The following is a 144179-nucleotide window of genomic DNA, read 5'->3' as shown; positions in this document are numbered from 1 at the left end:
GATATTCGACCTGTAGAAATATTAATATTATTATATGTTTAATTGTAACAAAATCTAAATATACGCTATAGTATACGCATTTAGGTCATCATTCGGGTTTTACGAATTTGACAGCCAATTCCAACGGTAATATCAACAGAGAAGTTGACGGTGCTTCCTGTTATTTCTTAGAAACACAGGACTGTATTTTTTACTACAAAAAGCCTTTGAAATCTAATGTCATTTCATTTGTCAACAACAGTGATTTGATCGATATTAAACTTCCGTGAGACATATTTTTAATTGAGTGCACGAGTTGCAGCCGCCGCGAGCACTCGAGCCTGAGGAAGGACCCCCGACGGGCCCGAAACATGTCGCCAATAGCGACTAAAAATTCAAGTGAGTGTAACAGTGATTTGAGAAAATCTTTTGATTTATTTAATTACACAAACGGGTCTACGGCGATATAATACCGGGTGTGGCCTGTAATATGAGCAAAAAATTTTACTGTAGGCTGCACTCCTCATACTGACCAACATTTGTTCAGCGACTTTTAAAAATAACTTGTGGTTTGATTTTTAATACACTTTAAAGTTTATTCTAAGACACAATGTATTGCGAATTTTGTTATGTTTAAGGCGTGACAAGCAACGTCAATCACAACGATATGGCGTGGCGATGGCGTCCATTGAAGATAATATTTATTTTGTATGAATTAATTTTTAAAGTTGTTTAACAAAAGTGTCACCGTTTGAGGAGTACAATCTATGTTTTAATTATTTGCTCGTGCTACAGGCCACACCCGGTATAATTGTTTTTGCCTTAAATTCCGACATTTGTGACGTTATCCATGAAAAGGGACCTTATTGTCGATGGCGCTTACGCCATTATTAACGGTGCTCCGATATAAATACAATGCCGCGCGACGCTGTGCGGCGTAAGCGCCATCGACAATAAGGTCCCTTTTCATAGATAATGCCCCATTTCAGCTGAGTTGCACCAGCTGTGGTCACGGAAACAATGAAATTATATCGCGGTAGACCCGTTTGTGTAATTAAGTATGTGTACAAAACGCGAGAGTTTAAAGTGTAAATCTTTTGATTTATTTTAGCTATTTTCATGACGTCATTACGCCGAAGGTAAGTATTTGACGTAGCAATATAAATATTTGCAACATCTAGCTCGAGCCCCGTACTTGTCCCTCAGACGGGACATAAAAAAACTCGTTAAAAGGGTTAAGGGTTCAAGAGGACTTGAAATAAACGACGACTCTTACTGAAGACGGAATTCCGATTTTAAAAGCAGGTTCTTGATTTGATGTTGATGTAGTATTAGGACAAGTGAAAAATCGGTGGAACGAGTGTTATGCTTGTCGCGTAGTATTTCATCAGAAAACGAAATAAGCCAAGAAAGAACACTATTATTTCAAACCCTTTTGTCTTTTGTTATATTTATAACAAAAGACAAAAATAAGCCTATACGGTGTCCCACTGCTGGGCAAAGGCCTCCCCCCTCGATTTCCACTCGTCTCGGTATTGAGCAATCTCCGGCCAGTCGTTAAGATATGCGTCCAGGTCGTCTTTTGTCTTTTGTTACCCCTCCAAAAATAAATAAAATAAAGTATAATAATATTTAATAAATTTTAGTACGTTTAATGATAACTAGTTTTATAGTGCAACTCGCTCGCAATTTTGAAGTCTCTGCCAGTGTAGAACTTGTATCAAATCAAGATTGTAATGTTCGAAATTGGAATACGCTTTCTGCTTTTGAGGTACGTGTGAATATTTAAGTATAACACTGAATTTAAAAGGATTTCTAGGCCCTTTTTCTGGAGAGTTAATTTTAAATTAAAGTGCTGATGTAAATTTGTAAAGTTATAGACCTTATTTTTGACTAAATAATTATCTAGGTAGGTACCTATATTTCCATAGGTAGACTTGGCCCGTACTTGTCCGAATAGTAAAAGTTTTTTCACGTTGTGTACCCAAAGAAGTGGGTCTAGCAATTTTCAAGATTAACTTGGACTTAAAAATTGCATTAGCTTTAGGTGCATTGGCTTACCAGATATTCAGCCTTAAATCGACCATTAAGGTCTCTGCCCACTACACCGTATCATACCATGACCGTAGTAGGAACGTGTCATGCAAAAAAATATTCTTTGTATTAAAAAGTATGAGACTATGCCCACTAGCCCGTTCCGACACCGACCATATCCGTCGCGGGCCATGCACGGACCGTCAAATTAAATTGTCGGCGAGGATATTTCGCCGGTGCCGATACGCTCCGTGTACGGCAGGCAACGTTGCCAGAACGGTGCGTGCAGGCGGCGAAACGGTGAGCATACGGGTTATAACCGCTTATAGTAGTAGTAGTAGTAATCACTTTATTGTACACAACACAGGTTTACAAAAATAAATTACAGTAATGGAAGTACAAAGGCGAACTTATCCCTATAAGGGATCTCTTCCAGCTAACCTTCGATTAGATGAGAGGAAAACTCCAGTCAGGTCAGATAGACAAACTTACGAGATGTACAGTAATATTTAGAAAAAGTAAACTAACGTATTGTCAACTCATAAAATACATAAATAATATTATCGAATAAAATACATACTAGCATACATACAATACAATACAATATATATATATATATATACAAGTTTAAAGTAGAAATAAAGGTTAATAAAGGTTTATGGTGACCGTTTTAAGCCCGTTTTAAACTAGTTGCCATATTGCTTTCTCGCTCTTGCCGGTCTGATAACTATTCGCTTGCTCTTTCTGACGAGTCTTGCTCTTGCGAATAAAACGCGGCTGCTACGGCGATTATAGGCGGATGCTATGGGGATGATACGCGGTTCCTACGGGCACTAAACCCGTTATGTGCGGATATGAAACAATGTGGACACGGTGTAGTGGGCATAGTAGTCCGTATCGCGTTAAATTCCGTGCCTGATACGCTCACAGCACGGTCATGGTATGATACGGTGTAGTGGGCAGAGACCTTTATGATAGTAACATCATTGCCAAATCATCTGCCGTGCAAACACGAATGTCAAATACTGTCGTTCAATGCAAAATACAAAATAAACCCTCCTGAGGATGTCAATTGTATGAATACTGCATGAGATTAGATACACAGGTGTCTAAGGAGGCATTTTATTTGCAAAACTTTCGCCCCGGAGCCAGAATACATCAATATAAATAAAGGGCGGTATTCGCACTTCACAAATAGATCCCAATTTGATTTACACTGTTGCTCAGAATAAGATTAAGTAGTCAAATACGGTTTGCGAATCTAATAAGATTGCCACGTTATTTGTATTATAAATAGATAGAAAAAATGTATTTCGTGGTTTTACTCCTTCTCATTGCTCCTCAAAAAAACTAGTATGCATTAATGGTTTTAAATTTTAAAAATTTATTTATATTTGACATCGCTTATAGAGTATCCCACTGGAACCAACAATTATGATATACTATGTAATCGTCCTAACGAGACGCACTACGAGTATTTTCAAGATGAGCTGGAAAAGAACAAATGTCTTCTGCATTCGTGAAAGATGCCTAAACCACTCGCCGAGTGGAGGGTGACATTGGTCACTTTTTCTTTCGTACATGGATAGTGTCTATGAAAATATTAGGTACGTACAGTGGCGTTCAAAAGTGCATGGATAGACGTCGACCGTAATGCCTACGGTTGAAAGTGTTGAAACATGTCCATGCACTTTTGAACGCCAGTGTACATCAACATCAGTAACTAAGTACTTGTGCAATCAAACTGCCTTATTCAAACTTCAAGATATTCACAAGGGACGACACGTACTAGATCCATTCTAGATACGTTATACATAGTTTAGATATCAACAAGTTCTATTTTGCAGCGCAATTCGGGCAACCAATGTCACTTTTACGTTACAGAGAGTAAGATATCTATATGTGAATTGGATCTCTAAGTCATATCCTGTGGAAATCGTTCAAGAGTATCTCCAGAATCGCGCAAATGTCAAATTTTACAGGTTAGATCTTAAACATATCGTTATCGTATCTTGGTGATGTCTAAAAGATATCTAATAGATGTCTATTTCAAAATCCGAATCGGTCCCAAAGCATGTGCATTAATAGAAGAACTCCAGTATAATCGGATCACGGGCTCGAGTGTGGATCGTGCTCGCTTTAGCTGCATTAGCGAACGGCACGAGTTAGCCAGAGGAGTAAGTTTCATGTTAGTTATAAGCAGTAAATATAATTTTGAAGTCTTTATTTCACCAAAATAATGGTAAATTTTATTTTATAACTGGCCAAATTAGGAGTTTGAAAACTGTACAAGCAGGTAAAAATCGAAGCTTTTACTACCTATTATAGATTGTCTCATTCACGGTGACGCACAGTGAATAAACGGACTATAATACATGTGGACGGCCGATCGTAAGATCAGGCAAAGCGTGAAATTCCTAGGCATATCGTGAAACGAGAAAATCTTTGACTCGTTCCCTGAGTCAACGGAGCCCCGCTACGCGGGGCTCCTATTTCTGGGCACTTTGTCCTTCGGGCATCTGAAGCAACCTAACGAACCTATCTTACCTATATAATGGTTTAATGTGACTATCCTCAAAACAATACACAGGAATATTACGATCTGCCTGATCTTACGATCGGTCGCCGACATACATACATGTACCTACCCAATCAATCTTACTATAAACCATTATATCAACTATTATTTCTAACTGTATTCTGCAGTAAACATGAACAAAGACTACCCTTTTAGTTTTCAATACAGTCTAAAATAAACTTTTGTATTCACTAAAAGGGTATTGAAATGGTAAAGGTGAATAAGGAAACAAACTTACTTTGAAGGATAACAGAAGGAGCAAACCCAGCCAACTAATTTGCCATTCATTTATCACGGCAATGTGATTGTACAGTCTAGTGTACAAATATGGGTGCACTCATCATGTCCATATTAACATTTCTAGTAGGAATCCCGCGGCGTGACACCAAGTTTGCCGACCACTGCTCATCATACTCAAAAATATGTCCCGTAGTTCTTAATTCGCTGACATAAAAGCTATGGGACATATTTTTGAGTGAATTGTACTTGACTGTACCTAGTAAGGTTTATTTTTTAATACGAAAAACCTCCAACGTAATCAGAGCCTATTTTGCTCGTTTCATTTTCATAGCTGTTCACTGCGGCAGCATAAAAAGTCCTTAATAAACAATAAGCGTGGCCTCTGTTTTAAAGTCGTAACGCTTTCCAAGTAATTCCAGGATCAAACTTAATAGTTCACTTCGCCTTAGGCGAGAACTATTATTAAGGATTCAGGATCTCTGTAATATCCACCAGTTTATTAGCTAGCAATAAACATCTCGGAACGTGCATGAGTAGGCGGCGTTTTAATTGGCCCACTATGCTTTGCTATTATACTAGGTCGAATTCGGAAGCAGAGAATATGATAACTTCTTGGTAACGCTTTTTTTACAGTCCCTTCTAACTTCTAACTAGCCATAAAATGGTAGGATTAGGAGTAAGTAGGTACTTTGCGTGCGAGCGTGTCCAAATGAAATTACTTAGGCGTAGTACCTAGGTACCCATAGATGTAGATGTTCATGGATCTACAAAAAAGTCCGCGATGGTGTATGTCTATCTTTTAAGGGAAGTATGAATTCTTAACTTCTAGAAAAACATTACATAATATGTGGTATTTGTAAAACACAATTTACACGGATACAGTATAAATAATTGACAAATTAAATGCCTACGTTGATTATATCAAGCATTTCATTACAGATAACAATGGTCCCTTACACCATACAATTTAAATGAATATCTCAGGAGTAATCGTAAATTAAAGTTCAATTGTGAGCTATAGGCATAACTTGTACGAAATGTTAAAGACGATATCCTTAGTTAGTTCCAATTTTCACCACCGCATGCGCTGCGATTGCTTTACTTACCCCCACCATGCACTTCGCACGTAGCCAATAGGTATTTAATTCTATGATAAATGTGTGAATCAAACGACATGGCCCGCATGTAGCTTCTATACATATTGCAGATGGGATTCGGCCCATCTGTCTTGAATGTCACCGTCGCAATGCACGTGATATTTATTAATGTTACTGTAGGTATCAAATGAATAATTTCTGAATGAACCCTCTGTCACATATGTAGGTGGCTTTTAGCGACATGTCACATATATTTGAGTAAGACAAAGGTTTTCTCGTCTGTTATTTTACTCAAGATGTTCCTAATTATGTAGCTGTTATATAGTAACTTTGAAGTGCTGACTAGAAGTGTTTATAGCATTTTCAGTCTTTAATTTCGCATCTTGTATTTCATCAAAACATACATAATATGGAGTCGCAATTAGACTTCAAACATTGTGAATTTCAGTCTTCAAAATAAGGGTTGGAAATATTTAATTCATTTAACGAAGACTACTTTTGTTCTCTATTGTGTTATTTATGCTAACCTCGCCTAGATTTCCTAGGTTTACAAGTATGTGTTACATAATGTTATGATTTTTACCGCCCAGGAGGTGAAAATTAAAATTTAATAATAACATGGCGCAAAACTGATGGACGTTTCCTTCCTTATTAAGATAGCATTTAAGTCACTTACTTTTCCTGACTTTGATATTATTTTTATAAAGAGACGTCATTAACTTGTAAACCCGGGTATGTCCTTAAAGGACCCGGGTATGTCCTTAAACTACGTCCAAGACCACCGGTGGACGGGCAGCAGCGTCCCTCAAATTCGGTGTACTCGACTGCGATCGCCAACCCGCCTGCCAAGCGTGGCGATTACGGCATTCACCCCCCCATAAGGGGGAGGCCTATGTTCAGCAGTGGACGTCTTATGGCTGAGATGATGATGGAGATGATTAACTTATAAAAATTCAGTTTTAATTCGTAACGAGAACATCAAGCCAATAAGTTTGACGTATAAATCTTTATCGATCGAAATTATATTGATCGGAAGTCAACTTCTCCACCCTTTCCGCATATTCCGGAGCTAATGCAAAACTTACGCTTTGCGGTACGGTCAGCAGCAGAAGTTGCTAAGCGGACCAGGTATTCAAAATGATCTTGACGCGACTTTATTGTTAAGAGAATAAGAGCGTGTCAAGGTAATTTCGAACACCTCGCCCGCTTAGCAACTTCTGCTGCTAAATGTACTAAATGAAGAGTCCTTGGTTTAATATATTATGCCTCCATAGCATAACTATGCAAGCTTTGCTTGCTCGCGATTAATTGTTGCTTATCAATCCGCAACACTCCCAAAACTAAAACACCCCCCACCCCCTCGCACTTCACGTTCGAAAATTATTTGAATTTGAAATCGGAAATCTGCTGCTGGATATCCTGTAGGTACTTATAGTTCAACAAGAAATTGTATAAAATTATTGAGGACGCCACTTCCTACGAAACTGTCACATTTTTGACGTAAAATGCTTAAACATGGCAACAATTGAGTATGGAATTTTTTTACTTCAATTTTATTTCATTTCTACTATTTTATGCCGCACTTTACTTTTCTATTAATTAGCTTTTTACACATTTTTCATAATTCTAGAATTCTAGTAGCTTTTATTCAGCTGCCTAAACACAGACAGTTGTTTTAGGCTCCATTCCCACTAGACCTTTGGGACAAATTAAATATTTAACAATAGTCTTGTGATAAAGAGGTCTGGAGTGTGTTATCTCGGTCCCAAGATAAAATAATTGTAATTTAGACGATGTAGTAAAACCTTAATGTTACTAATGTGGTCTGAGAGATGCAATGCATTTGTAAGTATGTTTTATTTTACAACTTCAGGAACAAATCATTTTTATTTTTGTTTTTCTAAGTAGCCTAGAAGCCTAGGGTTAGCTGAAGACACGTTTCAAATCCAGCCAACGCCACAAGAGAGCTTGGTCATCTGGGATAGCATAGGTAGTTGCTGTAAATATATTATTTATGGGATAAATATACTTAACTTCAAACTTTTACTCGACGAATTTTTTTAGTCCAACAATTCGACAAATATACCAAGAAAAATGTTGAAAAGAAAAAGAAAGATACACTTACAAATCCAAAATTGATTAACGATCCTTCAAAATAAAATGTGATCACGAATTGTAAAACATAAAACAATTGCAAAACGAAAAATGAAAGAGAAATAAAGAATAGAATCAAAATATGATATTTCTGATAACAACGATTATATATCACACTGTGTGTGGCAGCTACAAACTACTATTGATATGCACATTAAATGTAAACAATGGCTGACCAGCCAACTGCAAGCCCGAGATACAATACACATTCAAATACAACCGGACATCTATACTATCCGTATACGATAATATATGGACCGAGGACCCGAGGGGACGTTTAACTGATTTAGGTAGGGTTCGAAATGGATCACATCTGTGATTGATTGATTTACCATATAAGATGTAAAAAGGTGTCAATCGGATGACGACTGCAGCAGTGTTAACGCCGCGGCAGTGATAAAGGTGACATTCTGACGGCAACTGTCCTACTTTTGCGACATTACTGCTGCGGTGTTGATGTCGGCGACCGATCGTAAGATCAGGCATATATCGTGAAATTCCTAGGCATATCGTGAAACGTGAAAATCTTTGACTCGTTCCCTGAGTCGACGGAGCCCCGCTACGCGGTGCTCCTATTTCTGGACAGTTTGCCCTTCGGGCATCTGAAGCAACCTAATGAACCTGTCCTGCCCATGTATTGGTTTAATGTGACTATCGTCAAAACATTACATAGGAACATTACGATCTGCCTGATCTTACAATCGGCCGCCGACATTGACACCGCGCTTTATCTGTCCATTCAAAGAAATTGACAGATAGCAGAGTCACCTGGACCAGTCACTGAACAACCTGACTTTAATCTACATTATTTGATCATGTAATGTTTCCATCTACCCTCAACTGGCTGCCTCAATTGGCTGGCCATTTGATGGTATATTTTGTTTACTTTTATTTAAATACCTAAAGATACAGAGGTAAGGATATGATGGTTGCACGTAGTCTTGTGCCTAGCAATGCACGCACGAGAACTTTCCAAAGTTGCGAAACTTTCCACATGAGAAATTCTCGGTAACTTCTGAGAATGTTCTCGAGAACGAGAATTTATTTATTTATCGTAGTTTATACCATGAATATTCACGATAGTTTAGGTGTAGTCCTTACCTCCAGAAAATTCCGACTTTTGGTCGTCCGCTTCCGGTCAGAAAAATGTATGACGGCCCGGCCAAACGGTCAGACTTAGGTGGAAGGTGCTCGACCAAATGTCATAGAGGGACCCTGGCAGTTTTTGACGGCGCCATTTTTTTTCAATATGGCCGACTTTTTTTTTAAACTTTTTGAAATTTGTCCTAGCGCGCTGAAATTTTGGTCACGGAATCTAGATACCTATGAAAAATTTTTTTTTGGAAAAATGCTACAATTGCGAGAAATCTGGCCACTTTTATTTTGTATGGCAACTTTTAAACGGTGCGTGATAGGTGGGAGGTGCTCGACCAAATGTCATAGAGGGCCCCGAGACAAAACAAACTGCATTTAAAAAAATCAAAATTGTCGACTTTTTTTTTAATTTTTTCAAGTTGCTCCGAGCGCGCTGAGATTTGGCATGGCGGGAGATAGAGGCCTCTAGATTCTAATGAAACTAAAAAAAAATTTTGGAAAAATTGTCGAAAGTCGAAATGTTCTCTGATATAAAGTGAGAATTTAAGCAACTTATTGGTAAATTTATCACATCAACAAAATAGCTAACTGTAATAGACAATAATATATGCACAATAACATTTAGTTTTAAGTTATGCCTATTTAAACTTTATTTCAAGTATATTCTCTTGTTTAAACAATAATTTCCATGTTGCAGGAATGTTCTGAGAACATTCTCGAGAACGTTTCCGCTTTTTGGGAATGTTCTGCAATTTGTACATTGCTACTTGTGCCATTCTCTCCCACTTACCTACTAGTTCTTAATAGAAAGTGATGATAGTAGATAGTAAGCGATTACATGCTCGCTGCTGACATATGGTAACACTGAACGCCATTACGAGTATTATCCTCGAGTTGTGCGGGAAGCAATTGAAATCAAGAAACAGCCCAGGAATTTTAATAGGGAGGATGGTTTCAACTTATCGCCAACTTGGGAACCAGTGATACAGAAGTTAAAGCCAAAGGATCTATCTTCGGACGGGTGCGTGGATATTGTGAGTGTTGCGTGCCGGACTATTGATAATAATTAACATTATGTGTAGTGGGTGGTTTGAAAATGTGATGTCTACCCCAAACTTTTCCATACACTTTTCGTCGGATAGTTACACAAATCTCTGTTTTGACATTTTGCTGGGACATCAGTCAGCCGCGACCACGACCAGTGAAACCTGTGTCGAAACGTCGGCAAATCAAGGTACCTAATTGAATAAAATTCGCGTTAGAGCCGTCTATAAATGTGAGGTAATAGATTAGGCGAGAAAGTCTTGAAATTAAATGAAGCGAATGTCACAAGTAAGTAGTTACAAGTCCATTTGGCGTAGAATGTTTACTTCACTCTAAAGTAAATAATCAAGTCAAGCAAATTATCAGTCAGAAATAGGTAACAAAAGATTTTATGGTAATTAATAAAAAATTAATTATACCTTCCAAATTAATTAAGCCCCGTATATTTTTCTCTTCATAAATCCTTAAAATTCCATTGTTCGTGTTATTTTCCCCAAATAACTGCACAATATGATGTTATCAAGACAGATTTCCCACAATGCCTCTACTTATTATTGAATTCGTATTCAGACTAAGCCTCCATTATTTTTCTTTTTAAGGTATTTTTCGCGAGAGGATCTTTTTGTTGAAAATTGACTTGGAAGTTTAATGCAAAATTAATGATCTGCGCTAAGGTGGAAATCACTTATTTGAATGAAAACGCTATTAGTAAATGTTTCATTCTCAAAAACGTTTCTTCCACGCTTTCAGATAAATTATACAGGATGAAAGTATACAGTGCACAAATTTGAACACAAGTAGGTTTTGTAATTAACTTTTTAATAAAATAAATTTGCGGTATTAGCTACTGTTAGTAAAAAGTTAATGTGTCGTAGTTCTGCAATGCGGAACCCTAAAGTGTGATATAGGTTACTACTTACTTGCAACCTAATTCGTTTTCAAGTGATGATATTTTTGTAATCAGTCCAGTTCTTAAAATTTCTATTAACTTTTTCAGTTATCAAGTGGCTTAGCTTCGGCGTAGCCTCTTAAATAAATCAATTTTCAAGCAAGTTTATTTTAATTGGAAAAGGGTCGTTAATCTCCCAGCTGTTGTTATCGGGTTTCACTTCTGATGAGATTTCCGGATTGTGCTGTTACAATGATAACTTTGAGTTTTGCTTTAACTATTATATTTTTGGGTAAGTTTTTGCTGCAAACATTTTTGTCTTGTCTTTTACAAAATGTCATTAAAAATTAAAATTACAATATTTTAATTCACGACGGATTGATTTTATTTGACGACCGGTCTGGCCTAGTGGGTAGTGACACTGCCTATGAAGCCGATGGTCCTGGGTTCGAATCCCAGTAAGGGCATTTATTTGTATGATGATACAGATATTTGTTCCTGAGTCATGGGTGTTTTCTATGTATTTAAGTATTTGTATATTATATATATCGTTGTCTGAGTACCCACAACACAAGCCTTCTTGAGCTTACTGTGGGACTTAGTCAATCTGTGTAAGAATGTCCTATAATATTTATTTATAATATTTAATATTTATACAAATGCAAGTCTTTATAAAAATTATGAACAACATTCGGAAGTATTTTTTGTCAATGTATTATCAGGCCATCCTGTATAAGGTAGCGACAGCAGCAGAGTTACTGTTGTAGCGTTGACGCAGGTGATGGCACTGTGAAATTCCTTGATAAATTGCGTTGCTATATACATATCTGTGCCGCATTGCAGTCGCGATTAGAACGCGCAAAGTTTATTGATGAGAATAAAATATTGAAAAAGAATTACCTATTGAATTATTGAAGAAGAGATTTAAAACTTATTTTTACGCGATTAAGTCCCGCTTTAGTGAATGATGAGTTAAATTAAATCAGTTTATTGAAAAAGAGTTTAGGTCATATATATCAATGGTCCACAACTTACTAACGGTAAACCAGGAAATATACCTACTAGATTATTGGAGTTCGTATGATACACAAATACCAAAAACAAAACAAGAAACGACAAAATGTTTAAGTTCGATTTCGGTTCCCAGAGGGTCTACCGCGAACCACGTTCGACGTGTTGCCTATTTGTCACACTTACGTACGAATTTACAAGTGCGACAGAGGGGCAACACGTCGAACGTATTTCGCGGTAGGCCCTCGGGACAACTATTGAATATTTTGCATACCACAATGTGATATGCACTGTTGTCTTAGCCGGCAAATAAATCCGCTGCGATGCTTCCCGGTCACGCTTTGTGGTTTAGTTAGATACCTACTGTACACTATAGTGGACTATGTTGTGACTCTGGAGCAGCCTTGAAAGTATATTGATTGGATATCGATTTAAATAGGGTACTTTTTTGCATCGCGATTGCACCAACAAAAAGCGAGAGTTACATATATAACGCTCAATACTTTTTCAATTTCATTTAAATATAGGTACATATTTTCTTGGTCACTGCCCATTATCGTAAGAAAAATATATTATGTGATAAAATGTAAAGGAATTGTAAGTATACAAAATGAAACCTGTATATTAAGAGCTAAAAACATAATTATAGAGAAGATATACATGCAAAATATACATATGGATATACTCGTTTCATAATTATTAAAACATGGATTTTAAGTTGACTCAAGAATTTTCCCAGAATATGTATTTAAATAAACAGAAAATGTATTAAATCCGTCTTTTCGTAGTTTTAGTTTTTTGCATGCCAAATGCTGGTGAAATATGTGTTACCCAATATTGTTTCACCATCTTTTGTACCATATTTTATGCAAAATAAAGTTATTTGTTTTTGTATTTGTATTTTGTACTATAAGGTTTTTCTTTTGTACAATAAAGATTTAATTAATTAATTAATTATAAATATTGCAACATAACTTATTCAGGTATAACTTCTGTAGCATGAATTAAATAACCTCTTACTGATACTGATACTGTATCAGTATCAGTAAGAGGTATATACTCGTTTCATAATTATTAAAACATGGCTTTTAAGTCGACTCAAGAATTTTCCCAGAAAATGTATTTAAATAAACAGAAAATGTATTAAATCCGTCTTTTGTACTATAAGGTTTTTCTTTTGTGCAATAAAGATTAAATTAATTAATTAATTATAAATATTGCAACATAACTTATTCAGGTATAACTTCTGTAGCATGAATTAAATAACCTCTTAGAAAAAATATCAAAATAGTTATGATTAATTCTTAAAAAGTTAGCTTGGATTTATCTAATCACAATCAGCTTAGAGTATTTTAAATCAGAATTTTAACCTCAGAATTTTCTTGGTCTAACTAAGAAAATCAAGTAGAGTGATAGACCTACTTCATTTTCTTCAATAATTCTTCATCTAAAACTCAGAAGTGAACTTAAATTAATATTAATAAAACTCCCAGAAATATTTTAAATTTCCGCGTTTTGAACACATATTAAGTCACATTTATAAACGGGTCTAACGCGAATTTTATAAGGGAAGGAAGGATTTTTTTAAGGTAATTGAATAAAATTCGCGTTAGACCCGTCTATAAATGTGAGTTAATCCCAGAGATCTTTTAAGCTTTCAACGAACAAAAACAGACAAATCACCAAAATCCCTGTAGGCTGCACATTATGCTCAGAATCACTCGTATGTTACAGCAAAACCATCGCACAGCGTTTTGTGCGACACCAAATGCCCGGAGGGGAAGGAAGCAGTTTGCGGCTTTGACGCGCTCGGGAAAGCCTACAAAATGTTTCCTGGCAAGTGTGCAATGCAACGATATATTGCTTGTGAAAAAGTTGGTACGTATTCCGACTAGTATTTTCCAATGCTGGGTTTTATTGGGAAATACGAGTGTGTTTGGTATTGCGTTGAGGAATTTGCATCTAAATATTTACATCAGTTTTAAAGATTCCAATATTCTCTGGTACTTTACGAATTCAAATATATTTATACACACACTTTTATGGTAACATTCCATTTCTAGCCGCAGCTGCACTCCCGGTACTGAACGCGTCGCTGTCATTGTCAATTTTGATACTAAAATGAACAGTAATGTTCTGTCTTGGAAACGGACTGTCACCTTTACGCCTCCTTAAAAACAAAGTGTTTGATTATACGAGTACAATGTTTCTAATCTTATTACTATCGTTTTATTTGTAAAAATATGAGTGCATACAACTTACTCAAAAATATGTCCCATAGATCTTAATTCGCTGACATACGGGATATTTTTGAGTAAGTATGATGAGTGCACCCATATTTTTACACTAGACTGTACTCTGAGATGCATCATAAGTACTAGTCAACAAGAATTTGACAGTAGGAACACGATTAATAATAATACTATTAACCTAACTTAAGAAGAAAAATAAATAAAGATAATAATTAGGCGGCACCCTAGGTTAGGTTTTTTTATAATGTGTTTATAATTTTTTTTTATTGTTTTGTAAGTGTCTTTATATTTTACTTTTATATTCATATTATAATTAACCTAACTTAAGATGAAAAATAAATAAAGAGATAATACTATTAAGATGAAAAATAAAGAGAGAATAATATTAAAAGCGAATTTTCCGTTTTCAACCAAGACATTAACCTAAAAACCCTCGCATTTCCGTAAATGAAGAAAGTTTAATGAATACCCGAATTTTAATCGTGCACTGAATATCAATGGAGCCATGCAGACATTTTAGCAGAGTTTAGCCAGAATTGTCGCAAACTACACTTCTTTGAATGTAATGAAATGCAATATTATATCTTCTATTTTCATTGTATAAACGCGTTTATTCTGACTGACTGACACATCAACGCAGAGCCGAAAATACTTAGCGGCACTTGCATCGTCCCACTAACCCGGGGTTAACCAGTTAAACCGTTAACCCAGTGTCAAATTGTACTGGTTATCATGCTAACTCCAGGTTTAACCGGTTAACCACAGGATTGTGAATGATGCAAGTGGGCCTTCACAGGTTACATTTATATGTGCAAAAAATGTGTAAGAAGCGATTCAGAAAAAATATTTACCTAGGGCCAGAAGGCAAGAAGTTTTGTATTAATTACAAGTTTTATTGTAAGTCAAGATCTTGAAATTTCGCAAAAAGTCACTGTATTAAAATACAAGCCAGCAAATAAATATTTTAGCCTACTTTGAGTTACCTATCAAGTACTACAAGTACTATCTTTTTTTTTCAGAACTAGTTACTACTCCAATAATATACTGTATCAAGAATGAACGCAGGATGAGCCAACGCAGGCACTACATGGATGAACCATGTCCAATATTTTGTCCGCAACATTATCGGCCTGTGTGTGGCATGTCAAAGATGCGGAGCTATGAATATAGGTAGGTATCTTCATCCTTTTAAATAGCTTTATGATAAATCTCCTCCAACTAATTTAAAAGTTATCGCCCGGAAAAATGACTGTAATTCCTACCGCATTCGGTCTACGCCAATTCTCGGGATTAGTTGTCAAGCGGACCCCAGGGGGGATAGAGCCACGGCAAAGCGGGATAACGCGAGGAAGAAGAAGAATAAGTTCTTATTATGTTTAATTAATTTTCTTAAATTACACAGGACATTTAGTAATGGGTGCCGGTTGGACATGATAAACTGCCGTGGACATGACGAGTACTCTGGTAATGCATGTTGCATTAAAAATATTTTCAATCCTTAATTAACTCGACTCTTACAATTTCTATGAAGACAATACTTTAGCTCTTAGGATTTAATCCAAATCGAATTTTGAATTAAAATAGAATACAAGAAGGTTCCAAATTCAAAATTGCAATAATGACAAGGGGGACTCAGGAGGTTTGCACTTTGTCAACCTATCTGGACTGTTTATACGTACAGTCGGTTCCGCAACTTAAGTACCCAAGGTGCCATACTAATTGTATAGAAAAGTGGATACTTATGTTCGGGAACCTACTTCCAAGTGTAAAAATATGGGTGCATATAACATACTCAAAAATATCTCCCATAGTTCTTAATTCGCTGACGCATGAGCTATGGGACATATTTTTGAGTATGATGTGTGCATCCTTATTATTACACTTGACTGTACCAATTAAAGTTTTAAGAACTGTAGGCTTAATGGCAACATTCCATTTCTGACCGCAGCTGCACGACTGGTACTGAACGCGTCGCTGTTATTGTCAATTTCCGTAGTAAAGTATTGCAGCTGTCGTTGGAAATGGAATGTCACCTTTACACAGCGCCGCGATAGTATCTCGCCTGTGACTACCCGTCTATTTCTATCTGTATTCATTAGAAAGTGACGTGTAGACTACACGTGACTCGTCATCTAATAAGCTAAGCCTACTGATGTGTACGTTCAATATGGTATTTAATTTATATACGCCTTTCAGGTTACATAGAAGTCCCGTTATCGTTTTGTCCACGTCACAAGAACCTGAACATTTACAAGGAGCAGATTATAGCCAATTAAATATGTTATATTGCCTAAAAAACAGAATGTACTTCGTTCTTCTTATACCCTATTAGTTTAGTTACTATAGCTCATGAGATACTCGTAGCATTTTAATTAGAAATCTATTCAAATATTTTTCGAGATAAGTATGACCTATGTACAGTCTGAAAAACGATTTGCTTAGCACCATTGCATGCATTTTATATGCAGGGGTGCTAAGCTAATGTTTTGCTGGCTATAAGTACCTTTGAGGTGACCACCCATGAGGTGGACGGACCAAATAAAGGCAGCAATGGACGGCCGCTTGCACGGATGCGCTAAACGCGCAGCCATCAGGGAGGAGTGGAGGCGAGCCGTCATACGTGTCACAAAGGGAGACTTCCAATGTTGACCACAACCGCTCTGTCAAGAGTGACCCGATCAAGAAGAAGAAGTACCTTTAAAAACCGGGCAAGTGAGAGTCGGACTCGCGCACGAAGGGTTCCGTACCATAATGCAAAAAAAAAAAAAAAATGCAAAAAAAAATGGTCACCCATCCAAGTACTGACCCCGCCCGACGTTGCTTAACTTCGGTCAAAAATCACGTTTGTTGTATGGGAGCCCCATTTAAAGCTTTATTTTATTCTGTTTTTAGTATTTGTTGTTATAGCGGCAACAGAAATACATCATCTGTCTAGCATATTTCAACTGTCTAGCTATCACGGTTCGTGAGATACAGCCTGGTGACAGACGGACGGACGGACGGACGGACGGACGGACAGCGAAGTCTTAGTAATAGGGTCCCGTTTTACCCTTTGGGTACGGAACCCTAAAAATCACATATCGTAACATCCACGATGTTGCGATGAGTTTTCCTGCAACATACGAACATGATTGCAACATATTTGATTTTTTCTAATTTAGCTCTTAGCTTTCTCTAATGACGCAGTAAAGTCGGACTGTGTTTCTCCTTTGACTTAGAAGTTCTGATAGTTCAAGGGTAATTTTGAAAGATAACAACTTAGAAAAAACCTAGTTCTCAAAATACACATATTTATAATTCTGTTCTAAAGTGTATTCATTCTTACGTGTCTTATCATGTAAACAAACGTGACGTCAAAGTGTTATTCCAACAATACGATTCATAGACAATCTAGACATCGTAATGTCAAATATTTTTAAGGTGATCCGTTCGTTACTGCGATTATTGATGAAAGTCTAATTAAAAATGATATTTTACAGTACATGTGGTCCTATTTTTCCGCACTAGTGCGTAAAATAGCACTTTTCGTGCGATGTCAAAAGTTTAAAGGGCCATATGTACTGTAAAACGTTGTACGATACACGTGCGAATAGGTAATTCGCAACTCGTGTCGATTTAAAACACTCCCTTCGGTCGTGTTTTAATTTATCGCCACTCGTTTCGAATTTCCACTTTTTCGCACTTGTATCGTAAATAACTATTTCAGTGGTTATTTGGTTCATTTCAATACTTTGTAAGTTATTTTAAGTATACAACAACATCTCAAGTGACGGTTATTGTGTAATTCCAGATAAAAGTGTGATAATGTATTCGAGAAGTGTTTGTTTACATCATAGGACAGGTAAAGTAAGGATGTTTACATGATAGGACAAGTAAGGATGAATACACTTTATGTAAAAACAGGAAATGATGAAATCTTGCGACAAAGAGTTTTAATAGTCATTGATAAATGGTTTTCGTGTCCCGGTCATGTTTCAAGTTGCGCTGTATTCCTGAGGGCCTACCGCGAACCACGTTCGACGTGGTGCCTCTCTGTCGCACTTGTAAATTCGTTCGTAAGTGTGACAGGGAGGCAACACGTCGAACGTGGTTCGCGGTAGGCCCTCTGATTGCCGCCTGACGCGCAAATCTAGCAAGATTGATTGCGCTAACGCCACATTTAAATCACTGGGCCCGATTCGGATTTTGAAATAGACATCTATTAGATATCTTTTAGACATCACCAAGGTACGATAACGATATGTTTAAGATCTAACCTGTCAAATTTGACATTTGCGCGATTCTGGAGATATTCTTGAACGATTTCCACAGGATATGACTAAGAGATCCAATTGACATCTAATAGATATCTTACTATATCTAACGTAAAAGTGACATTGGTTGGCCGAATTGCGCTGCAAAAGAGAACTAGTTGATATCTAAACTATAACGTATCTAGAATGGATCTAGTACGTGTCGTCTCTTGTGAATATATTGAAGTTCGAATACGGTAGATTGTCCTTGGAAGTTTTAAGAGATTCACGTTTCACTTTTAAATCTAAGAGGTAGTCGTGCTAATGTGCTTGCATTAGTTACATACGAAAACTAAATTTATAATCTGGTAAACCCTTGGGGTAAACCAATATTATCAGGAACAGTACAGGAATAAAAATATACCTATTTATTTGAAACTGAAATTTCAGTACACTGACAAGAATTCGGTTAGATAGATTTCAAATTTAAAAGTGGAAAAACTACTGTCTTGGGTGAGACTTGAACTCACGGCATCTGGATCGATACTCCAGCGCTCTGCCATCTGAGCCACCTAGATATGGCTATGGATGAGGTCTTGGTGGCTCAGATGGCAGAGCGCTGGAGTATCGATCCAGATGCCGTGAGTTCAAGTCTCACCCAAGACAGTAGTTTTTCCACTTTTAAATTTATTCTAAGCTTAGTAGCATCGTTAGCAGTTTCAGTACAATAATAAATATAAAAATAAATATGTACCTATTAGCTTCTTACGTTACGAATCTTTTGAACATCAGTTTCATAAGCCATCTTAATCGATTACATTAATTATCTACTAAGTAGAACCGTCTGATAATGAAATTATAGGTACAAATTAATATGCTCTTAATCTCCTAATCTTGCTTGAGCCGATGGATTTTTCTATTTTGTCCGATTTCACAATTACAAAATTTCATAATAAGCGAATCCAATTCTTTTGTTAGTTACTGATGATGTTTCTACATCATGTGCGATCAGTGCCATATTTAAATATTTTTTTAAACAAAGTGAAAAGATGGACTCCAAGATTAAATGGAAAATGAAGAGCCGTAACTACGTAACTAAAACTCTTAAGACAATTTTAGAATTTTTATCCTATGGCATAAATAGCCAGTTAAAGATTAAATCAGTTCAGATCAGTTCATTAATCAGTTTCAAAATTAATTGATGTTAAAACTATTTGTAACTTTACGGCCCTAACTAGTTCAAGTAGGAAGAAAGGGACCGATTCATCCGTTTTGAGCACACTCCAGAGACCTGGCCGGTATCGCGGAAGGCCACGAGATTCAATGTTGGTTGAATTTTTCCATTTATTGCCTTTGCTTTTAAAAGTAAATGGCTCCTCTACACGATGGCTCAGCGCTGTACCAGCGAGATGGCCATGCGATCTTTATTGCTCATCTACACGATGGCCCAGCGAGATCGCCATGCGATGATGGTTGAGAGCACGCACTATGGAATGGACCACGTGTAGATGCGTACATTTCATTTCATTTCATTTATTGCAGAACCATGGTTACATTATGGACATTATGGTATTACAATTGTATTAAGTTCATGCATGGTTACCCTGTCAGGGCATAGCAACATAAATATTCTAAGACTAATTACTAAATATACATAATTACATTACATACTTATGCACCATCGCTGGTACCTTTGATGTGCGGACGAAAAAACGACACCGTAGCCATCCCATCGCCATCCCGGCGCGCCATAAGCCAGCCGACACCACTACCCTTTCTACACGCTGGCCCATCTTAGTGGACCAATAATGATGGGCCATCGAGAGAGAATAATAACAAAAAATAGTTGGTCCACTCAATGACTACTATATTATATTTTTAGACCTGGACCCTAAACTAAATGTCCTCATGTAATGAACTCTCAGACACCTTTATCAACTTGCTACAAACGCTTCCCAAGGTGGCGATAGAGTTTCATTCGAGCAGTGTTTTACACTTCTGTACGGATATGATGGTCGTATTTGTCTACGTGACAGCGTGATAAAACGGTGTTCGTCTCTTTCTATCCCGCAGAGTTAAAAAGTGACAGTTGTTTTATCACGTGGATAAATCTGGATAAAGCGATCCGTAATAGGCTTGCAGGATCGAATTGTTACCTATTCGGCTACCCAGTGCCGAGATTCTTGCCCGTGCAGTCGAATTTACACCTTAATCCATTGCAATAAGGTTAAAAAAAATTATAAACGCGACTGTACTAGGTATGTCTATTTTTAACTAGATGTGACTTAAATATAAACCAAAATATTTAGGACCGGTTGCACCCTTGGAGAATATAACCAAACGAAGACGAAGAGATGAATGAATAAAGATCGAAGTCAAATGGCGTTCTAAAAGTTTTAATCATTTGTGTCGAAAGATGGCAGTAAATGTACTAATTACATAATTTACTTCGACAATATTCCGTATCTAAATTATCTTTCAATATAGACCTATTTTTATAGAAATGTATTTATACGGGCCGCTGTACACTACTTATGTCAATTTACTGACGGATGATTCTTTTTTATTTATTTCTGCGACAGCTGAAAGAAAGATAGTAAACACCTATACCCCCCGTCGTACCAGGAGACCAGACAAACCCATTGCTCTCTATCCACAATAATGGCTCCTCTACACGATGGGCCAGCGCCGGCCACTCCGAGGGACGCATTTATGCGTTAGATTGATATCTCATCCTACCGCATGGCTGCGTCCCTTGGAGTGGCTGGCGCTGGCCCATCGTGTAGAGGAGCCATAATAACTAGATTAATTGACAATTAGTGTATTCCACCTGTTACGCCAAGGGATACTTACTTAAATACCTAACAAAAGCAGTTATATAACTACTTTGCTAGGTGTTAAAAATACCCTATTTTTGCTTCTATTTCTAATCAGAATCATTAGAACAACTGAGCGTCAAGGAAGTGTGAACTCAATGCCTTGCTATTTTGTGCTAACTCACTCAATTTAATGAAAATAATCCATTTATTACATGACAATACCTCATGTTTTCGTAAAACTAAGAGGGTAGCATGCCAAATTGGGAAAATGAACGCTGCTGGCCTTCGGATATGAAATATTAGTTAAGCTCTTTTAAGATTTAAGAAATTTAATTCAATGTTGCTGATGTCTCGCAGGCGCGAGTGAAGCCTAAAAAATGTGTGATATGGACGATAACATGCAGCCTCGTCCAAACAATCCGACCTAAATCGTGGTTTCGTTCTCGAAGTTTTCCCCCTGCCAAACTTAGCCAATCGCAACAAAATTTTGGGAACGGAGTGAGAATTAAATTATCTGTCTGACCATTTTAATTTTTGCGTTTATTGTTGTTGATTGTGTATGCTAGGAGTCTGTTTATAGCGCATTTATTTAGCTGTTTTAGCTTTATTTAGTTCTTCTAAAACAAGAACATAAAAGAAAGCTAAATGTACAGACACAGGTACTGGTATTAAACTCGTATTAAAAAAAACATCTAGGGTCAAAATCCAGACAGGAAAATTTCGAGAACATTTGTATGAAAAAAATACTAGTAATATTTCCTGCTAATAAGAACCCGTAACGCCACACCGCCGTAACTGAGTGGCTACCGCGAAAACAGAATTTCGCAAATTGCGGGGATCTTTCCCTTTTACTCCAATGAAGGCGTAATTAGAGTGACAGAGAAAAATGCCCGCAATTTCCGAACTTCGATTTTCTGTGTCGGGCTCCAGTGCCCGACACAGTTACAATAATCGACAATTTCAATTATAACGTCATGGCAATAAAGTTGACATCAGGGTGTCGAATATTGGGTCTTACATTGTCGATTTTTGGGGTGTTTAAGCACTTTTGTCGTAGTAAATCCTGTAATATTTTTGAGACTCTGTAAATACGACGTCACGGCTCAATCTCGTCACTGGATTGAAGCCAATCGCGAACCAATATCTTTTGTTTGTCATTGCAGATTGACATAAAGAGCGGATGTTTGGCGAGGGAAACAAATATTCGAGACGAATATGTATACTTTTATTGAAGATCCTTCTTTTTAAAAAAGCTTTTGTTATGCGTTAGCACTGATCAGTGCATCCCACATTCAACATTAAGCATGTCAACATTAATTGAACTTAATTTAATTTTACAGTAGCATACGAAAGGTTATCTACTGGAGCATACTTACCTATTACTTACTTACTCCTCTGATGCAGCGACCCAAAGTGTGTCTTGGCCTCTAACACGACTGCTCACCACTGATCCCAGTCCTGTGCCGTTTCTCGCCAGTTCTCAACCCCGGAGCTCGCGAAGATCAGCGTTCACAACATCCGCCCATCGATACCTAGGTCGACCGACCGGGCGGCGTCCAAACGTCGCAAACGCTCTTTTCACCGCCCGATCACCTCCCATTCGCTCAAGCCTACCAAAAAAAAAGCAAAAGCTGCAAAAGTGTTCGATAATACTTACCTATTACCGAACACTTTTGCAGACAAAGTACTTACCTTATACTTAGTAGTCTTAGCACAATCCCTTAAGTCCATTATGTAGATAGGTATAATATTAAGAAAATAATGTTAATAAATAAAAATAATGTACCGTCTACTGCTTGTCTTCAATAAACACATTTGGATTTCTAAGTGCATTTTATACGTAAACTTCTAATCTAGTTTAAGTTAAATAATTTTCTTCCAACAACTGTATTTAAAATCACTAGATAATTATACTCTATCTTACGCTCTTTATCGCACAACCCAGTCAACCGAGGGTTATTTTATTTATTAGTTCAATTGAAGAATTAAATGTCCAAAAAAAAAAAAGAGGATTCCAATAAACTATAGTCTTCGTTCCATCGAACCTTTTTCGTAACTGGCGCTTTATTCCCATTGGATGACAGAGTCATGTAGAAGCGCTGGTGGCCTAGCGGTAAGAGCGCGAGACTTGCAATCCGGAGGTCGCGGGTTCAAACCCCGGCTCGTACCAATGAGTTTTTCGGAACTTACGTACGAAATATCATTTGATATTTACAAGTCGCTTTTCGGTGAAGGAAAACATCGTGAGGAAACCGCACTAATCCCAATAAGGCCTAGTTTCCCCTCTGGGTTGGAAGGTCAGATGGCAGTCGCTTTCGTAAAAACTAGTGTCTACGACAAATCATGGGATTAGTTGTCAAGCGGACCCCAGGCTTCTATGTGAGCCGTTGCAAATTGCCGGGATAACGCGAGGAAGAAGAAGAAGATGACAGAGTCATGTCATGGCCGTCTTACACTATGCTGAGGCCCTCAGGCACATAAGAATTTGAGGCCCTTTTGGAAAGTGAAGAAAGCTAATTAAACTAACTTTTTCATACAAATCAACCGGTATTCAATTTCGGTATCATGGTTGTTTATGTATTATGCACTTAATTTAGCTAATCTGATCAATCACTATCCTTACCTAAATAGATACTATTCTAGAATATCAAAAAATATCGTGAATGCTATGTGATGTTTCTGTTTTTTTTATTTTTTATTATACCGGTAACGGGGGATGACTTAATCTCGATAATTTGACTCTCTTGCACACAATCGACTAAAACCAAGTGCTTTACTCTGAGCGCTTTTTTCTCTGATGGATTTACTCGCCCGCGTGTGGCTAGCTTCAAGAATGTCGTCCACGATATCAGGACATCGATGGGCACTTCACAAAACAAACGATCTGTGAATAAGAACTATCCAATGATCCAAAAAAGAAGGTGTCCGCCGGAAAAGTTAGGCGGTGGCTGCAATGGGTCTCTATTGTTTCCCAAAACGTTTTAAGTCATAAATTATGACTCATAATGTATTGTTTGTCCGCATTTTCGTTAGTCATAATTTGTTTGATTCAGAAACGCGTAACTTTTCAGCATTTCCATAAAACAAACCAAACCTAACCTAATCTAATAGGATAACTATACGAAAATCCTGAAAAGTTAACGATTTCAGTTTTACGATTAATGATAATAGGACAAGCAAAACATCATGACTAAAAACTTTATGTCAAACAAAGGGACCCCGTCTACAATATGGAACTTCATCCTACTAAATTGAGTGACCAATTTTCAAACAACTATCATACTACTTGATAGATTGTCGAGGACTTTTAGAATTTGGAGGAATACGGAGAATCCGGGATCTGGAGCCGATACTGCGGTGCGGATCTAAACAAAATTTATACTCGCAGGTGACTTACCAGTTCGTCCATCGTCCTCGTTCACGAAATCCAAAGAGCGGTTTAGTATTGTATTTCTAGCGGGCGGAGCGGTTTGTTTATATTAACTTGTAAAAATATTAAGCTTATAATCACACGAGGAAATCCGTACTTGATGCGGCAATTATTTTACAAGAGTGAAGTCTGTTGTCAGTAAGTAAGTATGTCAACATGTCTAGGTGGCTAGCAGTCACCGTAGAGTATTTAATTTAAAATAGGTCGAAAGGGAATTTGGCGCAATAGCGCCACTACTACTATCTACTATACTCTTATACTTACTTACCGACTATCTATAACCACTATACTTTATCATAAATACAAAAATAATTATGGCCGCTCATTACCTTTTCACGATTAAAATTATGAACCGATATCTAATTATTAGCCATGGATATTTGTAGCCATGTATGGATGGGGAGAGGAGAAGCGCTGGTGGCCTTGCGGTAAGAGCGTGCGACTTGCAATCTGGAGGTCGCGGGTTCAAACCCCGGCTCGTACCAATAGTTTTTCTGAACTTATGTACGAAATATCATTTGATATTTACTAGTCGCTTTTCGGTGAAGGAAAACATCGTGAGGAAACCGGACTAATCCCAATAAGGCCTAGTTTCCCCTCTGGGTTGGAAGGTCAGATGGCAGTCGCTTTCGTAAAAACTAGTGTCTACGTCAAATCATGGGATTAGTTGTCAAGCGGACCCCAGGCTCCTATGTGAGCCGTGGCAAAATGCCGGGATAACGCGAGGAAGAAGAAGTATGGATGGGGAGAGGGAGGGGAAAAAACAGATATTGTATCATAATTCTTAAATCATAAAACTTATTTGATTTATTTTTAATATAAGATCAGTAAAATAAGAAATTAGTAAAATTTGGATTTGTTAGTTGGTACTTAATTAGTACGCCTCGGCGAAACTCATTAATTGGTAAAGTAAAAGCAAAGATAATTTGAAACAGAGGCGTATTGTCAAAGTAAATTATGTAGCCACAGTAGATTTACTGCCATCTATCCGCAGAAGATTAAACCTTTTAAAACGCCATTTGAATTTGATCATTATTTTTACACTGATATATCTTAAAATTGTTAAATATCAAAAAGTGTCGCCATCTACTTGAGACTAGGCTGAAGGTATATTGCCATCTTTTCGAGCGATGTCACCCCATATCTTTGGCCTAGTCTCGAGTAGATGGCGATTCTTTTTGATATTTAACAAATAAAACACATATCAGTGTGTAGTGTATAAGGATGAAAGTCAAATAGCGTTCTACAAGTTTTAATCCTTTGTGTCGAAAGATGGCATTAAATGTACTGACTACATAATTTACTTTGACATCTAAGCCTCTAGTCTAAATTATCTTTGGTAAAAGTAAAACCAATCCAATCCGTATCAAAACTTGCAAACTCAAATATTCTGACTCAACTTCATCGCCCTAATTTAGTTAGAAATCAAGTCCACTTTAAAATGTTAATATAAGGAGCTAATAAATATTTGTTACTTGTACTTGTTACTTGTACAATTCGTACAAGTATAATATAAAAAAAAAAACATACAAAAGAGACAGACCAAGATAACTTGGCAGCGATTTTGATAGCAGAGAATGTGCAAGTGTTACCTACCTATTTGAAATGTCAAACTTCTATGAAATTATGACGTTTACTTTACACTTGCACTTGCTTGTCTATTAAAATCGCTGCCACTTTAGCTTGGTCTAACTCAAGCCTGTTCATCGGACTACTTTTGAATCTTTAATTTCAATTGTTAGGTAATTTTAGGTATCGATGGGTGGAGACGGTGGATGGGTGTGGTGATCTGCGCGAGCTCCGGGTTGAAAACTGGCGAGAAACGGCACAGGACCGGGATCAGCGTGCAGTCGTGTTGGAGGCCAAAACACACTTTGGGAGGAGGAGTATGTAAGGTAATTTTTACATGTGGACTCACAATACTAATTTAAAGAACAAGAAAATACTTATGTCGAAGTTATTAATTACATTTCGTTTTCCAAGAGGAGTCAAAAGGGGTTGAAAGTGAATTTATTATTTTATCGGCAACGAATTCATAAGCAGCAGCTCGTATTACACAAAGCATTAATAGTTATTTGTTTTACAAGGGGTAAAGTTGTTGTTTAACCGCTCGTGCTAATATTGATACCCGAGCAAGCGAAAGATTCCGAAATTGAACCACGAGCGTAGCGAGTGGTTCGAAAAATGGAATCTTGAGCGTTGCGAGGGTTTCAAAGCACGAGGGTTAAACAAAATTTGCCCCCGAGTGAAACAAAATTTTTCACCACACCAACCCGAAGCAAATATTAAATGTAAAATATCAAACAAAATCAAACCAAATCAAATCCAAATGAATGTCATCCAAAATCATCATTTAAAAGTCAATTCTACCAGCAAACATAAGAAAACAACTCAAAATTTGCATTTGATTACTTTGCCTCACATGTGGATAAAATGCAACTTTGCTATTCGGTTTTGAAGTGCAAAGTAATTCTTTCTGAGTTGGTGTGGTGAAAAATAATTGTTTTCCTATTATTCCTCAGTACGAATAAACCCATTAGGAGAGAGGTCGGCAAAGGTTTTATTAACTATCGTACGGGAAAACAAGAACTATGTTTTATCTATTATTTGCAAGCTATAGAAGTAAAAATATGATGATGTGTCCCAAACACAAAACTGCAGCATTTCGTGGCAGTTTTAAGTACACCGCCACAAAATGCTGGAACAACCTACCGCCACCTTTCAAGCAATTAACTTCCTTGCAAGCTTTTAAAGTAAAACTAAAAAGTTATCTTCTATCTAAGCAGAAAGTAGTGTCAGAGTAAACAAGACAAGTAATTTCGAATTTTAGGTAGGTACTGTTACTATTTATAGTTTGTCAAAGGTCTGTTTCATTTCAATCATAGACAGAGAGAATCATACTATCTTTGTCTTACACTAGTACTAGCACCCAAAAGAAAAGGATGAGTATATATTATTTATTTGTATTATGTATATAAGAAACACTTTGTAGGCCATGCTAGTCATACTATCCCTTGATGTCAACTGCTTCATTGTCGCTTCGCTATTTATTGTCGTAATTATTAGTTACCTATAGTTTTATCTTAATAACTCTACTGTAGCCGGTAGCTGCGCCCAACTACGCTCCCTACAGGTGTTCACGGAAGACCAGCGTCAGGTACTACTTCAGTAGGACCCGGCATTATGCTGAGTGTTCACCTTTTTCAGTGTAGGTATAGTTACAGTGTACAAGTTAGTTATAAGTGTTATTTTTTATTTTCCTTTCTTTCTGTGTATGTATTGTATAACTGTGTACTTATACTGAAATAAATGATATTCTATTCTATTCTATTCTATTCTAAAAACCTTTCAAATAATAGCAAAGTCAAGTCAAACCATGACGATAAAGTTTTACCACCATTGGAAAATAATTACCAGAGTATTTGCTTTAAAACCTCATTTACGATCGCTATAAATTTGGACAGATAAAAGTATATATTTCGTCCATTTTTTTGAACATCCTAAATACTGAAGTTTTGATGAACTTTCGTCGCGTAACGACTTTTTTACGGCAGCTAATCTATCGCCATCATAATAAAAAGTTTGCTTTGGTATAAAAAATCTGAATTTATTTTAGTGCGATGTACCTACCTGCCAGTAAATAATAACGGCAATCCTTATATTTACTTTGTTTGTAATATTTAGCACTAGAAAGAGTTTCGCAGAATTAAGCATGTGATTCCAAATCGCGCAGACAAGCACTTTTGACAAGCAGATGAACACCGGAAGCAAGTACGTAAAAGTGTCACATTGGTAACTAACGTTGTGGACAAATCTCCATGGTAACGTTACGTAATGTAGTGGTAATGTTTTCTTATGACGTTATCACGCAAAATTATTGTCCTTGAACCGACTTTACAGACAACCGTAATTTTTTGTGGTAAAATTTTGAAATAAATTACAAGTAATGACCATGTTATTTGCATTATATATTTCCATTATTATTAACAATTTATAAACCTGATAAAAAACTGCAAGCGTTACTTCTGTGAAGTTCTTTCTAATGTAAAAAAATCGGCCAAGTGCGAGTCGGACTCGCGTTTCTAGGGTTCCGTACATAATTCCGACTCACGCTTGACTGCACATTTCTAATAGGTTTTCCTGTCATCTATAGGTAAAGAACTATTTTGTGTATTTTTTTCATAATTTTAGACCCAGTAGTTTCGGAGATAAAGGAGGGGGGAATGGTAACTTTTTGCTAATTTAGCTTCTTACAAACATTCGTCGGGACGCTGTTCTTTACAAACTTTTCAGTGAAACATCATTGACCCAAAACTATCTCCGAAAAGTTTTAGGATACATAATAAAATTGTTTGTTAGGTCTATTTGATAGAAATAGACGTTGGAAATGTCGAGGATGGGTTGTTTGACTTGAGCTTTATCGACAAAGAGCGACTATAGTCGTATACCTTTGTTGTATTTGAACCCCAAAATAGGTTAGGCTCGGCCCGCTTTTAAGGGTTGTGACGTTTTTACTGATACTCTTTTATGTCGATAACGATATCTCCGAGCAAGAGCTCTGCCAATTGGCTGACAGTGACAGTGGCTTATGTAATGTGACAGAAAATAAATTAGATAGACAACAATGCAATACTACCAATACTAACATAGTTTATAGAGTATTAAGGTGACAGTCCACTTCTAACAACAGCTGCATTACTGTTCATTTTACTATGGAAATTGACAATAACAGCGACGCATTCAGTACTAGTAGTGCAGCTGCGGTTAGAAATGGAATGTTACCATTATGAGAAATTGTGGCCTAATTCATTGCTCCAATATGCAACAAAACATGCTTGTAGGTATGCAAAATATGTATAATTTTCATAGAAATCGGTACGCCTTAAGAGGGTCACTGATTACCAGATATCAGCCTGTCAAATTTTGCGTTTAACTGACGGGCTGAAAGAAAGTAGAAAGTTAACGCATGCAGAAGTGCACAATATAAGACTTATTATTAAAACATTTTTTGTGCCTAAGTACCTGTCGCGATAGCAGAGGACGCTGGTTTGATCCAGCCCAGGGCACTGGAGGCCTTGGTCACATTTTCATTGTGTAAGTAACATGACTTTTATTTCGCTTTGATATTATTACAAAATATGTAATAACTTTCCTGACTTTATCTTTGTGTAGTCGAAAAGTGATTCTGCGATCTTGCGAATATCATAGACCGCGGCCTCCAATTTTCCTTAACTTCCTGAACTTGGACTCCTATTCAGGAGTTTCTAAAATGTTTTATATCTACGTGTATCTATGTATCTCGGGAATATTCTACATGAAAGGAAAGTGAATATCATTCTACCGCTGTACGCGGGCAGTACATTTTCCAAACCATTAAACAAATTTTCCGTTCCGTATTTATTTGAAGTAACGCGAAAAACCTCTTCTTACAATGCTTTAATGGTGATAGATGGCGGGCTATTAATTTGGCAACGGCCGAGTGAAATCCCTTCTTCTTAGTAGGTACTTGAAATTGAATAGAAATAATAACATATACGTACATATATCCTTACCAAATTGCAGCTTTCTATAGCTTATTCTTTTAAACTAAATAAGTTACGCCATACATTTTCTAAACGAAAAACAAATAAACGTTCCACACTGTTTCCTATGGTTTCATAGTTAAAAACAGATTGTAGCATAGTTAGTTAGCTAAACCGTGAACAGACAGACATCAGGCAGGCAGACGGACATGGCGAAACTATAAGGGCTTCCCACATCTAGCGTCTTTCGAGCGTCGGTGTCTGACGGCGTCTGGTCAGCGCTATGGAAAATGACGTCGCTGCGCAGTTGCGTCGACGCTGCGTGGACGTTGCGTCGAGCAGCGGCCCTAGAATTGTAGACGCCGACGCTCGAAAGACGCTAGATGTAGGGGGGGCCTAAGGGTTCCTAGTTGACTACGGGAACCTAAAAAGTTACCGCCATCTTGAATATTTCGGTTTGGCAAATTGGTCCGATTTACTTAAAGGGGCTCACTGATTAACAGTCCGCCGGACGGTATCGGCCTGTCAGTTGTTCGGAACTGTCAAAATTTTATTCTAACTGACAGGCCGATACCATCCGGCGGACTGTTAATCAGTGGGCCCCTATAAACTTAATAGCTCCGAATGACATAGATCGTCAGATAAGTAATAGGTATAGGCTAATTACATAGGCTTCATTATTTAAAAATAGCTGTCAATTCTAACGTTCTAACTTACTCGTTTATTCTTCGGCTCAAAACCTACTCGTAAGTACCTATGAGTTCGCTCTGATAACTGAATTCGTAATAAATATGTTTAAAACGAAAATAAACAAGTCCCCTTAATCTTCTGTACCTTCGCATTAACAAAATTAGTATAATCCTCACAGGACCCTCAGAAGTTCACAGACATGTGAACAGTTGAAATGACGATAATAAACCTTTCATATACTTCAGTCACTCTTCGAGCGTAAAATGTGACTTTAACGAAGTCACTCAATGCTGAATATTACGGCAAATAAAATATTACAAAGCTATGGGGATATTTGGTTATGGATTCCAGCTTTTTGTTACGTTCAAGTGCTCCAATTTAACGGATAGAGTAGGTCAATTTAGTACAAAATTGGTACAAAGTCAAGATGATTGCCCAAACGCTCTTATCTAATATCTTGGATTTAAATACAAAAAAACACTGGTGGCCTAGCGGTGAGAGCATGCGACTTTCAATCCGGAGGTCCTGTGTCGTTCACGAGTGAGTGAGTTAAATGAACTATATCTTTTGATTGAACTCACTCACTCTTCAACTCACTGATGATTTAACTCGCTCAGTCGCTCATCTATCTCAGTGTTCCTTGACGTCTCAGTGAAGCGTGACGAGCGACGAGCGAGAGGTTCGGAACAATTCGGAAGGTGTCAGGAAAACATGGCGGGATCGTATGGGCCCCCCCACATCTAGCGTCTTTCGAGCGTCGGCGTCTGTCGGCGTCTGGTCAGCGCTATGGCAAATGACGTCGCTGCGCAGTTGCGTCGACGTTGCGTCGAGCAGCGGTCATAGACTTGTAGACGCCGACGCTCGAAAGATGCTAGATGTGTCACTCTTGAACAATATAGTCTACAGATCCACTAAGCGAGGTGAGCGAAATGAGTGCTATATATCACCGCGAGCGAAAGATATGAATCCATATTTTCAACTCAGTGAAGCGTTTTGCGCATCTCTACCCGGCATATTATGTTTTCAGTTTGGTTAAACAGTACAACCAATAAATCAGAGTCAACGTTACTGACCGTTATTTCGCTCTCGAAACATTTTGCACTAATTACGGCATGGCAGACCAAATAGATGCAAAGCTCTTGTTAATGAGGTCATTATAGGGTTTTACTAAACATAATCAATTTACCTAATATGCATTATCAATGTTATAACTAAATGATCTCCCTTTGGCTAAATATGCTTATTAATGAAATGCATTTTGAACTAATATGTTCTAACTAGCGACACGCCCCGTCTTCGCACGGGTTACACAAAACTTTAACAAGTCATACACCTGAACCTTAATCATCAATCACTCTATTAATTTACGATTCCTGATTTATTTATTTAATCAATAATAATACATACATTGAAAATTTTAGGGTAGAAAAGTGGTTTCAATTTATATGTGGAAGGGCGGCACCGTCGTCGAACCTATTGATATAGGCGAAAGCCGCATAAAAAATCTGTTCAGTATTTTTTGAGATTATTGCGAACATACATAAAGACAGACGCGGCGAGATTCTAACTGGCTTCGTCTAATTTTGTGGAACTTCAAATCTGACGATCTATAACCAATTGAGCTATTTGAGCTATTAAAGCTAATGTAGTAGCTTTCTTGGCCCGTGCATTACTCCTTCTGCTTCTGCCTTAGGAGGCAGTACATAGTTCCAACTACAAAATTTTATCACAATATATGCTCATCATCATCAGTAATTAAGAGCTATGCTCTTGTCGGTGGAGTAATCGCCACTCTTCTTTTTGCTGGGCCAGCCTTTTAATTCCCTCGTACGACACCCCCCTCCCCTCGTAGGGGCAAGATGGTTGGCCATTTGATACGGCACGACAGATTCTTTTTAAACATCCTGGAGGGCAAAATTGAGGGGAAAAGAGGCAGAGGAAGGCCCAGGCTCACATATCTCAGCCAAATAAAAGACAATATTCACTAGTTACTTAATGTTAAAATTAAGAATTATGGCCAAGTCTTTTCTTCTCTCAATTAAAATAGATATGCCTATGAATCACAAAATTTAAGGTTTTTAATTACCTTAAGGAACGTGAGTCACGCGCTTCCTTTAGTACCTTTCCAAAGGAATTTTGCTCATTTCCTCCAAAAAACAAATTGTCAGAAAGACAATTGTGAATTTAATTACACATAGGTACTCATTACGAAATGAGAAAATGTAATTACTTCTAAATTACTTGACGATTCTACCTTAAACCCAATAACCCTCCTTCTAATGGGTTGAATTGAAAGGACAAGTAAATTACAGACTGGTATGGTATAGCAGACCCCGGGCTCTCATGAGCCGTGCCATAAATGCCGAGATAACGTGAGGAAGAAGAAGATGGTATTATATTAGATGGCGATATTCATCATATTCGGGGAGACAATTTATCATGTAGGTAAATGTTTATTGGCGTTTCATATGAATTTAACGTAAATCTGTGATCAAAGAAGGTACATACAATATTTCCTACGTACCAGTATGAGAAGCAAGTGGCACACGGGTCCCATCGTCACCCACAATGGTGGTACGCGATTGTGTATGCAATCTTTATATTTAACTAGTATATGGTTCAAATTAATTCAAAGGGATGGATGCACGTTTGTGCGCCCGTGTAAGTGCCGCGAGGAATTTATAGCACGTGAGATGACGTGTTTATGAAATTTTTATGGAAATATCTTGTAACGGGCCTCATGGCATTGGTATTTCTCGAAAGAGTATTAAGTAAGTATACCGAGTGCGTTCGGTAATACATTGAACAGTTGATCTTAAACAATCTAATATTTTAAGAATAAATATCTGAATTATTTTTTTTATACTTTATTTCTTGTATTAGTTGTATAATTTCCTTTATTCAAATAGGGTCTTAGGCTAGGGTTTTTATAATATGAATATAAAAGTAAAATATAAAAACACAAAACAATAAAAAATACATATAAACACATTATAAAAAACCTAACCTAGGGTGCCGCCGGCAGCGGGGCAGGGTCCAAGCTGCCGGTGGTCAGGGCCGCAGAGTGAGGAATCGACGTACTATACGCGCCGTGTCCAAAATTACCGCCTTCTGCATCTGACCCTTGATCCAACCACCCAGCGAGAGTCTCTCTAGGTGTTGGTCGAGACTCTTCGCTATGAGACCGTTCGCTGACACAACTATAATTTTATTATTATTCTTATTTATTACTTGTTAGCCCAGAGCTCTAGACTATACTTCATTTTTAGGGTTCCGTACCCAAAGGGTAAAACGGGACCCTATTACTAAGACTTCGTTGTCCGTCCGTCCGTCCGTTTGTCTGTCACCAGGCTGTATCTCACGAACCGTGATAACTAGACAGTTGAAATTTTCACAGATGATGTATTTCTGTTGCCGCTATAACAACAAATACTAAAAACAGAATAAAATAAAGATTTAAATGGGGCTCCCATACAACAAACGTGATTTTTGACCAAACTTAAGCAACGTCGGGAGTGGTCAGTACTTGGATGGGTGACCGTTTTTATTTGCTTTTTTTTTTTCTTTTTTTTTGCATTATGGTACGGAACCCTTCGTGCGCGAGTCTGACTCTCACTTGCCCGGTTTTTAGCATTAGAAAGAATTTGAAAGAAGGTAAGCGATCTTGACATGTCTTTTAATTGGAAAACGCTTTTTAAAAATCAGTAACTATTACTTATGAAAGCAAAATAATATAATTGATCGTATTAGGTTCATAATTGTTACATATTTGCCGTAACTTATTTTTAAAATGGGTTTGTCAATTAAAAGACACATCAAGATTGTTTACCTTATTTCTAATGCTCAAAAAACGAACTATAACTGGATAAATTATATACTCAGAATCGCAAATCTGCCACATTATCTGTACATAATTATTATGCTAAACAAGAAAAGAACATACTTAGGGCCCGATTCGAATTTTGAAATAGACATATATTAGATATGTTTTAGACATCACCAAGATACGATAACGATATGTTTGAGATCTAACCTGTCAAATTTGACATTTGCTCGATTCTGGAGATACTCTTGAAAGATTTCCACAGGATATGACTTAGAGATCCAATTCACATCTAACGTAAAAGTGACATTGGTTGCCCGAATTGCGCTACAAAAGAGAACTAGTTGATATCTAAACTATAGGTATCTAGAATGGATCTAGTACGTGATGTCTCTTGTGAATATCTTGAAGTTCGAATACGGCAGTTAGTATATGTACATGATTGACATTGAAAATTATATTAAGATTTATTCTACAACCAGATATTGATCATCAATATTAATGACATTCTCATTATACTTAATCACTACTGTGATCATAAATACTATTAATAGCACAACTTCCATTTATTTTTCCACGATATTGTAATATAGATCTTACTAATTCTACACAGAGTTGACATTACTTCACGAGCACTGCTGAACGTTGCGCTGGTTTAACTAACCAATAGACTTGTCATCAAATAAAAGATATGGAGTTTCGGAAAACCCATTTGGTAAAGTATTCGGAAATATCACGAAAAATGTATAGGAAAAATGAAGGAAAATTCCATTTTGGAAATAGGAAATTTCGATCCCCATACAAAAGTATGAGGAGTTTCTAAAACTTTCCCTGTAAAAATTTCCCAATTTTGGAAACTTCCCGACGGCATCATCATCAGTACATCAACTGTGATGACAAAAAACTGGTTGGTAATTCTGACGTCTCATTTATATTGGGTTATATGAAGCAAACGTTTGCCATCACTTTTAAATAACAGTGGGGAGACACTCCTGACTTCGGGCAAACTCGGTTCCGTCCGGCTCAGCATTGCTCCGAGCAATTATTATTAGGGTTAGCACCACTTGACGTCCTTTTGCGTGCATGACCACAGACAAGATAATCACTTCAAGTTTGAGAACCCTAAATAGCCGAAAGGGATAGTGCCTAGGATACATTAGAAAGGGATAACAATCATTCGTTCATCATTCGTCCCTAAATCGCTGTCAAACTTCGGTTTTGTAGGAAGTTTCCTTTCTGTACGGTAGCACTATTATGTATTCTGTGGCAATGGATACTACGGCTAGACCAAGCAATGAATCACACAATTATGATATTTCCGCGTTTATAAATGTCACTGAACTATGTGGTTTTTCCAAGCGTTTGTGTCATTAAAAAACGCAATGAGATGCAGAAACTGCGTTTGACGTCACATAGGCATGAATAGTCATCTTGAATGTTCTTGAAAGGAAACATTATACACAGAAGTAGTTTAATGCGTAGGAGTATACATGTTTATTATAATAACTAATAATTAACCGTTATTATTTATTAACCTATGGACTCCAAGCGAAATCTCGTAATTCGGGAAAACGGACTAAGGTTCATTCATACCGGGTGTGGCCTGTAACATGAGCAAATAATTAAAATGAGCAAATACACCAACATAGATTGTACTTCTCAAACGGTGACACTTTTGTTCAACAACTTTTAAAAATTATGAAGTATTTAGACTGCCTATTTTTCATACCAAATAAATATTATATTCAATGGACGCCATCGTCACGTTGACGTTGACGTTGCTTGTCAAGCCTTAAAAATAACAAAATTTACAATACATTGCGTCTTTGAATAACCTTTAAAGTGTATTAAAAATCAAACTACAAGTTATTTTCAAAAGTCGCTGAACAAATGTTGATCAGTATGCACATATACATACAGCCTACAGTTACATTTTTTACTCTTATTACAGGCCACACCCGGTATACATATACATACAATAGTTCACATTGGTCTTATCTGTATCGAAAATGTAATAACAATAACAATGGTGATTCCAATGCTCATTAATTATGGAAAAACTGCTCGTAAGTGGACGCCGTTTTTGGTCGATTTATTGTAGGTATGACCCAGGTAGGTATCCATATAACATCAGTTCATCAGTAATGTCTCGGGAAAATATGTATTAGGTAGGTAGACATGTGGTTTCTGGTTATTCCGGTTATTCCGTAGCCCCGTATTAAAGTGAGTGAGGAACTAAAGTGAGGATGGTGACTCAGTGATGGGTCAGTATTGTGACGGGTAGGGCAACATAGCAATTTTGATTCCTTTTTCCTTACTTTTTTAGGGTTCCATACCCAAAGGGTAAAACGGGACCCTATTACTAAGACTCCGCTGTCCGTCCGTCCGTCCGTCCGTCCGTCCGTCCGTCCGTCCGTCTGTCACCAGGCTGTATCTCACGAACCGTGATAGCTAGACAGTTGAAATTTTCACAGATGATGTATTTCTGTTGCCGCTATAACAACAAATACTAAAAACAGAATAAAATAAAGATTTAAATGGGGCTCCCATACAACAAACGTGATTTTTGACCAAAGTTAAGCAACGTCGGGAGTGGTCAGTACTTGGATGGGTGACCGTTTTCTTTTTTGCTTTTTTTTGTTTTTTTTTTTGCATTATGGTACGGAACCCTTCGTGCGCGAGTCCGACTCGCACTTGCCCGGTTTTCTTTTGCTTTTTTTTTGTTTTTTTTTGCATTATGGTACGGAACCCTTCGTGCGTGAGTCCGACTCGCACTTGCCCGGTTTTTTATTTATTTATTTACACATGTAGTTTTTTTAAGTTAGTATATAACTAGGTACACTTCAGATTTTTTAAATCCAAAATCTGAAAAATAATTATTTTATTTATAAGTCAATCGCTTTCACCCAATACAGTCTAGTATATCTTTAGCTTCCATCGACTCCCAATAGTCCTTAAATCCTAACGGGTTCTGCCTATACGTCCATTCCATGACACGGACAAGGGCAGCAATCGTTGTACCCCTTCTATTTCATTAGTGTCAAGACTTCAAAAGGGCATCAACGTGTTGCCTTCATCACCGCCCACGGCTGCCAAATGTCCGGAACACTATTGTTACTTGAAAGGAAATATTGACATATTATTTTCATCTACCATGACATGTGCATATATTTTAAGTAGGTACCTTTATATTGCCACATACCGACACGCGTGGAAGAAAGAGAGCGAGGCCTTTGCCCAGCAGTGGGACACAACAGGCTAACAAAAAAAAACCGGGCAAGTGCGAGTCGGACTCGCGCACGAAGGGTTCCGTGCCATAATGCAAAAAAAAACAAAAAAAAGCAAAAAAAAACGGTCACCCATCCAAGTACTGACCACCCCCGACGTTGCTTAACTTTGGTCAAAAATCACGTTTGTTGTATGGGAGCCCCATTTAAATCTTTATTTTATTCTGTTTTTAGTATTTTTTGTTATAGCGGCAACAGAAATACATCATCTGTGAAAATTTCAACTGTCTAGCTATCACGGTTCGTGAGATACAGCCTGGTGACAGACGGACGGACGGACGGACAGCGAAGTCTTAGTAATAGGGTCCCGTTTTACCCTTTGGGTACGGAACCCTAAAAATGTATGAATAAAGCGATATTTTTGTCTGAAGGAACGTCAGTTTTGACACTGACTTATCTAATCAGTATCTTAAAGTTCGAATAGGGCGGGTAATCTAAAACATTGACAGGAAATGTACCTAACTTCATAATGTAAATTGACTGTCTTGCTTTTTTGCTTGTTTCTGATCCTATAAGGAAAAAAATAAGCAATGTTGAGAAAATATCTTTTCTCAAACATGCAATGAAATATTGATGTTATGTTCCTTATAATAGGCTGCGAAGTATGACGTTTCAGGTGCGGCTAGGACAAAAGGTCGTTAATGGAATTTCATACACATCTTGCAGGCCTAGGCCGGCAAAGTCCTCTTTTTTAATTTTCATTTCACAGATATTTGTGACACAGCATCGTGGCATTCATCCATAAAAAAAAACTAGAGGCAGTATTTGCTTTATGGTTCGTAATGACACTCTGCCACTACGCCTATAAAAAAAAAAACAAAAAACAATGTTTGCTATAATTTGCAGTTTTATTTGTATAAAATCAACATGAACTTAATAAATAATACATTTTATAATTTTAAATTATAAATTTAACTACAGAAATAAAAACATTTAAAATATTTCATCTAAACGTTAGGGGTAAAAAGGTCTACTCAAACACGCGTAGTTATATTTTTTAAATTGTTATGGAGGTAAAGTTGAAAAATATTCATTCTGTTTTATTGGATTTATGGTGCGTTGTTGATTTTTTGACTTTAATATGAGTTCCGACGAAATAATGAAATTAATATTAATTGTAATCGTAGGTGTTGGAATTGGCAGCGTAAGCAGAATTGATTTTAAATAACTTGCTGCCTCTGCCGCCATGTCAAAGACGAAGTATGTATATGGTTGCTTATGGCAATTTTATTATTTGAGAAACTAAGAAAAATGGCTTACAGTTTATTAGAAACAGTTTTGTGGCATATTTTAAATGAATGTAACTACAAATACGTCAACACTGTGGAAACTATACTTATTTACTCCATGCATAAAGCAACGATGTATGTGAAACATGATATCAACATGAAAGACTATGTAAACTTATGTGACGAAAACGACAGTCAGACGGATACAAGGCGAAAAAATCAAAGATACATGAAAATATACGGGTAGTAAAAATACACGACTCGTGTAAAACATACGCGTGATAATGATATAGGTACGTGTTGGTTATATTTTGGGTGTAGTTTACTTTTAGTTTTTTCTATAAATAAAACTTGGGTTTCGTGGATTTTTTTATTTTATTTATTTCATTGCATGTTTGAGAAAAGCACTATACATACCTCGGCGGGAAATGGGGTTGCCCGCGCTCAGACCTATCCGGCCTCGCTTCGCTCGGCCGTCTATATGTCTTCGGCCGGCAACCCCTTTCGTCCCGGCCTCTGTAGTAATGTACTATTATTGGTAAGCTAATTCTGCAAAAGATAACTGACAAGCAATGACATACATGATTGAGTGGCATCCCTAGAATAAAAGAATATCAAAGGCAGGGGGGCTACCGCGAACCATGTTCGACGTGTTGCCTCTCTGTCGCACTTGTAAATTCGTACGTAAGTGTGAAAGGAAGGCAACATGTCGAACATGGTTCACGGTAGACCCTCAGGCGTATTATGGTCGCGTTTATCGCGTACCTACTAGCTTCTGCCTGCGACTTCGTCAGCCTAGAAAGAAGATGATGAAGATCGATAAAAACTATTAAACTACAGTCCGTTTCTTTTAGCATTAGAAAGAACTTCGCAGAAGTAAGCGTGTGGTTCCAAATCCGGCACTTTTAGCGGTAATAATTTGAAGTAAATTTACCATATTGTCCATGCTACATTAGATAATTCAATAATATATTAACAATTAAAGAGCCTGATAAAAACTGCACGCTTGCTTCTGTGGAGTTCTTTCTAATGCTAAAAAAAACGAACTATATAAAAATATCATCAAAATCGGTTCAGTGGTGAGCGAGAAGAACCGAAGAGGTAACAGACACAAGTTATACTAAAGATGTTTAGTCAGTCGGTACTAAATTAAGCTGTGAAGAATTATAGTTCGTTTTTTTAGTATTAGAAAAAGACTACGCGATCTTGACGTGTCTTTTAATTGAAAAACGCTTTTTAAAAATCAGTACCTAACTATTACTTATTTCGTTTTATTAAAGATATAGCATTTATTACAACAATCATAAGTAAACATAGGCAAAGGGTTAGGCATGGTATAATAATATACTCCGCCTGGTACTCTCTTCCCGTCTTTTCTAGGTCACCTGACTGACACAAGCCTACGTCATCATGCGACAGCGCTATATGATAATATGCGATAGCGCCATATATAGCGGCCATGTTATTGTGACGTAGGCTTGTGTCTCTCTGGGAAGAGAAGAGCGTGTTTTATTAGACTATGGGGTTAGGTAATAGTAATACAAATGTGGGTAGGGTAGAAAAGTGGTTTCAATCAATCGATGTGTGGAAGGGCGGCACCGTCGTCGAACCCAAGCCACCTGGCGGTGGACTTAAACCGGTGGCGTGTGCCTCGGATACACATGCTGGTGGTGCGTATTTCGCTTTATTATCTACGACATTATCCACGAATTACTACAAAATTATGCAATGGTTGGCACAAAAAGGAGAACAGTTAATTATGAAAGCAAAAGAATGTAAATTAACGTATATGATTTATAATTGTTACATATTTGCCGTGACGTCAAGATTGTTTACCTTCTTTCTAATGCTAAAAATACTATAGCAAGGAGTATAGGTACAGTCAGCAGTAGAAGTTGCTAAGCGGGTCAGGTGTTCAAAATGATCTTGACGCGACTTTATTGTTAATATAATAAGAGCGTGCCAAGGTCATTTTGAACACCTCACCCGCTTTGCAACTTCTGTTGCTGACTGTATAATAGTAGCTGTATACAAACAACAATATATTAGTGCTAGCTAATGTCGGGCAAAACATGTTATATTTACGAGTTCCTTTATTTACCTATATTCCATCCTCATAATTGTTTTCGACTCAGTTTTCCTCAAAAACCGTCTGTCCGCATAGTCCACAAATATTTTAAACAAATCTCCTTATTTTTCAAACCCAGACAATAATCCACCAAGGGCGGGGGAAATCCCTGTGAAATTGAGAACCCAATGCGTATGCGTCACTTTTGTTGACATTCTGTCCTTTTCCCACCACTCTTGCTTAATTGGTCATCTCATTTCTTGGATGTCTCGTCGGTGCATTTAAAACGAGTATAAATGATATGGACAAGAACTGGTACGGGCAGTTTGTTTATATTTCCTGTCTGGTGTGCACTGTAGCTAGATGCGTTTAGCAATTAGTGTTATTATAAATAGATAACTATTATCAATTCTAAATTGAGTTCTCAATTGAATTTCTGTGTCGTTTCGTGATAAAAGACAATCCGGGTAAATGGTAAGCGTTAAATTTACGCGTTTATCGCTTTTTATTACATAGTTATTATCAAATTATTTACTTAGTTCATTAGTTAATTTATACAAATGTTCTCAAGAGTTGCTATAAAAATTATTTAAATATTTCTGGGTTAATTAGTCTTGATGCGTTAAGTCGGTAAACATATTAAAATATCTACATAATATGTATAGCTGCTTAATAATTTTACTGCGATACAAAAAATATTTGACCTGCATATATTTTCTCTAAAGGCACTAAACTTGTGTTGACATGCACACATACCTATATGTGTTTGTGGATTATTACCAAGACAATGTACTTTATTCCTTGTGTTTCCATTTCATATAAATTTGAATAAAATAACTTTATAACTTTTGTCTCGAAGAGATAGCTTTTTAGCGATAAGACCGCCTGTTATTACCTGGTTCTATTTTTAGGGTTCCGTACCTCAAAAGGAAGAAACGGAACCCTTATAGGATCACTCGTGCGTCTGTCTGTCTGTCTGTCTGTCTGTCTGTCCGTCTGTCACAGTCGATTTTCTCCGGAACTACTGGATCAATTAAGTTGAAATTTGGTACACATATATAAGTCTTGTGACCCAAATACGGACATGTAACGTAAACAAATGAATTTTAAACATGGGGGCCACTTTTTATTGAGAAATGAATTAAATGAGAAAATTAAAAAATAAAGTTTTTCAAACTATATCATGTTACATATTAAATGAAAGAACTTATTGTAAGGATCTCAAATATATTTTTTTTATAATTTTCGAATAAACATTTTAGAAGTAATTCAAGAAAATAGGCAAAAAATGACCATTCCCCCCCTTTATCTCTGAAACTCCTGGGTCTAAAATTTTGGAAATAATTCATCAATTAGGTCTATACCTATAGATGACAGGAAAACCTATTAGAAATGTACAGTTAAGCGTGAGTCGGACTTAATTAGGTACTTAGTTTTTGATCCGACCCCTACGGATTTTTAAAGAGATTTCATCACGTTTCACATAAAAAAATACATTTTTTTAAATTGTGTAATGTACGGAATCCTTGGAACGCGAGTCCGACTCGCACTTGGCCGGTTTTTTCCGTTAAGATTTCTTTATAGTTTTACACGTATGTAAAATTTATAATTATTGGTGCAATAATTAATATTTACATACTTTTCATGCAAATTGCTTCTTCTGCAGTCCAAGGGATTTGTCCTAAATAATCTTTTTATGTTTCCAGAACAAAATGGTGGGCAACATTGTAATTATTTCCATGATGGTGGCGGCTTGCATAGCTCAAAGGCCGTTCTACGCTAGACGACCGATAGGCTACCCGGTCCTCGAACAACCCAGCACTGAGACCAACGCTCTCGGTGACAGGTCAGTGAATTTGAAAATTTTTACGGTTTAGACTCACTTGTTTTTAGTCACTCGCGCGACATGTTTCGGAGAGCCTAGGTCTCCTTTCTCAAGCACTAACAGTAAATTTGAGGCCAGTGAATTCTTATACAGTGGAACCTCGATAAGGCGAAATCCTCGTCAACACGAAATTAAATTCTATTTACCTTCCCTTCAAAGCTCAAAACCTCCATTACTCGAAATGTTTAGGTAACCTAATTAAGACGAAGTTACCAACGATTAGCTTTACGGTTATCTAGTACAATATTTATGTTTATAACTCGAAAAATCAAATATATTTTGTTTTATGCCCCACGCTCTGACTCGCTCAACAAAAAAATTGTGTTCAAATAAGTTTGAACACCTCACCCGCTTAGGGCCACCCCACACTAGCAACTTTTGAGCGTCGGCGTCTTGTCAACGCTATGGAAAATAGCATCGCTACGCAGTTGCGTCGAGCAGCAGCCATAGAGTTGACTAAACGCCTGCACTTGGGACACGCTAGTGTGCGGTGACCCTTAGTGAGGTCTGGTGCTAACTGTACCTATTACTCTATTTACTCTGCGTCAGTTTCACGCATAACTGATTTTTTAATTGTATTGATTGAATCGTCAAATCGATGTGTGATGATTTGATGATTGTTAATAAATATTACTTTAATTACAGATTCGGCAACGGCGAAACTACAACCACCCAGCGGCTACCAATAGAAGCGCTCGGCGACCGCGCTCTGGTCGACCAGCTGAGCCAACTGCCCGTAGACAAGCAGCCATTTTGGTTGCTGAACTGGCGTGCGCTGGAACAGCATCGGCAGAAGCACCCCACCTTCCAGCACTCGCAGAGCAATTTCGCCAATGAGCTGTCTTTTTTCAACTCCCCGAACCAGGTCTCGTAGACAACATGCCAAATAATGAGCTGATTTAGACGGCGCGCGAACTCGTATGCGATTTTATGGCTCCTCTACACGATGGGCCAACGCCGACCACTCCAAGGGACGCAACCATGCGTTAGAATGAGATAGCAATATCACTTGCTCCCTCTAACGCATAAATGCGTCCCTTGGAGTGGCCGGCGTTGGCCCATCGTGTGGAGGAGCCATTAGTTACATTGAGGACTATTGGTTACATCCAATTCAGCCGACCAAACACCGCAATGTAATGAAACTCACATGCGAGTTCTCGCACCATGTAAATGGGCCTCGCGAACGAAACGCAACTGTCACTGTCACACTAATATGGAAGAGCGATAGAGACACAAAGCGATTCGATAGCGAAGCGCAAGCGATTTTCACCTTGACTAGACCCAAGGCATTTTAATTTATAAGAAACTTTTATATGAATAAATGTTAATTTTTATATGTTATCTACAGAAATACTTATGAGAAATTAGTACCTACTTACTTACCTCAAGAGATTAAACAAAGAGAAAGAAAAGGATTTAAATCTTATCAGTTTAAACTTTGAACTATGTATAAATGGTGTTATAAAAGATGTTTTGTGCCATAATAACTAATTAAAGTACGTAGAAATGTAACTTTAAACACACACACACACTTTTTAGTTCGAATGCACTAATAAATACTTTAAACTTAATTGAAATTGTTTTTTTTTTTCTGACACTACATAATTGTAACAAAATAAAAATATATGTAAGTAGATATAAACCAAATATAAATATTTACGTAAGTACTTGAGCAATTATTTAAAAATGAGCGATTGTTTTAAATCATATTTATTTTATAAATGAGCTAATTAATTATATAAAACATACAATTGAATTCACTAACGTCGCCGCTGATCCAACTACCTATCTATCTATAAAACTATTCATAAGAGATAATGTAGCTAATAATTGAATTCTCAAACTCCAGGTTTAGGCAGTTTAGTTTTTGCACACCGACATTCGAAAATAAAAAATAATTGTACTGTTGACTACAATTGCGTTCAATGGAAAAAAAAATTTTGTCACGTTTACTTTAATTTTAGCTTATGTTTATCCAACCCTCTCCAAACAATTGAAGCAATTGGCTTACTGCCCGATTACTAATAGATCTAGAAACGATATGGATTAGATGTGTCAGTGTCAAGAGTGACGTTTATGTTTGGAGAAACGTCACATTTGACACTACATGTCTAATCCATATCGTGTCTAGACCTATTAACTGAAGTATCTTAAAGTTCGAATGGGGCCGTTAGTTGACAACGATATTGTTTGACTCATTCAGAATGAAATCAAGAGAGTATGAATAAACGTCGATTCCATGTTTAAAGATTCCCCGGAAGCATACTGTTTACTGACAGCGTTTGATACTTGATATCAAACTGAGGCGGATGTTGGCAAGGATTAAGAAAATATTCTTATTTTTCTTGTGCAAATTCAGATGGTTTCTTATTTAGACGAGTCAATATTTACCGCGATAAATTGAAACGTTGGGCTGAGGTTGTGTAATAGGAAATTATTTTCTGTTAGGTACTGTATCATTTCAAGTCATATCAGCTACTTTATGTGAAACGGCAAACTGGTTTGTGGGTCATTTTACAATACAATACAAAATACAAATAATATTTATTGCACCTATATAAAAGAAAATAATACAAAAGAAAACATAAATACTGGAGTCAGTTATGTAACGCTGCCATACATGACCCAAAAAAATTTTATTAAGCTATGAGCTTCATCACATCTGATATTTGAGTAATTCTAAGCATTTCTAGCGTGAAGTGGGGGGGAGGGTGGGGTACAAAGACGGCCGCCATCCGTCATCTTTAAAAAAAATCTACTCTGATCCTGGTGGGTACTAGGGCAAGTTTGGTATCATTTTCGTATAAACCAAAGACGTAGAATTCATTGCTGATATTTGTTTTTTCAATTTCATAGTAATTTTACAAGAAAAACGTAAAAAGGTGAAAAATTTGGTTGGAGATTTTTGCTACGCGGAGCCGAAACTACAAAAGATAGAAAGTTGAAATTTGCACACTAGATTACATTTATAAAGTGTACAAGAGATAAGAAGCGATTTTGAGAAATTCAACCCCTAAGGGGGTTAAAAAGGGGATGAAAGTTTGTATGGGGTTCAAGTTTTATTTTAAGCTAGGAATTTGAAACTTCGTAAAACGATATATTATTAAAATACAAGAAAACTAATTTCAGCGTTTTTGAAAATTCATCCCCTAAGGTGGTGAAAAAGGAGTTGAAAGTTTGTATGGATATCAAAAAAATTTTCGAACGCGGGACTTGAATCTTTGTATTTGGGGATATTATTAAAAGACAGGAAAAGTAATTTCAGCGTTTTGTAAAATTCATCCCCTAACAGGGTTAAAAAGGGGTTGAAAGTTTGAATCCATTACAAATCCGAGTAGACACACATTTCTTATTGGCTCCCAGGCTTGAAATGCTTAGAATTACTCAAGGAACATATGTGATGAAGCTCATAGCTTAATAAAAAAATTTTGGGTCAACTTTATAACTGCTTCCGCTAAAACAAGCAGAAGGAAACAACAGGCGGTCCTTTCGCCAAAAAGCCATCTCTTCCAGACAATCTTTGGGTAGCGAAAATTTGTAAATTTTATTTAAAACTGAGATGGAGATCTGTCCACAACGTGACACTTTTTCGTGCATTCTACAGGTGTTCATCGATTTATAAGCCGTTATCACGTCAATAATGACCAAATAACAAAATGTTACTGGGTAGGTACCTACAGCAGAAACTAAACCTAATATTAGAATTTTGTAGGTACGTACATACATGTATAGTTAATACCTACTTACTTAACTTTATAAGACGCTATAATGCACTCAAAAAAGACAGGATCGTATTATACATAAATAAAAAAAATCTCATCGCATTATAATATTTCAGCTAAGTTCGAAAAGCTTTTGAAATTCGATTCAACCACGTGCTTGGTTAAAATTTGTTTTATGACGGACCTGAATAACTATATCATTATAAAAGTAAGCCTTATTTCAATAGCATATTGTTCAATTTTGAATAAAGTGAAACCAGTAGATACGACGGTTTATTGGTATCTAAACGTTGGCTACGTTGCGTGAACAGAATCCGAATTTGCATTCCTGTTTACTTTACATGTCGTGTATTTCTATTTCTTTCAAAGCGCCAGTGAATCGAATGATCAGAATAACCAGCATAATGCTGACCTTATGATCCGTTGCAGTCATGCTTAAGCGAAGATCTCACAATACTGGTTTGCTAAAGCGTAAAACTCGTATAGTCCTTCTATCACCCCTTGTATTTATGGGTACGGTGGGTGAAATACGGGAATTGATTACATTTTGACATTTTGTTTGTGAAGTTAGGTAGAAAGTTATGGTGTTTTGAAAACGTGACTTAATGATCTTTATGTACATAGCTGTTTGGCTACGCAAACAAAGATTTTTCCGGAATTTAGGATCAGTGAAGCTTCAATATTTCGCTCATATTTGTCTATTCAGCTGCGATTTATCAAGAAATTTTAAGAAACGATTCTTAATATTTGTGAATTCATCCTATATATGTTTAACTGCTAGGCACATGCCTCATTTCATGCGGAAGAGGGTATTGTTTCGTAAAATCATAAATGCATTTTAATTGAAGTTTGGATGAGTGCGAACATACATATGTATACCAGAATCATTAAATTAGCGTGATTAAGAGAGATTGTCCTTCTTTTTCTTTTCAGTCCCTTTTTCGTAATGCGGGTCCTTTTTCCATTTGATACGGCTGGTTATGGACATTTTAAAACAAAGTGAAAAAAGTAAAAGACCACAATTTACATCCATGCAAATATATGCACAGTATTTTATATCAAAGGAAAAAATAGACAAAAATTTTACGTTTCCGACAGGACTTGAACCCACAACCTCCACAATCCGTGCGTTTGCTCTAACGGCTAAACTATTGAGCAACGGAAGCCTACCAGAACCTGCTATAGAACTGTGCTATAAAAATTGGTTTATCCACAGTAGTTTAAATTCCTGATTACCTACTGGTTTATCTTTTCTAACCTATGCTTTTCCTGCGATACTAGAACCAAAACTATCTTGTGCAGCTATTGCAGCTAATCATTAAGAGCAGGTTGCGCAGGTAGAACTTTATATTTATACTTCATTTCCCCGCCGTGTTGACCAGTCATTATAGATCCACGAGAATCCACCGAGCTGTTCAACTCTTTAATGGATTTAACCAAACAAGTATGTTGTAAACAAGTATCTTGGACACAACACCGTACAGACGTCTCCATACTTGAAGAACTCAAGGTGAAAGAGAGGCTCTCAGCTACGGTCAGAGCGCGTATCCTCAGATACTTCGGACATGTTACGCGACGTGGAGAGCAGGCCATAGAGAGACTTGTTGTCCAGGGACGGGTCAATGGCTGTAGGTCAAGAGGACGTTCGATTTTTACACATCAAGTTTTAAGATTTACCTCCGTAAATGAAAGCGGATCGTTAGTGTTGTGTGTCGACAGAGTAACATCCCTAGTGCGCAAAACGTTCAAACTGATAATCAAGACCAAGTGCGGGTAGTTCGAAAAACTTGCGTGACTAGTAGATGTTGATTTGTTGATGTCAACTTTAGCCAGTCTTCTCCGAGACCACGGGGACAACGCCGTCCTCAAAACGTCGGAGTTAAATCTTAAAACTGAAATACTTACGCGATTAAGTCCCTTTGTACAATTTAATAATGTGTAATAATCGTGAAAGTTTAAATCAGTGTTTTACTTGTTTTGTTGTTATGATATTAGTAGTAGTGCATCATTCATTTCCCCAGCCGTGTCTTCGGCGCAACGTTTTAATTCGTGCAGCTGCGATTTCCCTCGCGACGCCGCTTCATTACCAGCGGCGCTCATAAGCCGGGTCTACACGAGTCGGGACTGCATAGTTAGACGAATGCGCTATTGTCATTGACGTAGATATCTATAGGGGCAATAAGAATGACACAGCGGTGTATCACCGCTAAAATGTGATTGGTTGATGAGTTCTCATCACGCGCGCGTTACTTGTTACTAACTTAACTAGTTACCATAGACTGCTATTGACTCGAATTCGTGAGTGACACCGCTGAACTATAGTCCCATTTTTAGTGCCCGTAAGGCCAGTCCTTAGATATATATCAATGACTATTGTTCTTTTAAAACAGACCGAAAATGCTCACAATTATGGTATGCAAGTGCAGTGGGATGCAAGTGGCGCTAACAAGTGACAACGCTTACTTCCTTTTTGCCGCTTGACTTCTAATTTGTTAGGTACTTCAGAACTTACTCTATTGAATGTTCTTACTCATAATTGTGGTATCGTCTTGGGTCGTCCCATTCGTTTTTCGTCAAGTTCTTAAATTAGTCCTATTCTGCTTTCGTCACTCATTCTACATTGAAAGCCACCGACGATTGTGATGAATGTAGAATGAGTGACGAAAGCAGAATAGGACTAATTAAAGAACTTGACGAAAAACGAATGGGACGACCCAAGACGATACCACAATTATGAGTAAGAACATTCAATAGAGTAAGTTCTGAAGTACCTAACAAATTAGAAGTCAAGCGGCAAAAAGGAAGTAAGCGTTGTCACTTGTTAACGCCACTTGCATCCCACTGACCTGGGGTGTACTGGTTAAACCGATAACCCAGTGTCAAATTGTACTGGTAACCAAGGTAACTCCAGGTTTAACCGGTTACCTCGGGGTAGTTAGTAGGATAGTGCAAGTGGCCCTTATACTATGTGCTATGTGCACTATGTGCTCCGACACATGCTGAGTGGTATCCTCTTTGAGACAACAAGTTATAAAACCATGTCTTAGATATTCAATATCTGTTAATCTTAAGATTGTTGTGTCAAATAAATTATTTTCATTTCATTCATTCATTTCTTCTGTACCGTTTCATATAGTTCTGATATGTCACAGATTTTGTTAACATAAGACTAGCGAAATAAGCCAAGTTCACGGTCGCGTCTATTTCGTGTGTTCATTTCTCACGATGCCCTGTAGGGCATAGGGGGTAGGGTGTTAACAGGTAGTAACCTGTAAACACGGTAAACCCGTACAAATCACATGGTTACAACACCAGTGTAACTTGAACTAGTGCCAAGTGACTATGTGCTTAATTTAGTGTAGAGTAAAGATGGTTTTATTTAGGTGGCTGGCGGCACATGTACACACGCGCGACTTGTTATTTGCTGTCATATAATGAGTAAATTTGTATTGCGTTTGGAGGAGATTGCGTGCGATTTTTGTCTGAATTTGTTTTTATTTGTTACGATTCTTCTAAGGACCAAAGATTTACTTGTACATGCATGGACGTAACATTTGAAGGGATCCATTTGATTCACTGTGTACTCGATAAAAGCAAAATATAAAAAATATCATATATTTTATACTTCTTACATATATGTACGTTACATGTATATACATATATGTAGGTACCTACGTTTACTCGTTGACGCAACCAATAAATTTTATAACTTTTATTTATACCGATTTTGAGATGATTTACTATCTAACGACTTCATTCGTTCGTCTGTATCCACTTTGAGTTAACTTAATTTACATAATCATTAATCAACGTGTAGCGTAGCTCACTGTAATTAATTAATAGTTCATAGTAAATTGATTTATGAAACAGATAATTAACAAATCTGGGAGGTTAATATCAATAACTTATTTATAATAGTAGATTGTAGATTGTTTAACTCGGGCACCACGCATCATATTTCATCCCTTTGTTAACGATCTTCTACACTGAGAGAAAAATCATCACCAGGAATTAAAAAACAGTTCTGTACTGGGGGAAAAAATGAGTTTTAGTAATAATTATGGACATTTCGCTATTTCTGTAAAGTTTATTTATTTCTACAAACAGCTCAGTAATCCCAAATATAATTTCAACAAACAGATAATAGAAATTGCAAGAACTAATAAAAATTGCAAAAGTCAATTTGTTCCTATTAGTTAACTCTCCTTGTCCCCGGATTAAGTTTATTTTTGTAATTCTAAGTGTATTTTTGTTGTACTTTTCTCTCAGTATACATATGTTTAGCTGTGACGGAAAGGTAACTACGGAACCCTTGAGCATGGCCCGACATGCTTTGGGCCGGTATTGTATGATGGCAAATATGTTGCCGCTAAGGACTTAAGGGTTAAATCTTTGAATTTCTTTGTAATTATGTAATTAATTATAATACCCACAGATTTTCATCCTAGTTCAGTGTAAGTACCTACCTATAACTTTTATGCTGAATGGAATTCAACCGATACGATTTTACGACTAGAGTTTTCCTTCCTGCTCAATTTCATCTGGTTCTATCCAAACCAGACACTCTTTATTAAATTCGAGAGCGTTCCGAAGATTTCTTTTTAATATTCCGCTGGGACACTGGAAATAACTCACATTCAGCCCATTGTAAAAGAACCAATAGGAGACGAAGTCTCGTTCTGAATTAATAAAAACGAACGAACTTTCCGCTAAGTCTGAATTAGTGATGTTACCAGTCCCGGGAATTTCCGGCAACGGTCGCCATGTTGCTGGTTATATGTATTTGAGTGGGGTAGAGACATTTTTTTGCATTATTAATTTATTATGAATTTTCAAAGCCCACCGCGCAAGAATTGTGACGTAAATATTTAAAAAAAGTTATTATGATTCGCCCATTGTTTATTGATTCTGCAACTAGAATTTATCACATCTCTTATCAAGTTATCACTCTCGTCATTATCATCATCATATCAGTCGAAAGACGTCCACTGCTGGACATAGGCCTCCCCCAGGACTCCCTCGTCACTAAGTATACTATACTTACTGTTTTCCAAAAAATAATTGCAGTATGTAACTACACCTCAAAACACACGATTAAAACTTCTTGGCTATTCTTAGGTACCCACAGAAGGTACGTTCAATAGAATGTTATAGGAATTTATTATTAAATCAATCAGGATAAAATTAAAAAAAAATCTGAACTCTAAACTGATTTCACACAATTCTCAAGTTTGTGCTCAATTGAATACACATATTAATTACCTGTCACCATTAATGGAGCATTCCACGGGCTGTCCCGTACAAACGCATTTTATTTCCTGTGTTGCGACTTTTTTCTCGGCATTTAAAGCAGGCGATTATTTTTCTGTGCATATTTTTGACCATTTGTCATAACTTCGCGTTTGTACGGGACAATAGTAGACAATTTCATGGAATGCTCGGAATGCTCCTAATGTGTTCCCGAAGCAAATCTAATTCGACAAACAAATGAATAAGGAATAAATTTTCAGTTAAATCTTTATTTAAATATTACCTCCCAACCCAAGGTCATTAGGTACTTTATAAAAGAATACTGAAGTATAGTTAGATCATCCTTCAGTATATTGTCAGTAGGATCAATAAAAAAATAAAGAAAAAACATATGAACTCCGCCCGAGTGTCATTAATATCTTGTCATCGCGTTTCAAAGGACCCTTTTATGCCGAGACTGAAATCGGTGGAAAGTCTTGACGTAACGATCGTCAGTTAATCCAGTATTCCCGTTTGTGAAAGAGTACGGGCGAATAATACGAGTAATACCATACAGGGTAGTTTTAACCACCGTTATGACTTTGCGTAGTGATTTTATAGGTCATACTGAACTACATACTTTTATTATGGGACCAATGCCGAAATCAATTGCAACGCTGAGAAAAAAAGATGATATCATATTAGCTAAACAGCATGTCATGTTAGCAGACGGAGATGGCGGGATGACCTAAACACCTTTCTCAGTAACTGGCCAGAGCAGGCGCTATGTCGAGAGTCGTGGAAGACAAGGGGAGAGGCCTTTGCCCAGCCGTGGGACACCTTAATAGGCTAGCAAAAAAAAAATAGCTAAATTGTTAGTGTAATCTCGTTTAGTTGTAACGGATCTGTTTAAACTGGTATATTCAGAGCTGAGCGCTCGTTAAAGCTTCATGAGCAATTAGAATACCAACTAAAGGTCGCCCAGACCCAAATAATTATGGGCCCGATTCGGATTTTGAAATAGACATCTATTAGACATCTTTTAGACATAACCAAGATACGATAACAATATGTTTAAAATCTAATCTGTCAAATTTGACATTTGCGCGATTCTGCAGATACTCTTGAACGATTTCCACATGATATGACTTAGAGACCCAATTCACATCTAATACCTAGATATCTTACTCTATCTAACGTAAAAGTGACATTGGTTGCCCGAATTGCGCTGCAAAAGAGAACTAGTTGATATCTAAACTGTAACGTATCTAGAGTGGATCTAGTACGTGTCGGTTCTTGTGAATATCTTGAAGTTCGAATACGGCAGTTAGGGTCGCCCAGACCCAAATAATTATGTCCCATAAAGGGCCTCCATCAATTGTTTCAAGGCTCTAAATGGCAAATCGATCGTCAACTTTCATTTGTTCTAAACTTTCAGTGTTTTACCTATAGGATAGGCGTATTGCTTTTCATATTCTGTTAAGGTGCCTTTGGCAAATTTTTAATGTTGAAATCATGGTATAATAATATACTCCGCCTGGTACTCTCTTCCCGTCTTTTGGTGGTCACGTGACTGACACAAGCCTACGTCATCATGCGACAAGTATATGATAAATGCGATAGCGCTATATAAAGTGGCAATATTATTGTGACGTAGGCTTGTGTTACTCTGGGAAGAGACCATGTTTTATTAGACTATGGTTGATATCGATGGATAAACTGAATGTTAAGGTCAATAAGTAGGTACTCTATAAGTATCACTGCGAATAGGTAATTCGCACTTGTATCGTAAATAACTAGTTGACTTCACTTGAAAGAAAAACCTGTTACTTTAGATTAGTTTAGATCATACATTACATTACCGTGATACTTATATCCTATTTGTCAATAAAACATCGCCCTTGACCGGTGCGGTGACAGATGTCCATTTTCATTTTAGGGTTCCTGGCCAAAAAGATAAAAAGTACCAAAGAGACAAGAAAAATGGCGCGACTCTGTTTCCGATTGCACACACTTATCTGACTTATCTCCAAAGTTTAACAAGAAATAAAATTAATTATTTATTCATTTGTGAGCATTCTATAAAACTAGAAGATAGATAGAGTTAGACCAAGAAAAGTCTGCAGCGATTTTGATAGCCCACGCAGTGTAAGTGTTATTTTAAACGTCAATCTTCTATGAAATTATGACGTTATAAATAACACTTGCACTGCGTGGGCTATCAAAATCGCTGCTGACTTTTCTTGGTTTAACTCTAAGAAAGCTAAATCGGTTCAAAGTTTGCACGGAACACTCGGTGTGCGAGTCAGATTCGCGCTTGACTCGTTTTTCATCAGTGTAGCCATGGCTCCCCTAATTACGTGTCGTGGCCCACTCAGAGCCCTGATGGAATGCTCAGCCGCCTATGATAATCGGTTTCGCCAATTCCGTTTTTCCGCCCACGGATCTCCAATTCCTGACGTCGATATAGCGATGGGTGAACGTGTGACGAGAGAGTTATTTAAACACAACATTCCCCGTGTTTTAGGAAGCAAGTAAAAAGTTGTAAATTATTTTGGAAACCCTTAAGGGGCCCACTGATTAACAGTCCGCCGGACGGTATCGGCCTGTCAGTAATAGAACAATATTCTGACAGTTCCGAACAACTGACAGGCCGATATCGTCCGGCGGACTGTTAATCTGTGGGCCCCTTTATTGCACAGACATAAACGACGATAGTCTGTTAAGAATAATGTAACTATTAGCAAAAAAAGAAAAAAGCATGTCAAAACGCTTTAGTTTTTTTTTTTTTTTTATTATGCATGGGTTTACTCATGGCCACAGACTACAATACAGACAATACAGTTCCATTTATAGCGCACCGCAATTTATTCCATCATAACTAAGCGTTTTATATCTCTATTATCTTAACATTACATCTCTAATCTGCGGCGATGCAGACATTATCTTGGGCCAAATTTGACACGTACAACTGTCAGATTTCGCATCCACGTCAAATCAACAGTTGATTTTATTGCATACTGAGTGTTGATTCCAATCAACGGTGGATAATATCATTTGGTACAACCAAAACTCAACTCTAAACTAAGGGTGGTTCGGTTTGGTTTGCTTGTCACCCTAACTGTGGGTTGTTAATGTCAAATTTTGACATTGTACGTATTCGAGAACTTATGATTTTTCCCACATCAACGGGAGATCAACACGATACGTCAAACGTCGCTTGTCGAATAGGGGTCCTTAACTGATTCAGCGCGTGCTCCAATCTATACCTACTAAGATATCGATACGCGCTGATTGTATTTTGCTGACCGCCACAGGCATCACATTTTACTCGTCAGGATACGCCTGAAGAGCTTTTGATTGCGTTTGCTCATATAACCCAACTTCCAAAACGTTTCAATAGAACGGATGCAAATGATTCCGGCGATTTGCAAACCAAAGCCATAATCCTACCCAAATTGCGTTAAATTACCGCGTGCCGGGTAAGGTCGCATAATGGGCTATGTATGACGCCACAAAGGATAATTGTATGACTACGCGTATTTAGAAACATAAATATACTGTACTTATTTCATTTATATTTATATTCGTCCCGCTTGCACTCACGTTACGCCGCTTTAGAGCGAGTGCACACACAAATCCAATTTGCTTCTATTATCATTTTGATACACAATTTCCGAATCAGCGTATGGGACCCAATTTTGTATACAATTTTCTTCAACGTCATATCTTAAAATCCAAATTTAAACCTGTTGGGAACAGAATAAGGTTACTTTTAGATTGAGGGGAAAAGAGATTAAGAAAAGTAATAAGGGTTGATTTTCGAGGGAATATTCATGAGTGTTCACTTAAGACGTAAGTTATTTTCAATTGAAGTGTATTCGGAAGTCGTTTAATTAATTGGTTGCTGTAAATACCTACATACTTACATATAAAATTGGTACCCAAAATAAGGGCCGTTCAAGCAATGGTTCAATGTTCGGTACTAGGTAAGTAGGAGCGTTATTCTGACTTTACAAATTGTTATAAAATGATTATAAAACTAAAATTAACTACAATTAGAATAACTAATAAAGCTAAAAAATTAAAAATACTTACCTATCAAAATTATACGCCCTTGGTAGCCCATCACGCAGGCAGCGTTCCCGCGTTGGATTCTAACGGGCAATCTTTGCGTGAGAAAGCTGCCTGCGCGAGGGTCACCTGTGGCCTCCCTTAAGCGTTTGCTGAGCGCCTTGTGGAGCCCCGTGCCCCCCTACCCCACGGACCTAGTGTCTCGATTGTTATAGTTATGCTATTGTCACAATACGAACTATACCCGTACCACAAGTTTTGACATTGACATATTCGCTCACGTCTACGTAACTTACTTTTCTATGCATCCGCTCGTGCTCGCATGAAAAATGTACCGTACCGTACCGTATCGTGTTCAAGTAATTGCAGTATTTTCGCCACGGCCGCACGGGCGGCGAAATACTCACAGGTCGCACTAATATGGAAGAGTGATAGAGAGACATAAAGCTTTTCGTTGTCGAAGCGATAGCGATTGTAACCTTGGCTAGGCCGGCAGGTTCCAGTTTTTTCTACAAAAAGGGGATAAGTACCTATTTAGCTCGTCTGCTAACGAGTGGCTGTGATAATTTGGAGCTATTAGGCAACATAGAAGTGTAATAGGCCGCAAAAGGGATAATAGCCCCAGGTACACCCTAATCGTTCCCTAGTGGTTTTCCATTGCCGTTCTTCTCTCCATTGCGTTTTAAATATCGATAAAATTAAACTGATTTATTATTTTATTATACAACTATTTATATTATATCGTTAGCTTATTTACTGAAAACAATAAAAACTTTTCTACATTCTTAGTTAACTTAATAATAATAATCGAAAAAACTAATCGATTAAGGGACTTTAAAAAGTTTATTTATATATATAATAGTATCCTGTACACGTTTCAGTAAATATGTATGAGCAATTGCATTTTGAACCACAATAAAGTGTACATTTTTGTTTATTTAAAATAAACTTGATATTTACCTACTGTGCAATTAAGTATGTGAAAAAAATATTTAGTCAAAAACTTTTTCTTCGTTTTTATAATGTAAGGCAATACTTTCTATAGGCACTTTCTATAAAATACTTATAAAATACTTTCTATAAAAATTCAATCTAGTGTTAGTATTCTCTTAAATTGTACTGACAACAATTTCATTATCGTTTTCCAAGATAAAACCCTAACTTGATTGTGAACGAAATTATATTTCACGCGTATCTACACAATTTAGATAGATAGATATTAAATGCCTTCTTTTTAAATTCGGTGATTTGGTTTGTACATAAAAAATGCAAATTTGTATTAAGTTAAATTACCAAATAATAATGAGGTAAAGAAAACCCGAGCTCGTTTAAGGGCCGAGAAGAATATCAAGTGTTCTTGGTACTTGAGACGAAGCGTATGGAAATCTTCCTCGTCAGCTAAATTGACAAACAATATTAAAATTATTTAATGTCGGCACGAAACACGCTTGGAGAAAAGAAAAATAAATTGGATTTAGATACCTACCCGCAAATTTGCTTTGGGTACATTTATTTATTTAAAAAAAATTGTAAAGCGGAATTTGGATCGCTGTGAAAATTTAAAGGCGCGAGGCGTATTTTTGCCGTCGAACAAAACACATTTTTTTTCACATCACTACCGCTTACTTTAAAATACTAATGTATAATCTTAATTAATAATTTAACCTTTGACTTTGGAGTGTGCAGGTATAGCAATAAAGAGAAATCTTATCCGGGCCGCTTAAAGGAATGAAGAACCAAGTTACAGAATGTTCAAGTTGAGTTGAAATTGCTGCAAGTGCCCCAAATTTTGGTCAACATTTAATCTCAAGGGCATTAGCGTACTGATTGACGATTCAGTACTGGACATAGCATCTAATCTGCTGAATACCTAATCAAAAGCAAGAAGCGCTATTGGCCGTAATTGGCTTCCAACTAGAAGTCGTTAGGTTCGTTATTCGGTAATACCTTCTCCCAACAGCAATAAAACTTGGCTTCTGGCCACTGATAGTTCGGGCTGTAAAGTGCCTTAAATTTTGAGCAAAATGGCACTTCGTTTAAACTTTAATCCAAAATCCGTGTTTTACGAGTGACTGCACTTTGTCTCTATTTTTATATAACGTTAGTTTTTTTTAACAGGAAGCGACGGCAGTGAGGTCTCTGGACAAATAAATTGTTTGTAGAGAAACAGAAGCATATTTTAGTGGAAAACAAAAACGTTACGTTTGTGAATTCTATATGTTATTCTGCTCGAATGTGGAAACGTAATTGTTATTTCAGACATTTTTTCAAGTAGGCACTACCTGAGTAAGTATATAAACCTTTGGGATATTTTCACATACATCAACTTAGTCCTAAACAACATAATGGCCGCCTTACGCTCATTTTTAGGAATTATATAATACCTAGCTGTTTGGTAGTGTATTCTCAAGCCAGACAATGTTTGGCGTAGTGGAAATATTGGGCAAATGTTGAGTAAGCACATTACTTCTAATGAATTAAATATCATAAGCAAGATATTTAAAACTAAAGCTCTGCAAACCAAGTATCTCAACTTTAATAATATCTAATGCCTACTTAGTTATTGTCGACTCAGTGGATTAATCATTTAAAATGATTTTGTATCCCAGAGGAAAATGGAGAAAATGAAATTATATTGCTTAGGTAGGGTAGAATAGAATAGAATAGAATAGAATATATTTTATTTGTATTAATTGTACATCGTCATATTCATAAATTATTTACAATTAGGGGAACAAACATATTATTATAATATTAAATGAATGTTACATTTATATACAAGTCAATACGCTTCAATGCAAGTTAGATTAAATATTATTTATTATTATTACGAGCCCATTGTGTCCCACTGCTGGGCAAAGGCCTCCCCCCTCTTCTTCCATTCTTCCCGATTTTGAGCTGCATCTGGCCAGTCTCTCAAAAAGGAGTCTAAGTTATCCCGCCATCGCCGACGAGGTCTGCCGCATCTCCGGTTCGACTCATGGGGCACCCACTCCGTGGTTATCTTGGCTCATAAGTCATTCGGTATATAATAGGTATATAATATATAATAGGTATAGCGTGTCACTGAATAAATTCATAATAATTAATTATAATTCATACCTTTATTAGTTTTCTTCACATTTAAACATGAAATAAAAGCTAGGTATTACCAAATTTAAGTCAAAAATGTACGTATCTATATTGGCTTTTATTGCCGTCTGTTATATTTTGAAGCTCAATGATGTTGCGTTGTTTTATTCCCGATGCCCTATGGCCACTTTCGGTCTTTAGCATCAGACCAGATTCATGCTAACATAACATATCGCGTTGTCAATTTGTTACTCAAGTCACGTAGGTACCTACACGAGGAACTTTCTCAAATCTTGCATGAGACCAACTGAATTAAATAAAAACCTGAAAAATATTTCTATGCTTTGCTCGAAGTGTTGGCTTAAACTGAGCCGAAAAATAAATTAAGCTCAGCATGAAATGACGTAATATTTTCCTTTGCACGCGCTCGTGTTAAAATACAACGTGCTGGTGATGGCACAGTCTATAAAACAATACAGTCATTCAACGACGGTCTAGACAGGGGCAGTCGTGCGGTGTAAGAGGTGGGTCGCCCACACCCGAGCTGCATACATCGCCATTGCTAGTAACTCGGTACTTACAGCGCTAGCGTGTCTTATTTGAAATGTTCTTTATCTATTGACCAGTTTTGTAACAGTCTGTGACAACCCTACTGTGTTCTATTGCGACGTCGGCATTTACGCAAACATCAAAGGCGTCGGTCCACTGTTACTTTTTACACTGTGCCACTGTGAATTTCGGTGCCAACGAGTGCCTGCAGACGATAAAAGCTTTAGTTAACGCATCACTGGCTATGTATTCTTCTACTGTTTATACATAATATGTACTTATATCTCATTATGTGTTATCCGGACTATCGGGAGTTTGGACAAAGCCTTATAATAGTTATAGTTAGCTGAACAGCGAGCATTGTCAGCATCAACTGATGCAGATGAATTGGTACGCGGGGCGACTCTCAACAATTTTATATGTAACAGGGGCCAAATTCGACATGTACAACTGTCAGATTTCGCATCCACGTCAAATCAACAGTTGATTTTATTGCATACTGAGTGTTGATTCCAATCAACGATGGATAATATCATTTGGTACAACCAAAACTCCACTCTAAACTAAGGGTGGTTCGGTTTGGTTTGCTTGTCACCCTAACTGTGGATTGTTAATGTCAAATGTTGACATTGTACGTATTCGAGAATTTATGATTTTTCCCACATCAACGGGAGATCAACACGATACGTCAAACGTCGCTTGTCGAATAGGGGTCCTGGGTTTTTTCAACTTTTGTTTACACATTTTGTGACGTATTGAAAATAGGTTTTTTTTAATCCACCTACTACTACTGCTAAAAATGAGACTATGAATGTAATTAGGTACCAATAGGTGCAAATGCAAATGTAAATGTAAATAAAGACTTATAGAACCAGACTTGGCAATATGTGTATAACAACTTAGTTTACAATGTTTTTAAAAAGTTAACCGTTTTATGAATAAGGGCGTTAGAAATTAGTAAGAAATCATAACCTATCATTTATATCTACTTCAGAAACGGTATCATGGTCGCATTTTTCACCTGTCGTGCCATGCGTCACTTTCGCACTTACATATTTGTTAGAACGTGACAGGCATGGTGACGAATGATAAAGAGCCGACCATCATAGCCCTACAGCAGCAGCAAGCTACAATCCGTCCATTACGAAATCGTCCATGAGCCGTTGAGCCCGCATGTCCCAAATTATTCGCAGCTATAGAGCCCAACCATAGGGCCCGATTCGAATTCTGAAATAGACATCTATTAAATATCTTTTAGACATCACCAAGATACGATAACGATATGTTTATGATCTAAGCTGTCAAATTTGACATTTGCACGATTCTGGAGATAGTCTTGAACGATTTCCACAGGATATGACTTAGAGATCCAATTCACATCTAATAGATATCTTACTCTAACTAACGTAAAAGTGCCATTGGTTGCCCGAATTGCGCTGCAAAAGAGAATTAGTTGATATCTAAACTATAACGTATCTAGAATGGATCTAGTACGTGTCATCTCTTGTGAATATCTCGAAGTTCGAATACGGCAGTATAACAGCTTTATAAACTCCTAAAACTTCATTCAAGTTATCGGAAATTGCTCGAGCCCTGAAAAGGTCGCCCGCATTGAGTTTATACTAACATCCGGCTTCCGACCTAGCTACCTTATTTAATTGTAGGTAAGGATTTTTATAATCCTTACCATTCAAAGAGCAGCGGTGAAATACTAAATGAATGAGTTCTAAATTTAATAAAACCCTAACAATCGATGATAATACATGAGATATAGTCACAGGGCGGTAACACCATGCTATGGGAATCGGGAAGTGTCTATGTACAGCCACCAGCAATAATATGTTACACAACGAAGGCCGCAAAAATATCTGACACGGTCCTATTTGTGGAGCCATGAGCGTGTCACATTTTTTTGCGGCCTTCGAAGAATAACATATTATTGCTGGTGACTGTACTTACTCACGACATAAGTATATGTACAGTCACCTGCAATAATATGTACTCTTCGAAGGCCGCAAAAATATCTGACACGATCTTACTTATTTGTAGAGCCATAACAGCATGTCACATATTTTTACGGCCTTCGAAGAGTAACATGTGGGGTATTTCACTGTATTTAAAATAAATTATTTTACACCACGCATGAAATAAAGCACCAGAAGATTAATAGAGAAACGAGATAATTTCTATTTTAAAATCCGTATAAACTATAAAGAGTAGGTAATTTTTGATTGTGACATCACATGTTAGTGTTTCATATAAATTCCATAGTATCAATCAATCAATCAATCTTTGGGTAATATGGCTCCATCGATACTGTCGATGATTTCGCCAACGTCAAAGTGGATCCCACGTGGGATCGAATTAATATTATTTGTAATAAATAAACTTTAGCCAGTGTACGGTATAAAACTATCAAATTATGGCCTCTAGGGCTCTAGCCAGCCACGGTTAGAGGTAGAAATACCAAATGCTCGTAGAGCACGACGTTGTTCGGTATTAGGGTTATGAGCTCTTGAATTCCATAGTAGCATAACCGTTTCATCAGTTCCGACACGATACTGATCTGTCAGTGTCAAAAGTGACATTTGTTACATTTCACCAACCAAAACGGCACTTAACCTTAGACACAAACTTAGACGCAACTTAAGGTAACGTATAAGACGTTTTGCTGAAAGTATAATTATAATTCAGTTTAAAAAAAAGGTTCAATGTGAGGACGATTGATGTTTCAATGATTGAAAGATGTTTCTAGGAATAACATTGCAATAGTTTCATATTTCCTGCAATATTAATGCTGCTAATTGGGTGTTTAAATTTTGCCGAAAGTACCTGTAAAAGAGAATTTAAAATGAAGAGAATTATTAATTTGTACGTCATCGCCGTCATTTTGTTTCGAGAGTTCTCATATAAGTATTGAGTAACTTTTGTTAATTAATTAATTATGGCCAAGACTCAACTTTTTAAAGGCTTTAACGAGTACATAATATAATAAATAATAGGTACTGTGCAAAAACAAGGGGACAATGCTTCCATATTACTATGATAACGAAACGTACATACAGTGTCATAGCCATTACACACTTTGCTATTAAATTAAATTGCTCTGCTTTTTTTGCATTGCGCAATAAAATAATTCACTATAAAGCCGTCCAATCTTATTCTAGTCAGTCAAGGGCAAAATAGGACTGTGTAATATATAATATTAATAATCAAAACAATAATGAATTACTTAGAATTGTCACTTTTTTAATCTGTCCATTCTTTATACATATTAAGTAGTCCCTAGGGCAACCGTCCCATGGACGGTCTCAATGTATATGTTGCAGTCAAAAGTGTGAACTGGTCAAAAGAACTTTTAACCGACAAAAACAGGCAAAACTGCTTTTGACTGAGCATGTTGGTCAAAAGTAGTTTTACCTGAAAATCATACCTATTTCTGGCAGCAGTTTCGTTTTTAGGGCGTAGCAAAAAAAATAACCCTAACCTACCTATCTCTGGGAACAGTTTCGTTTTTTGGGCGTAGCAAAAAAAAACCCTAACCTACCTATCTCTGCGAGTACTTTTGACTTATAAGATAAGATAAGATAAGATAAGATTTCTTTATTGTCAAAGCTGTGTTGGTACATAGGTCTTATAAATATTGCAGAAGTCCATCAGCTTGCCCATTTCGGGCGTACAATTATAAACTAACCTAATGCATGCAAAAAAAAAAAACAAATAAACAATAACAATAACATAACATCATATCATAACTATTAATTGTCTATGTACATAAAATATTCATTTAAATTGTAGAAACTTTTTGTTAACAGCCATTTCTTGAGCTGGTATAGTAACAGTCACAATTACTATTAACCAATGATTTTCAGGTATAAAACTACTTTTGACCAACATGCTCAGTCAGAAGCAGTTTTGCCTGTTTTTGTCGGTTAAAAGTTCTTTTGACCAGTTCATACTTTTGACTGCGACATATAGTATACCATTATCATAAGGTGATCGAAGCTCAGCCAAAATCACGCATATACGTGGGCCATACTGAAAGTTTTTGGATTCTGATATATGATACGACTTTTTTTTTAAGTGGTCAGGAATTTTCAGTATGATCTAAGTATTAAAATAACAAAAGCTATAAAGCTTTTATCGATTACGCTGCAAAAGTTGTAAAGTCTGGAAGCTGCTTTACATATTGTGGGCTGCTTTTCCTTTCGTATGTTTATGCTCAGACACTCTTAGCATATAATAATAATGTATAAGTGTATATAGTAGTGGACCCTATAATGGACGTGGAACCAGTAATGGGACAAAAAAACATAATTCCTCTAAAATAAGTATCTAAAAGTAGTTTATAAACACTGGCTGTATATTATCATGAATAAGAGTCCTAGAGCTGTTTCAGTTTGAAGTTTTATTAAATTTGGTTGTTTTTTAAGAAATTGGCGTCAACCTAAAAGTTGTCGTGTCACTGAAAAAAAATACCACTACGAATTCTTAACAACTTCGCTAAGAGAGGTGAGTTAATTTATTAAATTTTAATTAATTAATACTTGATGAAAACTAGAATGTGTTTTGTTAATTGCATTTACCATGAGATAAGGTATACAACACACTATGTTGTGACTCCACAGATGTAAAAAAAATAGTGGTATTTGGCCCAATCCCATTATAGGAGCTGTAAAACTGCGTACCTCCTATGATGGGACAAATGACAGAATGATGCTTGCTATGCCATAATTTCATGTTTAAACAATACAGAAATAAAATGTGGTTAAGAAATATGTCAATCAGGAGGTATTCTCGGACTTCGGATAAATTAATATCGTTTTTCCAAACTTTTATTTAACTTGCCCTGTTAGTTAGTGTGGGTCCAATCTTGGTAGCTGAATTTGAGCCACTTTTCGATTTCCGATTCAGTTGAAATTTTGTGTAAGTACGTAATTAAGTATGCAAATCGGATGATAATGCAATATTATGATAACATGGACCTGATCTAATGATGGAGACAGGAGGTGGCCATGGGAACTTTATCGCAATAAACCCTAACTAATTGTGCTTGGGTATATTAGAATTATCTCGATGGATCTAATACAATAATAATTGGCTGTGGAAAGAAAAATACATTCAGCGATAAAAGGTTATACCAAACATTGATTTATTTTGCCGTAATTTACTCCCCATTTCAATATTTTATACTGATAGAACAATGTCCATTATAGGGGGCCCATTACTGGATCCACGTCCATTACCGGGGGCCCATTACTGGAACTTTGGTGTCCATGACTGGAGAAAAAAAGCATAGTTTTAATTTGTTAAATATGTGGAAACTAATTGCAGTATCTTTGATACAACACGCCTAAAACATGAAAGACGGATAGGACTTTCATCTTTTAACACGCTAAGCGGTAGATCATTTACATGTATAAGGGAAATATCATAAATACTCCAAATTTCCTCTTAAATGTCCCATGACTGGTGCTGTTACTATACGACGCTGGATTTTACTAAACTAATTTGAAATTCTTATGGAGTTAGTCCAAGAATAGTCTGCAGCGATTATGATAGCCAAAGCAGTGCAAGTGTAATTTATACGACATTTTTACATAGAAGTTTGACGTTTAAAATAACACTTACACTGCTTGGGCTATCAAAATCTCTGACAGTTGAAATTTTCACAAATGATGTATTTCTGTTGCCGCTGTAACAACAAATGCTAAAAACAAAATAATACAATATTTATATCCCATACAACATACGTGATTTTTTGCCGTTTTTTGCATAATAGTACGGAGCCCTTCGTGCGCGAGTCTGACTCGCACTTGGCCCGTTTTATTGAAAGGCTCCTCTTCACGTTGGGCCAACGGCAACGCCAACGAGGGACGCAGCCATGCGGTAGAATGAGATAGCAATATCACTTGCTCCCTCTAACGCATAAATGCGTCCCTCGTTGGCGTTGGCGCTGGCCCAACGTGAAGAGGAGCCATAATAAGTATTAACCGAACAAAACGAATACAATGGTCTGTGAATTACATCTGTAGAAAAGTTTGCGATTTCTTATTAAGTTAAGCTGAGTTTAAAGTGGGTAATAACTTTCGATGAGATGCACGCTGGAGCTCAAAGTGCATTTCCTAGTTTTCTCGCTTCTTCGCGCATTAAGTATGCACCGTGATATCATATCGCCGCCTGCATGTTTATTAAACTTTATCGCGGACCTAATTTTACCAAAAGTAAAAGTTACAGATTTTTATGAAAGTGACTGTGATCTGCCCTTTAACTTTTTGGACGCCAATGACCGATATATCCGCACCGCAGGTTCAACGCCAAAGACTGATTAATCGGTCACAAACCACAGAGCAACATAGACTTATGTGCATATGCATAAAGCTCAACTTCAGTTTTACGAGTAACACTTCGGTGACGTGGCATCCGCGTGACAGCTTTTGTGTTTGACACGGCGTCGAAAAGATTAATTTTAGGAGGAAAAACTTATCACGATTGTGTCCTATTTGGTAAGTGGACCAATTTTTATTTAGTTGTTTATTTTTTAGGGTTGCGTACCCAAAGAGTAAAAACGGAACCCACTAAAGACTCCACTGTCCATCTGTCTGTCACCAGGCTATAGGCATCTCATGAACCGTGATAGCCAGACAGATGAAATTTTCACAAATTATGTATTTTTGTCGCCGCTATAACAACAAATACTAAAAAGTACGGAGCCCTCGGTGGGCGAGTCCGACTCGCACTTCATTATTTTTCGTTAGATTAGTACCTATACAAATTGGTTGGTTTGAAGAGCTCCTCATTCTGGGCGGAATAAATGGGAAATCCCAAAATCGGACAAAAATATAAGAAGAAGAACAAGAAGATGTATGTAATTTTCCGTTTTCGTAACTCAGAATTATAGTACAGAATAAGGAACTCTATCTGTCCACCAAATATCGACAACTGACAAAAAATAAAACTGACAAAGTACCTATTGTAATTGCTATCCGTACGTTCCCTACACGTAATAGAGCTACTGACCAATGCAACATAATATAAAGATGGCGGAGAATATCGAGGAAACCTGTGTCCATGTGGAAGTGAAAGGACTCGAGTCTACGACTACATACTTAGTTGCATTCTCGAGTACTACAGACATGGATTTACATTTCATTTTAATATTGTGCCTGAGTGTTTGTGGACTGTGCTCGGCATTCTTTTTATTTAAAGGTAACTGAAATAGGGTAAAAAATAGATTATTTTAGGAAATAATCAGATGTAGAATCCTGGAGATACTGAAGTTAAATTATATTTAATTTAATATGGTAACATAAAGATACTGAAGGCAAAAAGACCGCAGAAATAACCCTTCTTTAGATTGCATATACTTATTCAAGACATTCAAACAAGTGCTAATAGACCGGGAGATAGTGACATATTTTACTGGGTCATTTGTACCAGTATGGCGGTTCGTCAGGGGTCTAAGTACGTAATGAACGAAATAAAAATGATGGTCATAGCGCTGGTACCGGCGGCCCAATCGCGTGGGCGTTAGTCGAACGTGTCGAATAAAATACGAGTGTTGAACGATTTGTTCCACAAAAATCCTCGTATTTTCCGATAGTCCATAAAAAAGAAGTAGGCGGTAGCGTAATGCTATACTTCTCCGGTGTGACTTACAGCCCGCCATACTGAGGCGAACACATTAATTTAAAAAAAAACAATTCAATCATTTGTGCCAAGCTAATTTTTGCACAGGTGATCATCGTCGAGCAGCCATTCATAAACATCACCATGCCATACTTTTCGGATGGTTCCAAATGGCCGCCATACCGCCGCAAGGGAGTTAATTTTTTTTTTATTGCTAAACGATTTGTACCATCTTCAATTTTTTTTTCAAGACTTTCTGTGTGAACTTAAATGGAAATCTCATAAGTCATAATGCCATACCTGTAGGAGGTGGCAAATGTGTACAATATTTATTTTTTATTTCAAGTATGGTGCCCCTTTTTCCCCCTATTAGAAGTATGGCAAATATAATAATGGTCACATTGCATCATATAATTTCCAAAAATACAAATGCCATACTGGTACAAATCGTCAAAAAATATTTTTTTGTTTTAAGTCTTGGCTTAAGTCTCACAGTCGTCCGCCCCGTAGTTATAATCTGGAATATTTTTTTTTAGGTATAATTGTATCCAAACAAACAGAATATGATGATGCCATCCTGTAAAAAAATATTTTACTTATACATAGTCGTATTTTTGAAACGTGTCGATTAAATAAGTTTTTCAAGTATGGCAGCACTTTTTCCCCCTACTATAAGTATGGCAATTATAATAACGCTCACATTTTATCAAATACTTTCCAAAAATTTTAATGCAATACTGGTACAAATCGTTTAGCAAAAAAAAAAAGAATTAACTCCCTTGCGGCGGTATGGCGGCCATTTGGAACCGTCCGAAGAGTATGGCATGGTGATGTCCATGAATGGCTGCTCGACGATGATCACCTGTGCAAAAATTAGCTTGGCACAAATGATTGAATTGTTTTTTTTTAAATTAATGTGTTCGCCTCAGTATGGCGGGCTGTAAGTCACACCGGAGAAGTATAGCATTACGCTACCGCCTACTTCTTTTTTATGGACTATCGGAAAATACGAGGATTTTTGTGGAACAAATCGTTCAACACTCGTATTTTATTCGACACGTTCGACTAACGCCCACGCGATTGGGCCGCCGGTACCAGCGCTATGACCATCATTTTTATTTCGTTCATTACGTACTTAGACCCCTGACGAACCGCCATACTGGTACAAATGATCCAGTAAAATGTGTCACTATCTCCCGGTCTATAACGGTACTGAGTAGTCAGTGCAAATAATGGTTACCTACATAACCAATAATGGTAATGGTGGTATACACGATAGCTGGATAATTTATGAATATCCAAATTTTGTGGCAAAGCATTTGTAGGCAATATCAAAATTTTGTGGCAAAATGTTAGGTTCTACATGTTTTCGGAACACATAATCTAATAACATCAATAAGTATTGATCGGAAACATGTAATCCCTCTTCCTAAATTTAATCCTTTCACCCAATCAAGGCTGGTAAGGTACCTCCCCGATGTGATCCGTACCCTTGTACCGTGTTCAGTCATACAGGGTAATTCAGGAGACGTGAGCAGGATTAGGTAATGCTACACTCTAAAAAAAATTTGGTTGGCCCTATCAATATTTTGATAGTCGTAATCAAGCATCTTGATTCCATACGAGCCTAACAAGGACTTCGACATTTCAAATAAGGTAATTCTGATTGATCTTACTATTGCTATGTAACTGAGCCAACTAAGATCTTGTTCAATATATACATGAAAAAGAATTATGGTAACTAATTGACCCTAGTAAGATCAACTAAGCTTGATATTTATTGAATCAACCTACGTTACATAATTATGTCAACAAGTTAATAATAGATGCAAGGTATACAATTGTTAGGATTAATCAATACCTACTTTATTAGTTCAATCACAGATACACTTATTGTTTTAAGTAATCAGCTTTCATTGATTTATATAAGATCGTAATTGTTGTAATTAACTTAACGTCAACTAAGAAGAAACTGCTCTTAGTTGGTCTTCATTTTTTAGAGTGTACGGATTCAGTAAATCATAAACTAGTGTTCTGTACCAATATTAGTTAGATTAGAAACGTTACAATTAGAATAGGTCTGTCCAATACCAATGCTCTGCCTTATCCGTGGCAAGTGTCAAATTGAATGTGATTCCGTTACTTTTGAAACACCATATAGTCTGTCTCAATTATGACCATCGTATCTCACTGTGTGTCAGTCAAAGAGGTTTTATTAGTTGCTATGTCATTAATTAGTTGTTACAGGGTGACCATAATAGGGATGATGACACATGTTGAATTTTATAACAAAATCTAGTAAAATAGATAGCAAATGAGCAATTTATCACAATAATGTGGATGAATCACCCTGTATAATTCTGAAAGCCTCAAGAACAACATAGACAACGTTTGTAAACACGCCAATATTGTGTTAGTTAACAATTAGGATTTACGTACTTACGTACACATTGTTTTGAAAGTTCCAAGTTTGAGGTCAGACATACTGTGATGAGACTGATGAGGAAATTCAGTCAAGTGAAATCGGAGGCAACCAATTAGTTCCTGAACCGGCTTAGACAGCAGACAAGGGAACATGTCATGTATACATGTAACTTATCAGTTTAATTATTGTTTTACGACTTAACAATTAATTTAACAAAACAGAATACCTAGAATCTGCTGCGGCTTGCTGTGGCATTACACTAAGTAGGGACGCTCTTTTTGACTACCTGGTGTGCCGTAAATAAATGTATTTTATACAATCGATAGGTACCTTTTGAAAATATGTTGCTATTAAGACACATATTCGATCTTTGAAATAAATAACAAAGTTCTGAGGTAAAGGTAGCGAAATCTTAAATGTTTACCGACCTACTATTCAGTACTTAGGTAGTTACTGTAAAATAAAGTTATTACCTACATTTCTTAATCTTATACCTTTAAACGATCCATTTTTTTTATAAATATATTATATATCGGGGATCTCGGAAACAGCTCTAACGATTTCGATGAAAATTTTCGGGGGCGAAAAATCGATCTAGCTAGGATCTTATCTTTTTGAAAACGCGTATTTTTTAGTTTTTATGTTTTGCGAGCAATGCTCGGTTCCCAAATATTATATATGTGAAAGCAAAACCGAAGTGCTTTACCGGAACATATGATATCTAGTGACAATTGTGGCGCTGTTGTCTTGTAACATTTAAATCGCAATAAATTTTATTGCTTTTGTTGTAGCCTCAATATGATCTGTGATTTTCCGGATAGCCTTAGCTTATAAAATTCTTGTTATCCGCAAGAATATAATGTAAGTTCTGGGGGTATCATCAATTTAAAAGTTATTTCTTATTATTAAACATAAAACAAAATTTGTTTTTTTTTACAGACAAGGGGAAGCCACTAATATTTTGTTTCAAAATATGCCCTCTGTACTGTTCTAAACATGCTACCAAGAGATACGATCATGGTAAAGAGAACCTTATTTACCTACAAAAAGTTACACCAAGATAACTATGCACCGATTTAGCCAGCACAGATTGTGCAAGTGTTATGTATACGTCATAAACTCATAATTAATCATAGAAGTTTGCGTTTCAAATGATACTTGCACTTCTGGGCTATTAAAATCGCTGCAGACGTCTGCAGACTTATCTTGGTTTAACTCTATATATTTTATGCGATAATAAAATATGACATACCTACTATACCTAGAGAATATTAAATAAATATTACAATTGATTTCAGATGAATCTTTTCTAACTTATCTGCACGACAACCAACACGCCAACGCAGAAGTTTTCGCGAAATACGATTTCACGCATTGGAGTTCAATGACCAAATCGACCAAAGCACCGACTACGAGCACTACCACAAAAAAGCCCACATATCTGGATTACAACCCATATTTCATTGACGATGGGTCTGGAGATTATGACCACTTCCCACATTACGCACACTGGAATCTAAAAACGCAGCAACCAACCACTGAAGCGCCTAAAACGACCACTGAACCGCCCATCTACCTAGATCACAATCCATATTTCATCGACGCGCCTGAGATAGACTATCACCCCGCACCTCACTTTTGGAAACCCAAACCAACAACAACCACTACAACAACAACAACAACAACAGAAAAAACACCGATTTATTTAGACCACAATCCATACCTCATCTGGCCCGATTACGGTTACTATCCAAGCCATTATGGGTGGAAACCGAAGCCAACCACCACTGCCGCTCCTACTACAACCGAAGAACCTACTTTCATTTGTCAGGTCTGTATAGAAAAATGTAAAGATAAATTTTCTTAATCTTTTTGTGTGTTTTAATCCTTATTTTAATTTGTAACAAGCAGAAACGTCTGCGAACGATACGATACGTCTACGAGTATTAATTAAGTATAGAATAAATTTAACAGTGGAAAAATTAGTGTCTTGGGTGAGACTTGAACTCACGGCCTCTGGATCGATACTCTAGCGCCCTGCCATCTGAGCCACCAAGACCTCATCCATAGCCAGCAAATCTTTCCACCATATTATGGGTCAAGGGGACCCTAGGGGGAATTTGTTTTAATCCTTGCTTGCTAGATTGCGTAGTTGTATAACAGTTATTTTTGCCCAAAATCCAGGCTTTATTCCTCTACTTCAATATTGATGTCATTGGCAGGTCTAGTGCTGGCAAATATACTTATCTATACTAACAATATGAGAGCGGGTACTATTTACTTTACTAGTATGCCGTATGGAATAAATTTCCTTCATATAAGAAAAAAAAAACAAAATAATTAAGTACCAAGAAAAATATCTAATATTGACAATCAATTGTCCAACTGAGGGGGGACTTGAATCTTCTCGAGGCAGTGCAGAGGTGTAGAGTTGGAGCCGGTGTAGCTTTATTTGACATTCATACCTAAGATCTAGTGTATAAATTGTCTATGTACCTACCTTATTCCACATGTAAAATATTATGTTTTATGAATAAATAATGAATGAATGAATGAATAAGCACATTGTAATATGCCTACTTGAATAACTTGAATAGTTAGTTTTGCCAGATTATTAAAGGAATAAACGTAAAATACGCCTAAGTACGTAAGAGAAACCCAGAGAAAATGTATAGTCAAAAATAGGAGGTGACATGAGCATAAATAGAAGCTCTATTGGAACTTTAAAATTGATCTCTTTTTGACGTCTCATTTTCGCTAACATCAACTTTTATATTGGTACTAAATACAGTGAAACCTGGTTAAGGTTAGGACCTGGATAAGTGAGAAACCTCTATAGCTGGGACTCATGGTGCGGTCCCGACACTTTAGCACTGAATTACCTCTGTTACTGAGAAAAAACAAACCTCTATAACTGAAATTCGTTGTGGTGATTTTATAGTCACATTTACCTCTATAATTGAGACAGAGAGTGTATTTTACCTCCTTTACTGAGACTATATTTATAAGATTACATTTTCCTAATTGTTTTTTAGAATTGTATAGGGAATTGACAGAGGTCTATCTGAGATAACGTCAATCTATGACCTCTCTAACTTGGACTTCACTGAACAATTTCCGTATTCTTACTAACTCTTAGTCTATCCACAAATTCCGCATTTGCCTAATTGTGTCTAAACAACTTCAAGTTTGATTTAGTTAATTTATGTAAGTAGTTAAAACTATCGAAACGAAAGCTGAAATTTTGATAAGTAACACGAAAAAATAATTTTTCTTTTATTAAATTTCTAATACGCAAGGAAGTCTGTATCAAATTTAATTTAATTTTGAAATATCTATCCTTTGAAGAATCATTCAAAATAAATTCAAAGAAATATTTAAACAGACTTAAAAATATTTAGGGACAAGGATTATTTTACCTTATTTATTTTTAAAGATAATCACTAAATACCTTATTAACCACCTCTATAACTGAAGTATACTCTATTCTCACCTCTATTAATGGAACCCTCTATAAATGAGACAAAAAATTATTTGTACCTGGCTAACTGGGAGCCTGGGTAATTATACTTCCTATCCAAATCCAAGACAACAAATATAATTTACAAGCAGCAGTACATGGAATCATGCCGTCCTTGTCACACATTTTAGAGATATAATATTTAAAAAACAATTTCGCGCTGTTCCCCTACCTCACTACGCCATCGTCCCTCGCCATCCCACTCTAACCCCGCTCCTCAGATACCCGTCATTACATGTTTTTGTGTTAGTCCGAATCACACGTATTTTCGCCAAAATAGTGTTCCTCTAAAAATGTCTGTGTGTGTGTCGATTGATGAAGTTAGGGTGAGTAATTTTAATATGTCTATTAAGCGCTGAATAATTATAGAATCAAAACAATACTTGTACCGCCGGCCGCCGTGGCCGAGCAACAAATGAATGGTTTTTCGGCACGGCAAGTCTAGTCTCGTTTGCAATACTTTACATGGCTAGTAATCTTTAATTTGAAATCGTATTTTCATTTAGCGTTATAAAGTCATTACGTAATAAATCAACTAAGTAAGTAAGTAATCTTTGCTTCCGTACGAAATCACTTGTTACAACTACCTCCTTTTTAAAATAAAATAATCACGGATGAAATAAGTACGGAGCTATAAATAGATAAATCACAAAATGATCTTTAACCCAGTTATATGACTAATAAAAAATTCAAAGATTATAGTAATATGTACCATATTACTAACATTTCATGTTTTGAATAAAATATGTTACATTCATACTATGCAATGTTCGCTCAATAAATTGTTTACGAATGCGAACACCATATTATTATATTATATTGACATGCTTTCGCCTACAGATTTTATATACTGTATACTAGTAGGTACTAGGTATACAAACTATATCCGAATTGAATAAAAATTATAGATCTACCCTACTGTGTAATAAAAAAGATAGGTAACAATATTAATCCTTGCCGATTGGTAATATTTAAGTGCCTATGCACGGTAGCAAATGTGTCTTTGTGCATATAGACTTATTCTTTACTTAACCAATAAGTTTAATTAGCAACTTATGAGGAGGTATCCTCATACCTGTAGGTATACAGATACCTATATTTTATATGTAGGTACATAAAAAAATTCATTAAATACACGATCTACAAGATACTTGAAGAATAGTTTGACCGGCTGTTGCCAGTGACCGATGTATACGACGAGCACGCGCTATGCGTGCTCCGATACCGACATAGTGAATGTATCGTAAGGATTAAAACGGATTAGGTACTGGTTGTAATCGCACATCGCAGTATCGTCGAGTCTTGGGTCCAGTCGGTGTGGTCGCCTCCTTTTGCTCATCAGATCTCCTGCTTTGTGATAAATAGACATTACTGATTGACACTATTAAGTACCAATGCTATATGCTTAATATCACATAGCCAGTTACTTTCTACAACAGTACTGTATAATGGAGGCGTACCAAGTGTGAACAGTATATCTTTGTACGAGTAAGTAAACCTCATGAATGTGCTAACATCAATTTCTTTTTATGCACTCGCATATTATCAACTCAATGTAATTTTAGAATGAAATAAATCATGGTCAAAGTATTGGGACTTGATTTGTGTAATATTATAGACTACGTCAAATAATAATACTCCGCTAGTACAATAGCGTCGAGGATCGTAAACTCATGCGTAAATCGTATCGGAAATATAAGTAAACCTCCTAATGACAACTGGGATTCAGAATTTGGTAGTTTACGTAGAGTGAGTACTTAGAAACTTAGGTATACTATGCAACGAGATGATCATCAAACAGGTAGGTAAGTACTCGGTATAAACCGTGTTACCAAATAAAAGTCAATGACAAAAGGAGAGTTTATGATATTGCACATTAAATAACACATATAAATTAAAATTCATATAGGATAAATATTTAGTTACAAACGAGAAGTCGAGGCAAAATTTTCCACATTCATTGTGTCGAGAGCTCCGCCTTCACAGCGTTGAGGTTATATTTGCCCCACTTTAATAGTGAAGAGGCTATCTTAACTCCACATTAATTGTGTCGAGAACTCCGCTTTAACAGCGTTGAGGGTAAATTTGCCCCACTTTAATAGTGAAGAGGCCATCATTACTCCACATCAATTGTGTCGAGGGCTCCGCTTTAACAGCGTTGAGGCTAAATTTGCCCCACTTTAATAGTGACGAGGCTATCTTTACTCCACATTAATTGTGTCGAGAACTCCGCTTTAACAGCGTTGAGGGTAAGTTTGCCCCACTTTAATAGTGATGAGGCTATTTTTACTCCACAGTAATTGTGTCGAGAGCTCCGCTTTCACAGCGTCGAGGTTGAATTTGCTCCTCATTAATAGTAACGAGGTTATCCTTACTCCACATTTACTGTGTTGAAGATTTATGACGATAATTGCATAATATCAAAAACTACATAATAATGGCTGACTCGCTCTTCGATTGCTTCGGTCATTTGGTTTATCGGTCGCTTTGCTCTTCGGCCGCTTCGCTCTTCGGATGCTACGCTCTTCGGTCTCTCCGCTCTTCGGATGCTACGCTCTTCGGTCGCTTCGCTCTTCGGATACTACGCTCTTCGGTCGCTTCGCTCTTCTGATGATACGCTCTTCAGTCGCTTCGCTCTTCGATCACTTCGTTCTTCAGTCACTTCGTTCTTCGGTCTTTACGCTCTTCGGTATGTTTGTTCTGCAGACGCTTTGATCGTTATAAAATGAGTCAAAGATATATAACCGTGCTCCACTGTAACAGTGTTGATGCCAATGTAATGTACTTGTCATAGTCTGCATTCAGACCTTTATGTTGCCTCCACTTTAATAGTGATGATGTGACTTTACGTATGTGAAATACAAAGGAGATTTTAGTTACGTTGAAGCAATTTAACTGGTGTTAATGCAGCCTAAAATCCTGTTAAGTACACCAACAGTGCTGTATGACGAGTAAACAATATATGGAAAGAGATATAACCCTTTAACCGGTTTTACATTACCCAACCACCGAAATTACATACATATAACGAAGTTATGTGTTCCAAATAGCTTCAAACAGCATCTTTGTCCTGCAGTCAAATATATAGCATCTCAACGAGCCCGATTTACCTACTCGTAACAAATCCAGTACGATTTGCTTACTGGTTATCTCAGCTCTAAACTTCAGGGGACCGTCGCCGCAACTAACAAGGGCTGCACCGTGGTTGATGCATATATCCCACGACGCGAAATCAACGCTGGAATCCTTAGCTGAAAACCAATATGCACAATTGCACAACAATGCAACCAGAGTTAAATGCTGTAACCTGTTACATGAGTCGCATTCGCTAAATAGCTAGATTGACAATCGCAATAAAAGATTGATATCCATCAACAATAATAAAATTAAATATTGTCATTAATTTAAATGCTCTAGGTTGTCATATTATATTGCTGTACAGTTATAATAGGGTATTTTCCTACTACTACTACTACTACTACTACTACTACTACAAATCAGTTACCTTTTTAGAACTGTCAAAACGATTTGCTAACATGGAATTTATATGAAACATTAGATCGTGACGTCACGGTCAACTCACCTACTTTTTACACGACTGCCCAAACAAAAAGAGTGTATTGTTATATTTCTATCCAATTTATAAAATAGAACTTGTGTTTAACAATAACTCTAATCTATGTATTTTATGCATGGTGTAAAATAATTTATTTAAATACTTATAGCACCTATGTAATACCCTATTGAATGCTACGTAACACGAGAAAGCTTAAATAATTATTGTTGATTGTGTATCACAAGAATACTGTGCACGCTGCACAGTATAATTGTTATTTTTAAAAAAAGTTACTATAAGTTACTCCTTGAATGATAAATTTCAAGTAAATGCCTTATACACAAATATATCATAATTTAAGACCTAACTACCTACACTACAATCTACCAAAGTTTACTTGCCACTTGTATCACGTGTAGTCGTCATCGGTCAGATACGTAAAGAAAGACGAATTATTTATTAATGAAGGTAGTCTATTATATACATTATTTAGCTATTTACATATCGTTTGAGAATGTGACTGTCTCATTTCAATCAAAGACAGAGCGAATCGTACTATCTTTGTCTTACGCCAGTACTAGCACCCAAAAGGAAAGGATGAGTATAGTTTTCCTGTTACTGACTGACAAATTGGTTTGACCAACTATATAAATCTATAACTTGAAGCTGAATTATAATTGAAAATTTGAAAAATTATAAGTTTCAAAACAGCACCTACAGGCTTTTCTGCTAGTCATTGTCCGGGCTTAGTCTAAATGTATAGAAACTTGATTTCTATGACAACCTTACAATGAAGAAAAATCTCTTTTACCCACAGGCTTTGTATAGAAGAGGGTATTTATTGTTGTATTGGATCTTCATTGCAAACTGTCATAAAGTTATATTTTATTCTACTTGTCAATACTTAAAAAGACATACATTCATAGATTAATCATAACCCAAAAAATAATTACATCCAGTGAGTGGTTGGTAAAATCTAAATGATAAAAAACAGCTTATTTATTATGTATAGTGTCTGGCAGAAAACAACCTACACCGTTGTAGTAATTATAATCTTGAAAATTAAAACAATGTATATCTTAGTTAAATTTAAATTGAAATTCGAATAATATAATGGGTATAAAGTGGTATAAAAATTGGTTCAGAGCTATAACTAAAGATTGAACACACCTTTCAATGGTCTACATATGCAAAGGCAAAATTACATTATACAACAGTTATAACCATAATTTTAAGAAGTTGTTTTTTTAAAGTTATAGTTATAGTATTACAATAAAAACTAAGAAAGTTTAATTTATTTATGATTTTTTTTTCTTTCACCAAAAAGGAATATAAAAGGTACCTAATTTTACCCGTTAATCAATGATGCTTATCATTATAATATACAATGCTATACTTATATAAAATTACATTTGCAGGTAAATCTCTTCAGCTGAAATCAGTCATATCAGTAACGGTATACGTAACTTACTGATTTCATATCGATATTTCATTTTATTTTCGCACCTGTATTTAGATACAAGGCTCTGAACATCTGCTTGTAAATTATATTTGTTGTCTTGGATTTGGATAGGAAGTATAATTAATAATCAAACGAACTTACCTGTGAAGTTTGATTACAATTATACGAGTATCCAAATCCAAGACAACAAATTCCCGCCCCCCAACCCCGAAAATTAAAATAAAATAGTGTCTGTTCATAACACAAAAAAGATTCACTCTGAAATAATGACGGGTATCTGAGGAGCGGGGTTAGAGTGGGATGGCGAGGGACGATGGCGTAGTGAGGTAGGGCAACAGCGCGAAATTGTTTTTTAAATATTATATCTCTAAAATACAAGGACGGCATGATTGCATGTACTGCTGCTTGTAAATTATATTTGTTGTCTTGGATTTGGATACTCGTATAATTGTAATCAAACTTCACAGGTAAGTTCGTTTGATTATTAAGTGGTAAACCTCTTTAAGTGAGACAAATTTGCTTGTCCCTTGAGATCCCACTTATCCAGGTTTCACTGTATATAGTAGTATACCCTATAATGGACGTGGAACCAGTAATGGGACAAAAAAACATAATTCCTCTAAAATAAGTATCTAAAAGTAGTTTATAAACACTGGCTGTATATTATCATAAATAAGAGTCCTAGAGCTGTTTCAGTTTGAAGTTTCATTAAATTTGGTTGCTTTTTAAGAAATTGGCGTCAACCCAAAAGTTGTCGTGTCACTGCAAAAAAAATACCACTACGAATTCTTAACCAATTCGCTAAGAGAGGTAAGTTAATTTATTAAATTTTAATAAATTAATACTTGATGAAAACTAGAATGTGTTTTGTTAATTGCATTTACCATGAGATAAGGTGTACAACACACCTATGTTGTGACTCCACAGATGTAAAAAATAGTGGTATTTGGCCCAATCCCATTATAGGAGCTGTAAAACTGCGTACCTCCTATGATGGGACAATTGACAGAATGATTCTTGCGATGCCATAATTTCATGTTTAAACAATACAGAAGTTAAATGTAGTTACGAAATATGTCAATCAGGAGGTATTCTCGGACTTCGGATAAATTAATATCGTTTTTCCAAACTTTTATTTAACTTGCCCTGTTAGTTAGTGTGGGTCCAATCTTGGTAGCTGAATTTGAGCCACTTTTCGATTTCCGACTCAGTTGAAATTTTGTGTAAGTAGGTACGTAATTAAGTATGCAAATCGGGTGATAATGCAATATTATGATAACATGGACCTAATCTGATGATGGAGACAGGAGGTGGCCGTGGGAACTTTATCGCAATAAACCCTAACTAATTGTGTTTGGGTATATTAGAATTGTCTCGATGGATCTAATACAATAATAATTGGCTGTGAAAGAAAAATAAATTCAGCGATAAAAGCTTATACCAAAAATTGATTTTTTTGCCGTAACTTATTCCTCATTTCAATATTTTATACTGATAGAGCAATGTCCATTATAGGGGGCCCATTACTGGATCCACGTCCATTACAGGGGGCCCATTACTGGAGCTTTGGTGTCCATGACTGGAGAAAAAAAGCATAGTTTTAATTTGTTAAATGTGTGGAAACTAATTTCAGTATCTTTGGTACAACACGGCTAAAACATGAAAGAAGGATAGGACTTTCATCTTTTAACACGCTAAGCGGTAGACCATTTACATGTATAAGGGAAATATCATAAATATTCCAAATTTCCTCTTAAATGTCCCATGACTGGTGCTGTTACTATATTATACTACTCTTTGGATGAAAGACACAAAACAATTCGATGGCGAAACGCAAGCGATCGTCACTTTGGCTAGGCCGCCTGATTGCATTTCGTCAGCATCAATCAGCGTGACTCGCTTCTTCATCTCATTGTTTCTTTTAAATATTTGGGATCTAGTTTAGATTCTCATTATGTTTTCTAAATTACCTACCTACATCATACGGTCACTATTTTACCTCTTGCTAGTTTTAGCTTTACTACTTTCGAGTTCACAGCTTCAGCGAAAGTTACTACAATATAAAGTGATATAAACTGCACATGTTATTGTAGAACGTACAACTGACATCTCTCATTATGATTTGTTGCTTATTGTTCTTGGAAATATGGCGTGAAACTGTTTCGTTGCGATAACTCGTGTGGTTATTTTCTTTTCAGAGCAGAGGGTTAGCCCTCTAACCAAACTTTAAAACCCTCATTTTAATCTGTGATATTGATGTTTAGTATATTCGTATGTAGTAGCGGGACCTGTGACTTTGTCGACGTATAAGTCGTTAAAAACCTACTGCCCAATTTCCTATCCAGTGTTTGAATTAAAATGAAATATATTTCTTATAATCCAAAATGGCAAGGAATTTATCAAGCATACAAATTGTGAACCAGTAGTTGAAGAAATATTCGAAATTACTAAACAATCTCATATAACCGGGCAAATCCCTAAAGATTTATAAATAAGTAAAATAGTAGCATTACCTAAAAACCCTAACACCCTTCTCTGTGAAGAGAATAGGACATTTAGTTTAGTCTCACAAGCGAGATTAAAATATTTTAAAGATAATACAAAATAGGATCAGACCCACATCAGAAGCTTATATTAAATAGAACCAGACCAAAACGGATTCAGGGAAAATAAAGGTACTAGGGTTTCTGCTCGAGAATTCTCGAGGCGAGAAATCTCGAGAAATTTGTCCTTTGTCGAGACGGGAAATAAAAACTCAATGCCTCGAGAACTCGAGAAATAAATATCTTGTTATAGGTAAGTAAAAACACAGGCATATAACACATGTGATGTGTCTATAGTGTATTTCTTTAGGTAGTCAATATAAAAGTAAAGAAGGTTTTTTTTGACATTTTCAGGTACTTAAATCATTTATTAGAGAACTAACCAAATAGAAAACTGCCCCGATCATTCCTCTATCGTTCTGGCTTCAACCGATTTTCATATGTTGAAATTAAAAAAAAATTAAAAATCTAAATTAGGTACTATTGATAAATCAAATCTATTGTATACATTCCTATGAAAAATAGCACAATTTTAGCAGCTTCATTGTTACATTGACTAAGTATTAATATTACGTAGTAAAAGTGTAAGTTCGTCACATCGATTAAAATTAATTGACTTTAATATTCTTGCCTAATAAAATACCATATTGTGGTTTGTTTACATTTTGTTAAATTTTTAAAGAAATACACTATAGAATGTCACCGTTGGCGCGTGCGAATGCTGCACCTATAGTTTTTTTTGTCGAATTTTTGATTATTTAGTGCAATTTATGGTAACAAAAAATGTATCATTTGTACATAATGAATTTATACATATTGAAGCAACGAAATAAAGCAGTAAATTTAAAATAACAGTGTTTTTTGAAACTTTCAAAATTTCTCGAGGTACTCGAGAAACTCGAGAAATCCTGGTCGAGAATTCCCGTGCCTCGAGAAATAAAAAAGGTCGAGAAACCAGAAACCCTAAAAGGTACCAGAGAAACAATATTAGCTCTTAAATTAGTTATAGATAGGTAGTTAGTTTGATGTTATCTATGTTTGATATTCATGTTTTTAAGTGGACAACTCTTACACATAAAGGCACAGAATAAGTAATAGTATTATCATACAGAACGGACACGCACCGCCCCGCCCCGACTCGGATTACCTCGCCCCGCGACTGAGTTATGACGGACTCCTGACATACTCTCAGTTCGGCTAGCAACGCCGCGGCGCGATGACGCAACGTTCAAAATGCCGATGTATTTTGCGATGTATGGTTGTTTTTCAAATTCACGAAATAAAGAACATTTATTTTTATTATACATATATTAAAAAGTAGCGTTTTGTAATTATTTACGCTAATTGTGTATCGACAATTCGACATGACATTTTTGGTAATTTATTGCCGCACCATACTTTACGTAATATTTTACGGCCTTTACGGGTTACGAGTGAGTTCGCATATACGTTCAAATAATATTAGCTGTGACCTATGAATAGAACAGTTTATTATAGCAAGGATCTAGGAGAAAATACCATCTTGTAAATTATGTTTGTTCTTTAATTTTAGGAATAAAAATGTTTGATATTTACGTTACGAGTACAACGATAACGCTCCGTGAACTCAAAAACATGTAAATAGTAGCCCTAAGCGACTTACTCACACAATGACGCGTGTACAGACGTGCCGTTCACACATATACACGCAAACGAGTTTTGATGTATGGCGTGTCCGCCCTGTGATAAAGGTAACAACCGGGAATACATGTTACTTATATACGCATTAGATAACACGATGAGCCAGTTAAGAGGATACCGCTTCTTCGTGCAAACATTAGTCCCAATTTTCCTAGACATTCTACAAATACAAATGCATTTATATCATTACTTTTTTACGGATGTTCTTAGATAGTATAACGTCAGGTGACATACGAAAGTCACTAAATACTAAAAAAATCGGACAAGTGCGAGTCGGACTCGACCACCGAGGGTTCCGTACTTTTTAGTATTTGTTGTTATAGCGGCAACAGAAAGTACATCATCTGTGAAAATTTCAACTGTCTAGCTATCACGGTTCGTGAGATACAGCCTGGTGACAGACGTACGGACGGACGGACGGACGGACAGCGGAGTCTTAGTAATAGGGTCCCGTTTTACCCTTTGGGTACGGAAACCTAGAAATTAAACAAAAATCGACCTTCTTTTAGTACTAATATGGTTCACTATGGCTATGAACTTGTTGTGGTACTAAGTGACTTTTGCTTTTCACCCGACGATAAGGGAAACATTTGTACCTACACGATTAAATGTATAGGTGCTTATACATATTAGCCATGGCTATGCCCCTTCATTTGACTGTTTTCGATTTTTTAGGGTTCCGTACCCAAAGGGTAAAACGGGACCCTATTACTAAGACTTCGCTGTCCGTCCGTCCGTCCGTCCGTCCGTCTGTCACCAGGCTGTATCTCACGTACCGTGATGGCTAGACAGTTGAAATTTTCACAGATGATGTATTTCTGTTGCCGCTATAACGACAAATACTAAAAACAGAATAAAATAAAGATTTAAATGGGGCTCCCATACAACAAACGTGATTTTTGATCAAAGTTAAGCAACGTCGGGAGTGGGCAGTACTTGGATGGGTGACCGTTTTTTATTTTTGCTTTTTTTTGTTTTTTTTTTGCATTTATGGTACGGAACCCTTCGTGCGCGAGTCCGACTCGCACTTGCCCGGTTTTTTCAATTTTATATAAGTTAGGATGTTGGGAAACACATTCCTTACAAATCATTAAAAGCTCATGATTCTTATAATAGGTACTCGTTGTACTCTAAGAACAAATTAAATTACTTTCTATGAAATAATTCGGTGAACGGGGGACGCTGGTTTGATTCCAGCTCTAAACTTTGGTCATTTTTACCTTCGTGTACTTATATGACATTTATTTCGGTCTTTTAATAATTAAAAAAAAATCTATAATAATAAAACTATGGGACACAACTGTAGTGAAATAATATCATCATCATCTCAGCCATAAGACGTCCACTGCTGAACATAGGCCTTCCCCTTGGACCTCCATTCGTTACGGTTGGAAGCGACCCGCATCCAGCGTCCTCCGGCAACCTTAACAAGGTCGTCTGTCCATCTTGTGGGTGGACGTCCTACGCTGCGCTTGCTAGTCCGTAGTCTCCACTCGAGCACTTTTCGACCCCATCGGCCATCTTCTCTAGTGAAATAATATACCCACATTGAATTGTGCAATGGTATTCATCGTGCAAGAGAGTGATACCTATACACTATGATAGGTACTTAATTATAGAGTCGAAAATTGTCTAGACAATCTATCTACACGTAAAATATGTGCCTATTAAATTTCCCGTATTCAGTGAACCCGTATTATATAATCATTTACTTCAAAACTTTTCATTGGCTGTCTCGGAAGTTTGATAGGTTCGTATTTCGTATTGTATTAAAGTAACAAAAGACGGTATTACCTTGATACATTGTATAGGAGACGTATTCTGTTTGTAGCCGCAGGTTATGAATTTGATCTGGATTTGTCAGTGTCAAAAGTGACGTTTTTGTATATGAATATACATATGTCTCTGTTGAATATGTATCACCTGAACTTGAGTATGATCTTTTACAAAATACTTATGTAAGTATGGAATTTGTTTTGCGCTTCTAACTTTTATAATAATAAAAAATCTAATGAAGCTCATAGATGTTTAACATTAAAATCAGAATACGCTCCCTGCTTTTTTCTGTGTTACTGAGTATATCACTTCGCCTCGCATAAAGCTTAAACACGCTACCTGGATAGGAGGGTAAATGTGACGTTCCACAGAAAAAGGTACTTTATGGCGGCTTACGTCGTATAGCGCCGCAATAATATTGGAGCGGCATTAACGAACGCCATAAGGTACCTTTACCCGTGGGACTTCACAAATGAGTTTGAAAATTGCAGTTTCTCGCAAAAGTTATACAAGACTTACAACAAATCTATTTTTTATTTTAATAATGTTATGAATGACATGAAATATTTTAATAATGTTATGAATAAGTAGGTACCTATGATGAGGAAAATTCGTTATATCGGAAATTTCCACAGCACTAACTTCGCACTCCCCAGGGGCGACTCGGCGAATCGTAATTGCCCCGCATTGTGATCTTTGCCGGGTTAAATCTATTGGCCGGCCATGGATTCCCATTAAGGCTCCTCTTCGCGTTGGGCCAACACCAACGCCAACGAGGGACGCATTTATGCGTTAGAGGGAGCAAGTGATATTGCTATCTCATTCTACCGCATGGCTGCGTCCCTCGTTGGCGTTGGCCCAACGTGAAGAGGAGCCTTTAGGTGCGCGAGCGCGGGTTGGTGAAATAGAGCCTGGCTACCAATATATCGTGACCTGGGGAACTATAAAACCTACGCGTAATCGTAGAGCGTACTGATATCGGTTCAACTGAGTCTTGATTTGCGCGTGTTCTGTAAGCAATTGGAATTATATCACTGTTCTGGTATTTGGACGGTACAGAAAGTTTGTTTAACCGTTGAATTGGAGACTCTTGTTACCCCGTATAGCGTCAAATTCAGTATGGAATCATTTGAATAGGATCTTTCAACAACTGTGGCAGTGAGAGAAAATCGGAATACTATAAGATATGGAAGTTTTTTCAAGTTGTAGCATTTACCTTGGAATGACCTCCTTCCTCTGTTTATTGTATCCTAATTCCTTCATTTAGCTTTCCAAGTCCGATCGTTCTGACTTGCTTATTATGGCTCCGATCACATTATGATACTTCTTGAATTGTATCTGAAATTTACAGACTCTAATAAGACTCTTAAAGTCCTTTTCAACCCTCAGGATGCATGGGAAGACTGGGACTTCTGCCTGGCTTACTTTGGGCTATTATTTTTATAACTTTTCATATGCAATGCGGCCCTAAGCCACCTAAATACATACCTTTAGGTTTTTCCCACTATTTTATATAAATCTAGGGGAATTTTGTTAATATTATCGCTGTGTTTTCCGGGATCCTTTCATTGTTTACATTTTGTAAGATGATTGACGTAACCCGTCAATCACCCTTCAACTGTTCGGATCTCACCACTAAAAAGACTAGTATGTATACTTTCGGCAAAGGTTATTCAAAATTTTGGTAAAATCATAACTGGTACTCGACTATTTTTAAATTTCAAATCTTGTAAATCTGATTCTTTAGATGTTCTAAAGAATCAGGTATAAAAGCGGAACAACCGACATTCTGTTGAGTTCTTCGCCAGCTCTCATCCGAGCATTTTCTAAATTAAGGGTCCGTGCGGGGCCAAGGCAGGCCCCGCACCTTCAAGAAACCCTCTCTTCCTGGCGTAATTTGCTAAATAAATAATACTACTATAAATTAAAGACACAAGTATACAAGTCTGCAAGTATACAAGTGGTGACCCTCGCTGTGCGCCCGTTCGTGCCCTCCTCGTGGCTGCGCGCCTGTGCGCGCCCTTCTTGACTCCGCGCGCCTGTGCGCGCCCTCCTTCACGCCGCGCGCCTGTGCGCGCCCTCCTTGACGCCGCGCGCCCTCTTCGACGCCGCGCGCCTGTGCGTGCCTGTGCGCGCCCTCCTCGACGCCGCGCGCCTGTGCGCCCTCCCCGACGCCGCGCGCCTGTTCGCGCCCTCTTCGACGCCGCGCGCCTGTGCGCGCCCTCCTCGACGCCGCGCGCCTGTGTGCGCCCTCCTCGACGCCGCGCGCCTGTGCGCGCCCTCCTCGACGCCGCGCGCCTGTACGTGGGAACGCTTTTCCTTGGCGCTGCACCCCGGAACATCGCACTACCTGCCACGCTCCCACTACTTCCCGGTGCTATTGGACAATTTTCAATACCAGCCGTGCCGTATTGACTCACCCATATAGTCTTGGAAAAATAAACGTTACCTACCCCCTGAGTCCTTACTTTTAATTTCTTCACACCTCCTTTTCCTTACATCCTTCCAGCTGCTCAGTTGCGTGCTCTTTCAATTAATTGGCAGAGCACGTAACGCGACAAAGTTGTAAAATTTAATTTATATAGGGTGATTTCGGGGTCGTGTGGCAAGAGAACAAGACATCATACAGAATTCAAAGATGACCACAATGATATTGTTAATTATTGTTTATCACCAATAATGACGATTATTTTTCAAACGACAAGTAGAAGCAAACATTTTTGCATACAATTTGGTCACCCTACTCAATGTGACGTCTTGTCGTTTTCCAAACAGCGTATGTCAAATAGGGTGACCATGATTACTTAATATAAGATAAATTTTACTTGAAAAATAAGAAAAATAAAACTAGATCTATTTTATTCAAATACTACCATATGATAATATGGATCACTTACAGAGTCAGAAAAAGTGAATTTTGATCACGACCCAGAAATCACATATTAAATATATTAAATATGTACTGGTTTTGTACATCCGTATTATTTAGTTAAGACCGCTTTACAGCGACATGAAAATAATGTTTTAAAATTATAAACAACATCGGCTGTTTAAATTGTTTTGTTAGTAAAGTTTGTTAAACTTGGTTCTACTTTTAATTGTTTCATTTTAGGGTCCATAACTTTAGTTGTGCCTTTATTTGAACAATGTAAATTGTAAGCAAAATACATGACAGTACTTTCTCGTAATTAACTGTTTAAAAGTTTAAATTAATTTATTTGTTGTAAGGTATTCTTTAATTAAAATAATAAACTTTGTGTGCTCTTTGCTAAATTAGTTTACTCAGCAAAGCTCACAAAACAGTGTTTTAGTTAAAAATTAATTATAAATAAAAGGTTCCTCGGTTATATGTTATAAGTATGTACATAGCTGAATGTTATTTATTGATAGGTTCATCTACCTACTGTATCAAAAAGTTTTACAATGCCATGCTTCGTTTCAATGTTACTTATTTAAATCATTCATAATTATTTTATATTAGGCGTATTCAAATCTGAGTATTCGATCTGTTTTCGATGTGATACTGATTCTGTCAGCGTCAAAAGTGACGTTTTTGGTTGAACTTATTTCCAATTGGTACCTAAACTAACTGCGACCTATGTCATTGTATGGGGACAACCAGATTTCCAACTGCAAAGTGTGGTTATGTTTTCATAGTAAATTAAACTTTTTTCTTTAGTTTACTACGCACACTTTGCTGCTATTTTGCCTAGGTAGTAAAACATCCAGCAGTAAATTTAGTAAGTATTAGTTGACAGTATATCAGCAGCAGAAGTTGCTAAGCGGGCGAGGTGTTCAAAATTACCTTGACACGCTCTTATTCTTTTAACAATAAGGTCGCGTCAAGATCATTGTGAACACCTCGCCCGCTTAGCAACTTCTGCTGCTGACTGTACCTTGTACGTCAGCGGAAGAAGATGGTGATGTAGGGCGCCATCTATATGTTTTGTGGTATAGCTGAACTCTCAAATTTAAATTTAATATTTTAACCGCATTTATTTATACAATTTCAGTTCTTGATAATTGCATATTTTCTCTGTTTGCTTTTCCATTTTTTTAATATCGTATTTGTCTACTTCATCTATGTAAATCGGTTTGATATTAGTTTGTCAAATGAATACATAATTAACTAGGTAAGTACGTACTTGTTAAGTTTGGAGCCTAGGTAATGCATAAAAACTGACTGAAAACTTTTAAGACTAAGTATAATCTTATTACATATATAATATTACGTGTAGCCAGAAGAATCGCCCATCAGAGGTTTTCTCACAACATTATATTTAGCGCCATCTATGCGGTGGACACCGAACTTTTGAGACAACTCACCCTAGTATCTCACCAAGCTCCCAGCTCTCTCAGTTATGGAGCGAACGTAACCAGCTGGCGAATACAGCTAGCCAGACGAAGGCAGATGGTAAAAAGTTACGTTAATTGCCTTCATTAACGTGAAGATTACTTTCAGCATCTGTAGGCTGGTTCGAAGGACCACTTTTGTAGGCTGTCGGGCCATACTACCACGTAAAACTTTGGCTGTACAGTATATTACTCACGCGGAAAGTTAATATACAAAGTCGCTTATATCGCCAAGAAAATGGAAAAAATATAATAATATGTATACAAAAAACAAAAGTCGCGCGCTGGCAGCGGCATCCGTCCCGGCCAGCACGCGTGCAGCACGGAGGTTGGTAGGCCCGTCGCCCACAGCACCGAACAGGCTGTTTCGACTTGTTCCCCAAATGACTGTTGTGACAAAATGACAACACTTTTATCAAAATATTTCAATAACTATAAACCGGCTACAGTTTTTTCGTATGGAAGAATAGTTATTTGTACAACAAGAGATCAAAGTTTGATAGTTTCTATAATAAATAGTTTCTATAATAGATTCACGAGCGTAGCGTGTGAATCTAATTAAGAATCTTGAGCGTAGTAAGGGACTCAAAAGCGCACGATATGTAAATAACTTTGATCTCGTGTAGTAGGTACACAACATTTTTCACCTGAGCAGTGAGAACATACCTATTAGACAACTTGAAAAATGTAATCCTACTTCATCACTTAATACCTGCACTCATGTTTTCTTAAGATACCTATATAAACAATTAAGTTTAATTGCCGCAATCGAACACAAAAACAAAACGTAATAATAAATTTCTGTAAAATAATATGAAAATAACGAACATCAACTGACACCTTAATCGCAAACTTTTTTTGTAAAAAAAGAACTTTGTAAGATACGGTCCGAATTGCGGATACGTACCTACTATTGTCAACTAGATGGTAGAAATTCTTAAAAGTAAATTAATTAATTTTGCGTGAAAATCTGTGTATTTTTTGAGTTCATTATTTTAATTGTACCATAAAATACCTAAAATATAGTATTTTATCAGTTTTTATCAAATCTTTAACTATATTTTTATTAATTAATTATTAGGAATTCATACACGTACGTGGTTTGGAAAGAAGTCTGAAGTTTTCGGGGGTCTTATAAACCCTCAATATACCGTTGAATGTAGTTTTAACTGTTTTGTCTGTTTCTTTTTGCTAATAGTATGAAAGGGACAGAGATAATAGAACCCAAGTATTTCAAACTTGTATTAGCCCCCGCATGTTGAAATGACATTCAGACTATAAAGTTCACGTGAATGTCATTTTGTCTCACTCAGTGAGCAAAACCGCACTTTGCTCACTTTTTTAAGAAGCAAAGTACCCTTGTTCGAGCTACTGAGGTGAAAAATAAATTACCACCAAAATAACGTACATAGGTACAAGCTTTCAAAATGATCTTAGTCTAGGTCTGGAGTCTAGACATTGCTTACAGCTATTGCAATCATCCGCCGCCTGAGTTTGAACTTGCGGAGCACAGAGATTTACAAACACAGATATGTCATACGTTATTATGGCGTAACGTTATAGGGTTAATTTTTCAATGTTGTTCTTAGTACAGTAAAATACGAGTATGAAGATTAGAATTGTATGTTAAAAGTGAGAGTCAGGATTGCGGATTAACCTCAACAAATGAAGCAACGGTATAGGGGAGACCGAGGTGAGTTGTGACAGAGGAAAGTTGCGACATTGTCGATTTTTTGAAATCTAATAACTGTTAGCTAGCTCGCAACAGTGTGCGTTTGTAAGCTCGTAACTTGAACTAACAAACGCGCATTATTGCGACCTAGTTTTTAGTTAATAGATTCCAAAAAATCGATGATGTCACAACTCACCTCGGTCTCTACGCCAGGAGTTAGTGCTAGCAAATGTGCGCCAAAATTGTAGCAATGTGCTCTTTAAACTCCAGAGATATTTAAGAAATTAATGGCGCCCGCCATTCTGACGACAGGTTGGCGGATGCACTTCCAGTTCTAGCTAATGGCTGCCTACTCAAGGGAGAAAGTACACGACGTGGCTCCTCTACACGATGGGCCAACGCCGGCCACTCCAAGGGAGGCAGCCATGCGGTAGAATGAGATAGCAATATCACTTGCTCCCTCTAACACATAAATGCGTCCCTTGGACCGGCCGGCGTTGGCCCATCGTGTAGAGGAGCCATGAGGTTTGCACTTGCAATGTGCTTCCACATGTATGAAGCAAAATCAAATTCAGAGAGCGATAGACCCTCTGTCTCCGATACACTCTGCCGCCGTATCGCCACAACAGACCAAACGGGAAACCAGAACCAATCCGGTGCAGATGACAAAGCATGTCTGTCTCAGGAATGCCTTGTAATGCATGTGTCGCCAATCCAATCCCGAAATATCCGTCAATACCCAAATCTGGCCTTTAACTCCAAGGGTAACGATTCATTTTCCCTTGCAGGCTGGTCGTCTTTACATCGACAGCTATCAAATTCCGATTGCAATGAAATCGCTGAAGTACTTACGTTTGTCTTAACGTTACGTTATGCTACTAGCTACTACTCTTAAATTTGAAATTTTTAAAGGACGCCAGAAAAAATGTGAGGAGAATGATATGAAGCAACAACAACACAACATATTTTTAGGATTCCTTAACCAAGGGGTAAAAACGGGACCCTATTACTAAGATCCACTGCCCGTCTGTCTGTCTGTCACCAGTACGGATACGTTCTTGTCTTCGTGACAGCGTGATAAAACGGTGTCCATCACGTTCTATCCCACGGTGTTAAAAAGTGACAGTTATTTTATCACGTCGATAAAGACGTATGTAGCCATTCATAATACGCCGGCAGGTTGTAACTCATGAACCGTGATAGACAGTTGAAATTTTCACAGAAGATGTATTTTTGTTCCCGCTATAACAACAAATACTGAAAACATAATAAAATAAATATTTAAGATGGGTTCCCATACAACAAACATGAGTTTTTGCCGTTTTTTGCGTAATGGTAAGGAAGCGGTCCAATTCGCACTTGGCCGATTTTTTAAAGACATAACAGATATTTGAGATTTGAACCACAAGCAGACAAAGCAAAAGTTCTCTTGAGAGAGTCGTATTTCAAAACAAACCTACAAAACCTCTACCTAACCCCTAACCAAAGAATATAATACTCACTAGGAGAAGAACGATAACTCCATACAAAAAAATGTCCCCTTCAAAAGTTCGTTTATACTACTAGCGCTCGGTAGGATACCATTGTAATTAGAATTGACAACCCGTTTAGCCTAGCGCCCCTAGCGGGTATTGGCAGTAATCCAGTTCAGGAAGCTAATGGTCCTGGGTTCGAATCCCGGAGAGGGAATTTCTTTTTGTATTATTTTATTTTTTGTTGGGGTCAGGTTTTTAAGAGCCCATCAACGTGCACACTAGCGCCACTGCTGAATACATTAAACTAATTTTATGTTACTGGATTCGTCAACCTACCCGTTCAAAACTAAAGCGGCCGTTTTTGTTTTGAGCTCATAGATTGACGAATCCAGCAACATAAAAACTAGCTTGATGTATTCAAAAGGTACTTAAATACACAATACAGTCAGTAGCGGCCACTTTTTTAAATACCTGTAAAATTTAAATTTAACTTAAATAATAATAATAATAATAAGTGGAAGTGAAATATGCATAAGACGCGAGTTGGCACAGTGGCTGTTAACAGCCACTGGGTAGAAAGCGGCGCACACCTCTCGACACCCCTGAGCCGCTCACACCGGTGTTGCCCTTGAGCCATCCTAGATGTCGCTTTTTTGTGGGGGCCCATCTTGTGAGGGCGAGTCACCGTCTGCCGGAAATAAAATTGCATACCGTTTTATTAGGCAGGCGTCCGGTTTTTTACCCCATAGCTCAGTACTAGTCCATCGCTTTCACCCAATAACCTAGTTCATTTTAGATTTCATCAACTCTCAATAGCCCTTACACCCTGGCGGGTGCTGCCTCTGCGTGCGTCCCATGACACGGGTAAGGGCAGCATCCGCTCGGTGTACCCCTTACATTTAATTAAAGTGTCAAAAGGGCCTCTACGTGTTGGCTTCGGCTCCGCGCACGCCTCCCAAAGGTCCGGAACACCATTGTTCCGTGATGGGAAAGACATACAATAATAATAAATAATTTCTTTATTCAGACAAATACAGTCCACATTTGTTAGTCTGTTGCTTATAAACTAGGTTAATTGTACTTACATATGTAAATATACTACATTTATACATTTTTTTAACCCTTTACCACATACGAAGCCATTTATGGCGGATATAATATTCAACTCTATTGACAGCTATTAATGAAAAATGATCAAATTTAAAACAAACTTTCAAATTTTTTTTTTATGTGTAGTACGGGGTTAGTTGATATAATAAACATCCCTAATATGGGGGTTTATTAGTGCGGACATCCAGTGTCTTTGCAAAAGACTGTCTGGCCTATCCGCTAACATATTTAGAATGCTGTTGGGACTACCCTGGATTCTGCTTCTAATAGACCCCATCTTTTTGCGCATTACGGCGTGGAAATCCTCTACGTGGGCGTCAGCGAACATTCCCGATGCGCTGCAGAATCTAGGGAGTCCCATCAGGACCCTAAACATGTTATTATAGAGGACTCGTAGGGCGTTGAGTGCTTTCTGAGTGTAACTAACCCACAGGCCGCTGGTATAAAACGATTGACAGAAGGACTTGAACAAGGTTCTCTTTACTTCCCCTGTACAATGTGCGAACCTGCGAGCCAGCATATTCCCCCGAACAGCCAACGCCCTACGCTCCCTCTCAATATCACTGTCGTCCTTTAGGTCACTCGTGATAATGTGACCTAGATATTTGAACCGGTCAACTTTCTCCAGCTCTTGTTCATGCAGTTTGATGGGTGGCACATAGTCTAAAGACCTGCCCCGCACCGAGAAAACCATAACCTGAGTTTTGAGACAGTTGTACTTCAGTCCATGTGAATCGGCATAGGTTTCGCACTTGCGCAGCAGGTCTCTAAGTGCACTGACTGACGGACTCAGCAACACCATATCATCCGCGTAACTAATGTTATTGACCATTTGGCCATCTATAGAACATCCCGCATACGTGCTGCTGAGTCCGGCAATCAGCTCGTCGACATACAGACAGAAAAGCTTAGGCGAGGTTAGCCCCCCCTGCCTCACTCCGCATTCCAGTCTGTATGTGTCGGACATCGCTCCCGCCCACCTTACACAATTCTCCTGCCGCTCGTACCAGTAACTGAACAAGTCAACCAGCTCTACAGGCATGCCAGTGGCCCGCAACTTTCCCCACAGTATCCGATAAGAAACCATGTCGAAGGCTTTGGATAAGTCCATAAAGCATCCATAAACTGGTGTCTGTCTTTGAGTATAGTACTTGACGGTCTCCTTTAAAGTGAAGATGGCGCTCTCCGTCGAGAGACCAGCTCGAAACCCAAACTGAGCATCATGTAAATGTAAATACTTGTCGAGCTGCTTATTAAGAAGACCGTCAAGCACCTTTGCTGTGACTGTAGCCAGCGATATGGGTCTATAGTTATTCCTATCGGATACGTCCCCGGTTTTGTTTTTAACAATGGGCACCACTAGTGTACGCATGAGACTCGCAGGCAAATAACTATGCCGGATGCAGAGGTTGAAAAGCATACTGAGAACTCGTGGGAGATGTACGCCAGCATGTTGAAGATGCTCGATGCTAAGCCCGTCGTGCCCCGGTGACTTCCCACGCCTCATGTTATTTATTAAGTCGGCCACCTCCCGAGTTGAGAAATAAACCAACGGCGAGTCACCACTTGCTTGCTCAGCATCGAGCATCCCCACCCCCCGCCCCCCGCACTGCCCCACATACTCCATCTCAGTGGTATGAGCAGCCTGTATTCTAAATTGACGCATAAACAGATTGGCAATGTCACTAGGATCACTTATCCCATCCACACTCGTAGGTAGACAAGGCTTTGAGTTGAGGCTTTGCGTACTTTTCCAAAAAGATTTAAAGTCTTTTTTGTCATGCTGCTTAGCAATGATATCCATTCTGATTTGATTTTGATTCTTTAAACACCATCTTAGTTTATTTTTAAATGTACTCCGAGTTTTACGCATTTGATCAAAAAAGTGCCCACCTGACTGTTTACCATACAAAACCCACAACTCAAAACATCGCCTGGCCTCCCTATGCGCTTCACTAACATGAAGATTCCACCCTGTTACTACCTTTTTCCTACTTTTGTTTACCCGGCCGCTGTGGGTCAAGGCCGCAGCACGTGTCATTACTTGAGTTATTTTTGCGTACAGCTCGTTTATTATCTGCCTATGAGATTCACAATTACACATCCGATCCGCACATTGACTCAAATCAGAAGGAAAGTCAATTTCCCGTAATTTGTTATGACACATTTTTGTATATTGTTCTATATGTTGCAAGTCCCTATCACCCCATATAACTTTATTATTAGCTAACTCATGGTGTTCCAATTTCGACCTTATTACATTTAGGTTACATTCCACAATTAACGGAAAATGATCTGACGAATAGACATTATAATCAATGTAAACATTTGTTATTGTTTGCCACGCGGAGCACGTAACAAGGCAGTGGTCAAGCCACCTCTTACTATTATGAGCATCACTTATAAATGTAAAATGTTGAGAGTTCACATGTAAATATTCATAGTCCGCACACATCCACAACTGTTCGACAGCGAATGATAACATTTCCTTACCAAAAATCTCCGTGTGGTGGGCATTATAATCTCCAAACATGTAAACACATTCAGCATTACAACTTTCCACTATAGCACTCAACGAACCTAAACACTGTACAAATAACGGCAAGTTATCATCACAATTTGTGGGCATATAGACGTTAGTCACTACAAAAACACTGTCGGCCGTTTGCACTTTTATCGCAACTACACGGTTATTATCCGACGAAATTACGGTGACGCTCGGAAATACGGACTTGCGCCATAAAATAGCTACACCTCCATACGGCCGCCCGCGCAGCACTCCCTTTGAAACGTCAACAGCTGATGTTCCCGTGTAGGCAAAGTCTGTGTGTATGTTTCCTAAGTATGGAATTTCCGCTGGTAACAGCCAATGCTCTTGAAGACATATTATATCTACTTTTTCACATAGCATTCTAATTTCATTTACAGACGTTTTAACGTTCTTGCAATTAAAGGTGACTAATTTACACTTAGGGACCTTATTTTCCATTATTTATTTATATTTGATGAGTCACCGATCACAGCGCTGCTCTTGAAGTATTCGAAACGTCGAAAATAATCACGATTATTTATTTTAGCAGTGGTGCTAGTGTGCACGTTGTTGGGCTCTTAAATTAGCATATCACAAATAAATAAAGAAATACGTTATAAGATAATGATTAGGTACTATATTTAAAAATTCGTCAAATATAAAAGGTTACAAAAAGTTACGTATTATTAAGATATAAATATTTTCATTCCTATTAGGATTAGTGTATATATGTTAGGAGCAATACATATGAATACATACATTGATATGGCAAATGGTTACAAGTTGTTATTACAACTATCCGGTTATCGGACATTTCTGCTCCACAGCTCCACGCAGCGTTCTTGGTCACCGGAAAACTAGTCTGTATATGCAGCAGATACGTGCCCTTTGAGCTTTTTCCAAGAAATCATATGACGGGCCAGGATTATATTATTATCACACACTCAAGCCATGATTCACTTTCTAAAACAAAATAGTCACAAATTAAACAATATAATCTAACTTCCTAATTACTAACGTCGCTAATTCCTATAAGGTCTAAATTTACCAGCTTACTCGTAAACAATGAGAGGTTTTACATCTATGATGAATTTAGATTATAATTTCGGACGCGATATAGCTTCCGCGGGACTTACGGGGATAGTAAGATTAAATTATTATATTTGAATTTGGTAATTAGTCAGTACGCTCATTTTTATTTAAAGATTGATATATTTCTTACCTTGAAATTATCGCTGTTTCTGGTTTAGTACAACGGTTTCCACACACACATTAGGGCTTTTCATAATCCGGATAAGAATTGTTGATGAAGTCGCCATTGCCGGATACATAATACAGCAAGGAAGGAAGAGCGACAACGGTTTAAATTTAACTAAGTCTGTGCGAAGACGCATTTAACTAGATATGTTGCTCGTACATATGAATAGTTTTTATTTTTAAATTAATAGGTAAATAAATATATTTCAAGTGAATAAATCGTTTTATATGAAAATTTATATTTTTGGCGTTAAATGACTTAAATGACAGCATTGACATTACAGACTTTTGTCTTGTCTATGTTCTTACCGGCCAGACTCAAATCAAGGCCTATCAAAGAGGCCTATTGACAAAGATTTTTTTTTTAATTTTATCAAGGAGGGTAGAGGCACGTCTACCCTTCATAGATTTTATGAACATAGACAAAGACAAACTGAAATAGATAATAATTTACATATTTCAAAAAATAAATAATAATTTACATATGACTTTGACTACTTCATAAAATACAAATCAAAATATATTTGATAAAATAATTGGAATTGTTCCTAGAAATCGTATAGACAAAGCCAGTTCTAGCAATGTTGCTGTAGTAAAATATTTTTATGGTAATTACTGGCAATACAGCTCTAGAAACGGAGCACACATGTACAATTATGAAGGGTCACGTCATTCCAAGGAAGTCAATAGGCCTTGCCCCTAACCTAACCTCTATTTTAGAAAATACCTGCTATACCGGGTGAGGCCTGTAACAATATAAATAATTAAAACATAGATTGTACTCCTCAAACGGTGACACTTTTGTTCAACAACTTTTAAAAATAGTATTAGTAATAGTAAAAGTATTTAGACTCCCTATTTTTCATACAAAATAAATATTATCTTCAATGGACGCCATCGCCACGCCATATCATTGTGATAGACGTTGCTTGTCACGCCTTAAACATAACAAAATTCGCAATACATTGCGTCTTAGAATAAACTTTAAAGTGTATTAAAAATCAAACCACAAGTTATTTTTAAAAGTCGCTGAACAAATGTTGGTCAGTATGAGGAGTACAGCCTACAGTTACATTTTTAGCTCATTTACAGGCCACACCCGGTAAATAGATACATAGTTAGTCTGTCTACGTTTTCTTATAAATACACAGCCGGCAATAATATGTTAACTATGAGCATTATGAACTTTACCCAGTTGCGAGTGTTGCAACGCATCAACTTTGATAAAACCGCACACACATACACACGCAGATTGCACCTGTAGTTCACTATGTTCGACAGTTCCTGCAGGTACATACAAAGTATATAAGCCCGGCAGTATTGATTTTTACAATTTATGTACTTAGTTTACCTACTTGTATATAGCGGCCTGAAATGTCCGTGAAACGATGAGCTCGGATGCGAATTTATTTTTAACTTCGTTTTTTCATCGGCCGCAATGCGAAATTTAAACTTTTTGTTACGTGAAGTTAAATAAACTCAATAAACATAATAATATGTGTTAGTACTGTTAGTAGCCTACGTGTTTGAGAGTTGTTATCTTAATCCTTATGTAGTTTGAAACAGATATGCAACAGCGTTCATATATGTACGTTGCTTTGTTAAACGAAGATTGTGTTCGGCGTTAGCTAGCCTCCGGGCGCCCCGCCCCTGTTCCATCAATTTACAGGGTTTAGTTAGGTACATAGATTAGGAAGGCAGGCTTTGTTTACACCGAGCTAAGTCGATAGAAGCCGCCTTGAGACGAAGCACGGGGAATCCACCTGAAGTCGGGCAGATGCGAGGCAGCTGCCGGCCCGGCCGGTCCTGTCCCCCCCGCGCGCACCCGCGCCCCGCCGGCCCGCGCAATCGCGGCTAACAGTTTTATTTCACCGAATAAACTTTATCAAACAAAGCGTGCGTGCCCCGCGCCCTGCAACTGGTCGCCCAGCTGTTCTCGGTGCAGCTGCCGTCGGCGTCCCGCTCGCGCGCGCCCGCCGCCGCGCCGCCGGAGAGGGACGGACGGCGCCCGTGTAATTGCGTCGAGGCCCTTCAATTCCCTGTGCACGGCCCATTCGCAGTCTGCATCCTGACGCCGGCAGGCACGCGATGACTAGCAAGCGCAAACGCGATTGTGACGAAACTGACGAGATGCGGGCGAAGCGGCAGCGGCGGCGTAAGCGGTCGCGCAGCGAGCCGCTGCTTCATGACTCGGAGAGTGCGGAGAAAAGACAGGCGCTGAAGCGGCTGTTCGGACGGATTTGTTCGGTGGAGCTGGATGACACACAACGCGAGGAGGAGGCGCGCGGTGACTTTAACGACGAAAACGAGGACCCGCTGCTGGACTCTGTGCCGGTGGACATGGACCCCGAGCAGCTCGGGTTCCTGGTGTGCGCGCAGGAGACGCTACGGTTCCTGCACCGGCGCGGCATCCCCATCGAGCACCCCGTGTTTTCGCGGCTGCGCTCGCGGCTGCTCCGCGGGATCGACGAGATGGCGGTGGCCTGAGTGTTGCTGGGCCCGGAGCCCTCCAAAACCTAATTCTTCACGCTCGGACTCTTCAGTGTTTATTTAATGAGTGTACGTCAGTGTTACCTACAAAACATTCCTATGCCGGGCTCCGGTTAGTGCTTAAGGAAAAAGCCGTAAGGCTGAAAATTGCTAATCGAAGCAACAGGTGGCCCAATGGGCTAATCTAGTCACTACCTAGTCAAAGTTTACGAATTATAATTGTTAAGCAAATCTCTATTGTGTATCGAATAAAGCGACCCATTAAATGTATTCAGTTATTTATCATTTCTCGATCCTTTATTCAATAATAAATATTTAAATTCGTTAAAGTTGAGCTAAATAATTATATCCTAACATAAATGTAATGTGAGTATAATAACAACATTTAATTAAAATAATCCATATACCAAATTTCAGGCGAAATTATTAATTTAAGTTAACAACGCTTATAAACAACTAAATTGATCCATCTCCCTTGAACTATACTAGTTGCATGTACCTAATGATTATTTTAACAAAGCCTTCTGAGACCCCGCGTACAAATTTTTGTATGTAAGGTCAATGTGGCTTATTCCGTCATAGGGACTTATTCCGTTCACTAGCGTTTTTCTTGAACAACGAATAACGTTGATAATTTCGTCGACCAAGCAGCAATTGCTTTTAGTTTCAGCAATCAAAAACAAATGTTTATTTTCCTACGACTGAAAATCAAAGAAATATACTCTCGTAGACGGAATAGACCCTATGACGGAGTTAGCCGCATTGACCTTTCATATTCCCCAATGTATTCTGAACTTTGATTGAGTAACTAAGGATTCTAAATTTAAAAACAAAATAACTGCGACTAGGTCTCATGGGGTTAATTATACTCCCACGAAAATACTACGAGATTACCGATATAAGTATAAAAAGTTAGCAAAGGATAATATATAGATATCTTTATGACATACAGACATTTACTTTTTTTTACGACATACGTTAGACAGATTTACTTTTACGACATACGTTAGACAGATTTACTTTTACGACATACGTTAGACAGATTTACTTTTACATAAGCACCTAACCCATTTTATGAAATGGAATGTTATGCAATAAATCATCATCAGGGGTCGGACAAAAAGTGCGGATGACGTAAAAATGACGTAATCTTGCACACAGAATGATGTTTGAGTTTGTATTTAAACTTCCGTGTCACGTACCTCCAAAAACGGAAAATTGCCACAATATTCGAGTAAAGATGACATTTAGAGCGTTTTCTTATACATTAGTAAATACAAATTTTAGCTAAATATAATCGTGAAGATACAATAGCTAAACAATAACGAAGTCAATTTATTGTTCATCTGATTGACAATGTGTCAGTCAAAAACGTACTTACTCATTTCAAGTGGCGATATCGTTTAATAAAGAGGTTGATAAATGATAAGTGATAATTGTTTATGAAAATCAAAAATACTATTTGAAATCATCCTATACGTGGTTTGACGTCATCCGCACTTTTTGTACGACCCCTGATCATCATAAAGGGCCATCCATTATTTTATATGAATTAGATATGTTATTTTGAATCTCGTTTGGAATATCAGATCATTTACCTGGTTGTCGTTAAGAGTGTCACCTCCGGCCCGATTCGAACATTAAGATACTTACGTCAAATATTATGGTTTAATACGATATGGATTAGATATGTCAGTGTCAACAGTGAAGTTTGTGTTTGAAGAAACGTCACTTTTGAAACTGACATATCTAATCCATATCGTATATTTGACGTATCTTAAGTTCGAACTATTGCGCTAATGGTAAAACGATGCGAAAATAGTTATTATTAGCTAATAATGAAAGATTTTTGGTACAATTAATTCAGAGTATTTATTTAAGTATAATACTATTTATTTCAATAGATGTTCTTATTTTATTCATAAAATATTTTCTATAATTTGACAATCCATTACTATATTAATTTTAAGCGAATACTCTAAAAGTCCAAGAGAAAAACAGTTTCAGTCCATTTTACGATTGCGACTTGTGGAAATACCATAATACTATTTACTGTAGGTAGGTACCTACCATACCTTATATGTATTTAAGAACCAGGCCGCGTAGCCAAGATGCCAATCGCTTACGCTTCGTAGCGATCGAAACGCAACTGTCACTGTCACGCTAATATGGAAGAGTGATAGAGAGACATAATGCTTTTCGTTGTCGAAGCGATAGCGATTGTAACCTTGACTAGACCGGCAGTTAAGATACAAATAGGCTTATTACATAATAGATTTTATAGTTTTTCTCGTGGACTATTATAATACATATGACAACTTTACTACCTAAAACATAATACATATTTGAGTAAATAATATGATTTTATAGTTTTTCTCGTGGACTATAATAATATGACAACTTCACTACCTATAACATAATATTTGAGGTAAATAATATACTTAACTAGACTAGACATACTTTGGTTACGTAAAAATAAGAGTATTTTATTTAAAGGGGAAGAACAGACACATTACCATAACACTATTTCACAATTTTCACGTAAGTAAATACCAGTAGGCTAAAATAATCATAAAATTGTAATACAGGACAATACTAAACTCATAACTAGGACGTAATCTACTTATGATACAAAGATTTACTAAACAAGTTTCGACTTAAGACAATGACAGCACATGACATGAAAAACATATAAAACTAAACCTTTTAATTTTTAATCTAACAGACGGCCCGATTTAAAATACGTCAAATATTACGTCTAGGTACGATATATGGATTAGAATTGTCAGTGTCAAAAGTGACATATCTAATCCATATCGTAGGTATATAGACGTAATATTTAAAGTTGGAATCGGGCCGAGATGCATGTTAACTTTTGTGATAATGATAAAGATCGTTCTTTGCAGTGAGCGGCAGCGGTATCATGCTAGCGCTTTTATCGCCTGTCATGTCATGCGTCACTTTCGCACTTACATACTCGTTAGAGCGTGACAGGCATGGTGACAAATGATAAAGAGCCAGCCATCTTAACCCTTCTGAATAGCCTACTCCATTCTTAATTTCTAAAACTGACATGAAATAAAACAATTTATTCGATGAAATAAAACAATTATTCCAAAAATATTGATGCTAAAAGGCATTTCGTGTTCAGCTCACTTTTAAAATAGCTCACAAAAATGTGAATTTTGATCATGCAACAAAACGAGTGAAGCCGACTGTTATTAAATATAGAAATAGAAGAAATTTCCTGGATATAAACGCAAATTGTCTATTAAAATTATGATTTCTGAGGACTCGAATTATTGATTGAAAATCTATTTCTTACCTCAGGCCTTTTTTGGGCTCACTTACTTTTGAATAAATGAATAAAATATTTAGTTCCATTACGACACTTTTAGAGTGAACTTATTACGTGATAGTAACTAATATTTCCATACAAAAATAGTTTCTTTTTATCTGGATCGAAATGGCTAGTGATGAAAACGAAGTTTATTTTTCTTATCCTGGAGGAATGTCTTATAGAAATATTGACGCTCTTAGGGCTCTACAAATAAGAACGTGTCTGATATTTTTGCACGCTATGTACTCATAGTGCATGATATGATTGCAGATGCCCATCTATTTGAAATGGGAATTGTGTTCAGGCTGTTTATGATTATGGCACATATAATAAATATTGTAGCTCGCCAACCAGAGGTTTTACGAAAGAGCACAAATATTGGTTGTTTTTAGCTTTAATCTCTATGCGGATACTTAGAAAAAATATATTTAATAAAACATTCGAATTTTCTTGCTTTCTAAGAGACAAAAGTTTGGAACTCGAGAGGCGCTGTAGAATGCTTTTTTCTTAATAAAGTAACCAACTAATCACCTTATACCAATACCTTCCCTAATTTTATTATACATTTTCGTAAAGAGTTGAGTTATTTTATTACTAATATTAGAGCTATGCTTTGACAACTTTTAATAGAAAGTATAATCCTTTGTGCACAACACAGCTACTTACATACATATAATAAAGGAAGAATCAAACGGGGAAAACACTGCTAATGAAAAACAAAACTCTAATTAGATGAAGTCTAATTTGTAACAAAAGAGCGTCAAGAATTTCAATTCTTCCTATTTCAGATCTTCATAAAAGGTAATTTTTATGCTGGACGTGTATTACTCTTTGGTCTAAGATCCGTTAGAAGGAATTTTTACCATCGCATCTGTTATTTGATGCAGACCAAGATAAATTATATTGTAGCGTTCAATAATGTAGTTAGACTTTTTTAAGAAGTCGGATTTGTAAAACGAGCTGATAACCTTCGTTCGCCTTAAAAAATTCAAAGAACACACACATTGAAATATTGCACACATGTTAACTAGTAGCGAATTTTCATTCAAAGTATAGACACAATGATCATCTTTAGAAAACAAAGCTATGCCACATGACACTGACATGAACTTTTTTTTTTTGACAAACTGACTTTTCTCTACGATAGGTTAATCATTGCTGAAATATTTTAAAATGTTGTCCGTCTGCCTCCCCAACCACCAATGCAAGGCGTTCCGGAAAACGGGCGTCTTTTCTCGTAGATGTCGGCGGCCGATCGTAAGATCAGGCAGATCGTAATGTTCTTGTGTAATGTTTTGACGATAGTCACATTAAACCAAGATATAGGTAGGATAGGTTCGTTAGGTTGCTTCAGATGCCCGAAGGGCAAACGGACTCCGGGTAGCGGGGCTCCGTCAACTCAGGGAACGAGTCAAAGATTTTCACGTTTCACGATATGCCTAGGAATTTCACGATATGTCTGATCTTACGATCGCCCGCCGACATAGACATTACCTAAAAGATACATTTTACTTAGGCTTTAATTAGACCTATAGTGTATTCGGGTAATTTCGGAAATTGGATAACACATCATTTGAAAGTCATTTATATTCCTCTGTACTAAGAGTTCCTTTTCGGATACAACCGTTACATAGTGTTTTTTTTTTCTCCTTTCCCGATTACCCAATTACTACCTACTTCGAAAATTCGAATTTAAAGTATTTTTATTACTTTATGGTGTCCACAAGTAAGATTCAAAACATTAATCATACTCTAAAGTTTTCGACCCTAATAATTCGCCAGTTCCCAACTCGCCTTTTTCTCGTCTGTGTCTCGACTCGAGACTCGTATCTTACGTTTTAGCAGGCGTGACTCACTCCGCGATTCCGTCGCTTTGCTACAGGTAGCTAAAAGTGCATCCGTTCGACCCCAATTTTGGGGTTTGCCATAAGCCGCGCGTGGCGCTGTCGCCACCTAGCGGCCATATCTGTGCTGATCGTAACAGACGCGTTTTGTTAGAGAGTGAGTCTTCTGTACCTAGTACTATTATTTATTCTGTGATTTTAACTGAATTTTGAGCGCTATAGCTAACATTGCAGCCTATATACACGTACTCAATGAGCATTCTGTTGACTTCCCCGTCGACCTCCCCTTTGTCTTGCAGTATCTTGAGCAGAGCTTTGTGCAGTTTCTATTACTTTATGATGTCCACAGGAAAGATGCAAAACCTTAATCATACTTTAAGTTTTCGGCCGTAATAATTCGCCAGCTTCCAACTCGCCTTTGGCTCGTCTGTGTCTCGACTCAAGACTCGTATCTTACGTTTTAGCTGAATTTTGAGCGCTACGAGTATAGCTAACATTGCAGCCTCTATACACGTACTCAATGAGCATTCTGTTGACTTCCCCGTCGACCTCCCCTTTGTCTTGCAGTATCTCGAGCAGAGCTTTGTGCAGTTCGTGAACGGGCAATTTGGGCAACTTTCCCGATTACCCGATTACTACCTCCTTCGAAAATTCGAATTTAAAGTACAATTTACATTACTTTATGATATCCACAGGAAAGATGCAAAACATTAATCATACTTTAAAGTTTTCGACCCTAATAATTCGCCAGCTCCCAACTCGCCTTTGGCTCGTCTGTGTCTCGACTCGAGACTCGTATCTTACGTTTTAGCTGAATTTTGAGCGCTACGAGTATACATAACATTACAGCCTCTATACACGTACTCAATGAGCATTCTGTTGACTTCCCCGTCGACCTCCCCTTTGTCTTGTAGTATCTTGAGCAGAGCATTGTGCAGTTCGTGAGCGGGCAATTTGGGCAACTTTCCCGATTACCCGATTACTACCTACTTCGAAAATTCGAATTTAAAGTATTTTTATTACTTTATGGTGTCCACAAGTAAGATGCAAAACATTAATCATACTCTAAAGTTTTCGACCCTAATAATTCGCCAGCTCCCAACTCGCCTTTGGCTCGCCTGTGTCTCGACTCGAGACTCGTATCTTACGTTTTAGCTGAATTTTGAGCGCTACGAGTATAGCTAACATTGCAGCCTCTATACACGTACTCAATGAGCATTCTGTTGACTTCCCCGTCGACCTCCCCTTTGTCTTGTAGTATCTTGAGCAGAGCTTTGTGCAGTTCGTGAGCGGGCAATTTGGGATTCGGCACTTGGGGTGACGGCGGGGGGGTTAGGTCCGGTATCATTCTGCGAATATAAGTATAAGAGTGTAAGTAGAATTTGAGTTAAGTACCTATAACAATATAGAGGTATATAAAAACATGATATACCCCTATCGGAAAACATTGCGTTTTATGTGTTTTGGGAGTAAATTATATTATTAAAATAACAATATATAATTTACATATTATTAAAATAGAAAATAATGCTCTATGCAAAGCAGTATTTTTGCTTTAATTAATATACACCGTGTTTTTTTTTTGATTTCCGTTAATTTCAAGGGTGCATTCCTGAGCTTAAATCAAGTAACTTTCTCAAAGACACCGATATTCTAATTAACTCCATTTCGGAGATATTCAATAATTTTTTTTCCTATAAGGCCTCTACAAGCGTGTACAGTTGTTTTAGGGCCGGTTTACATATTAATTAGTGTTTAGAATGAGTTTGTGAGATACGTAGTATAAAAACAAAGATCACACTTACATTTTTACGAGATGGTTCACTTTTGCTAAGCTAATACGTACTTATATCGAAATAATAAGTTAGAACTGCTGTTCAATAACACAACTACCCTCCATATATATTTCTTGACCATAACTGTCAGAACATAAGTAAGGTAAATAAAGTATTTTATAATAATAAGCCATGATATTAAATTTGTATTAGTTTGCGTTAATTATTCTATAATAAATTAAACTAAATGCAGCAAATACATTTGTTGAATTGAATTATTATAATAACCGGATGTGCAGGAAACATCTTACTTGTTATTCCCACCAAGAAGTGGTAGAAGGGGTGAAGTCTAATCGAATATAAGCGGGTGTCTGACAGTTGTGGGTCACTTCTCAGTTGGAGAGCTACGACGACGAACGAAGTTAAGTGTCAATTTTATTTAATTGTGATTTTATGACTTGTTATAAATTTCTGTATGTTTTCTTTGTGTTATAGTCTGATGGTATGTACGTTACAATCTTTAATGTGAATATAACCCTTTTCATGAGTTTTTAATAGTTACTATGTAACGTATATTCCAACTGATTACGGTGTAATACATCATGTGGCTTATTGCTCGATCTTTATTACTATTTTAAACTATGCCAAGTGTGTACGTTAAGGTAGCCAGTACTAACTATTAAGCCACCAATATTTATTACGCATAAAATAATATTTTTGTGAATGATGTGATAATAAAGCCGATTAATTGTTCCGTAAATCTACAATATACTTTTACTTACAATCTGCTTATATAAATATATTACTTAAATAATGTCTACCATTTTTCATATTCTAAACCTTGTAGTTGTCGCTATAATAAATACATTACTTTGAACAATAATTAACTAGTCTTAATTAAATACTGCCTTACATCCTTATTTCCTATTTTATCAACGATAATATTAAAGTAAATCTGACATCAGAAGTGGGATGATATTACACACATTCTATGCCTACAAAACTAATGTTTCAGGAGCAGTACGAGTATAAGGACTGCTTATGCTAGTCAACAGCGGGACGCCATCCAACTCCAAACAGACACTGTAAGCCGCGCTATCCTGGACACAAGGACACTGGTGTTTCACTTTCAGTGAAAACCCCAGGTGAAACAAGATATTTGGTATACTAAGCATGATGCTTTTTATGGAGAACCACAGCAAGCAGCTCAAAAGTACTTCGCAAAACAGAAACTGCCGCACCTGTGAGACGCTGCGGAGTGGCGCCTGTCTGGAAGGATGACTGATGAATGATGTTGTTTCTGGTATGTTAAAATTTGGTTACACTTAAAAATAGGACTGTATAGGTATGTTTAGATATCGAATCACATCGAATAGTTACAGAGTTAGATAAACGTAAACGTCTGTCCTTTTCATAACCTGTTATGTAACCATAATGACGCATAAATAAATATTTTCTAATCTATACTATTCTAGATGACGACTTAGTTAATGACTGAATCGAATAATAATAAAAAAAAGAAGCTATTTGTGAAATTGGATTTTAGAAAAGCAGTTTGGTTTGAATAAGTTTCCAAACGTTGGAATAACGTTATTTATGGCCTGGATAAATATTTTAATCGTGATCAGTTAGCTACAACTCGAATCTCATTATAAGATTTTGAGGTCTGCATTAAAGACTACGTTGGAAATTTTAGGCGGTTAATAACAATGGGCATTTTAATTGTAACTTACCGCGTGTCTTAAGTTAGGTACGTTTATCAAGTCAGGTTCAGCTGTCGGTTTAGTTACGAATTTGATACTTAATTTAATTGTCGTGGTTATGATATTTGTCGTCAGATTTGTGACTTTTCCTAACCGGCCGTTAACGGTATACAGTTAAGTGGAAATACCCTTATACGTCCTTTGAATTTTTTTAGTCACATTATTTCTTATTTTTGTTACGATTGATACGAATAAATATTTATATAACACCAGTTACTTAGGTTCAATAGTCTGATATCGAAGGCACATATCTTAAAGATTCTATCTCACCGATCAGGATCTTATCAAGGAACTATTTCAATAAGTATAAAACAGTAAACAATATTAAACTGTCAGGTCGTTTTAAAACTGTAAAGGATAAAGTCAACACGCTTTTGGTTTTCAGTTACAAGCCCCTCGTAAGCTTATCGATATTAAAACAGTCGGTGGTAGTCGTGATACTTTCATAAATAGTAATAACGGCTATTTACAATTTTGCACCTACAGTGCTTATTGCGAGTTCTGTGTACAGATAGTAATACGCGTTTGGCATAAAAGCGTTTTTGAAAGTATGCTTCCAATTTGATAAATTTACTGATTGATGGATATTAAATGACTATAAAAAAAAAAGGATATCTCAGTGACAACCTTAGACAATTACGTCATACAAAATAGTAGACTAGTCAGTATTGTTCTTGTGGTAATCAGAGGTAATTCAAGTCCCGTGTTAGTAAATTATGTTTTGAAACCGTGAAGTTGAAAGATTTTTGCACATGCAAATTAGTCAGTAAATAAAAAGCACATATTCTCTTGGTAATAAAAATACTTTACAAAAAAAAAGGGGTAAATATACAACATAGAGTACAATAAATGTGTACAAAGTAAACGTATTCCTTTAGGACCATTCATCTAGGTGACCTGTAACTGGGTTGCCAACTTTTTTTTGGTGGAATATAGTATTTTCCAGAATAAGGCATCAAAAATATAGTACATTTCAAAAAAAAAAAATAGTACTTTTAGATAAAATACTAAACATGAGTGTAATATACTTTTTATCGGAAATATAGTATTTTAGCGTACTATATATTTTTCCAAAAGTATATAGTACAAAGAGCCAAAATATAGTACAATACGATATAATATAGTACGGTTGGCAACCCTACCTGTAAGGAATATAAAAAATATATACACGGTGTAACATGAGGGGGCCGAATAGTTTTAGCAGCGTATTCCTGATTATATTTAGAGACAAAGTCCTTTAAACCTTTTTGAAATTTTCTTTTTGATGACGATGTTACTACTATGGGACGTAGTCTAAATATCCTTATCGATAGATGTCAAAAAGTAACAAGTAACACTTCGCAACAACTATGATTTACGAAAAAAAAATTTTGTAAAAATGCATTTTAAGTGACATGTTTACCAATAACATATACTTTTTAATGTACAAGTACATTAAAAAAATTTTTTTTTTTTTTTGGGCGAAATTGACATATACACATATTACATTATTTTCTCTCTTTTGACCTCAGAAATGCGTGGTTAAGGTCTTTCGCATTCCTTGTGAACACCATGTATATACGATATTTTAAACTGTTATATACTTTACCAGTTCTCGTAGTAAACTCGCATAAGCCCTTGGGTATATGTACCACCATTTACCTGGTCTGGCGGTAATTAAATATGCTGCGGTAATAAAATGCCTATAACAATGGCAATTTTGTACCTATGATCTTCTGGTTCATTTTAATGTTTGTTTTAATTTTGGTACATACAAGAAAACATAAGACCACCGGAATACTGATAAAGCCAAGTGGAAGGTAGATAGGTGAATTAACCTTTTGGTGCCACTTGTTGCTATGAGTGAGCTGTTCAGGAATAAAACGAATCGTATAATCCTGATTCTATAGTATTTAGCAAACATCAATTTTTATTTTTATTTATACCTAACCTATTGCCATAATGAAGCATGACTGATATAAATAATATGTCTTCGAATTAATTGTGTCCTACCCAGAAGCCCAAAACATCCTAGACCCATCCTAGAGAACAACTTTTGTAAGATGAATCCGCCTTTGTACGATAAGTTAAGATTCAACTAGAAGAATATCGCGTTATCTCCTGCGGTTTAAGGACAGTTACGATGGAAGCTCCAAAATACCATTTCATAAAAAGAAATACGTTGCCTATTATTTGTAACCACATTTTTATTTTGCCACCGAAGCTTCAGCTAAATAAAAGATAGATCTATACATATTGAATACATTATAGATAATACTGATCACTGACTTTTAAAATAGTTGTTTTGTGGGATGGCCGAACGGAGTTTAAAATTCTGTTACATTAGGTTTATATAATTCATGGGAGTGCCCAACGTAGGAAGTTCTAATGGAATGAAAAAAAAAAAGAAAAAAAAAAAAGAACGAAAAAAATGATAAATGTTTATTTCTGTTAAACGATTCAGGTTAATTTATAGAATTATTAGGATTAAGAAGTTTTATATACTTAAGGTAATTTATGTATTAAAAAAAAAAAAGAAAAAAAAGAAAAGTTTATAAAGTTTACTTATGTGAATGAGACATGAGTTGATTATCGATCGATTGAGAACTTCCAGTGTACATCATTCCAGTGTAGTTAAAAAGCTTATTTGACAAAATAATAACCGATTAATAATTGCTGCCGAGCCTGCGAGCTCTCGCTTGATGTAAGTGAAAAAGTAGCAATATAGGGACCTGCTGCAGAGCCTGTGTGCCCCACTTGATGTTATAGGTGGACCAGTAGCCAACTCAGGGCGATACATGCTACCGAGGCTGACTTGATGTGATAAGTGCCCGTAGCATGGTGATTGTAAGTAGGATAATTGCTGCCGAGCCTGCGAGCTCTCGCTTGATGTAAGTGAAAAAGTAGCAATATAGGGACCTGCTGCAGAGCCTGTGTGCCCCACTTGATGTTATAGGTGGACCAGTAGCCAATTCAGGGCGATACATGCTACCGAGGCTGACTTGATGTGATAAGTGCCCGTAGCATGGTGATTGTAAGTAGGATAATTGCTGCCGAGCCTGCGAGCTCTCGCTTGATGTAAGTGAAAAAGTAGCAATATAGGGACCTGCTGCAGAGCCTGTGTGCCCCACTTGATGTTATAAGTGGACCAGTAGCCAACCTAGGGTGATACATGCTACTGAGGCTCACTTGATGTGATAAGTGAAACAGTAGTATGGTGATTGTAAGTAGGATAATTGCTGCCGAGCCTTCGAGCTCTCACTTGATTAATGTGATATGTGATATAGTATCTGACTAATAAAAAATAGTAATTGCATATACTAAGTTTAATATAAAAAATAAATAATAATAAATATAGAAATAAGGTACTTCGAGAACGAAGCACCGGTCAGTATGGCCGTGTGAGATACGTAGTATAAAAACAAAGATCACACTTACATTTTTACGAGATGGTTCACTTTTGCTAAGCTAATACGTACTTATATCGAAATAATAAGTTAGAACTGCTGTTCAATAACACAACTACCCTCCATATATATTTCTTGACCATAACTGTCAGAACATAAGTAAGGTAAATAAAGTATTTTATAATAATAAGCCATGATATTAAATTTGTATTAGTTTGCGTTAATTATTCTATAATAAATTAAACTAAATGCAGCAAATACATTTGTTGAATTGAATTATTATAATAACCGGATGTGCAGGAAACATCTTACTTGTTATTCCCACCAAGAAGTGGTAGAAGGGGTGAAGTCTAATCGAATATAAGCGGGTGTCTGACAGTTGTGGGTCACTTCTCAGTTGGAGAGCTACGACGACGAACGAAGTTAAGTGTCAATTTTATTTAATTGTGATTTTATGACTTGTTATAAATTTCTGTATGTTTTCTTTGTGTTATAGTCTGATGGTATGTACGTTACAATCTTTAATGTGAATATAACCCTTTTCATGAGTTTTTAATAGTTACTATGTAACGTATATTCCAACTGATTACGGTGTAATACATCATGTGGCTTATTGCTCGATCTTTATTACTATTTTAAACTATGCCAAGTGTGTACGTTAAGGTAGCCAGTACTAACTATTAAGCCACCAATATTTATTACGCATAAAATAATATTTTTGTGAATGATGTGATAATAAAGCCGATTAATTGTTCCGTAAATCTACAATATACTTTTACTTACAATCTGCTTATATAAATATATTACTTAAATAATGTCTACCATTTTTCATATTCTAAACCTTGTAGTTGTCGCTATAATAAATACATTACTTTGAACAATAATTAACTAGTCTTAATTAAATACTGCCTTACATCCTTATTTCCTATTTTATCAACGATAATATTAAAGTAAATCTGACAAGTTCATATACATTTGCTACTAAACTTAAGTACAATCTCGGTCGATCGATATTCGAAATGACATTGATATGTCAAAGATTTCAATTGTTTGGTTGAGTTAAATGTAATGCCCGTATTACAACTACGCTATATCCTACATTTAATTATTTTTTAAACATAAATATTTTTTTAAAAAAAGCAAAAAGAGACATTTTTTTTGAAAAATTAACTATGCCAATTAGTTCTCTTAAACGTACTTAACCATACCCCGAAGTTAACGGAATTCAATAAAAACACGGTGTAGATTCCTGCCAAGTAATATCTGATCCAAGAAATGGACGAAATCAGCGATGTGGATTGGCAAAGATTCGTTTTTGAAGTGAAAACTTCTTTAGCGGCGCTGTGCACTTTTTGTGATGGGGAAAAAATGTTAAACTCGCGACAGGTGTTACGTGACCGTAAGATTCGCAAGACGGACACGTGACCTGATCGAAAGAGTGCAACCCTTTTTTTTATTATACATAACATAATATTTTAACCTAAAAAACACACAAGCATGGAATTAAAGTACATTAGCGGATCAAAAGTTAGTAACGCTGTATTTTGATACCTATCCATGCAAAAAGTTTATTATAGGTACTTTTAATATAATTTCCATATGTTGCGTTTGAAAGTTATAAACATCAGTAAGATGACAGTATAACTTGATATTAGAACACGCTGATAAAGTAACTATTTAGATTTTTGGCACTTTTTCATAAAACTTTTTAAGCTGGATTCAAGTCTCCCTCTAGATACCTAAGTTATCTGGTCTTCCCATCGAGAGAATTAGTGATATAATTTCCTTTTCCCTGACAGATGATAATTATGGAAAACGATTATAGGAAGCACCTGTAATGATATACCTCATTGTGCGGATAGTGTTAAGCTAAATTGGACAGGATTGTGTCTGATCAGGCTGTCTTGCGGGATCAACTGGCATTATGCTCTAATCTGCATCTGTAATGACCACCTTTATGTATCTACATGACCCTATCGCAATACGGTTATACAATAGCAACACGTTGATAATGTCAGTTTATTAATTTGCATACCTATAGCAAGCTGTTAGAGATTCCTCTTAGCGATAAGTTCGCCTTTGTACTACACATTTATGTTTTATCTTGTGTAACAAATATTCCTTTCTTTTCGTAGAATAAAATGTTTACTTACTTACTAATTTAACACGGTAGGTACTGAGCAACTAAATATACCTTCTAGATCTAGGGTTGTGAAATAATTCGCGATAATGTTTAACTTGATTATGGACGTGTCCCTCGGGAGTGGTGGATACATTTAGGATCTTCAGCATATAAGCCGAAATACTAGGACCTACATACGTCCATTAGGTACTCGCAACGGCTATAGGTATCTACATTAACTTGTCGTATGCTGCCCTTATTTTTCAGGCCCTTATTTTTTCTTATTGGTTTAAACTAAATGAGAAATTCAAAATGCCACGAAGAAAGTACCTCGTAGGTACTTTTTTATGCTGTGTTGTGTTATCAGGTCATCACAATGTATGTATAACATTGCAATGAATAAACATGAAGGCGCCTATAAAAATACCTAACCACCACTAGCTGACGCATAATATATTCAATTCAATTCAATTCAATAAGTAAGTAATAAGTAGGTATTTATATATAGTCGCATAATTTATTACCTCTCTTACCTACCTATTCCTCTAATCTTCTTTTCTGTAATTTGACAAATTCCCAGTCGGGAAGAGATGACATTTCACCATTCACACAGCTCACATTCACATTCATAAGCATCATCACACATCCGCATAACCTTACATATAACAAAAGGAAGAAAAAATGTAAAGCTCACAGTTCAAACTTTACAAACAGATCATAGAATTTTGATCCATTTTCACGTAGGCACTCAATATTGTACACTGTGCCGTGCTAAAAACAACATCATATGTGCCTTCTATGTTTGAATCGACATACGATCTTTCACTTATCATGGTGGGCAGTATTGTAGAGAAATTTAGTAAGAATAGAGTACTCACTCCATACATCAGTTTTGGTACCAAAACGACTATTATTTTCGCAGTCGACATCTAGCATTCGAGTAGCGGAATTATCAGTACCGCTACTCGATACTAGAAATCTCTAGTGTCGCGACTCACGAAAATTGTATTGAACAACAATTTACAACTAATTTTAAAAGCAGAAGTCGTTGAAAATAGAGTTCCTATTAATCCAGTTATAATATTAGCTAAAAATTGTTGAGCTTTAGACTTTTCTGTCGATACTACATCGATTGTCAAGTAGCAGTAACTTAGAGGATATAACCAATGGAGACGCCATGTCTAAAATTTTCGGTACAAAATAGTCTGCCGTTTTTTGCGGGGGAGGGGCACATCAAATGTCAGATAAACGTCAGTCCATACATATGGTTGACATGTGGTTGACCATTGGCCGCCTATTTTCGACACAGGGGAACGCCTGTTAATGGCGGCTCCATTGTTAATTACTCCGAGAGCAGTAATGATAATTCCACTACTCGATGCATCTAGCATCGACTACGAAAATAATACTCTTTTTGTTACTAAAACTGAGGTATGGAGTGAGCACTCTATGTATTTTTTTCTCTATGGCAGTGTTTTCGTCGTGTCTGTAAAAGCTCAACAAAGCTTTATTGCATTGCAGTCGCGTAGCGAATCGACACAGCATTCAACTGTTTCGTGCTATGTTAAATTGGTTTACGTGAAGGGTCTATGCTCCAAATACTCAATCTTTTTCAACATTTGTTTACTCTTTTCTCGATAAAACAACCTGTCTGACTGTTGGTCACGTTAAAATCCATTTAGCCGTGTAGGTTATAGAGCGTACCAAAAAATAGTGATTCGTACATGCAATAGAAATAGATACAACTTACATTAGGCACCATCATCTATATTGCTACCATTCGTAAACCTTATTAGAACGGGATAAGGTCTTGTGAATAATCATCGTGTGGGGTTTTTATTTTTGCGCACTGCCCTGTGTAAGCCAATATTGAGCTAACTGTACAATATTTCGTTGTAGGAGTTACCATTTGAAGCGTAAAAAGTGTTCCATGATAATTTAAATACAGTAAAAACATTTCAAATCATCGATAAGTACACCTTATAATAATCTAACAATAAGTTAACGAGGGAAGGACTATGTTCTATAAGTACTCGTAAATAATAAACTTATTAAATACATAAAGTCAGATACTTTTGTAAATATTCACGCGACTTATCTAAATATTGACAATACACTAGTAAATTTATAATAAACAACTACATTTATTTTAAGAAAAATACATATCAATACACAAGAGCAGCATTATTTGTATATATTTGATAAGTATTGATAACAATATCATGTTTTAGGGAGTTTTATGACATAAGTATGATAACTCTTAGAACCGACTAAATGTAAACAAAATACACGTAATTAAATAATTTATATACCTACATGTATTTTGAGATTTGAAATTAATAACAAAAAATATATGTTACACTCCCACTGCGCTTGTCAAATCGATAAGACCTGCGAGTACCAAGTTCCCTAGTTCACTCGTTGATCGAGCACCATATGTTCACACACACACATCAAGAAATAAAAAAAACATGAACCCACCTTGCGTCCGCCCCTTAGCGGTGAATTCTTGCGCAAACCAGACGTTACACCTTTTGTATCAAGAAAAAACTGCACTCACTTCCGAGCTATCAATCGGACGCGAACCGTCGACAAAATGCCACGGAGAGCCCCTGTTACCATTCACTATATTTTTTTAAATAGTTTAAAACACCCTTAACAAACAACAATCAACTTTAATCCGAAGAATTAAAGTTTGTTTTAACTTGTATTAGGGATGAATGGGGGTGCATCTGGGAGCCGTCTGGCCCTATTTGACCGATTTACCCCAACATGTGGTGTGGTGGGGGCTTAATCTGTTTAGAGCACGAAATGAATTGGCTGCAAAAGAGACTGATGTTGGTTTCATTTAAAAATAGAATAACGACGTTATTTTGCCCCTTTGTTTCACCGGGAGGCAAATTGCAATGAATGGACCAATAAATCCTGACTTTTTTGTAAAACGGTGACTTTAACCTACGAATTTTCTGTCAGAACCTCTAGTGAACATTTCATTCGATAGCGTGACGAGCGTTTGCGTTATGTCTATTTTTATATGGGATTTTGAACAGCGCGCCAAGCGGGACGTTTTGGAAACTCAGAATCTCATACAAAATAACACTTAGGCCCACTTGCACCATTCCACTAACCCGGGGTTGAATGGTTAAATCTGGAGTTGCCATGGTTACCAGGACAATTTGACACTAGGTTAACGGTGTAACCGCTAAACCCCGGGTTAGTGGGATGGTGCAAGTGGACCTTAGTGAAAATGCGAACGTCACGTCATCGAATGAAATTTACACTACCTAGGGGTACAGTATTACTTTACTAGCCACTTCCCGTGTCTTCCTTCACGTGATTTTCTGGGTGCAATTTAATCATACATAGTAATTTCACCCAATTAATTTCACCCAAATCTTTTCAGCTAATTTTATGTGAATAATAGATATAATAAACATTTAAACAATAGACAACTTAAAATTACAATACAATTTTAAAATTTTATAAATTAGTACCTACCTAAAAATAAATAGACTATGGCCCACATGCACCATTCCACTAACCCGGGATTAATCGGTAAAACGGTTAACCCAGTGTCAAAGTGTATTGGTAACCATGGTAACTCCATGGTTTAACCGGTTAACCCCGGGTTAGTGATTAGTGAAAGTGGCCCTATGAAGTTTATAATTTTGCTAGGATTAGATATAGGGTACACTGAGAGAAAATTCATCACCAGGAATTAAAAAACAGTTCTGTACTGGGGGAAAAAATGAAGTTTTAGTAATAATTATGGACGTTTCACTATTTCTGTAAAGTTTATTTATTTCTACAAACAGCTCAGTAATATATAAAAAAATATAATTTCAACAAATAGATAATAGAAATTGCAAGAACTAATAGAAATTGCAAAAGTCAATTTGTTCCTTTTAGTTAACTCTCCTTGTCCCCGGATTAGGTTTATTTTTGTAATTCTAAGTGTATTTTTGTTGTACTTTTCTCTCAGTGGACTCTGTTATCATAAAGTGTTTGTAAATCATAAGATATCGATAATCCTGGTTTATATTCAAGGATTATGCCAATGATAAAATAGCAATAATATGCGATAGTGTAGTATGAATAATATACGTATTTACTATTTACGTGTGACATTTTAAACATTATGTTTAACATTTATCATTTAGGTAGGTACTTACGTAATTGAAAATGAAAAATGAAAATGAAAAATGATTTATTTAGGTATCAAAAATGCAGCTTATTACATAGTAGAAGGGTATTGCATTTTTAAAAGTACCTATTCTATTGTTAGACAGCCCAGGAATAGTGTCCTGAGCCCTAAACTAGGTAAACCTGTCTTATAGGGATCAGGGATTAAACCACCGCTAGTTCTAGCAATGCAGCAAACGTTGGTTGGGAAGTATACACAAGTTAAACATTTATACCGAAATTAATAACAATAATAAGATTTTTATTTGTCCATGCAAAATAAATAAATACATTATTTTGGAATTCACGGGCCTACAAATCCCGGTCTTTTGATAGGCTTGCGTGGGGATATAGATCCAACACGTAGAGGCCCCTTGGAGAGCTTTAATGTCATGTAGAACGCCTGCTGGAACCCGTTCACAGGCGCAACAATAAACACCCATGAACCGGTCGCAGCAGGCATTGGGACTATTGCAGAAAAAGTGAATAGTATACCGGTCTATGGATTGAAGTTTGGATGGACAATGAGACTGGGCTATTGTAGAGAAGTCCGGACACCTGCCATAACAAATACATTATTACTATTATCATTACGTTGCATTCAATTTAACTTAATTTTAAATTTATAATTATTGAGTGTATACATTTAATAAGTAGTTAATTTGACATATTAATTGGAATGAATTAGTTTTACAAAATAATTAGAATTAATTGGAATTATAATTAAAATTAGGATTTAGATTAAATTATGATTATTATATATTTTTTACATTATTGTTGAATGGACCTTCGGGTAAAAGCCTCCTCCAAGGTATGCCACTTTTTTCTATCTTTGGCTGTGTTAAGCCAACCTCGGCCTGCTATTGCCTTTAATTCGTCTGCCCATCTAGCATGCGGGTGGCCTCTCGCTCTTTTTCCAGTCGGCCCTGACCGTCTACTGCTCTCCGAGTCCATCGGTTATCCTCTTACGTAATTAGATTATAACATTTCTTAAGCTCTTGGCCTGCCTGTAAAATAACCAAATAAAAGTCGATTTCACTCTCAAGCAGGCCACTGACGAGCCTTCCAAATGGATGCCGTTACAATGGATTCATCCAAATGGACGGCATCCTAATATTAAACATTGTACGCTTTTAACATTCACGGACCGATTTTGGATTGCAGCCACGCTATTTGAACTGTAGGAAGGCTCGTCAGTGGCCACCTTCATAGTACCAACATACACCAACATATGTATAATGGCTCCTCTACACGATGGGCCAACGCCGGCCACTCCAAGGGATGCAGCCATGCGGTAGAATGAGATAGCAATATCACTTGCTCCCTCTAACGCATAAATGCGTCCCTTGGACTCCGGTTTCCGGCTTTAATATCTTTTTTACTATTGATCCTAGCGAAAAAGTGTACGGAATCTTTCTTGTAGGCAATTTTATGTAGATTACTTATGTATAAGAACATTTTTTGCTATGAGCCACCGTATACGAGTTATTTACGAAAAACTAAAAAAAGGGACCTTTAAGCCCATCGTGTAGAGGAGCCATATAACTATTGCTATTAAACATGGTCGATACAATGGGCACGTGCGCATACGCAGAGCGAGGGGATCGATCGGGTTAACTAACCCTCATTTGCATTTCGTTTGTGCCTTTATTTCTCTACCCTTTGGCGAAGTGCTTAATTCTAAAAATTTATGTACCTAATATATACCTACAGTAAAACTGTATTGCCCTGAAGGGATGTCTATCGACGTTTGATGGACAACCTTTTCAAGGCAAGCCATTACATCACTAGCAAAGTCCAAATATACCGGGTGTGGCCTGTAACATGACTAACATGAGCAAATAATTACAACATAGATAGTGACACTTTTGTTCAATAACTTTTAAAAATTATGAAGTATTTTGACTCCCTATTTATCATACAAAATAAATATTATCTTCAATGGACGCCATCGCCACGCCATTATCATTGTGATTGACGTTGCTTGTCACGCCTTAAACATAACAAAATTCGCAATCAAACCACAAGTAACTTTTAAAAGTCCCTGAACAAATGTTGGTCGATATGAGGAGTACAGCCTACAGTTTAATTTTTTGCTCATATTACAGGCCACACCCGGTATATTTTTGAAATGTCTTTTTTATTTATCGTTGTGTTAATTTTCTTCGCCCTCAAGGATCAAATGGGATTCACGGTACTGTAATCATCACATAAATAACGCCCAGCGCAATAGGTAGGGCGAACTTGCATTGAATTCACGGATGACGGGATACTTGGGAAAACGAGGAACCTCTATGGATAAGGACCTCTATGGGAATTTGTTATTTTTTTAATAGTAACTCGTGCATATAATATATATGTAGGTACGTTGGAAACACTATTTGATGAAGTGGAACTGCTGATGAATGCTAAAATGAAAACAAAAAAAAAATGAAAATGTTTACATTTTAGACATCATCGGCAGTTTTACTTCATCAAATAGTGTTTCCAGCGTGAAGTGAAGTGAGTGACTTAAGTGAAGTGAATTTTTTGTTTAAGATAGTTCTGTTATTGTTGCAATGAATGTAATTGAATATGAAGCTAAAATTTATTTCGTAACTTATGTACATACTTAGGTACCTACATACTTCAGAACAAAGGCATTTTATTTATTAATAAACCAAAAGTGACCTACAGTATTTATATGGTTAACTTTGCATCACATTCACAAAACTAAGCATCTACTCATAGTTTGACTAGATTCGATTGCAAAATTTTATACAACGATGTCAATAACTTCTTACGTTAACATTAGCACATTTTATAAGTACCTACCTACGTTATTTTTAATTAAAGATAAATTATAATTAGTCTAGAAAAAATGATTTAAATTTAACACATTTTGTGACGATTTTATGAGGAAATTATTTTAATGAACGCAAATTAAAAATTAATCGTTTATAAATTATGTGATATTTTTTGACTTTATTTTAATTGATATAATAATTCCGAATGCGCGCATATGTAATTAGTAATTAATTACCTAACTATTACAACATGTTACGTCGTTCTAGGAATATACCTACTCCGTACGTACGTACTTTTCCTTTTTTAAATTATTAATTTTGCAATATTTAATAACTATGTGTGTGTTGTATTTTATAGAGTAAGTAGGTACCTAAGCAAAAACTTAAGACGCATGCGCTGTTTGTTTGATATAATTTATCATTTATTTAATTAGTTCTCGTAATGAATGAAGACAACACTTTGAGATAACGTTAAAATTGAAACAATACAATTAGTTTGAATCTAATCTAAAAGCAATTTTATGCCAAATTGACTGCAGTAAATGGTTGTGTCAAACGGTAAAACTCACGTTATCAGTGAAGTAACGCACACATTGCCGAGTAACTTATTATACTTTACAATACGGGCATAGCACGCGAATGTAATGTAATAGCACAAACGTCAATAAACCACCGCCTCGGTCAGCCGCCGGCGCAGAGGCGCGGCGATCCACGCGTATAAAAAAAAACTAAACATGATATAAATAATTTGAACTGAATAAGTGCTTCATTGACAATTAATAGAATTATCTACGTCTAGAACGAATAAATTAAGCGTTGTAAAACCGTGACTTAAAACAATGCGGTTGCGGCAAGCAAACATACGATACGCAGAGACTTAAATTTAGAAGTTGATAAGACTGATAACAGATGCGCAGAATATTTACAAGGAAATCGTGATCTAACCATTATTGCGCTCGGCAACAAAGTACATAGATGTGAATCGTGAAGAATAGTGAAATATATCAACAAAGTTGGCTGTGAAGATGTGGACGTATTCGAGCGTGGATTTGCCGAACTCTAGGATGACCAGATCTGAACGTTTCAAGGTGTACATCTCGGAGTGTGTAGTGTGCATATGTATAGTGTTCTTCATAGTATGTGTTGGACTGCTGCTGTATTTATTCTTCCACTTATATACTACTATGCAGAACAATGGAAAACAAATCGTGACTTTAGTTGAAAGCTAATAGATGATAGTTACATTTGACTGCATCGATTAAGATAATTTAAATAGTATTATTTATTTTACACATTAAAAAATATTTTGCGTCATGCAAAATATTTAAGAGGACTTTTATCTCTTTTTTATTCTTTTATGTCTGTGATGTATTTTTTATATTAAATGTTAATGAATATATGTGAATAGTTTAATTTTTCATAGACCAACGGAAATGTTTGTGTGGTTTTAAAATCTCCATATATAATCATAATCAACCATTAAAAAAACATTAATAACGCTCCTGCAAGGTAATGGTATCCCGCGCTCCACACACACACACACATACATCGTAAACTATAGTAAACTTCTATTCCTGAAAAGTATGTAGGTATATTTTAGTAACAACTCTAAGCACGTGAACGTGGTGTGTTTATATAGGTCGTGACAATTTGTTTCGCCATTTTTTCATACATTCTTGTATTTACATAATGTATCTTTATTAAGCAGCTGTTCGACCGGCGTCGCCAAAGACCGACTAAAGCCGACCACTGACTAACAGGCCACCGGACGGTATCGGCCTGTCGGTTGTTCGGAACTGTCAAAATTTTGTTCTAACTGACAGGCCGATACCGTCCGGCGGACTGTTAATCAGTGGGCCTCTTTATAGCGATTGACTTAATGAACTCAGTTAAGGCTTAGAACGCACTGCGATTAATTTCTTGCGGTTTCAGTTTTGCAGGTGCGTGCTCTTTCTTATGAAGCATGCCGTAAGTACGTAACAATTTTTGCGGTTCTAAAATCGTAAGAAAATAATCGCAGTGCGTTCTAAGCCTAAGAATACCGGTACCTGCTAGGTAAGTGTTCACATTCACACTCTCAAAAAGGTTTTTTTCTAAGAGATCAAGTCAAACCAAGCTAACTCTATAGCGATTTTGATACCACAGTCTGTGCGAGTGTTATTGTAAACGTCCAATTTTTCTATGAAATTATGACTATTCTATCATTCGCGAAAAAAACTAGATCAACGCTACGTGTTAGTCTGACAGCTGCCTAATATCTCATAATTCATAATAAAATTGTATTCTTTATGTCACGGCTGACTGGCAAACAATGGAAATGAACGCATATTGCTTATCACGTAATAGGCTATTTTAATAGTGTTTTGAGTTTGCTGTTTCTTCTAAATAAATAACGCAAAAGTATTAAAAATTAAATCTTTGTTGTTAAATACAGATAATTCCAGATTTTATGTAACACGATAACAGCTAATGTACTATGGTATGTTGAGCCGATAATATTAGTTTATGACATCAGAATTAGGTATATCTAAATAATGTCATTTAGGTAGTGCTCGTAAATTTCGCTCGTACTTATCCTTACTTGTATAGGCGCAAGCGAGACGCACGATAAATAAATGACATTATTTAGAGGTCGTTTCTCAAAAAGTTGGCACCGCCACCTGTAAATAGGTTTATGTTAGAACTTTTTTTTCGTTATGTACTATTTTTATATATAAAAAATTAATACATATTTAGAGAGACTTTTTACACAGAGGCCTAATACTTTGAAAAAGATTTAATAAATAAAGATTACAAAAAAAAATATTGTAACTACGTTTATCCGTTAACCTGCCGTGTCCCAACGCGAGGTACTGATGTTCCGAGCTATGAAAACCACACAAATTATTAACTTAATTTAACGGCATTATCGTATTTTATTAACATATATCCTTAACTTTTAAAGTATTACTATCGCATAACAATAGTATACTTATATTTTAAGTTATTCGGCTTCAAAGTTTGTCCAAGGCAATTCTTAAAAGTCACCTGGCGCGTCACGTTCACGACGATTGTATAACCCCCACCGCACCTTTCCCGTCTCACTCCGCACGAGCTGAAGCCGTCACTCATCAGCTATCACCTGATAAGACGAAGACGTGGTTATTGTGCTTCGCAAATAAAACACAAACGACAAAGTATCGGAAATTGGAGTTTGTAATGGGTAAGTACTCTTTATCCTGGAGTCGATATCTTGTTAATTATGTAACCTATCGCATTACTATCAAGATATGTAACGTAAACAATAGTTTAGTTTTATATGCCTAAATATGGAGTTCATCAAGCTAATACATTTTGTGTATTCGCGATATAACTGCCATTTTCCCCATCACCTGCATATCGTCCACCTGGCTAAAACTGCCAGGTGGATGAGATATTGCGGCAGGTTAATGTCACTGATACCACAACTAATACTCGTAACTATATAATTATATAGCGGTTATATCGCTTTTGTGTGTTAATTTAGGAATAAAAACTATCCTGTCTGTTAAAGCTCCATATTATTGAAATTTTTGTACTTTTGTCTTAAGTCTCGTTAACCTGTCCAAAAAAGTCAGGTGAATGATGCAATGGCAGGTGAATGAAGCGTCATTCACTTGCCACATGACAGGTGATCGATAACTATTTAAAATCCACGTTACATATACTCAAACTAGATTTGTGACGTCCCACGGGAAAAGGTACCTTATGAGGGTTTTTAGTTTTAGACATATATTAAAATGTTTTGTAAAAAGTATAAGTATATGCAGATTGGTCCCGTTCTTGTCAAAACCCAGTTCTGATGATGGGATCTATGAAGAATCGAGGGAACTCCTCAAATCTTAAAGGCATACATATAGTGATTTTTGTGTTTTTATTTACAAATCAAGCATATACATTCACAAAAGTGACATTGGATGAAGTGGAAGTGCTGATGAAGATCAGAACGGAACTCTTCAACGACGCATTGTTCACGTTTGGCGATTTGTCCTCTTCGTTATGTTTGTTAAGCAAGATAAGTTTTTAAGCTGCATTTTTGTCAATCTCGAGTTCTGATGATGGGATCCATGAGGAATCGAGGGAACTCCTCAAATCTTAAAAGCATGCGTATAGTGACTTTTGGATTTTCATCAGAAAATCAAGCATTTTCATTAAAAACTGTCGCATTTGATGAAGTGGAACTGCTGATGATGATCAGAACAGAACTCTTCAACGATTCATAGTACACGTTTGGCGATTTAGATTTTGGCTTGGATTGGGACTGGGGCTGGGATCCGGACCCAGACTCGGGCCCGGACTCGGACCCGGACTGTGACTCGGACCCGGACCTAGACTCAAACCCGGAGTCGGACCTGGACCTGGATCCCGGCTCTTATCTGAACCTGAACCCGGACCTGACCTGACCTGACCTTGCACCAAACCTGAGTTCCACTAGGTACTGCGAGGGTTCAATATCAGCTCTATCTTGGGTACTGCGCTCCCAAGTGCTCATCAAGACGTGTCGAATGACCAAAACAGCATGTGTCTATGTTGCATCAAACCTGAGTTCCAGTAGGTACTGCGAGGGTTCAGCATCAGCTCTATCTTGGGTACTGCTTTCCCAAGTGCTATCAAGACGTGTCGAATGACCAAAACAGCGTGTGTCTATGTTGCACCAAACCTGAGTTCCACTAGGTACTGCGAGGGTTCATCATCAGCTCTATCTTGGGTACTGCTTTCCCAAGTGCTCATCAAGACGTGTCGAATGACCAAAACAGCATGTGTCTATGTTGCATCAAACCTGAGTTCCAGTAGGTACTGCGAGGGTTCATCATCAGCTCTATCTTGGGTATTGCTTTCCCAAGTGCTCATTAAGACGCGTCGAATGACCAAAATAGCATGTGTCTATGTTGCATCAAACCTGAGTTCCAGTAGGTACTGCGAGGGTTCATCATCAGCTCTATCTTGGGTACTGCTCTCCCAAGTGCTCATCAAGACGTGTCGAACGACCAAAACAGCATGTTTCTATGTTGCACCAAACCTGAGTTCCAGTAGGTACTGCGAGGGTTCATCATCAGATCTATCTTGGGTACTGCTCTCCCAAGTTCTCATCAAGACGTATCGAATGACCAAAACAGCGTGTGTCGATGTTGCACCAAACCTGAGTTCCACTAGGTACTGCGAGGGTTCAGCATCAGCTCTATCTTGGGTACCACTTTTCCAAGTGCTCATCAAGACGTGTTGGATGACCAAAACAGCGTGTGTCTATGTTGCACCAAACCTGAGTTCCACTAGGTGCTGCGAGGGTTCAGCATCAGCTCTATCTTGGGTACTGCTCTCCCAAGTGCTCATTAAGACGCGTCGAATGACCAAAACAGCATGTGTCTATGTTGCATCAAACCTGAGTTCCAGTAGGTACTGCGAGGGTTCATCATCAGCTCTATCTTTGGTACTGCTCTCCCAAGTGCTCATCAAGACGTGTTGGATGACCAAAACAGCGTGTGTCTATGTTGCACCAAACCTGAGTTCTACTAGGTACTGCCAGGGTGAATAGACAGCAAGATTGAATGTTTACTTATTCACAGAAACTTGTTGTTAAATTGGGAATCGAATCGAAGGTGAAGTGGGTCAGAATCCAAAATTTTAATCATCGTGGTGGACAATAAGTTCCCTTTTTATCGAAGATGACACATTTTTCGATTATTTTTAGAAGGCATTGAAAATGATGTGGTGGACAGGTGGATGACACTCATTACAGGTGAATGATGTCAAGAAACCAGGTTAACGGCAACGGACACAGGTTAATGACGCCTCTCGATAACCTGTCAATATTTTCATTGGAATTTGTACTTATTTCTCGATAACCTGCTTCTACTATCGATAACCCGGAGACAAAATATCTTTCACCTGCCCTTGATATCATTCACCTGAATTTCAAACGCCTATATCTTCTAAACTAATTGAAGGAATTGCTTCCCTTCCACATTTTCTAATAGTTTAAGTTGCCTTTTAACGATCCCAATAAAAAAAAATGCGAAAATGCAAAATTTTTGAAAAACATAAATTTTAACCTGGCGGTGCCAACTTTTTGAGAAACGACCTAGATGTCAGTGCACGTTATGTACAGTTACATACACTGTTTGCAGTCAGAGCTATATAATGTGTTCACTGTACTCAAGAACCGCATGTTAGACCGGCGTTGCTCTGTCGTTAAGCTTGAGGATTTGAGGTGGCGTCTTCGAAAAATTTTTATAGCTCATTTTACAAGATAGTGTTGTTGTAATTAAATTATAAACAGTAAAAAATCAAACTCTTCTGCCCAATGCCCATCCTTTTTTGTTCTAATAACAGTTTATCTTATATGTGGGTTGTAATTTGCGGTTTTTATAACGCCTCACAGAGGTTTTATGTGACGGAGATACTAAGAAATATAAAGTAGTTAAGTCATTATATTTATTAACAATGTCGCATTGCACAATCTAGACTTCTATTAGACTTCCAGTGGTTCAAATGTCCCATTTTTCGTAATTATAAGAGGCCCACTGATTAACAGTCCGCCGGACGGCATCGGCCTGTCAGTTAAAACAAAATGTTGATAGTTCCGAACAGGCCGATACCGTCCGGCGGACTGTTAATCAGAGAATGTTAATTTATGGTCTCCAAATAACGAGTAAATACACTGATAAGTCAAATTTGAATGGTTAATATATATTATCATTATCGTAATTATGTATACGAGCCATTCAAGTACTAAAGTATCGTGATAATTAACATAATGAGCCACCATTAAAATACTACAATACGTGAAATCTTAACTTTACACCGAAATTCTGTCAAAGATTCTAAAGTACATACTGTCGTGTAAAGCGATTTACTCAGCTTACTATGGGCGTCATATTCATGCTATGGGCGTCATTTTCGTGGCTCAAGAATGATTGCAAATACGTTATTACTTTTTAAACTACTTAGGTATTTAAAACCGATGGCTAATATACGAATACAATTCTATTTCAATATAATGGCGTTTTTATGCAATAAGTAGGTATTTTGCTCAAAATGTAAAAGTAATTACTTACCAGGAAAATGACGCAAAAAATTCAATACGCATAAGTCCACAATTTAGCATAGCGAATTGCCCGTGAACATTGATTTTAAGTCAAATGTTTACTGTGACTGAATTTTTGGATTGTGTTATGTAAGTTTATTAGATTGCGTACGTTTTTTTGTTGATTATTAAATACTTAAAGGTTCAAAATCCACCCATACTTGTGAATAGCTTAAAGTGAAAATGTTTTGTGAATGTGTACTTGTATAACATACCGCCAGCTTGCGCGTTGCACGTCCAAGGAGGATGCATCGATCCCAGACCCCTGGCACAGCCTTTTTATTTCCGTCGTTAAGGCAACACCCCGCACAACCTCCGTAGAACTACCTCGATAGACTCCGCATAATTAATATATTGGAAACCAGATATCAGAACCATGCACGAGAACTATCGTCACCAAAAAACGTTGAATGAGTATTGGTATCATGAGATTCATGACTGAGATAAACACAATAAATATATTCATATATGACTATTTTTGAACTTATTTACCAAAGTAAGGTAACACACACGAAAATCACGTGTTCAAAAGTTCAAAGGTTGTGACTGCTGAAGCTACGAAGCTAGGATCTACAAATTTGAAACATACATCAAAATATTGTATAACTCAAGATACGATTTTTTAAGCAGGAAACAAATTTGATGTATCTACTTAGTTCATTTTATTATTTTAATCTCACATTATTTCCAGTGCAGCAACTTCTATAGTTGCCAAGCAGGCTGGCATACACGCCGGATTTAAGGCTGAGGATAGTTACCAGATTCCGGTTATAGGTAGGTATTATACTAACAACCATTATCATATGTTTATTCCCAGAATTATTTTAAGTGATGACCATTGTTAGTTTATAGATGAACAGGCCACGTATGTACGTGTATGTACGTACTATGTAGTCATGCTATCATACTGTGCTAAACTTATATCCATTTAGTGAGTAAATACCTCACTAAGTGATCTGTGACGTTTCCTACTTATTGCAAGTATAAAAGACTTTATGAGTTCAGTCATAAGAGCTATTTTGAGAGAGCAGACTAGTCTTGTTCGCCCAGGTTTACTGTTCTCGTTATATTATAGGGTAACTAAAGAAATCTATGATTTCATATATGCTATAATTTATTGTATGCTATAAACTTAAACCTCACGAGGAGGGTTCATAAACAGAGGCTTTATAAAATACTAAAATTTAATGAGCGTGTTAGTTCTAAGAATTTTCATTTCGGCTAAAAAGACGATAATTTCTTCTCTTGGTATAAATCTTTATCTAAATTATGTTTACTTTCTACATAAGGTATTCACCTATATGTAAGTATGTATTATTTATTTTAGTTTTCTATCTTGCTTTATGTTATATTTTTAGAATCGTTTTTGAGTACGTCTCTTAGCAACAGGACCATTTTTGGTTCTTTTTTTTGTTATTTTGTGCTATGCTTAGCTTTCCTCAATCATACATCTACCACACGTTACATTATTACCATAATTATTATTTACCCGTATTGATGTAGGTCGTTGTCGTTGTATTGAATTTCCTTACTACTGGCCTGACCGTCGAATCGATGAACTCTCTGATAAGAATGTCTGTTACACGTAAGTATTCCGACCGTAAGCACATATACGTATATCTTTCTTTAACTGGGTTAGAGAGTATTTTGGCAACTTCCTATTCTAACTAATGAATAAATAAAAAAAAGCAAAACCGACGTCAGAAAGGATAAAATTATATTTTATCCATTTTGTATCCTCTAGCAACTGATATGTTTGACGTCAGTGATGTCGGTTTGAGGTAACAAACATACAAAATAAAACGAAACTGAACGGTTGACATAGTTCCAATTTCAAAAACCCATTTTCTCGACTTATCGGGTTTGACCGCTCACCCCTCGAAAATGGTCCGATCCAATTGATAACCTCCTCCTTTTTTTCAATTAAGGAGCCCACACATTACCAGTTCGCCGGACGATATCAGCCTGTCAGTTGTTCGGAACTGTCACCTTTTGCGTTTAACTGACAGGCCGATATCGTCCGACGGACTGATAATCATAGGCCCCTTTAAAAAGGGAGAGGTAATATGAAAGAAGCCTGGTTTTATTTTAAGAGCTGAATCCAAGCCAGTAAAACAGGACCTACTCATTAAAGAAGATCCATCATCTGCCTGCTTAGTGCTCACACTTTGTAAACCTACTTATAATAATCTGTCGTGGAGTCATTTGTGCGCCGCATCTGTCTTCATTCCCTATCAAACCAATCATGATTATGGGGTACAAGCAGGCACGTGTAACTACGGCACGTGTCAAAGTCTGGGCATTGCGGCGCGATTCGGGAAATGAATTATAGTTCGTTTTTTTAGCATCAGAAAGAACTTCGCAGAAGTAAGCTTGTGGTTCCAAATCCGGCATTTTTAGCGGTAATAATTTGAAGTAAATTATATGTATTGACCATGCTACATTAGGTAATCGCACCGTAACTTAACACCTAAAGTACTAACGTGGGTACTTTTGACGCAGGTTGGGGCTTGCTTGACCCAAAAACTTGATATTAGTTATGAGACGTGAGCCGGAGCAACCCTTTTAACTTTTCGTAAGAACACATTTAACCCTCTACAACCATGGTTACCCTACAACACATAATATATTCATCATCATCATCATATCAGCCCTTTATCGCCCACTGCTGAGCATAGGCCTCTCTTCTAGTACGCCACTTGTCCCGGTCCTGAGCTAATCTCATCCAGCAGTGACCCGCAATTTTCCGGATGTCGTCCACCCAACGAGCCAACGGACGCCAGGCGCTTCTTTCATTTGAAAGCGGCCACCATTCTGTTAACATTTTAGTCCACCGTCAGTCGTCGTCGTCGTAGTCATAATATATTATAAATTAATTTCTATTGTTACAAATGTTATTATTGTATGTTAAATAAATAATATCATATAAGAAAAAGCAAATAATAGTTATCGACAATTGATGGAAGTATTATATTTGTAGGGTGTCCATGAACAAGAATGTAGTAATCATTTTTTTAATGAACTTTAATCCCAACAATTATAACCTTACGTGCCTTTTAATTTATTAAGTGCGCCGGGTTGATTCTACTCACTTCTACAGAATCACGCAATCTCAGTAGAAAAATATAACTTTACAAAACAGTTTGAAATGTCGTTAAAATTACTTACGAACATAGTTTATCTCATATCAATTACAACTACCCCAAAACAGTGTAAATTAGTGTGATGATGATGATGAACTATTAGATACCTACTTAACAATTTTCGTGATAGCGTCGAATTAATATTAGAGACTTCCTATTTATTATATTTTATCATACCTACACTGTTTCTCATTAGCACTGTTATTGTATTTCTTATCTGTCCGGCCTATTGACCTTCTTCCGCAGAGATGAAGCTATCAGTCCAGATTAAAAACAACGAAATTGTTGAGGTAATAAAGCTTCCATATTCAATTGGTACTTAAGTAGGTAACTGGTAGGTATTGTAATTATTTTAAAATCCTAAGATGTCCAGTTTTCATTTGAAGGGACGTTTACGAAAACAACATAACTGACTACACTGGTTGACACCTGAAACGATTAACAATGTTCTCAAAAAAAAGTGTCAACCGCTCTAAGCAGTTATGTTGTTTTTGTAAACATCCCTTCATTTGTCTACTGGGTTGTAAGTCACTCTCCTTAGTCCTGTCGGTACTATGTATTTCGCTAAGATCCCCACGTCACTAGTGTAGGGATCACTGTACTGCCTCTCCTATAATATTAATTTCCGAAATAAATATATTTTGAATTTGAATCTATGCTAATCGCATCCAGCCATTCGGCAGATGATTAAGGGCCTGATTCGAATTTTGAAATAGACATCTATCACCAAGATACGATAATAACGATATGTTTAAGATCTAACCTGTCAAATTTGACATTTGCGCGATTCTGGAGATACTCTTGAACGATTTCCACAGGATATGACTTAGAGATCCCATTCACATCTAATAGATATCTTACTCTATCTAACGTAAAAGTGACATTGATTGCCCAAATTGCGCTGCAAAAGAGAACTAGTTGATATCTAAACTATAACGTATCTAGAATGGATCTAGTACGTGTCGTCTCTTGTGAATATCTTGAAGTTCGAATACGGCAGTACACATCTTCCCGCTGACGGTTGACGCTGGTTCAATTCCAGCCTTGGTCACTTATTCTTAGTATGTATAAATATAACATTTGTATTTCAGTCTATGATTACTGATTAAACATAGCAATTGGTTCCCCGTCCCATCTCTCCTGTGAACATGACAAAAATTAAGGGATATAAAGCCTAATTTCTAATTTCATCCAAGCTGTTCAATCGCTAACTATGTATTAAGTACCATTGTTTCTCATCGTCTTCACAATCGTCGTGAATAGCGTACCTTGACTGATTATTTAAGACGCTGTTATCACGAACAATGAGTGATAGCAAACGATGCCATAAACCTTGCTGATAGTGTCAATCCCCTCGTTGTGTCACTATTTGCAACACAACACTTTATAGTTACATATTTAACTGTACCTACATATACCTACGTTGTTATGTAGTTGAATATACGTCCAACATAGTCTACTCGATAGTGACCTTGCCTTCAAAGCATGTATTTGTGTGAATTAAAAATACCTGTAGGTACCTCAGTAAAAGCCTGATACAAGGAAAATATAATTCCTTTTTTGTGCTGTCTTATTACGAGTAAAATACAGCAGAACCCTTCTTATACCTAATATTAAAAATGCTAAAATAACTTAGTCTCCACGTTTACTACTGAACTGATGAAAGTGAAAATTTGTATACTTACACTTTTTAGGGTACCGTACCCAAAGGGTAAAACGGGACCCTATTACTAAGACTCTGCTGTCCGTCCGTCCGTCTGTCACCAGGCTGTATCTCACGAACCGTGATAGCTAGACAGTTGAAATTTTCACAGATGATGTATTTCTGTTGCCGCTATAACAACAAATACTAAAAACAGAATAAAATAAAGATTTAAGTGGGGCTCCCATACAACAAACGTGATTTTTGACGAAGTTAAGCAACGTCGGGCGGGGTCAGTACTTGGATGGGTGACCGTCTTTTTTTTGCCTTTTTTTGCATTAGGGTACGGAACCCTTCGTGCGCGAGTCCGACTCACACTTGCCCGGTTTTTTATCAATCAATACTATAATTTCACGTAAACAAAGTCGCGTGCCGAAGCTAGTAATGAATACCTACTAATAAACGTTCTTACCAGTGCCTGTTCAATAATAGAACAGGTTGAGCAATATTGGATCATTTTCCTGCCTAGAATACGAATGATTCTGACAATACCATCGGTAATGTATGGCATACATATAGCTGATATAGCCATAGCTGTCCTAGACAGACACACGATCATACTGCTGATTGCAATAGTGCCTAACTGTGCTTCAAATGCCACTCTAGCTGAGTCATAGATTTTTATGCAAATACTTTGGTATTAGAAAGAAAGAAGAGAAAGAAAATACATTTATTTACGTCAACAGACAAGTTAAATTACGTACTTATACTAGTCCTTGAGACTAAATGAGATACCTTAACTAGTAGGTCAAGATCACCTTCCACAAAATTATAAGTTTTATTTTTTCTACGACAACATTCTTTTAGGGACAAAATGAAGTATTATAATTCGAATTAAAATTTACAATAACGCAATAAGTTATAATGAGTATGTTTATGTTTATACATTTCATTTAAATCTACTTAAAGCAAATAAACTTGTGCGGTAGCTCCTGATAAATTGAAATGCCCGTTCTGGGAATCAACCTCAAACTCGGCAATGGATAAATGGATCACTGAGCCACTACGAAAACCATATCTGATTGGAAAATAGTAGGAGATTCATAATTTAATTCAAATTTTATTTACCTATATCAAAATATTATTATAGGTCTCTGATTGATGTTATTATCTTTTTTTTAATTAGAGGGTTTTTTGGTATAGGATCTTCTTTATTTTCTACGATTTGGTCCAAGCGTTATAATTTTATATTAAAAAAAAATTAAATTGTATGACTGTTACCTATACGTTTTAATGTACTTGCCTATAATTATGGTTAGGGAGGCGAATAGGGGAATTTTCTGCAATACTCGAGCGTGGCAGTTTAAGATATGAGAGATACCTTAGACCTAATAGAACAACCTTGTAAAGTATTTAGCTCTATATGTAGTGACGCGCGCCTAGGATAGACGATCAGATTAGTAAAAAAAAATGGATAGTCTGAAATACTCGAGCGCGTCAGATTAAGATATTGGGGGTTGATTTTAGTGTTTAAAGACTAAATTTAACTAATCTGACGATAAGTCCTTGACGCCGCCGAGTTATAGGGTCGCGAACTTGTAAAAAAAAAACGTTAATCCGGCATTCTCGAGCGCGATTTTTATTTTTTTTATTTTGAAGAATATAATCTAAAACTTACTAAAAATACAAAATCTGCCGGTTTCCGCATGACCGGAAGTGTGGAGGAGCCATTTCGTCTTCCTAAGAACGCGTTGCGGCATATAAGTCGCGAACGATACATTTTACAAAAAAAAGTTTAAATAAACAAAAAAGGTAATTTTATTTTACACAAAAAAGGTCTCTTTACATTTTTGTCCAAAGTTAAAACTTTTTGACTTGAAGCATCATAAAAACTCAAACTCCCGGTTTTTTGAGTATATCTCGAAAACTGAGGGTGTTAAAAAAATTTATATGAAATAACGATGATTAAATTATGTGACTTTTATTATATCTCAAAATTTTTTTTTCTAAAGCTTCTCGACAATTTTCGTGGACTCGGAAAAAGTTACGCGTATCTGTATACAAAAGTATTATTAACATGTACAGTTTCATGTATGTATATTATTCAATAGCCTGTTGATCCTCAAATTGTTTTTTGGACGTACCGTAAGCAAAACGAAGTGAAGAATTGAAGCAAAAAAGAGGAATTTGCCATAAACATGTAATACAGACTGAGCGCTTCGCGGAAATATGCCGTCCTACCAGTATTTTTCCTTTATTTCGCAACATTGATGGTGGGGAAAGAAGCGGTAGAAGGGAATTAATTTTCGGTACACCCTAATATATATATATATATATATGTTTCTTCTTCTTCTTCTTCTCTTCCTCAGCGAGTATGCGCCCACTGTTGGGCATACGCCTCTCCAAATCTCCTCCAAGCAGCCCTATTTGCTGCTTCTCTCCTCCAGAGCGGGCCTGCAATCTTTTTAATGTCGTCCTCCCATCTTGTTGGAGGTCTGTGATCTGGTCTTTTTGAACGAGGCCTCCACGCTAGGACACGCTTGCTCCATCTCATATCATCTCTGCGACATATGTGCCCGGCCCAGGCCCATTTAAGAGTAGCAATCCGTCGGCCGATGTCTACTACTTTATCAAGGAGAAAGAAAGGAAAAAAAGAAACCAAAAAACCTTTTTCGGTCAGATTAAGAGAACCCACCAACATTTTTGTCAGATTAAAAAAATATGCTTTCAGGATACCGAGATAAACCTCCCCTATGAAAATCTGACGCGCTCGAGTATTTCAAAAAAACTTTATTTTTTTGCATTTTCAAAAATTCATCGTAACTTATCGTCACGCCGAAATCGTCAGTTTTTTTAAAGGAAGCTTCCTTGGGGCCTACTTAACACCCCTTCCGAAAATCTGACGCGCTCGAGTAAATTTATTTTTTTTGCATTTTTGACTACTTTATATGCCTACCCCCACCACGCAAACCGGCAGATTAGTATACCGTTGTTATCAGAGGCACTCGGGGCATACGTAGTATGAATATCTGACGCGCTCGAGAATGCCCAAGTAACTGTTTTTTTTAACATTTTTGAAAAACCGTACACGCCAAACCCACCGCTAAAATGGTTTTTGCCATACGAGCTTTTCTTTTCGAAATTATTTTATCTTTCGATTTTGATAGGTCTCGACGGCGCCGTTGAATTACGCCATTTAGCTACCTCGCCTCCCTAACTATTAATGGTTTGAATCCACTTGATTTTCTACTTAGGTAACAAACAAAATGCAGTCAGTTCATCACCTAATTACGCCTGTCGCCCAATCGTCTGCTATTTGTAATTTTAACTTTAAAATTACCTATTACAAAAGTGTAGTAAATCAAATGCATAAAATAATTATTTGTTTAGCACATTTTTACTATACATATTATAATATGGTATAACTACTCTGGCAATGTTATCGGAATGGTGGCCGCTTACAGACGAAAAGAGTGCCTGGCGTCACTTCTGGATGAGATTGGCTCGGGACGGGATAAGTGGCGTACCTACTCGAAGAGATAAGAGGCCTATGCTCAGCAGTGGACGATAAAAGGCTGATATGATGATGATGATGACTGGCATTGCTGATTGAACTCTGCCAAAATAAATGCCTAAAGTGAACACAATCAAATCGCTGCGATTCCACATTAATTGAATTCCTTCTCCGAGACCACGGGGACAACGCCGTCCTCGAAACGTCGGAGGTAAATCTTAAAACTTAAATACGCGATTAAGTCCCGTTGTGCAGTTTGATAATACTTCTAAACTGTTTATTCTAAAATTATAAAAAAAATATATTTGAGATTCTCACAATGAGCTCTTTCATTTGATATGTAACACGATATAGTTTGAAAAACTTTATTTTTTCATTTTCTCATTTACCCCCCAAAAGTGGCCCCCACGTTTAAAATTCATTTATTTACGTTACATGTCCGTCTTTGGGTCACAAACTTACATATGTGTACCAAATTTCAACTTAATTGGTCCAGTAGTTTCGGAGAAAATAGGCTGTGACAGACGGACAGACAGACAGACAGACGCACGAGTGATCCTATAAGGGTTCCGTTTTTTCCTTTTGAGGTACGGAACCCTAATAAACGAATTTTGAAATTATGAAAATTTTTTTTTGAAGCTAACAAGAAAAGAAACAAAACTATAAATAAATAAATTATTGTACGGAACCCCAATGCGCGCGTTCGAATCTCGCTCGATCGGGGTTTATTGGGCGCTTATTACCCATAGATAAGCTATTTTTGAATCCATAACCCTTAAAAGGGCACATTAAGTAGGTATTAAATAAGTATAAGGAAAAAATACCACCCTTATACATCAATTGGATACATCATCCTTTTGTATTTTTTTTCCTTAAACGGAATTTTTAGGACAGGCATTTTTAGGTGACAATGAGGCTGTTTGAGGATTTCTTATAATGCTTAAAGGCAGATATGTTTCATCTATCTTTAGTACCAGTAATAGTACATTACTACAGAGGCCGGGACGAAAGGGGTTGCCGGCCGAAGACATATAGACGGCCGAGCGAAGCGAGGCCGGATAGGTCTGAGCGCGGGCAACCCCATTTCCCGCCGAGGTATGTATAGTGCTTTTCTCAAACATGTAATGAAATAAATAAAATAAAAAATCCACGAAACCCAAGTTTTATTTATAGTAAAAACTAAAAGTAAACTACACCCAAAATATAACCAACACGTACATATATCATTATCACGCGTATGTTTTACACGAGTCGTGTATTTTTACTACCCGTATATTTTCATGTATCTTTGATTTTTTCGCCTTGTATCCGTCTGACTGTCGTTTTCGTCACATAAGTTTACATAGTCTTTCATGTTGATATCATGTTTCACATACATCGTTGCTTTATGCATGGAGTAAATAAGTATAATTTCCACAGTGTTGACGAATTTGTAGTTACATTCATTTAAAATATGCCACAAAACTGTTTCTAATAAACTGTAAGCCATTTTTCTTAGTTTCTCAAATAATAAAATTGCCATAAGCAACCATATACATACTTCGTCGACTTGGCGGCAGAGGCAGCAAGTTATTTAAAATCAATTCTACTTACGCTGCCAATTCCAACACCTACGATTACAATTAATATTAATTTCATTATTTCGGCGGAACTCATATTAAAGTAAAAAAGTCAACAACGCACCATAAATCCAATAAAACTGAATGAACATTTTTCAACTTTACCTCCATAACAATTTAAAAAAAATAACTACGCGTGTTTGAGTAGACCTTTTTACCGCTAACGTTTAGATTAAATATTTTAAATGTTTTTATTTGTGTAGTTAAATTTACAACTTAAAATTATAGAATTTGGTTAATAATGTATTATTTATTAAGTTCATGTTGATTTTATACAAATAAAACTACAAATTATAGAAAACATTGTTTTTTGTTTTTTTTATAGGCGTAGTGGCAGAGTGTCATTACGAACCATAAAGCAAATACTGCCTCTAGTTTTTTTTAATGGATGAATGCCACGATGCTGTGTCACAAATATCTGTGAAATGAAAATTAAAAAAGAGGACTTTGCCGGCCTAGGCCTGCAAGATTTGTATGAAATTCCATTAACGACCTTTTGCCCTAGCCGCACCTGAAACGTCATACTTCGCAGCCTATTATATAGACCAGCGGTGGCACAAAAATGGGTTTTGATAACATTAAAGTTTTTTCTTTTTTGATATGTTATTGTAAGCATGTTAAATAACATTCATGTAAAAAGTTAGAAAATTTTAGGTGGAGCGTTCGGCCATATTTAAATTTTCAATTTTTGCTAAATAACTATGTAAATATAAAATTAAAGTTACAAAAAACTTTAACATATTCAATAACACTTTAATTTATTCACAATATTCGGTTTTTAGAAATCTGGAACAGCTGCTTTCTGGTGAACGTAAAAACAGGAATTATTATGTAAATACAGAATTAGAGTAGCTGATATTGCAAAATTACGATATTATCTATCAACTTAGTATACATGTAAAAAGTTAGAAATGTAGACAATGTGCTTGTCTAGATATTGATTTCTCGTTAAGCAGTATAGCCAATATTGAATTAAAGTTTGTAGAGTTAATATTACACGGTCATAATAAAGATCTTACTTCTCACACAAAAGATTAGAAATATAAAATCACGGCGACACTAAATACTGATACGTAAGTATGCATTCCGAGCTTATATTAAGTTACATTTCAAACGCGCGGCGTTTGCGCGCGCCGGGCTTGCGCCGTGGCAGGAGGCAGCGATCGACGGTCGCGGGCTAGCGGTTAGCGCGGTGCCCTTAAAAATACGCAAAGCGTTTATAAAATTATTATCAATGGTAAATAGTTATTTTACACAGTACACTAATGGAAACTTACCTTCCCTTATTTATTTCTATATGTACTAGGGATTGCCGGCGGTTTCGTTTACGTAGAATTCGTTATCGTGTTAAGTATAGAAATAATAGATACATTTGAAAATTATTTGAAGTATTCTTCAAATTCAATACACAGGTGTCATTTCAATATAATTTTGCGTAATTTGGCGCTTTTAGGTTATAAATGACTAGCGACATATATTTTTTAAGAGCGATCATCTCCGATAATATTTACTTTATCATAAAATCAATTTCAAACTGATGTTATTCAATATTTATCATTTTAAAGTCAATATTACCAACCAACTGATCCAATTTACCTACGGTAACAACTCAAAATTTGCATCAAATTAAATGCCACTTTTCTTATCCGTTACGAACAATCAAGAGGGCCTTTACGAGCTGATGTGGTGAAAATTTTATTTAACCTTCGTCCCTTAAAACCTTCACTACGCTCAAGGTTCAACTTTACGAACCACTCGCTACGGTCGTGGTTCAATTTTAGAATGTTTGAATTTGTGAATGTGCTTCCTGCCTCGCACAGCCAAACTGTGGAATGAACTGTCCGATACGACCTTCAAACCTTCAAAGACCCCCATCTTAAAGGTCGGCAACGCGCTTGCAACCCTTCTGGTGTTGCGGGTGTCCATGAGCGGCGGTAATCGCTAACCACCAGATGATCCGTCTGCTCGTTTGCCTCCTATTTAATAAAAAAAAATGTTTCCCTTGTTTGGGTATCAATATTAGCACGAGCGGTTAATCAACAACTTTTCCCCTTGTAAAACAAATAAATAAGGTAGGTGAGGTGCAGGCATATGAGGCCCGGCGGGTAACAAGGCCCAGCATTCAAAAATAGCAGTTGCTCCCTATTATTCCCAATTATTCTGAATTTGTACTTGTTGCTAAGAAGGCCCACTGTCAGTGCAGGTAAAATGGTCTAGTCCCGGGCCTTATTGAACGTATGAGATGAAATATTAGATTAAAATATTTTAAGATAATTTTCAATATTTTTAATCTCTAATTAATAAGGTCGATTTGAAGAAACTTCTATGAAATTATGACTTATAAATAACACTTGCACTGCGTGGGCTGTCAAAATTGCTGCAGACTTTTCTTGGTCTAACTCTAATAATTTTTCACTTGCTTTATTGACCTAAAGACGTTTTAAAGAATCAAAAAGTCTAATAACATTGAGGCACTTATACTTTTTAAAGGCAGTAACTAATTACAAGTGACTTTTTTTTGTTAATACATAGGTAGGTATTTACGATCATCATCATATATTTAAGAGTATGACTCTTGTCGGTGGAGCAATTTCCATGTTTGGCGGTCCTCCGCCTTCTCTTTGACAGCCCGATACGACACGACGTTGATCTTTTCCTTTATTTGATCCATGTACGCTCTCCTTGGTCTTCCCCTCTTCCTGTTTGCTTCAACTTTCCCTTCTATGATATTTTTCATAAATTCGTCGTGTCGTATCAGGTGCCCAAGCATCCTTCCTCTTCTATTGTCTATAGTTCTTAACAAACTCCTCCTCTCTCCTACTACATAGGCCACACTGAATGTTTTGCACTACTGGCCACTGGTAAATATTTAAATTATGAATTGTATATTTTTAAAAAAATACAGGCTTTTGATTATGGAATGTGACAAATGTTGGCGACAAATCGATCGTCTTTTGTTTTTAATGGCTTGTCAAAGTAAGTCAGTGCGTTGAACGTGGCTTTAACGCGAAAATATTTTTAGAGCTATGATTTTGTTATGATTTTAAAAGTTCGCTTACTCCGCAAGAGTGTAGTGCTTGCCTTCAAAATGCTTTTGGAATTGAAGCACCACATCTGAGCATCGTGAGGCGTTGGTATGGTGAATTTAGTAGAGACAGTATTATTCTAGATAATGATTTTCGTGAAGGTCGACCGTCCACGGCGATCATTCAAGGAAACGTGGCTACTGTGAGACGACTCATTGAAGAAAACCCACGAATCACCTATGACGAAATTTGAGGACAATTAGGGATAGGTATGAGACAAATACAAAAGATTTTACAAGAATATTTAGAAGTCGGGAAGCCTTGTTGTCTTTGGATTCTTCACGAATTAACTTCAGTCCAAAAACAGGTACTTTTTGACTGGTGCCGAGAAATGCTGCGTAAGTATAAGCAAGAAAGTTCAAATGCTGTATATAACATCGTTAGAGGAGATGAAACCTGGATTTACTGCTACGATCCGGAAAAAAGGCATTAGTCCAGTCAATGGGTCTTTCGAAGGTGACAGGAGGCCCATAGAAGTTTAACAAGCCAAAAGCGTTGCCAAACATTTTGATCGTCTGTTTTTTTTAAACGCGACTTTTTTGTACCGTACTTTTAAATAATAAAAGAACGTTAAATACTGAGTAGTACACTACCATTTGTGTGCCCGCAGTCATTGAAAAAGACCGCGAGAGACGACCGAGAAGCCGCATCCTCCTGCGTCATAATAATGCGTCCACCGATACCGCAATAAAGGCAAAAACATTTTTTAATTACGAAAACGTGGAAAATGTCTCTTATACGGATTATAATCCAGACATTGCACCCTGTGACTTCTATCTATTTCCCAAAATTAAGGATTTAATTTGGGGTTTGACATTTAAGACCCCGGATAAGGCAGTTACTACGTTTCATCACCACGTCGAAAACATGCAGTCAAGTGATTGGGCCTCATGCTTCCAAAAATGGTCCGAGCGAGTGAATATGTGCATAGAATGTAAAGGGAAACATTTTGAGAAGCAATAAATGTATTATTATGGTTATAAATGATTTTATTCAAAAGTTACGCAAAACTTTCAGTGTGGCCCTCGTATGCGTAAAACCTCTTCGTTAGTTTTCTTTTCTTGAATTGCGGAATCTAGAATTGCGAAAAATAGATATTATGCAACGAGTGACGAATTTTGAAACACGGTCAAAGGGAGTGTTTTAACGTGCTTATTATAGCACCGGTCGTAATGTAGCACCAGATGTACTGTAAAAATTATGTTAAAAGATAATACTTACTGTTACGAATAAATATTTATACTGTAAAAAAATATCCCACCAAACACATTTTCATGTAAATTTTGTTGCTAAGACGAAACCATAAGACTCGCACTGTCAAAAAGTTGTCAGATCTCTTGTCGAGCCAAGCTTCAAACTCTACAAGCCCTAACTTCACTAACTCTACACCTTAGTCAAAATATGTGGCTTGGCTGTTTCGCTACCGCCACATGGGCATAAGGTGAAAAATTTATTAAATTCATTATTTTTAGGGTTCCGTACCTCAAAAGGAAAAATACTGAACCCTTATAGGATCACTCGTGTGTCTGGCTGTCCGTCTGTCACAGCCTATTTGCTCCGCAACTACTGCACCAATAAGTTGAAATTTGGTATACACATGTAAGTCTATAGCCCAAGGACATACATGTAAAGTAAATAATAGAAATTCAAATAAAGGGGTCACTTTTGAGATGAATGATAAATAGAATAAAAAAAAACTATATCTTGTTATAATTAATATAAGAGAATTAGAATATGAATTAATATAAGAGAATTTTGTTAGAATTTTAATTAGTAAAAGATAGATATGTATATTGTCATGTTATTTTCTCGAACTCCCCATCGGCATACAAACCTCCTCAAGGTTTTGCCCACTATGGGTCTTGTAATAATAATGTACTTTATTTAGCTTATTGTTCAATAAATAAAAAATATATATATATATATATATATCAAACGAAGGGGCTCATTGTAAGAATCTCAGATATATTTTTTCATAATTTTAAAATAAATAGTTTAGAAGTTATTTAAGAAAATACGCAAAAAATGACCATTCCCCCCCCCCCTTATCTCCGAAACTACTGGGTCTAAAATTATGAAAAAAATACACATATTAGCTCTCTTCCTATAGATGACAGGAAAACCTATTAGAAATGTGCAGTCAAGCGTGAGTCGGACTTAAGTACCTAGTTTTCCGATACCTACGGGTTTTTTAAAGACATTTTATTCACTTTTCTCTAAAAAAAATATATTGTTAAAAATTGTGTAATGTACAGAACCCTTGGAACGCGAGTGCGACTCGCATTTGGGCGGTTTTTGTATTATACTTACATACAATAGTTCTTGTAGAAACGAAACGGCCAAGCCACACACTTTTGGTGTAGAGCTAGTAAAGTTAGAGGGCTTGTAGAGTTAGAAGCTTGGCAAGAGATCTGATAACTTTTTGACAGTGCGAGCCTTATGGTTTCGTTTGGGCAACATTTTACATCAAAATGTTTTTGATGGGATTTCACTTCTTTTTGTAAGTTGTTTATGACAATCTTCCATCCCCTAATTTAAAGGGTTGGGGGTGATTTACTATTAAAAATCCTGAAATAAGTATCTGGGGGCATCTGTTACACAATGTACTTCTTACTGATTCCCCATATAAACCCTTCACCCCGTAAGGGTAAACTTTGGGGTTGAAATCTGCCTTCACCCCGTAAGGGTAAACTTTGAGGTTGAAATCTATTCTATATCCTTCCCCATAACAATACCTATCTACATACCAAATTTCAACTAAATCGGTTCAGCGATTATTGATTTCCCATACAAAATTAAACCCCATCTTCATCCCCTTAGGGATAATTTTTTTTTTAATTTATTTGTTGTTTGTGTACTAAAACTATCTTACATACCAAATTTCAGCTTCTTAGAGGACTTCAGGAAGTACTCGGTATTGATGATCATCAAGTGAGTGAGTCAGTGACGAAATCGAAGTTTTTAGATATGAATAAAATCTAAAGTATAAGAGCTATGCAATTGATATGCTTAATAAGTCCGAGAACTTTGTTTATCTGGTATAATCCAACCCCAAGTTATGAGGGTTCCAAAAAACGACAAAGCGCTTCGAGAAAAGGTAGATAGTGCCCTTGCGCTTTTCTCGTCTTGGCGGGGGCACTGCCGTGCCCCCAGATGTTAAAAGATGAGACTACTGTAACTAATAAAGATTTATGTTTAGTTACCTACTATTTTCGCGTAAACTAGACAATTTTTATATCTTTAGTTATTAAGACCCAAAATAATTATTTTCACTTATTATAAATAAATCCTCCTGTTATGAAGTATCAAATATTGTTATTTGTATATGTCTAACTCTTAAGTTAAAAACAATAAAATCTGTTATTACCTACTGTCAAAATGATTATTTTTTGC

The 144179-nt window shown here is 36.8% G+C and overlaps 4 protein-coding genes and 1 long non-coding RNA gene across 5 annotated transcripts; all 5 read left to right on the top strand.

The window, feature by feature from the left end:
• The first annotated feature begins 11289 nt into the window (after positions 1-11289).
• LOC134672737 (U-Kazal-Dg21.2-like) lies at positions 11290-16674 on the top strand. The gene is made up of 5 exons (XM_063530682.1): positions 11290-11402; positions 13856-13999; positions 15393-15543; positions 15776-15837; positions 16570-16674. The coding sequence occupies exons 1-5, from the start codon at positions 11336-11338 to the stop codon at positions 16647-16649; spliced, it is 504 nt and encodes a 167-aa protein (XP_063386752.1). The 5' UTR covers positions 11290-11335; the 3' UTR covers positions 16650-16674.
• A 25958-nt stretch (positions 16675-42632) lies between these two features.
• Positions 42633-134570, top strand: LOC134672408 (uncharacterized). Its single transcript, XR_010099340.1, has 2 exons — positions 42633-43039; positions 134482-134570. It is a non-coding gene; the product is annotated as an uncharacterized LOC134672408 (long non-coding RNA).
• Positions 43152-44929, top strand: LOC134672400 (uncharacterized). The gene is made up of 2 exons (XM_063530279.1): positions 43152-43319; positions 44004-44929. The coding sequence occupies exons 1-2, from the start codon at positions 43186-43188 to the stop codon at positions 44230-44232; spliced, it is 363 nt and encodes a 120-aa protein (XP_063386349.1). The 5' UTR covers positions 43152-43185; the 3' UTR covers positions 44233-44929.
• On the top strand, positions 67123-71933 carry LOC134672694 (uncharacterized). The gene is made up of 3 exons (XM_063530647.1): positions 67123-67213; positions 70998-71078; positions 71357-71933. Exons 1-3 carry the CDS (start codon positions 67141-67143, stop codon positions 71923-71925), a joined length of 723 nt encoding a protein of 240 aa, XP_063386717.1. The 5' UTR covers positions 67123-67140; the 3' UTR covers positions 71926-71933.
• Positions 98641-99741, top strand: LOC134672693 (uncharacterized). The gene has a single exon (XM_063530646.1). The coding sequence runs from the start codon at positions 99081-99083 to the stop codon at positions 99477-99479; it is 399 nt and encodes a 132-aa protein (XP_063386716.1). The 5' UTR covers positions 98641-99080; the 3' UTR covers positions 99480-99741.
• Positions 134571-144179: the final 9609 nt, after the last annotated feature.

Source organism: Cydia fagiglandana, chromosome 17, assembly GCF_963556715.1.
Source record: "Cydia fagiglandana chromosome 17, ilCydFagi1.1, whole genome shotgun sequence".
NCBI classification, from domain to species: domain Eukaryota; kingdom Metazoa; phylum Arthropoda; class Insecta; order Lepidoptera; family Tortricidae; genus Cydia; species Cydia fagiglandana.
Note: the sequence above shows the minus strand (reverse complement) of the source record. Positions and strands in the feature narration are given on the sequence as shown.

Coding starts and splice junctions, on each gene's coding strand:
- LOC134672737 (XM_063530682.1), top strand. CDS start 11,336: ATGAGATTTCCGGATTGTGCTGTTACAATGATAACTTTGAGTTTTGCT. Junction 11,403..13,855: donor TTTAACTATTATATTTTTGG/GTAAGTTTTTGC, acceptor CGTATGTTACAG/CAAAACCATCGCACAGCGTT. Junction 15,544..15,775: donor ATGCGGAGCTATGAATATAG/GTAGGTATCTTC, acceptor TAAATTACACAG/GACATTTAGTAATGGGTGCC.
- LOC134672400 (XM_063530279.1), top strand. CDS start 43,186: ATGGTGGGCAACATTGTAATTATTTCCATGATGGTGGCGGCTTGCATA. Junction 43,320..44,003: donor ACCAACGCTCTCGGTGACAG/GTCAGTGAATTT, acceptor CTTTAATTACAG/ATTCGGCAACGGCGAAACTA.
- LOC134672694 (XM_063530647.1), top strand. CDS start 67,141: ATGGATTTACATTTCATTTTAATATTGTGCCTGAGTGTTTGTGGACTG. Junction 67,214..70,997: donor GGCATTCTTTTTATTTAAAG/GTAACTGAAATA, acceptor TTTTTTTTACAG/ACAAGGGGAAGCCACTAATA. Junction 71,079..71,356: donor TACCAAGAGATACGATCATG/GTAAAGAGAACC, acceptor AATTGATTTCAG/ATGAATCTTTTCTAACTTAT.
- LOC134672693 (XM_063530646.1), top strand. CDS start 99,081: ATGACTAGCAAGCGCAAACGCGATTGTGACGAAACTGACGAGATGCGG.